This window comes from Chanodichthys erythropterus, chromosome 9 (genome assembly GCF_024489055.1).
Source record: "Chanodichthys erythropterus isolate Z2021 chromosome 9, ASM2448905v1, whole genome shotgun sequence".
Classification (NCBI taxonomy): domain Eukaryota; kingdom Metazoa; phylum Chordata; class Actinopteri; order Cypriniformes; family Xenocyprididae; genus Chanodichthys; species Chanodichthys erythropterus.
In genome coordinates, this window is record NC_090229.1 from 11,573,773 (window position 1) to 11,692,230 (window position 118,458).

Genomic DNA, 118,458 nt, shown 5'->3' on the forward strand with positions numbered 1-118,458 from the left:
AACTTCTTTTTACTGCCTTCTTGTGCATGCTTACAGATTTACAAGCTTTTACGCTTTTGTAAGTCTTCTGCTAATACATATAGCCTGCCATTGATGACAAATCAGGGCTAAACACTGGCTATTTTAAAAGAAAAGTGAACTTGCTGTTTGAACAGGAAATATAATAACAACAAAGAAAACTGCACTCTTTGCTGTCTTTGAAATCAGTTTGTGAGATCAGTTTTGGTTCAGGTCAAATGTTTTAATTAAGTTTTGGAAGTAAAAGTAAAGTCCAAGTGAACATAGCCATTTTGCATCCTATGTTTAATTTAACCCGAGTTGATAAATGTGGTTAATCTTACCTGATACCTGATGATGAGTGTATTTGTATTTGCCTGGTATATGACTGCTTTATCTAACAAAGTTGAGCTACAGTATATGGCACTAATGGTTCACATTTATGAGATCATTTATTTGCAGGAGGAACTTGACAAATAGTCTACAACTAAAATGAAACACCCCAGTAGCCCATCTATCAAATGCTGAAGCATGTGCTATACTATCTACATCTTGTTTTTGTGTTGTACTAGGGAAGAACGGGACCTGTTGGAATGCCAGGACCAACTGGGAGATCAGGACCAGAGGGCACAGCTGGGAAGGATGGGGAGATGGGCCCACCTGGACCACCTGGGGAGGATGTAAGACTTGTGGGAATCAAAATAATCCATATGCATCTATGAAATGGTTTAATAAAGGTGTTTTATGAGAAATATATTGTACAACTCCACCCATAATTGCATACATTTTTTTTTGTGTGTGTGTTTTCTGTAGGGCCTGAAAGGTTATGAGGGAGAGAAGGGCAGTAAAGGGGAGCTGGGTGAGTGGGTAAGAATGACCAGGGTTTTTCTGTGGATAATGCCATAGCTAGGCAGTCATGGAATCTGTGTCTGCAGAACTCCAGTGAAAACACAGTTTTCCACAGAACTGGAACATCATGCATTGGCTGCATCCGAAAACTGAAAAATGCTGCCTTCGGAGGACGCATTCCATGGTAGGAAGGCATCAAGGCACGTCCGAATCCAAAGTTAGCTTCACTTCCAGATCACATCTCATGAGATGCCTTCATCTGATCGATTTGTGACAGTTCAGCTAAAAAAATAAAGATGGCATCTGAAAGTTGCGGCTGGTGGTCAGTTTGTGTGTAAATGTACATTTTTGATAATAGTTTGAGATGGTCCTCTCTGCAGAACACAATATCCAGGGGGTGGGGTTGGAACTAGATCCAACTCCTCACACTTTACATATCCCTAAACCTACCCGTCTTCGCCCCTAGATCTAAACCTACCCATCTCCACCTCCTCGCCCACTGGATCTCATGTGTTGTTCTGCAGTGGGTGGCTACTGGAAGATCACCTATTTTGCTGTAGATCATTAAACCATTACTCGTCCTCAGAAGTCTGTCTTAAATCAGTTTAGTGAGGTGCCTTCATGCACAAAGTCATTGCCTGATAGGGCAGCGATGGAACAAGTCAGCTGCCTAAGTTTTCGGATGCAGCCATTAAACTCTGCACTTGACTCATTTTCTTGACTCATTTTCAGCTACTGATAAGAGCACTCTCAAGGGCTTTTCACACTGCACTTAACCCCAGGTTATTGTCGTTCTAAATACCGCTTTTATTTTAGACACTTGTAATTCAGAAGCAGGGTTAGCACTGCTTTTGTGGTGTTAACCTCGCTTTGCAGTGTCAAACTTGTACAGTGTGAAATGATGCAGTGTTAAAATGTTACAACTACAATTAGCAACAGACATCAGATTTGATTTTCGAATATTTTAATCTATTCTGGAGAAGTTTGCAAATTCCATATGTGCCTAGGCATAACATAATCTAAATATCCAAGACCAAAATAAGAGTGCAAAACTGTCCACACAGTAATTGATTCTCTCACACCCATTCCTAGATTTGACTTCTTTACATTTAAAGAAAGTGTGTCTGATGTGTTCAGGGTGACCTTGGGGAACAAGGGCCTCAGGGAACCAAAGGAAGGAAAGGAGAGAAGGTAAGATGTCGCTCTCTCCAGACTTTCACTAAATATAATCATATCACTTACCAGCCAATTCTGTTTCTTTAGGGGAGAAAGGGAGAGAAGGGCGTAGCCGGGGTTATAGGATATATTGTGAGTAACAGTGTAATTTTTATTGCGTGTCAATTATTTATGAGGCAGTTATTCTGTCTGTTTATTCTGTATTCACACTACCATTCAAAAGTTTGGGGTCAGTAAATTTTTTTCAATGTTTTTGAGAAGTCTCTTAAGGCAGGAACACACCAAGCCGACGATCGGCCGTCGGGCAGTTTTTCTTGTGGACTAGTGGAGACAAAAGCAGACTGCGGGGTTTGCTCACGTCGGCAGCGTCTGTGTCCAAAGTTGCCCTGCCAGCACAAACCGACGCTAAACAACCGACGGCCAAGAAGCACGTCAGTTCTGCGCCTGCGTGATATGAAATGCCTTTCCAAAACAGCAGGCGGCAGTAGCTGAGCAGCCAATCAGAATGATCAGATGCCCCGACGGACCGACGAGCTCCGACGGCGATTCAACATTTCGAATCGGCCGAATAAAGGCCGACGAGGACCAACTTCAGCTGACGGTGCGGAACACACTGAGAAAACTTAGTCGGCCGACGAAGAAAAACTGCCCGACGGCCGAGGCTTGGTGTGTTCCTGCCTTAAGTTTTCTCAGTGTGTTCCGCATCGTCAGTCTACTTTCGTCTCCACTAGTTCGTCGGCGTCGGTTTGGTCTGTTCTGGCCTTTATTCTCACTGAGGCTGCATAATGATGAAAAATACAGTAAAACATTAATACTGTGAAATATTATTACTATTTAAAATAACTGTTTTCTGTTTTATTATATTTTAAAATGTAATTTATTCCTGTGATAGCAATGCTGGATTTTCATCAGCCAGTTACTCCAGTTTTCAGTGTCACATGATTCACCTTAAATCACTCTAATATGCTGATTTGGTGCTCTAGAAACATATCTTATTATTAATAAATTATAAATATCTTAACTGTCCCTTTTTATCAAATGCACCCTTGTTGAATATACGTATTATTATAACTTGTTGACCCCAATCATTTGAATATATATATATATATATTACAAGGTAAAAACATTTCTATCACATTCTATAACAAACAATATATTTTCCATACTCAGGGTCCACCTGGTCCAAGAGGACCACAGGGATTCATGGGCCCGACTGGTCCTCCTGTATGTGCTGAAATATCATTAATATTACATACAAATAAGATGAGCAAACTGGTTGTTAATTTTTTAATGATCTCTGTCACAGGGACAGAGAGGGGGGCTTGGGTTCACTGGATCACCAGGATCTCCAGTATGTTACAAAACTTAATTATTCTATATCATCTCTAAATTCTGACATATTCAAAGCTTTACCTTTGACCTCTCTTTACAGGGAAGTACAGGACCGAGAGGGTTGAAGGGAGTTCCGGGCGTCAACGGACCTCCTGTAAGAAACACTGTGCTTTTTACAAGCTCAAATCCAATAGTTCTAATTATCAGGTTCACATCATGGAAAACCCTGGAAATTGTGATTTTCATGTGTGTAAACTTGTGAATACAGTAAATATAAATGTTTTTACTTTTCCTAAAAAAGTTAATTGGCTAAATATTTCCATTTGAATGTGAATTTGAATAGAACATAATGCTCATTCTCTTTTATAAGGGCCAACTTGGTGAAATAGGGCCAAGGGGAGCACCTGGCAAGCAAGTTAGTTAAAAAAAAAAAAAAATTATTTCCGAAAAGTTACATTATAATATTTAAGATAATATTTCATTATGTTTTGACTAAAGCAATGAATCATTATATATTGCAGGGAGAGGAAGGGCCTGATGGTATTATTGGTATCCCTGGTGTTCCTGGACCACAGGTGCTGTTAACTATATCTTTCTCCGTTATATCATGTGTCTATGTCTTGTTTCCACCACTGTGATATTGGCTCTTGCAATTATTAAAGCTTAAACTTAAATATTTAAATTTAAATACGTGAAATAAACACTTTCAGTGTGCTGTAAAAGTGATCATGACACTATATCTTTTAATGTAATTTAATGCTGTTTTAAAGCAGCAGCAATATGAGATGTTAAATGTTTATCATGTAACAGTTCAGATCACAAAAGAGTATTTGTCACAATAATCAAAATATGTATCAAATTGTGCAGTCCTAGCTAGCTAGAGAAAATTATATAATGGTTTTGGTGCTGTCTTTGTCTGTCTGTACACTTCAGGGTCTGAAATAATAGAATAAAACAATAATTGCGACTTTTTATCTCACAATTCTGACTTCTAAAAGAGTTATAAAATCCAATTCTGAGGGGGAAAAAGACTGACTTTTTTCTCAGAATTGCAAGTTTATATCTCACAAGTCTGAGAAAAAAAGTCAGAACTGAAAGTTTATATCCTGCAATTCTGACTTTATAACACACAATTGCAACTTTATAACAATCAATTGTGACTTTATATCACATAATTCAAAAAGTCAGAATTGCGAGATGTAAACTCGCAATTGTGAGAAAAAGGTCAGAATTGTGAGACAAAAAGTCTCAATTACCTTTTTTAAATTTTATTCAGTGACAGAAACAAGCTTCCATTATGTCCTCTCAGTTACCACACTTACGTGCACATTATTGTGCATTTAGGACCCATATTCAGGTTAAGTTTTCATTTGGATATATGCAGTTATAAATGAACACTGTAATCATGCTAAAAATGTGGTGGAATATGAGAAAATTGCTATATTAATCTTTTTTTTTTTATGTGCAAAATGCTACAACTTGTGTTCGTCTGACTAGACTGACTATCCCACATAATCTTTTCAGGGAAAATCAGGGGGAGATGGACCACCGGGTCAAAAAGGAGACCCTGTATGTGCATCTCATGTTATATGATAAAAGCTTTGAAATTACAGACACATTTCTCAAGTCTCATTTTGATTTTCCTACATTTATCCGAAGCCTGTGTATTACTCATTAAACAGGGAGATGCAGGAATTGAGGGAAGCATTGGAGGTCCAGGACCACCGGGTATGAAAGTAAGCCTGCGGTTCAGTCTTATTGAAGAATTATAAAGTATTTAATATCTCCTTCGATATATCTCATATCCCTTTGTCACTCCAATGTGCTACTGTGATAATGTTTTCAAGCATAAAGCAATTTTCTTGTTTTAGGGTGCCAGTGGAAAACCAGGAAAACTTGGACCCTCAGGTGATCCAGTAAGATTACTTCAAACAGCTTCTTAATATTTCATATGTCTGATTGCTGTGAGACACGTTTACTATGATTTAAACTGAGTTTTCTTTGTAGTGCAATAGGGCTACACAATTATTAGAATATAAAATGAAAAACTGTGATATTGGCTCTTGCAATTATTAAAGCTTCGATTTAAATATTTAATTTTAAATACTTTAAATAAACACTTTCAGTGTGTTGTAAAAGTGAACATGCCACTATTATTTTAATGTTATGCTGTTTTTTTTCTTTAATGCTTGAAATCTAAGCAGCAGCACTATGAGATGTTAAATGTTTATCATATAACAGTTCAAATCACAAAATAGTATTTGTCACAATAATCAAAAGTCCTACCTAGCTAAAGAAAATTATATAATGGTTTTGGGATAATTGTACTTTCTGTCTTTGTCTGTCTGTAAACTTCAGGGTCTAAATGCCCAGCGTGGAGTGAAAGGAGATTCCGGCCAAAAGGGAGATCAAGTGAGTTCACTACAATATTTACAAAAGCCCTGGCCGAGTAAACAACACTTATTGAATGCCAGTTGCACACTGTTCTCAGACAAAAAAAAAAAAAAAAAAGGGAGTAAATGTTGAAAGAACTAATCCATCTTTTCTTATCTGTGGGTTCTCTTTGTCAGGGTCCTCCAGGGCTGCCAGGTAAACAGGGATTCAGAGGCAGAGGAGGGCATTCTGGTGTACAGGGAGAGACAGGCCCTATCGGACCTGCTGGTTTACCGGGGCCCACGGTGAGCGGCGGCTACTTTTAACTGGCTAAAAACTGACTCATTGAAAGTCAACTTAGTCAATGTATTGCTTTTGCTTCAGGGCTATGATGGACCTATTGGAGATCCTGGGAGACTAGGAAAAGATGGACTTAAGGTACAGTAACTGTAGTTCTCTATTTCTCAAACAAATGTAACCTAATGTGCTATCCCAGAAAAACACAGTTATCGTATACAAATGGCGTCTGCAGGGAGAGAGAGGTCCTCCGGGTATCCAAGGTGTCCGTGGCCCACGAGGTGACAAGGTGATTGATAATTCCTCTCTCTGAAAGATGACATACTTTAGATACCACATTCATAAACATTTGCAATAAAACAACACTATTTAACTTTAAAAGGGTCGGATTGGCCAAGGAGGATTTTCTGGTTTTCCAGGACCTTTGGTAAGTATAATTTATTAAATACAGGACACCAATTGTTTAAGTAGATTTATTTGATCATAGCACAGTGGTATTTACAGAAAAATCTATCTGTAGATTATTTTTCATTACTTCTAACTAAAACTACTAATAGCTTTGACCTGTAGGTGGCGCTGTAAACACATTTACATTATTTTTACAGAACACTGTGGCAATGATAAACTTAGTTTTGCCAAAGTTTTTACTACTAGTGTCCATTACAGACTCCAAGTCCGAAAGTGAAAAATTATGAGAAAACTAAAAGATTTGTTTTAAAAGTATTTCTAAATGTCTTTTTTATAGGGGGAGATGGGAAAATCAGGAGAACTAGGACCTGAAGGAGAGCCTGGTATTAAGGTTCCCTTGTACATCAGATCATTACTTTTTAAATATATTAAAATGTCTTTTTAACAACTTTAAAAGTGTCATGCATTATTTAGTAAGGTCTGCTCATGTTTTTGTAATTCCTATGGTCAGAATTATTTCAGTTACAACAGAAAATCACACTCATGTACATGGACAAAAAAAATTTTTAATTGATTTTTTATTTATTTGTTTGCTTTTTATTGGACAGGGTAGACCAGGGGTCCCTGGAGGAACTGGATTTAAAGGTCAAAAGGTAAATTGAGTTCCCTAATGATTGGTCAAATGCATGTCATACTCCAACACTGAATGTCACAGCAAAATTAGCATAGCGCTGATTTAAAGGTGCAGTAGGAGATCTGGGAAATGCTAAAGTTAGCCTGCTAGCATTGAAAGTATACGATCCCACCCTCCCTGCAAATAGCCGTCCAAAAATATTTCTGTAGAGAATCACCTATTGCACCTTTAACTGTAGCATAGACAGACGTGGATTAGCATGTGTCAAGCTATATCATGTTATATTATCTAAGTCATGATGTTTATCATCATTTAGGGACTGCAGGGTGTTTCGGGGAGTAGAGGACAGGACGGCACTCATGGTTCACCTGTAAGAGCCACACATACAACTTTTGATAAAGAATGCACAGTTAGTTTGCCTCATTAGCCACTAAGAGTAATATGTGTTACAGGGATCAATTGGACCACAGGGGTCAGATGGAGATAGAGGACCTACAGGACCCCGGGTAAGACCTCTTCTTATTTTTTAGGCTTTGTGAGACATCTTTATACTGACTTGGACTGATTAAATCTGATGTCTGAACAGGGTTTACAGGGAAAGCCTGGTGGACCAGGAATCCAAGGTCCTGTTGGAAAAACTGTGAGTTTTATTTTCCTTTTCTGATTGACAGGGTTTCCAAACCCTTCAGTGTCTTAGTTATGCAACACCCCATCTTGTGGTATATTTAGCTGTTAAAAATGTCATAGTTTGCCAGGCCTGTCATTGCTGTCTAAGAATATGACCTGCAGCACAATGCTATTAAACAACCTTTTTTAAAGGGGGAACCAGGGAGCCGAGGTCTCACTGGCAAACCTGGAAAGCCTGGAATCACAGTAAATAATGATTTCATAAAATTCCTACCTTTTTTTTAAATCTAACATGACACCCAGTTCTCCAGCATAGACCTTGTCCAAATTTGGATATTTTTCTGTGCTCTTTTATTGCAACTGGCGATGAATTTTATGTGGCCAGTTCACTTTTGATAGTGTTTTGTTTTTTAAATTTATTTATATAATACATTGTGTCATGGTCTGTTTCCTTCAGGGTGTCAAAGGCAGAGAGGGTTCAGTAGGGTTTCATGGCAGTCCTGGGGAAAAGGTTAGTGGTTTTGTAAAATGTAGAAGTCACGTCATGTGACACATCACTGCATATGATGACAAAACTTAATGAGACAAAAAGCTAAAAACATTATTAGCCAAGTTTAACAGTAATCAGCAGCAGAAGCAGAAAGTTTCCTTTCATTCTTGCATTTAAACCAAACCTCCTCCATTCACAAGCCATATGTTCATCTGTCCATTCTTTTCTTATAATTCATACCCAAATACATCTTTTAATTTGATATTAGGGGAAAAATGGCCCTGAGGGGCCAAAAGGAAAGCCTGGACAGCCAGTAAGTGCCTTATCTTATTTAATTGCCATTAAAATTTAGGCTCTGTTACTTTGATTGAAATCTATCATTTTTGCTATCTAGGGTCCTCGAGGCATACCAGGAGAGAAGGGCTACATAGGACCACTTGTAAGACATACATTTAACACACATTCACAATTTTTTTGCAATCTTTTGGACAGTGATGCAGAAATAGTAAGCGTTTATCCAATGTTGAAAAGATGTGTGATTTGTGTGAAACATTTGTAAATTAAATCTTCTAAAGGGCCCACGAGGAAACATAGGCCAGTGGGGTGAGACAGGTCTGCAGGGGCCGGTAGGAAATCAAGGGCCCCGGGGACCTCCTGGGCCATATGGACTGGCTGGGTACCCAGTATGTGTTTTTGGATTATTTGGTTTATTGTTGTGAGGACTGATGGAAGGTTTCAGCTCTAATTCCATATTGTCTCTCTTTCAGGGTAAAGATGGACCACCTGGACCCATCGGACCTCCAGGAGATAAAGGCAATAAGGTGGGCTATTTTTTTTCTAGTTTTATCTTCATTATATACAGTATGTAAAATATATTGCCATTCTCCCATTGTGGCCTTGTATGAGACCTTTTGTTCATAAATGTTTTGGCCAAAGGGACTGAGAGGAGCTAGTGGACTGAAGGGAGTTGCTGGTATCGATGGTGAGGAGGTAGATTGCTTATAAATTTTGATTATGTAGTTACACTTACTGCAAAGATAATTAAGATACTTTTATTCAGCAAGGATGCATTAAATTGTTCAAAAGTAACAGTAAAAATGTTTACATTGTAAATGTATCATGGTTTCCACAAATATATGAAGCGGCACAACTCTTTTCAACATTGATAATATTAAGAAATGTTCTTTTTCAGCATACAGTGGGTACGGAAAGTATTCAGACCCCCTTATATTTTTCACTCTTTGTTATATTGCAGCCATTTGCTAAAATCATTTAAGTTCATTTTTTTTTCTCATTAATGTACACCCAGCACCCCATATTGAAAGGGAAAACACAGAATTGTTGACATTTTTGCAGATTTATGAAAAAAGAAAAACTGAAATATCACATGATCCTAAGTATTCAGACCCTTTGCTGTGACACTCATATATTTAACTCAGGTGCTGTCCATTTCTTCTGATCATCCTTGAGATGGTTCTACACCTTCATTTGAGTCCAGCTGTGTTTGATTATACTGATTGGACTTGATTAGGAAAGCCACACACCTGTTTATATAACCTTACAGCTCACAGTGCATGTCAGAGCAAATGAGAATCATGAGGTCAAAGGAACTGCCTGAAGAGCTCAGAGACAGAATTGTGGCAAGGCACAGATCTGGCCAAGGTTACAAAAAAAATTCTGCTGCACTTAAGTTTCCTAAGAGCACAGTGGCCTCCATAATCCTTAAATGGAAGACGTTTGGGACGACCAGAACCCTTTCTAGAGCTGGCCGTCCGGCCAAACTGCGCTATCGGGGGAGAAGAGCCTTGGTGAGAGAGGTAAAGAAGAACCCAAAGATCACTGTGGCTGAGCTCCAGAGATGCAGTCGGGAGATGGGAGAAAAAGTTGTAGAAAGTCAACCATCACTGCAGCCCTCCACCAGTCGGGGCTTTATGGCAGAGTGGCCCGACGGAAGCCTCTCCTCAGTGCAAGACACATGAAAGCCCGCATGGAGTTTGCTAAAAAACACCTGAAAGATTCCAAGATGGTGAGAAATAAGATTCTCTGCTCTGATGAGACCAAGATAAAACTTTTTGGCCTTAATTCTAAGCGGTATGTGTGGAGAAAACCAGGCACTGCTCATCACCTGTCCAATACAGTCCCAACAGTGAAGCATGGTGGTGGCAGCATCATGCTGTGGGGGTGTTTTTCAGCTGCAGGGACAGGACGACTGGTTGCAATCGAGGGAAAGATGAATGCAGCCAAGTACAGGGATATCCTGGACTAAAACCTTCTCCAAAGTGCTCAGGACCTCAGACTGGGCTGAAGGTTTACCTTCCAACAAGACAATGGCCCTAAGCACACAGCTAAAATAACGAAGGAGTGGCTTCACAACAACTCTGTGACTGTCCTTGAATGGCCCAGCCAGAGCCCTGACTTAAACCCAATTGAGCATCTCTGGAGAGACCTAAAAATGGCTGTCCACCAACGTTTACCATCCATCCTGATAGAACTGGAGAGGATCTGCAAGGAGGAATGGCAGAGGATCCCCAAATCCAGGTGTGAAAAACTTGTTGCATCTTTCCCAAAAAGACTCATGGCTGTATTAGATCAAAAGGGTGCTTCTACTAAATACTGAGCAAAGGGTCTGAATACTTAGGACCATGTGATATTTCAGTTTTTCTTTTTTAATAAATCTGTAAAAATGTCAACAATTCTGTGTTTTTCTGTCAATATGGGGTGCTGTGTGTACATTAATGAGAAAAAAAAAAGAACTTAAATGATTTTAGCAAATGGCTGCAATATATTTAAGGGGGTCTGAATACTTTCATACCCACTGTATTAGAATGATTTCTTAAGGATCATGTGACACTGAAGACTGGAGTAATGATGCTGAAAATTCAACTTTGATCACAGGAATAATTACATTTTAAAATATATTCAAATTCGAATTTTTAAATTGTAATAATATTTCACAATATAACTGTTTTACTGTATTTTTGATCAAATAAATGCTGCCTTGGTGAGACTCAAAAATATTTCAAAAATCCTATTGACCCCATACCTTTTAATAATAGTATAATAGTATTAAATAGATGGGTGGTGCTTTGCTTTAGGGCCTAGTGGGTAAAACTGGACCAGTCGGACCAGCAGGAAGTAAAGGACTGCCTGTGAGTACAAATCCTCTGATGCTGTATTTTTGCCATCTCCATTTCATACGTGTACATTGTGTTATGGTGTTCTATGTAAATGATACACAGGACAGAACTGTCGGTTGTAGGGTGAGAAGGGTCAAAAAGGCTGTCTTGGTGAACATGGCCTAAAAGGAATCCCAGGCGAGAGTGGAAATCGAGGACCACCTGGTGCGAAAGGACCAGCAGGAAGAGATGTGAGATTATTTATCTGTTTTTGGATTATTTCCCAAGTACGCAATACCGTAAATGAATAAAAGAGATGTTGTGTTTGTTTTTTTATAAGGGTTTGAGAGGTGCTCCAGGGCAGAAGGGAGATCCTGGATCCCCTGGTGAAAAAGTTAGTTTTTTTTAAGTTTGCACAGGTGATTGGATGAAATAGTCAAATGCATTATTGTATTCTGATTGTTATTATGTTTTCTGTGTGTTTTTGTGAATGCTTAGGGTCAGTCAGGTGTAAGAGGTCAATCCGGCTTGGTGGGAAAGTACGGTCCTGGGGGAAACATGGGAGAAGCTGGTGATAAAGGTGACAAAGGTCGACATGGACTTGTTGTGGGTACCACTTCCTCCTTTACAGACAGTGTAGCCTATAGGGAAATATAAATTTATTTTGATTATTTCACTGTTCTTTGGATATTAAAGGGTGAGGCAGGAACAAATGGGCCTCCGGGTCCAAATGGTGCTGTTGGATTACCAGTAAGTTAGGTTTGATATATTTTATGTATTGTATATTTTGGGATATATATTCAACATTTGTGTATTTCATTCAAATTTAGGGTTTGCCTGGAAAAGAAGGATTTGTTGGACAAAGTGGAAAGCATGGGCTGAAAGTATGTTTGTATTATTTTTTACTGTCTTCTGATGCCATATTTACCTAGACCTATAGTTCATTCTGTATCAAATACATTAGACGGTCACTGTCAATTGACCTAATGTGGTCTTAAGTTATTCACCCATGTTTTGTGTGGTAAGATGAAATAAAATGTATGCTCTGTTACACTATTGTATGAGTAAGTACATCGGCTTTTGTTTTTGTCTCCTGTAGGGAGAGCCTGGACTTAAAGGGAATTCAGGGGGCCCTGGGAAGATAGGCCTAAGTGTAGGTTTTTACTTTTGAAAATGCATACATTATAAAAAAGATGTCTGGCCTTATGGACCTGATCTTGTATGCTACAGGGTGTTCAAGGTCCAAGTGGGAAGAAAGGAGAACCTGGAACAAGAGGCAAAATGGTGAGATAACACTTTACACCCCGATTGGTTTCCAAAACAAAGAACAAAATGAGAAGCATTTTTCAATAAAACCAAGACAAAGGCATTTTGTACTGGCATACAGTATGTTAAAGTGTACAGTGTTAACATATTTGATTGATCTTTGCCCCTGTTTAGGGTTCAGTGGGTCAGCCAGGAGCTGTGGGTCCTCACGGTCTGAAGGGAAAACCAGGATCTTCAGGACCTCCAGGGGGAAAAGGAGTCAAGGGTCAATCAGGGCCAAAAGTCAGTGGGTCGATATTTTACAGACGTATCATTTAATCTGCTCAAAAATTACTGCATGCTTTGTGACTAGAATGTTGCTCATATTTTAATGTTTGCCAACGTATTGAAAAAAAAAAACCTGTTGAATTTGGACAACAAAACATTACAACAAGCCCACTCAGATTAAGGGATAAAGGGATAGTTCACCCAAAAAACTTTCGTTCATCTTCGGTACACAAATGAAGATCTTTTTGAGGATATCTGAGAGCTTTCTGTCCATAGACTGCTATGCAACTGACACACTTTGATTCCCACATTAAATCGGTTCATCATATAAAGCAATCAAGTCTCTTCAGAAAATTTGGACTAAACCACTCAATTCATATGGATTAGTTTGACTTTATGAACTTTTTGAAGCATCAAAGTGTCTGCGTTGCTGTCTATGGAGAGACAGAATGCTGTCAGATTTAATCAAAAGATCTTCATTTGTGTTCTGAAGATGAACGAAGGTCTTATGGGTTTGGAACGACATGAGGGACATGATTAATTAATGACAGAATTTTCATTTTTGGGTGAACTAACCTTTTAATGTGATTCTTTCACACAGGGAATGAGCGGTTCTACTGGAAGGAGAGGCAGTAAAGGTGTTGCAGGAAAGCCAGTGGGTCCAAAAATCTTTTCTGACATTTATGGTCTTGATAATCAGCAGCTTTACTGGTATTATTTCATATTTCTCTAACACAAAAATAAAAAGTTCATGCATTTGTTTAATTGTTCTCTAGGGACCTCGAGGACCAAAAGGGAAACATGGCAGTCCTGGTCTCCCTGGAAAGCCAGCAAGTATCCCTAGGACAAATCCTTAACCTTTTTAACTGTTTAATGATTGTGCCAAATACGATTGTCTTTTACATTAACTTCATTTAAGGGGAAAGGTGGAACAGATGGACTGCTGGGAGTTATAGGCACTGAGGGCGACCCAGTGAGTAGCTTGACTTTATTCACTATTCAAATTTTATGAAGGTGCTTGCTTGCCCATGCAAAACTAACGGCCACAAAGCTAGGGTGTATTCTAAGTTGTTGCTGGAATGTGTGGCCCAAGATCAGTCAGATCGCTTAGAACTGTAATATTCCTAGAATTGAATACGTCAAATTACATTCTCACTGTACAGGTGCTACTAAGTGAATGTTTATATTAACTTCTAGGGTGACATTGGATTCAGAGGACCTTCAGGGAGACCAGGTTTGCCAGGTGGTGCTGTAAGTAAGCTTGTTTTATACAGAATGTTTGAATGATTCATTATAAAGTAAAGTAATATATGGTCATGATTTGAAGCATGGTTTGAAATACACATTCACAGGGCACCCCAGGAAAACCGGGTTTGCAAGGAAGTCAAGGACTATCTGGACCAAAGGTAATTTCTCTTCTTACTTATTAATAAATATTTCCTACAACAGTCAGTTGACCAGCCTCTTCATCACAGGGCTCTATAGGACCAGAAGGGAAACCAGGGCCCGCTGGGCTGATAGGGCCGAAGGTATTTTAAATAAAGTCATTGTTTTGCCTTCTACAATCCACAAGGATTTTATTTTATTATTATTAATTTTGTTTAAATTAGGGGATTCCAGGACTTCGAGGTGAAAAGGGAGATGTTGGACAGAAAGGACCTAAGGTATCCCTGTAAAGCCATGACATCCAATATATTAGTCAGAAAAAAATCAAAGTTTATTGAACCTTTTGACAAATTCTCAAAAAAAAAAAATAATAATAATAATAAAAAAGGTTTGCATATATGTTTTTGTTGAGTTTCATATTTGATACGGCAGGGTTTTATGGATCATAGTATGACATAGGAGAATATGGAGCTCATACTTGAGTAAGAAAAAAAAACACCTCCCAGACCCAAACTGAACAAAAATAGGCAATTTGGTGCAATTACTGATATTTATATGGCTGAAAATGAAGATGTAATTCTTAAAGTTTGTAATGTACCTGAAGGGTATATTTAGAGGGTATTTTCATTTTTAGAATCACACTAAAAGATGCCTATACTTTACTAAAAAGTATAAACTGTTGATAATTTAGAAGTCTTAGAAATTTGTGTATTAAATATGATACATACAATATGCTTTATAGCGTTAATATGCTCATTAATACAATTTACAGGGCCATATTGGAATTAGAGGATTGCAAGGGCCCATTGGACCACCAGGAGAAAAGGTAATTTCAGATGAAACACAGCAAAAACAACCAGTTTCTTTTTATACTATGAATGTTTTCCTTCATCTTGCAGGGAAAGCAAGGTGCTCCAGGGTACAAGGGGCGGCCTGGGCCAAAAGGCAGAAGGGTAAATAACTTCCTGCACTTTATATTGTGCACATACTTACTGTGACCCTTTGTTTTATATAAGTATGTTTTTTGTTGCAGGGAGAAGCTGGTGCTCGTGGGCCTCCTGGTGGCAAAGGATTTCCTGGTTCAACTGTATGTCTCTTTGTAAACTCATTGACAAACTTTATTTGCTTTTGAACAATAGCACAGATCAGACAGATTCTTATTTTGCTCTACAGGGTCCACCTGGAAGGAAGGTGTGTACTGAAATTGCAGGTGTGATTGTAATTTATATAGCTCTGCTTATCATTACCCTGTACCTGAACCAGGTAGGTACAGCACAGAGACAGATCTTACGGTCAGGCTGACCTGTAGTGATGCAGTAATAACTCAAACGACAATGTTCAGTGGGGTTATGTTGAAGTGTTGAAAATATATATATATTACATTTTAAGTTTATGAAAATTGCAAAGAAAAGTTATGGTATAAAAATAAATAAGAAATATGCCATCACATGAATAAATTACTTTTAAATGGAATTAAATAGAAAACTGACAGAAAATATTTCACAATATTTCTGTTTTCTGTATTTTGATCAAATAAATGAAGCTTTGGTGAGCATAAGAGTCTTTACAGTAATGGTTCCCTCAATCTGAGTGATTCATAACTGATAATTTTTTAAAGGGATAGTTCACCCAAAAATGAAAATTTGATGTTTATCTGCTTACTCCCAGCACATCCAAGATGTAGGTGACTTTGTTTCTTCAGTAGAACACAAATAATGATTTTTAACTCCAACCGTAGCCTACTGTCAGTCAAATAATGGGAGTGAAGGGGAACTTAGATAAATAAGTCGAAAAACCTTGCATAGACAAATCCAAATTAAACCCTGCAGTTCGTGACGACACATTGATGTCCTAAGACACGAAACAATCAGTTTGTGCGAGAAACCGAACAGTATTTATATAATTTTTTACCTCTAATACACCACTATGTCCAACTGCGTTCAGCACTCGCTTAGTGAGGTCTGATCGCGCTCTGACAACGGCAGTGATGTCTAGTACTTATTGAAGTATAAGCGCGAGACATCACTGCAGTTGTCAGAGCACGATCAGACCTCACTAAGCGAATACACTTAATTTGGATTTGTCTATGCAAGGTTTTTTGACTCTTATTGATCCAAGTACCCATTCACTCGCATTATTTGACTGACAGACGGCAACGGTTGGAGTTAAAAATCATCATTTGTGTTCTATTGAAGAAACAAAGTCACCTACATCTTGGATGCGCTGGGGGTAAGCAGATAAACAACAAATTTTCATTTTTGGCTGAACTGTTCCTTTAAAAGATATGCAATCCGAATAAACAAAAAAGTGTTTTTTTTATGTTTGTTGAATAAAATCTATATATCAACCACAATGAACTTCCAGAGTGCAAAAGATTCACTCCCACCCACTGCGAACAGCCAAGGTGTGACCCTTTTTTCGAAAAGCTTAAGATGGTTAAATGTGCTTTCTTAAATATTGTTCATATCAACAGGGTATGAAAGGTGTTCAGGGAATATCGGGACAAAAAGGTGTGAAAGGTCGGAGAGGTCCACCTGTAAGTTTTTCCTGAATGTGACTGCATGTTAATAATGTCAGCACTTTCATTTCATACTTATTTCACTCCTTTTAAAGAGATCTTGTGCCTTAATCCTTTATATTCTGAATTAATTTCATTTTCTTACAAGGGAAAACCAGGTATTCACAGCCAACTGACACCAAGGCTTCATCCTCCTCCTCGTGCTCAAAGAAGAGTCTCACAAAATGTTGGTACTAACTCAAGCAGTCAAGCTTGATTTATTGAACACAGAAACACACTTTTATTGTCAAATACAGGTAGAGGAAAAGGTGGGGTTGGGTAGCAGGAAGACCCAAGATAATTAAGATGACCCAAGATGAAGCTTTTAATATATTGATTGTACTAATGTCTTTGCACATTCTTTTTAGAAAGCAAGGTTATTATTACGAAAGTCTCGATTTGATGACCCTGAAGATGGGATTGAGGATAATAGAAACTCACAAGGCACCAAAGACAGCCCAGCCACCACCTGCAGAGAGCTGAGTCTCATCCAGCCTCACCTTAGAGACGGTGAGCAGAAAACCACTGTCAACTTCAGATCAGAAAATGTACTCTTGTTTAAAAAGAAAAATCTCATAGAAGGACATTTTTAATTAATTGTGGTCATGTATTTATAGGGCACTACTACGTTGATCCTAACCACGGATGTCCATTTGATGCTCTCCGTGTGTTCTGTAATTTCACTGCTGGTGGTCTAACTTGTGTGTCTCCTGTCCAGTCTAAAGTAAGAGGATTTTCATCAATCTTCTTGGATGACTCTAAAGCCCAAAGTATACTGCACTTTTTAGACGTACACGAGGTCAGCGTACAGTGCGTGTGGTGCGAATTTCGTCATCAGAACAGTATGTGCACGTCGCACGTGCACATTTAATTTTTTTTGCAGTAATTAGTTTAGCTATGGTGGCAGCCATGCCCTGGGGGCGTCGATTCACAAAGTAGTCAAAGAAAAACTGCATAAACAAAACAGACCGGAACGCATGAAGCTACAGCGACGATGGAGGCCTACATAGGAGAGATTTTGCAAAGAGGTTAGAAAGTACCCTCATTTGTACAACTCTAGCATGAAAGAATACAAAGATGCTTACATGGGTTGTAACTCGTGGAGAGAGATTGCTCAAAATTGTGCATGCGTTGAACGCCTGTGTATGAAGTTTACTTTGCAAGGCTGTGCGTTCGACTGTACATATACTAGTGTACGCGTAAAATATTATATAAAAAGTATACCCAGGGTTATAGACACATACGTAAACAGTGTTGCCAACTTAGCATCTTTGTAGATAGATTGAGCAACATTTCAGACATCTTTAGCAACTTTTTTCAGCTAGCGACAAATCTAGTGACTTTTTTGGACTGCTGGTTAAAGGTACAATGTAACTTTTTTTTGTTCAAAATTTAAATAATGAGTCAATACATTCTTCCAAAATGTGTTTTTGTCTTACTTTGATTCACTATGGTAAGCCTACTATAAGTGTTTATATTTTAGACCTGCCTGGAAGGTTTTCCCGGGAAATTGTGTACATACATCACTCGCCCGTGCGTGTCGCATCATATCCAACAGAGGAGAGTCTGCTGCCAAAAAAAGAATGCAACAGAGCTCGTAATAAAACAAGAATCAACATTGGCTTGGCTTTACGGAAATGGCGAGAACTGAGAGATTTGAAATAAAAGATTTGAAGTAAAAGCGATGTGGAGATGGTGATTGCTCAATTAGTTAGGTATTTTATTGAACAGATAAATTGCCATATGTAGCTCTCTAACAGAGTTCACTGTAAAGCATTATCTATTGTGAAGGGTCATTTCATTATGGTTGTTGTAGCACTGCTCTTAAGCCTAGTAGTGAATGTTTTATGGGCAGTAGGATAACCATATTCATCCTCACAGTCATACAGTGCATGACCAAAACAATGTTCTTCCGCAAAATGCATGCAGTTTTGTTACAGGGCCTAAAATTACATAGTGTACCTTTTAACATGTGGTCAGTCAGTCGCTATATCATGCTCATAACGTTGTCTGACAGAAAATATGTAATTGAGAATAGCTTTATTGGACATTCGGCTATATATTATAGTGAAATACAGGATGTGAGTATGGATTAAGAGAGAAAACAGATGTGAAATGCCAACAGTTGTCACATTTAGCAACTTTTTGAGCAGGCTTTAGCTACTTTCCATTGAAAATTGTAGGCAACATTGCACATACACTGATGTTTTTTACTCTGAGATGTCCAAAAGTGTGATTAAATTAGAATTTTATAGAGATTTGTTGCTCATCATTCTATTACACACAACAAATCACATAGACACAGAAACATACAATAACATATGAACACGTACTGAAGAAGACTGCTTTGTGCAGGTATTGTTATACTGAAATGATACTATATTTGTGGTCATGATTTTGTAAGATTTCAGGAATATGGCCATCAGTGGACAGATCTAAGAAGTGGTTTAGTGAGCTTCACAGAGGCTTCAAGGTAAATGACTGAACTTACTGAATTTCATAAGATGATGAAATTTCTTGTAAATTTAGGGATTTTTTTTTTGTTTCTATGGAAACAAGTGCCATGAATATGATTATTTCTGTTAAGAATGACAGGCATCTTAATGAATGTAATTTTCTGATTTTTGCACTCCACAGTTTGAGTACAGAGATCTTAGTGTTGTCCAACTACGATTCCTACGGTTACACAGTAACTCTGCCACACAAAGCATCAGCCTGAAATGTCCCAAAAAACACAGCCCCGCTGCTAAACACAAGGTTACCACCAAGAGGGTGCTACATTTACGAGGAGACTCCAATGAAGAAATCCATCCATCCCATGTCATCATATCACAACATGGTTGTGAGGTTAGAAGTAATCTCTGGTAATGAAATTAGTGTATGACACATGATAACAGCTTTGCTAAATGAGAAATTTCCAAAAAAGACACAGGGCCAAACTGTGCCAAGTAAAGCTATTGCATAACAAGAGCATAAGTGTTTTCCTTGCCTTATGTTGCAGGTAACGGCACAAGTGAGGGTTCTAGGGAATTCAGAGCTCCACAGAGGAGACGTGCAACTGCTTCCCATAAGAGACGTTTTTTTAGAGGGCGGAGGAGAGACCTGGGAAAAAGATGCGAGCATCGTCCTTGGACATGTGTGCTTTTTATAGTCTCTTTCCAAAGTAGATTGCATTTACAAAGCTCCTGGGAGGAATGAAATGTTTCCAGCTGACAGTACTTTGAGTATTGTATTATAATGTAAGGTACTTTATGATCAGTGATTTCCAGCATAGCTGAATATGTTCTCTGGGTTTATATTATTCAGATTTCCTGTAGACTGAAAGTGGTGCAATAATTGTTTGCGTGTGTGTAGTGAGCATGTAAGTTTATTTAGACTTGTGTGTCAGTGAATTGTGAGTATTTATGATAACGATTTATTTATGTAAGGTGTAAGAATTTGTATTGGAGGAAAAGTGTAATTCACGCAGTACCTTAGTGTTTTACTAACTGATATAAAAAAAAAACAAATTAAAATCTTACAGGGCATTCCTAATTTATATACAGTAAATTGCAAAAATAGTATGTTTTTTCTAGAAATGTGTCATGAAATGCCCTTTATTTTTGCAATATTCCTAATGATGCAATAAACAAACCCTGGATTACTAATACTGCTTTTTGCTGTACTTTAAAACTAGGCAACATTTCACACACATTCATGAATTATATATAGCAGGCTTTTATAATCTCCACAATGGGAACATTAAATAGAATGAATATGACCAAGGCATGTTCTTCGTGGGATACATATATTTATCCCACATTACATATTTGAGAAAAGTGAGACAACCAGTCATGGCATAAACAAGGCAACGCTGTAACATATTAGTAGTGTTACTGCACCTTTAAGATCGAAACAGTTTGACCAATCAGATGGCGCTTCACCGCCCCCGGTAGAGGACGATCTCCTGTTTCAATAGATTTCAAAAGGCCTGATGTTGCTTTCCTGTCAAACTGATTTCGTTCAATCACACGGAGTTTGTCCTCATAAACCGAATTGATTATTAAGGACGTGTGTATTTTGGAAAAAAACACAAGTAAGTGATCTAAATGTTGTTTTCTGTCTTTCGTTAACGGAGCCAATATAACAGACATCAAACATTACCTGGTTATTGAACGTCTTCTGTTTACAACTATCGCAGTAAACCCCCTCAAAAGATGACAGCATAGCATCAACATAGCTGTCTAATTTTGTAAAATACAACTCCGTAGGGTTGACACTTAATTCAGTTACAGTACAAGTATTCCATTAGTGACTGTCTTTGCCATTTTTAAATAATTTAACTAGTAATTATTATTAGATATGCTACCAGTACTGTACTTATTCCCTTGGTGACTAGTTAACTTACTTTTATGGTAATCTGTGGTTCAAATATCAATAATTCACTTAATCTGACTATTAATGTATGTGTACTAATTATGCTGATACCAGTTATAGTTTTACAAGTAACTTCATCAGACATTCTAACTTATTTCTTAGTTCCTTTTAATAGTAAACTAATAAAAATATCTTATCTCACTTGTTAGAGTTGTTTTTGTTGTTGTCATATGTAATGATGACAAGTCAGAATGACTTTAAAAAAAAAAAATTGTAAGATTAAAAATAATCTAATTGATGTAATCAAGATTAAAATTTTCTGAATTGTGTCATTTATTTCAATGAATTCAATTATATGCCTGTTACACAATGCATAAGGATCACTTAGTTGATGCTGCTGGTTTGTGTTGGATTTTCAGTCTCAGGATGGTGAATGAGGGTGCCGGAGCCCCACGCAGTCGCAGGGGGTCCCATAAGGTTGTTCCGTCCTCAGACCAGGATGGGACAGGAGCTGAAAGAGCCACAAGAGATGTGTCCTGCCCCAGTAATGGTGAGACTTAAACACAAAACATAAAATGTTGACCTGATCCTCACTATTCAAATGGAGCAGAGGCAAAACAGTCACATTAAGATTCTGATGAAGAGACAGAGTTGCTCTTTTGTTAGTTCTAATGTAGGTCATTCAACTCTGACCTATTGGCATCAGTTTCAACATGTTTCATCTAGTGTTGTAACTATTTACGTTCTATGCTTGTTCAAACTGTACAACCCATCATTTGTATGACACTGTCAGCTGTCATTACATGCCTTTGACATTATTCATTTACGGGGCTCGATAAGAGATTTATTTCTGTTGATCTGGTCAGGTTGGTTTTCAGTGAAGAAAAAAATATAATTTTTTTTATGTGCTAGAAAATGAGTGTGATCTTAATTAAATTCTAATTTTCTGTTCCAGAGTGAAAGGCTTTAATTTGCAATAATAGCAGGACATTATACAGTTATAATATAACCCCATAATAGCTATAAAAGTGCTGTGGTATGATTTGTTTATAATTTTTATCTGCTGTACTGAAGGGCTTGATTGAGCAGTGTAATCATATGTGGATTAAAGCAAAATGAGGAAACAATAGCCATGACACACATTCATGTTACGTTAGTGAAACCATCAAGCTTAAGTCTGGGGATTCTGCACAGACTGCCATGTGATTTACCGTGTGACCTGATTGAGAAATTGCCATGTCCTGCCCAGTACTGTTTTCAATGATGCAGTCATTCCCATTAACTCTGACATGATGACTGAAAATGAGTAGTGTTTCATTGTGCAACCGCACCGTCAAGATACAGCGTAGCACATTTCATAAGATGCTTCACAGTGTAGCAATTGAGTTTTTTTAATTATTATTATATAAGCATTTTATTAAGGTAAAATAATGTTGAACAATCAGTGTTTTCAATGGGGTAAACTTTGGTGCTAATTGTAACAGTCAAAAGTCATCAGGTTCAACACTCACTATGAAAGGGTTAGCTCACCCAAAAATTAATTACTCACCCTCATGTCGTTCCAAACCCGTAAGATCTTCATTCATCTTCGGAACGCAAATTAAGATATTTTTGATGAAATTCGAGAGCTAAATATGTTTTTCCTACAGACTAATGAAGTAGCTGTTTGTTTTTTTGATCGTACACGTGGTGTGGATTTTATTTTTTGAAGACATCTAATCGCATCTTACCAATATAAAGTGAGTTTTCAGTGCTTTTTAGAGCAATTTTGTGATGTCACTGTCTGTGTACGTTAATGCACAATCTTTGTATGAATCACTGTTTCTTCTGTTTGCTCTCTAACGGATGCAGGTGTTCTGTTTATATTATGTTGGATTGGTTAAAGATTAGTGGTATGGTAACCAGGATATGGTGCCCACAGGTACCACAGAATGACCTGTGTCCATATGTATGTGAATGTGGGCATTCATGAGGGATCTGTATTGATGTCTCATTTCAGGAACAGTGGAAGTGGAGCACATTATCAGCACAAAACTACAGCTCAAGAAGAAAGCTGAGGTAAGATATCAAGCTCAGTGGCTTTCAGTACCCTTTCTTGTCTTTAAACAAATCAGATATCAAAACCATGAGAGCAACAGTGTGAAACTTGTACTTTATCACTGTATTGTTGCAGACTGCCAGTATTATCACTGATTATCTGTACTATCACATATTACGTCATAGACTATCAGATCCTAAATGTTCAAGTGTGACCTTTGGTTTGACTAAATCCTTTCAATGATTTAAATGCAATGCTAATACCTGTGATTTTGATCAGTGTAAAACTGACCAAGTTTTTGTGATTTAGTTTAGCAGCTCCATATATTTGTTCTGCTTTGCTCTTGTTTATCAAGCTCTTTGTCAGGCAGGAAGTTTTGCTCTGTCAAGCACAGTTAATTTTTTAATAGTTTAGTAGAGTATTTCTGCTAGTGGTTCAATGACAAATGTTCGTTTGAGATGATGGAAAGGATAAACTATTTACATATGTTTACATGCCATGTGAATGTGGAATGTTTGGTTTAATACATTTCTGAAAAATGTTTATACCATTTGAAATAAATAAATATATTTTATTTTATATTTTATATATAATAAATAAATATATTTTATATTACCACTAAGATTTTCAATGTTTTTAAAAGAAGTTTCGTCTGCTCACCAAGGCTACATTTATTTAATAAAAAATACAGTAAAAAAAAGGAATATTGTGAAATATTATTACAATTTAAAATAACTGTTTTCTATTTGAATATATTTGACAAAGTAATTTATTCCTGTGATGCAAAGCTGAATTTTCAGCATCATTACTCCAGTCTTCAGTGTCACATGATCCTTCAGAAATCATTCTAATATGCTGATCTGCTGCTCAAGAAACATTTATGATTATTTTCAATGTTGAAAACAGTTGTGTACTTTTTTTTTTTTCAGGATTCCTTGATGAATAGAAAGTTCAAAAGAACAGCATTTATCTGAAATACAAAGCTTCTGTAGCATTATACACTACCGTTCAAAAGTTTGGGGTCAGTAAGAATTTTTATTTTTATTTTTTTGAAAAGAAATTAAAGAAATGAATACTTTTATTCAGAAAGGATGCATTAAATCAATCAAAAGTGGCAGTAAAGACATTTATAATGTTACAAAAGATTAGATTTCAGAGAAACACTGTTCTTTTAAACTTTCTATTCATCAAATAATCCTGAAAAAAATATTGTACACAAATATTTTGTACAATTGTACACATTAAATGTTTCTTGAGCAGCAGATCAGCATATTAGAATGGTTTCTTAAGGATCATGTGACACTGACGACTGGAGTAATGATGCTGAAAATTCAGCTTTGCATCACAGGAATAAATTACTTTGTGAAATATATTCAAATAGAAAACAGTTATTTTAAAATGTAATAATATTTCACAATATTACTGTTTTTACTGTATTTGTAATTAAATAAATGTAGCCTTGGTGAGCAGACGAAACTTTTTAAAAACATTAAAAATCTTAGTGGTTCCAAACTTTTGGACTGTAGCGTATATAAAGATAATTTACATTTGTTATATATATATATATATATGTATGTAAAATGTAAAATGTAAATTATCTAAAAATTATCTAAAAATCTCAAATATTTGTTGTATGTATATTTTAAATTTGACAAAAATATCAAAAGATATTGTAATTGAATACACAATAACTTTTACATTTTCTGAAGTCATGTGTGTCAATTGCATTTTTTGTATTTTTGCTTTTTTTTTCTTCCATTTTTTTGTACTAATGTATTGAATTATTGAATTGAATAGATTCAGACAAAAAGGCTGTTGTTTCATGCTTTAGATTGTTTTCCACTGCTTGAAATAAGTGCTTGTAAAGGTTACAGCAAGTGTAGATAGAATAAGGAAGGATGTGGTTGTCAGGCAGGGACAGTGAGGTTATTCACCAACATGGTGAGAAAATATGATTTCCTTGTGTGTGACATCTATCTTCAGTACACTTTAATACAATAGACACCTTTTATTAAAAGTACAGCCAAAGGATTAAACTTTCAAATTAATTTGAATTACAGACCTCCAATGTATTGCGTCAGCAGTTCAATCTCCTTGTTTTTTGTCTGTGTGATCAAGTTTAGCTTCCTTAAAGATTTCTTAGACAAACAAGACCTTCATTTGTGTCCTTTAAGAGCAGCCACAGTCAAAACAAAATGACCATGACAGCTCGAGTTATCACATGAGACCGGATTCTCCGGCCGAATTACTGATATCTTCTGGATATGATGTGTTGCGCTTCATAAGATCTTCTGCAAACCTTCTGTTCTTGTTCGTAAGACCTTTCTAAGATATATAAGAGACTAGCCGTTTTGTTTTTACTGTTTTTCAGCATTTGAAGGCAGACCTGATGAGGCAGTTTGACACTCAAGTGAATGAGTTCATGGACAGCCTGATAGAGGAGTCTGCCAGCCTGGGTTCCTCCCATGTGAGCACAGTCTTTCAGTCTCTCTCCGATAAGGAGAAAAGCAAACTCAGGTACTGAAATCACGCACAAACCGAATTACAATGAGTGCCATGGCTGGCTAGTACACTTCATTGTTCTCATTTGCTGTCATTCAACTGCAAATCAGCTTGAAGTCACTGCATTGCATGTTCTTGTTACATCCGCACATCAGTGCTTTTATCTCATATCTTTTTCACCTTTTCATCTTCTTTTCTACACTTGTAGGCATACACAACCTTCCCAGGGCCCAAGCAAGCAGTTTGTGATTCGTCGATCCCTGTTAGAGTGAGTCATGAGTGTATTTTCTCTGAGATCTTGCACGGATATGCATGTAATCTGAGATTTGTTTCTGTCTTGTTTCCAAGATATGGCTTTCATTTGATTAGCTGACCTAAATAAACCTGTTTATTATGAAATGTAAAATAACTTTGCTGTTTTTTTCATGTATTTAGTGTTTAATCTTATTAAACTATTTTTTTGCAGTGATCTGTTTGAGGTGAACCACATCCGCACCATCTATCACATGTTCATCGCCCTCCTCATCCTCTTCATCTTCAGCACGCTCGTCGTGGACTTCATCGATGAGGGCAGGTTAGGCCACTCACTATTCATTAACACACATCAGTACGGTTTTTGAGACAGCAATCTTGTTTGAAATGTTCAAGTTCTGACCTTGCCAACAGTGTGGTTGGTTTCATAAATTCATAATGCTGTTCATTAATTCATTATGAAGAGAAATATTTTGTCTTCAATAGCACAATGTTTGCAAGGTCTTCTAGATGAATAAAAATTAGCTCTGGAACTAATCTATATATACTTCTGCTTATAGAACCCCAAACATATTAAAAATAGATGGATGGATGTAATAAGAAAATAAAGAAATAAATGACTTTTCCCTTTATTTATTCTTTTCTGTATTTATTTTTAATTTAGTTTTATTCTTTTTAAACTTTATTTATCCTTTCACTTATTTTTTTATGTATTTCTATATTTATTTATTTTTGCATTCATTTATTTTTATATTTATTTATTCCCATGTGTATTTTTCCATATTCATTTAGTCTGTCTATCTATCATTCTATCTATCGTTCTGTCGCTCTATTTATTGCTCTATCTATCATTCTGTCACTTTCTGTCATTCTGTCGCTCTATCTATTCTGTCACTGTCACTCTGTCACTCTATCTATTCTGTCGCTCCGTCTATTGTTCTGTTGCACTACCTATTTATCGCTCTACCTATTGCTCTGGCTGACTGTATATTTATTGTTCTATCTATCGTTCTTTAGCTCTCTATCATTCTGTCGTTTTGTCGCTCTCTCTATCATTCTATCATTCTGTCTCTATCTCTCATTCTATTGTTCTGTAGCTCTATCTATCGTTCTGTCACTCTATCTGTCGTTCTGTTGTTCTATCGGTCTTTCTATCGCTTTGTCTGTCACTCTATCTATTTTTCTGTCGCTGTATCATTGTCGCTCTACCTATTTATCGCTCTATCTATCTGTCTGTCATTCTTTGCAGTAAAGTCAGACAGTAGAAAGCGATGCACTAATTTGTGTAAAGTGCAAAAATCTTTCTTTCTTGCACTCTCTCTCTCTCTAGACTGGTGCTTGAGTTTGACCTATTGGTGTACGCGTTTGGCCAGTTCCCCCTAGTGGTTGTCACGTGGATGTGTATGTTCCTGTCCTCCCTTGTGGTTCCATATGTACTGCTCAGTGTCTGGGCCAGCGTCTACCCCATGTCAAACTATCGGGCCTTATGGACAGTGCTGGCCGGTTCTCTCTTGCTGCTGTACCAGGGGCTGTGTTTGGGTTTCCTACCCATGTATGTGGTGCTGAAGAATGGCCTTCCTCCTGCTTCATGCTTCATACTCATTCTAGAACAGGTACTCTGTAACCATAGCAACAGGGTTATTTTTATATCACTCCATTATTTTCTACATTCGTGTGTTTATTTGAATGTGTCGCCAGTCAGAAATCTAATAATGTATGAAGGTAGAGTTTGAATGAAAGGTTTGTTTTCATTTTACTGCTGAATCTAATTGTTGCTGTTGTTTTTGTTGTAAACAGGTGCGGCTGATGATGAAGGCTCACTCTTTCATCAGGGAAAATGTGCCGAGAGTACGATCCTTAGAACGAAACAAAACAAGTAAGATCTTTAAATAGATGTTGGTTGAAATAAATAAAAAAAAAAAACCTTCTGGTTTAATTTGTGTTTTTCTTTTGTTTTATTTCAGATTCAGTAGCTGTACCTCAGTTCACCCAGTACATTTACTTTCTCTTTGCACCCACTCTAATATACAGAGACAATTATCCACGGTAAGACTGACTGCTATTGGTTTTATGGAAGAAAAGAATTATAATTGAAAAATTCATAGCATGTATAAATGCTAATAAATAAAAATTGTATTTTTTGTAAATAATAATTTTTTTTACCCCCTTTGAAAAGTAACATTTTTAAACAATATTTAAATGAACACAAAAGCAATTTACAAAATGTTGACCAGACTAAGTTTTATATAAAATCTGTTTAACTTATAACATGAAAGTAAGGTTAAATATATACCTTAGAAAACAAAATTTTCAGTTTTACTCAAATTAGGTTGATGCAAAAATAAGTACACCCCACTGAAAGTCTCTGGAGCAAAGCTAAATTTTAGACTACAAATGTCTAATTTAACAAGAATTCAACCACAGGTGAGTCTAATTATTCATTACACAGGTGTCCAGCAGACAGCTGACTATAAAAGGTTGTTAAAACCCCTTCCCATTTCACGCTTTCAGCAATGGCACCACATGGAAGAGAAATGTCACAAGACCTGAGAAAGAAAATAACTTCTTTACACCAGAAAGGTGAAGGCTACAAGAAGATCAGCAAAGCTTTACTTATCAGTCAGAATACTGTAGCAAAAGTGGTACAAAAATTAAAAAAAGATGGAACTGACACCATCTCACAGAGATGTCCAGGTCGTCCAGAGAAGTTAACACCTCCACAGGAGCGTCTTCTGATGAGAAGGGTTGAAGAAAATCAGCATGCAAGTTCACTGCAGTTATCTAAAGAAGTAGAAAGCCAAACTGGGGTGACTATTTCCCGTAACACAATACGGCGTACACTGCAGAGGAATGGCATGCATGGGTGACGTCCACGAAAGAAGCCTCTCCTAAAGCCCAGGCACAAAAAAGGCACAGGGCCCATGCTGACAAAATGAAGAGTACTGGGACTCACTTTATACTCTGGAGTGATGAGACCAAGATAAATGTTTTTGGAACTGATGGCTTCAAAACTGTATGGTGTCGCAAAGGTGAGGAATACAAAGAAAAATGCATGGTGCCTACAGTAAAACATGGTGGTGGCCGTGTCCTTATGTGGGGCTGCATGAGTGCTGCTGGTGTTGTGGAGCTGCATTTCATTGATGGCATCATGAATTCACAGATGTACTGTTCTATTCTGAAAGAGAAGATGCTGCCATCACTCCGTGCCCTTGGACGTTGTGCACTATTCAAACATGACAATGATCTTAAACACACATCTAAGGCCACTGTTGGATTTCTGAAGAACAGGGTGAAAGTGATTCAGTTGAGTGTCACTCTTCATCCAGCATCCAGTCTCTAAAAGAGGTCATTCTTGAAGAATGGAAAAAGATAAATTTTGCAAAATGTCGCAAACTTGTTCATTCCATGCCCAGAAGACTTGGTGCTGTCAATAAAAATCATGGAGGCCATACAAACTAATAGTTTTTGATGTGGGGTGAACTCATTTTTGAATCACCCTAATTTGAGTAAAACTGAAAAACATGTAATCTAAGTTATATTATTAACGTTACTTTCATGTTATAAGTTAAACAGATGTTATATTAAACTTAGTCTTGTCAACATTTTGGAAATTGTTTTTGTTTATTGAGATATTGTTTAAAATGTTATTTTTCAAAGGGGTTGTACTCATTTACGCTGAGCACTGTATGTTAAGAGAGTATGTTTGGTCATTTTTTTTTTTCAGTTTTGATTTCACGCTGACTATGAGCACTTATTTTGCTTTGTAGAAATCCTTGTATTCGGTGGGGTTATGTGGCTACAAAGTTTTTGCAGGTGGGTTCTTGAGTATTTGTTTATGTTGTAATTTTTTTTTTTTTTCATAAACATTTATTTCAAGACTTGGTGAATGTAATGTTGAGATCTTGAATTCATTTTTTTTTTTTCTGTGTCGTTCCAGGTGCTGGGGTGTTTGTTTTATGCGTATTACATATTTGTGCGGCTGTGTATCCCTCAGTTTCGCAGTATCAGTATGCAGCTCTTTGACCTGAGGGCCATGGTGTTGTGTGTCTTCAACTCTATACTGCCAGGTATCATGTCCGCACATTATTTAATTATAGCACATCTTCACATTCCTTTATATTGATAAGATGTGTAGATAAGTATTGTAATAAAGAGTACACACTGAGAAGGGTCGCAAATGTAGTAAAAATGTGCACAAAAGAAATGCAGTTTGTGTGATGATGCTATTGTCCCATATCTGTAGGAGTGCTGGTGCTTTTCTTGGCGTTCTTTGCCTTTCTTCATTGCTGGCTTAACGCATTTGCTGAAATGCTACGATTTGGAGACAGAATGTTTTATAAGGTACAGACAGCACCAATAGACTCGAGAAAGAGTCCCATGTGTCCTATATTTAATTTTTGTAGAGTTATTTTGATATGTTCCACATTATAAGATCTGCTCAATTTAGCATTTCTTTTTAAAAAATTTTTTTTTTTAAATGTTCCCATTATGCAATTCGTTCTTTGAATAATGTTCTTTTTCTCTAGGACTGGTGGAACTCCACTTCATTTGCTAACTATTACCGCACATGGAATGTTGTAGTACACGACTGGCTTTATTATTATGTCTACAGGGACTTCCTGTGGGTAAGTCATCAGTTGAAAATGTTGAAAATGTGTTTTCTATCTATCTATCTATCCATCCATCCATCCATCCATCCATCCATCCATCCATCCGTCCGTCCGTCCGTCCGTCCATCCGTCCGTCCGTCCGTCCGTCCATCCATCCGTCCGTCCGTCCATCCGTCCGTCCATCCATCCATCCTAAATTTAATTAATTTATTTTAATGAATTAATTTGTTCTAATGAATTAATTTGTTCTAATGAATTAATTTGTTCTAATTAATTAATTTGTTCTAATTAGTTTTATTGTAATTATTTATTTTAATGCATTTTATTTATTTAATTTTATTATTTAATTTATTTTATTATTTATTTATTAATTTTAATTTAATTTATTTTAATTGTATTTTGATTCATTTTATTTTATGTATTAATGTAATTAATTTTACTTATTATAATCTATTATTATAATTAATTTAATTAAGAAAAAAATATTTTTCATTTAAATATTTATATTATAATATATTGTATTCAATTGGCTATATATAGAATCCGGCTGTATATAGACAGTGCACTGTCTAAAAAAAAATCATCGGGTAATTACAAATGACTGGAAAAGTCATGGAAATTCATTGGTTGGCCCCCTTTGATGATGGCCCTGTATTGTACTGTATTTTATTTTTTTTTAAAATCTGTTTTTGTCTTATTTGAATGGACTCAGGAATTTATTTGAAAATTTGACCAAATGTGCATCAAGCCAAACCAAGTTTGATCATCCACTTCTACAGATGACACAGAAGCGATTCCGTGCGGCGGCCATGTTAGTTGTTTTTACCGTGTCTGCTGTGGTGCACGAGTATGTCTTGGCCATCTGCTTTGGCTTCTTCTATCCCGTCCTGTTCTGCCTCTTCATGTGCTTCGGAAGTAAGAACCTCATTTACTACATAAGCATGACAAATATCCCTGCTGAAAAAAAAAAAAAAACCCTGATAGTCTTAGCAGGTTTAAGCTGCCCAAGCTGGTGTTTAGTTGGTCAGCAGCTGGTCTACCAAAAACCATTCAGACAGACCAATTTAACCAGCTTGGCCAGGCTGGGGTGCCAGATAACCACCTAGAAATTGGTTTAAGCTTCAGTTAAAATGACTCCATTTTTCCATGACAGAGCCTAAATATATGTAATCCACTCATATTTCTCTTAGTGGCGTTTAACTTCGTTCTTCACGACCGAAGAAAAGGGCCGATCTGGAACGTGATCATGTGGACTGCGCTGTTCTTGGGACAGGGGGTTCTCATCTGCCTGTATTCTCAGGAGTGGTACGCTCGGCGCTACTGCTCCATTGAAGAGGTAAACAAAGTGCTGGTGCTCGGTGTATATTCATCTGTGATCACGTATATATTCATATATAGTTGGTTTCTCTTTTGTTTCCTCAGCCCTCTTTCATAGACTTGCTGAAGCCTCGATCTTGGACTTGTTATCCACAGACTAACACTGCTGTGTTCGCTCACTAAGCCACACCTCCAGCTGCCAGATGAATGCGATTCATACTGGATGAAGGAAGCACAACTTGTTCTGGAACTTTTTTTAGCATTCTATATGTATTGCACTATGACCAAACAAAGTGAAAAGTGACAATCTTATTTTATAATCATGAAGATAATGTTTTACAAAGAGGCCTTGGATATTTTATTTGTTGAGATCTTAATATTTATGATCATCTCTGTAACAGAATGTAGAATATCTATAATGTGCAAAATCAAATTTCTAAGCGACAGTCTAGTTAGTGTTTGACAATCTTATTTTAGGTTATGTCTGATCTGGTTAAAGAGATTCTATTTTTAGAAGCCTTTGTGATGTCACAATGTTGATCTCAGATTATAAATGTGTTTTGTGTACTGCCATTTCTTAGATAGTGTTTGATGTTGTGGTGTTATTCCAGTACTGGAGAGGCCATGAACTCGAAGTGTATAGATGTGGCACATTTTGACCAGTTTTGCCTGGACCTCACAAAATTCTAGAATGTTTACAAGCGGGGTTGTTAATTCTAAAACCCCAGTGGATTTAATTTATGTGCCATACTGCTGTGAAACACAATTGTTTACTTCTTACCTTTCATTCCTAGAGTTTTAATTAAAATGATTAAAATTAAAATGGGGAAGTTCTCCATTCTGCCAATTTTATTTACTTTATTTTGTTTTTTAAGAGATAGACTGGTAGCCTGGACTAAGAGTTCTGGATATTTAGACTTTTTTTTTTGTTCCTAGAGCTGAACTAATTGGATGCTAATTTAAAAGCCATGATTTAGAAATTATTTATTTATCACAAGATATGGTATCAGATGTTTGGAAGTGTTGAGGTATTGCAGCTGGCTGCACTATTGTGATCATTGTGTTATTACAAATGGTTTTCAAGCACAATCCCTTTATTAGTTATGAATTATTGTTAGATACACTACCAGGATTTATTTTAAAAACTACGACATTTTGAATGTCATTTATCAGTGCAAAAAAATCAACTGTCTCTCTATTGAGTATATTTATAAAAAAAAAAAAAATACCTGCAATAACTGTGATGACCAGCAGGTGGTGGTGGAGAGCTGAATGTTAGGACTACAGAGCATTTTAGATTTTTTTCCACACCTGTCATGTAAATGATTTGTATTTTCCAGAATAGTCGATGACTGTAATTTTCATGACAAAAAACGTGATCAATGTTTTGGAATAATTAAAACAGATGCCATATTTTTAAACTAATTTTCATCATAATTTATTTTGCATGTTCTGTAATGGACAAATAAACAGTTTCAGTGTAGTTTGCTTTTACGTTTTGTATTGAGCCATGTTGTGTTGTGTCTAACAGGTATGTTTTATGTGGCTTGACTACATAAATAGTAAAGGTGGATGAATCTTCTATGTGACACACACAACTTGTGTGCACAGAAAGCCTCTTCAGACAGCACTTGCATAGACAAACTGCCAGTTTTGTCGATTATCCTCGCAAGCACAAGTTAAATGAGTTGAATGAAGTCTTAAATGAACAAAAGACATTTTGCTCTTGACTGAATAACATTTACAGCTTTAATAAGGATTAATTTATATTTAATTTATAATTTATGCAGTAAAGACTGTGAAGTATTTAATAACTTTATTCAGTTTCTGTATATATCCTACCTGTTAGACCTGGAAATCTTAAAGCAAAGCACTTTTTGTGCGTTTTAACAGGGCAAGTAATAATCTTAACCGGTCTGGCTTGGCCAATAGGAAACAATTTAGCTCTGATGAAGGGCACAGGTAAATGTGACATTTATTATAATGGGTGAATATTGTTTTAAGTTCACTTAAATTAAAAGTTGTTATATTTTTAAAGCCTAATAAATGGTAAAATAGCTTTCAACTATACTGTAATGCGGAATGCCTATAATTAATAGCTAAAATTGAGAAAAAAATATATATATTTTATACAGACATCAGTAATAGTACTGGCCTTCTTAAAAAAAAAAAGAAAAAAATATGCCATTAAACAATTATTAAAATATAGGCTACTGTGTTTATGTTGTTTCTACATTAATTTGGAGATAAAATGTGAAATTATTACAATAGGCGTTTAAAATATATATAATGTAAATCATTTAATGTTAGGTGCGATTAATTACAGAAAGAAAAAATACGATTAGTTAGTTACTTTTTTCATTTGATTGACAGCACTACTCCAAATACATAAAATGGTCTGGCTCCAAATTATAGGCTATTATTTTACAAATGACAGATTGATAAACAATAGGCTACTGCAGTGTTTGGTATTAATTGAAAGCAAAACGTATTATTAGAGCATTTAATATTATTATCATTAAATATGATATTGATATATAAGTGAAGTAGCATCATTTTCTTTATGTTGTTTTAAAAAGACACTTAAATGAAACATTATTTTTTGTTTTACTGTACTGTTTAGATTATCGAGTTAGTATCGATAACATGTTATTCACTGTACATTATGAATGAACAACTCTTGGTTTTACTTGTGTTAATATTAATATTCAAGAGAGATATTTTGCATCACTACGATGATGATGTGCTGCGCGCTCTCCGTCATTGGCTCGTGCAGCGCACGCCACTGATTCTGCGGTAAAGATGGCGGCGGCGGAGGGGGCGCGCAGCGGCTGGAGCAGAACGGAACGACCCCAGACGGGTTCGTTTTAAGAGAAACAGTGCTGGGGGCAGGAGGATTGTACATTCCCGTTTAACAGAGCTGCTTATCCCGGGCCGTTTAGTAGAATTTAACGATTAGACAATGTGTTGTTAGCTGTTAGGTGGTGAGTGGGTTCTATCGCTCTCTCTCATACACACACACACATACTCAGAGAGATTGCTAAGCTAAGCTAACGGAGCTCGGTCCGGTCCGGTAGAGGAGGAAGAGGAGGAGGAGGGGTGACCAAGAAAGAGAAGACTATCATCCCCAGCAGAACAGGCCGTCGTCTCGCGGTTCGTTCGTTGTGGGATGTGAGCGGTCCAAACGGACGGCGGGTCTTTCCACAGATCTGTGTTATTTTCCCACCCAGAACATTCGCAGGATGGGACAACAGGTAGGCCGCGTGGGAGAAGGGGCTTCCGCAGGGATTCAGACCCCACCGCAGGGGCAACCGCAGCAGGGCAGATCGAACCGGGCCAGCAGCTCCGGGAGGAGACCCCGAGACGGCGGCGGCGGCAGCAGCAGCAACATCACAGGGACGCCACCGGGCAGAACTGCCGTCGCTGCAGCGAACATCATACCGGATCCAGGAATCAATGTTTTCACCCTGCACTCAGGTATGAGCCCATTCAGCTGTTCGTTTCTCCCTTTGAGTCACTGGCAACATGCAAGTCATAGTCTGTAAAATGTGGAGCTGCTCTCCGGTGAAAAGTTGCGATAGATCCGTCAGGATCAGCGGAAATACTCCATGACTCTCAGGCTGTGTTGCAAAATCTAGTGTGTTGCCTATCTAGATAGTGTTATTTTGACACCATGAATGCGTCCAAACCAGTCTATAGTCCAAACACTTCTTTCATGCCTTGACATGCTGTCTAGGAAGGCAACTCGCTAGGTTTTGTCTCACAACCTGAGAAATGTGGTTAATAAAGGAGCTCAGGTCAGCCAGTTCGATCACCTATTTCTTATAAACAACACTCGCTTTCATTTGACTTCGTAGAAACCATAGCTGTAACCCTGTCATGAATATTGGGGGGGACCAAACACTTTTTTTTATTTTTTATTTTTTTATGGACGTGCACTGTTAGACTGCTTAGACAGACCACCCTAAAATGTACCCTTTAAAACTTTTTTTCATTGTAGCTACATACACACACACACACACAGCAGAGTCTCCCTCAATGTCTGTGTTGGTTACGGCCCTGGTTGAAACAGTTCATGAGTTTAACATGGGTTTTAAGTGGTCAGGCATGGGCAGTGTCTGGTCACCTTCCATTTGAACATTGTAGACTATGATGGGTTGTTGTTGCTGTAGGTTCAAACCCCAGTATGTGTCGATCCGTGTACTAGCACTATAGTGTAAAGACATCCAATTGCCACTTCAGAAGCACTTCTGTGCCATCTTAAGTGTAAATTTGGCATTCGATGTTGAGGATTGTTTTTTTTTGTTTGTTTTTAGGGCAGTAGCTCAACTGAGAAGGGGAAGTTCAGACACAATACTATCCTAACTGTAGAAATGCTATCTGATGACTGTTATTTGATAGGGACTGGCCTTTATTGTCTCTTTTGAAGCACTTGCTGGTGGGAAAGCTGCTGGGGAAGCCACTGCTTTCTCGGATTTCGCTTGTGAGTGATTTCACTGACTCATTTGTTTCAGGCTGTAACACAAAACACATATTTGATCATAATACTGTTTGCGTGTCTCACAGATTTATCTTTTCTTAAATCTCATATTCAGGTGTTGTTTGTTGTGATTATTGTGACTGTGGCACATTGTTTGCGATTTCATTAGATGTGTGGTTTTCACTGCAAAGGAGTCAAGACATTGTCTTTAGCACTATTTGGATGGTGTTAGATGAACAGTGATGTCTGTTATCCATTTTGCAGGAGTTGCATTGGGTTTCCTTGGAGGCTCGTGCCTAGTGTTGGTCTGTTCTCCATAGGGTGGTTTGACAATGCCTAAGAGGGGCTTGTCACATCTTGACAGTGGACCCTTCGGCTGGAAACACTGACATGTGATGGTTGCAGATGAGTTATTTTTACTCTCATCCCTTATAGCCAGACGTATAGCTGTGGCTGAAAGTCATCTGAATAATCAGGATAATTATTGTATGGTTACAGGCCTGACTGTCATAACCGTGGTGACGAACTGCCATGATAAACTTAATCTGACACACTTTATATTTAACAATGGAGACTAGAACAACTTATCTCCAATTATTTTATTTGGTCAAATCAGATTTTTTTTCTCTCCATAGCATAGATAGTTGGATTTAAGGTTTTAAAATTCTGGGAATGTTCAAAGTGGGAAACTTTCCATGGGAATTAATGGGAATAAACTGGAGATTTTGCAAAATTGCAGTTCAGCCTTTATCGGGGAACTTAAAGGGTGAAAAAGTGAAAATAAAAGTGAAATTTCTGTCGTTAATTACTCATCCTCATGTTGTTCCAAACCCGAAAGACCTTTGTTCATCTTCGGAAAACAAATTAAGTTATTTTTGATGAAATCTGTGAGCTTTCTGGCCTCTGACAGACTGCAATGTAAATACCACTTTCAAGGCCCAGAAAGGTAGTAAAGACATTGTTAAAATAGTCCAAGTGACTACTGTGGTTCAACTTTAATGTTAAGAGAATACATTTTGTGCACAAAAAACCAAGCAAAAATAATTACTTTATTCAACAATTTCTTCTCTTTCCCTTTTCTTTTCTCTTGCGCTGTTGACTAGGGGTGTAACGATATGCTCAGGTCACGATACGGTACATATCTTGATACGGAGTTCACGATACGATACATATAAGATCACATTTCAAGGTTTAATAAAAACCTTCTGTATTCAAATTAACAGCTGAATAGGTCTGTCACTAAAAAAAAAAAAAAAAAGGTTAAATTTAACATGAACTTTAGAATTAAGTATCCTAAGGGACCGTTCACATATTACCTCTAAAAACGCATGGAAGGCACGGCCGCACCGCTTCTCCTTTCCAAAGCGCTTGTGCTCCTGTGGCGTCAGCCGTTGCTATGCAACCATGAACTGCGCTCTCCAAGAGAAGTAGGAAGTTTCAGCAAAGGATAAAATTATTTCTAGCCCTTGCATTAGCTTTACTACTAGATATATTTATGGAGATAAGATATAAAAACCACCTTGTACAGCTATGATCAGCTGAGCAATGTGGTGAAAGAAAGCCACGCCTTTTCTCACGTGACCAAGCAAGAGACTGACGCGATTAACGTTTAAACCTGCTTGCAAGATTCGATGTGTTCCCGAAACTTTACTGAACTAGAGAGCTGATTGAGACACGTTCCTTATATGCGGTGACAACCCGGCTTCTCTCACTGCCTCCTCCGTGTTGCAGAGTAGGTCACGTCAGCAGCTCAACCAATAAGATTAGATGGCCGTCATATCGTAAAAGTATCGCCATCACTCTACGATACATTTCGTAACATTTTTGCAACGCAAAATATCGTACTGCAATATATCGTTACACCCCTACTGTTGACGTAGTAAACACTGTAGTGCTTCCGTATTCCACGTCAGAACTGACTCAGTATTGGTCGATGCATTTCACGTGAGCACCACAACACATGTGTGATGCTAGCCAATAATGGCGTTCTGACGTTAAAAAAAAAAAAAAAAAAAATGCCATATGGGTTTGGAACGACATAGGAGTGAGTAAATAATGGCAATTTTAAGTTTTAGATGAATTGCTCCTTTTAACTCGTTCCACTACAGCATTTTTTTTTTTTTTTGCCAGCCAGTGACCGTATTTGATCATTTTCACAAAACTTTCATAGCCCCCAGGATATTTTGTTGTATGAATATCTGAACATGCAATATATCAAAAGAAAAAACTGAGCTTCCTCTTTTTAAACAACAACAAAAATGTTCTAGCTTCATGCATTCTTTTTTTATCAACACTTGAATGTGGGTAATTTTCATAAAAAAGTAATATTTTGAACAAAAAGCAAAAAAAAAAAAAAAATTGTCAAAGACCACATTGGATTCAGATTCAGTCCCATACCTTTTCCTGTGTTCAACAATTCATTCAGTAACGTTAGGCAGTTTTGATTGATATGTAGGGCTAGGACTATACATCGATGCGTTGTGAATTGAGAAATGATTCTGGATCAATTCTGATATTTTCCGTATGTTTTGCGATTCTCTCTCGAATTGATTCTGAGCTTTACTTTTTAAAGCAGATTAGCATTTGAGCATGCGGTCAAATAAATAGCCTAGAGCGCCATCTGCTGTTAAAAACTAAGCTCAGATTCGATATGCGATGCTTTTGGAAAATATCAGAAACATTCCACGAATCGCGATGCATCGATAGTATTGTCCCAGCCCTATTGATATGCTGTTTAATGTTTGATGATCGCATTAGCATTGCTTACACATATGTAAGCTTCGACCACTTGTTTCTGCTTTTTCTTTGCTTGTTTTTGGATCCAGAGATTCTGTACTCTTTCAGAAGATGTGTAACAGTGCCCCCTACCATATAACAGTGAAAACATGGATTGCTGGATTGTGGCATAAATGACGGAAAAATTCTGCCAATGCCGGGGAAAGAGTTAATAGCATTCTGTTTATGACATCAACAGGAAGCTTCTTCGCTGTTTGGTTTTGAAACTGCAGTGCGGTCATCACTCAGTCTGATGACTACACAAAAACATAGGGGGAGGTGGACTCCTCGATTTCCCAAAGCTTTTCTGCCCATAGTGCATTCAGGACATCGAGAGATGACTCATCTCACGCTCAAAGTGAAATTCCGTCAGATCCAGGACAATGTTCATCTCTTTCATTAAGTAGTGGAATTCCATCCGATACGACTGTGACGAATTGTGCTTAATTTAACCGCGTCATCAGACAGAGGGATAAATGAATAAATGAGTGGTCCTGTCTGTGTTCTCCCATCCCCTGCAGACAGCCAATGAGTCAGCCCGTCGCCGCTCTAAGGTCACAGGGCCAGTTCCACACTCTCTTTATTTATTTATCAACTCTGTCCTGTACCAGCAGGCTTTTATTATTTCAGTAGGGTGGTGCAAAGTGCTGCTCTGAACTTAATGCAGTCCAAAGTGCCTAAAACGATTGATTTTTAGAGTTCAGAACAGTGCAGACCTTCAGTTGGCACATGATTAGTAGAAAATTAAATGAACGGATGAACTCTCAAAAGTTTCCTTTTTGTTTGTGTTTGTTGTTCCATCATTGTATATGCATTTCCAGTGTTTGGGAAAGTGACAGGCCACGAGGCTGTTTGATAGTGATTTTACCATGGGATGTGTTTGTGTTAAAGGGATAGTTCACCCAAAAATGAAAATTTGATGTTTATCTGCTTACTCCCAGTGCATCCAAGATGTAGAGGACTTTTTTTCTTCAGTCGAACGCAAATTATGATTTTTAACTGCAACCGCTGCCGTCTGTCAGTCAAATAATAGCAGTGGATGGGAACTTCAACTATAACAGTAAATAAAACTTGCTTAGACAAATCAAAATTAAAACCTGTGGCTCGTGACGACACATTAATGTCCTAAGACACGAAACGATTGGTTTGTGCGAGAAACCGAACATTATTTATATAATTTTTACCTCTAATACACCACCATGTCCAACTTCGTTCAGCTTCCTGTTAGTGAGGTCAAAAAACGCGTTGTGATGACGGAAGTGATGTCTCGTCCATATACTTCAATGAGCGCGAGACATCACTTCCGTTGTCAGAGCGCGATCAGACCTCACTAACCGGAAGTTGAACGAAGTTGGACATAGTGGTGTATTAGAGGTAAAAAATTATATAAATACTGTTCGGTTTCTCGCACAAACTGATCGTTTCGTGTCTTAGGACATCAATGTGCCGTCACGAGCCGCAGGGTTTAATTTGGATTTGTCTATGGAAGTTTTTTCGACTCTTCTTGTTCAAGTTCCCAATCACTGCTATTATTTGACTGACAGACGGCAGCGGTTGCAGTTAAAAATCATAATTTGCGTTCGACTGAAGAAAAAAAGTCCTCTACATCTTGGATGCACTGGGGGTAAGCAGATAAACATCAAATTTATATTTTTGGGTGAACTATCCCTTTAACTTAATAATACAATGTTGGCATTTGGCAGCAGCTTCAAATGAGACTCATCCAAGCAGAATTCAGCCAGTCTGTTTAAAAATATATAAAAGAAAATATCATAGATGATTTGAGTATTTGGTGAAGTTATGGTTTTTGAGCTCTGTTTTGTTTCTGGTAAGCAGGCATAGTGCTGCTGTAAATGAGTTGTAATTACATTACATAAATATCTCTTTCATCTCAGTTTGTCCTAAAGGATTGAGTGGACAGCACTATGACACGTGCGAAATTCCCAGGATGTAAGATTATAGGGATTAACGACTAAATTATATTAAGCAATCCATTGTTTGATATATGAGAGAGATTTGAAGCAAAACAGCTGAGAAGTAGTTTTATGAAGTAGTCTCAAATTTCTCTCTGTCTCATTGTGAAGACCTGATGGGCCTTCCTTGGCCCACGGTTCAATTAGGTTGTTTTTGCACCACTAGAGGTCATTAGAACATCACAATTTGTTGTCACTAGGCTCAAAGTATCATTGTTGATTTTTATTAACATGTTTGTAACATACTTGTGAATTGGATACTCATCTTTGTCTCAGTGGTGAGATAGTGGGTGCCTGTGTTCTCCTAGACATCTGCTAATCCTGCTTCATTTTAACAGCCTTATCCGGTTCCATCCTCTCACTGCGTCCTTATTAAGGTCTGGATTAGATGACACACTGACTGGTGTAATTCTTATGTGTTGGGGCGGTGATGGAGACTTTTTAGTTCAACATCTTTCTCTGTTGCCTTTCTCTGCAGATCAGTGGTTTTCCATGCTTTTCTCTTCAGACCAGGTGTTGCATTACCGCGCATTACCGACCAAGCAAAAGGTGTCATTGTTCTTTATGTTAGCATTTTCTGCTCTTTTTGGCCTTTGTTTGATGTGTGGTGATGCAAGCAAATCATTGAATCAGTGTTTTGAACTGGTTCAAATGGACAGTTTGGAAATTAAATTGAACTTTGTAAGTCTAATGTACTTTGCTCTGCAGAAAGTTAAATTTTGATGTTTTTTTGTTTTTTTTCCTGCATAGAAATTCTTTTGGCTTATATAAATTGTTATATAGTAGTTAGGGTTGTATCAGTACATTTATTCATCCCGAACCATATGGTACGGATTTCACAGTTCGGTTCATACAGGTAGACGACGAATACAGTCACGCAATATCGCGTTCATTATCGAATTCGATATCTGCGATAATGAACGCGATATTGCGTGGCTTATCAGTGAACTACGGCTCTGTCTATTAAATGCCGCTCCATTTGAAAGCAGGTGATGGGGATTTAGCGGTAATCAGGGTACCGGCTTTACTGACGAAATGCGCGTGACGATTGCATGCGATATATCCCCCAGCCCTACCTGTAAAACCTTCGTTCATCTTCGGAACACAAAAAAATCGGAACACAACGGAATCGGAACGTCATGGCAGTGATTGACAAGCCAGAGGGCCAATCGTTTGTGTGATGATCACACAAACGATTGGCTGATGTTTTTAAGGCCCTACCTCCTGCATAGATGATGTATATTAATATTATTCCTTTCAGTGCACCTAATAAATAGTCTTTTATCAGTTAGTAAAGACAGTTTCAAGTAATATTGCAAAAATGCATAAAGCAAAACATCCTCTATAGCACGTTTTAAGTGGAGCAAATTGTAACACTTTTGTACTTTTAGAACACAAGATGCTTTTCAGTTTTGTAGTTGATTGTGACCAAATACCGTTTGTTTTTTATCAGCCCTGCAAGAGTGCATTTTTTGCAATTTATTGAGGCAGAAGTTAATAGTTAAAGGGTTAGTTCACCCAAAAATTTTGTCATAATTTACTCACCCTCATGTTGTTCCACACCTGTATGAATTTCTTTGTTCTGTTGAACACAAAAGATGATATTTTAAAGAATGTTGGTAACCAGACAGTTGATGGCACCCGCTGACTTACATAGTATTTTTTTCCTATTATGGAAGTCAATGGGTGCAATCAATTGTCTGGTTACCAGCATTCTTCAAAATATCTTCTTTTGTGATTAACAGAAGAATGAAACTTATACAGGTTTGGAGCAACTTGAGGTTGAGTAAGAAATGATACAATTTTCATGTTTGGGTGAACTGTCCCTTTTTAATAGTGAGAATTGGACCCTAAAACTAACCCCCACCCCCCCCCACCCCCCCAATTATTGTCTTTGACTTTGTTAGCAGTTCTGTAGTGCAACTTTGATTTAAAAAAAATACCTAATAAAAACCCTGTTTGGCCTTTCATTCTTGGTCATATATACATCAAAGTAGTTCTAATCAATCACAGTTGAATCCCATCTACAAAAAATCGCCTGTCTGAGCTCTACGATGTGTCTTGGAACACTGAATGAATAATCCCACAATTCAGTAGTGAAATCAGATGCGGACAGAGGGGAGATTAGGGTTAAATCCTGGAGATCTGCATTATCATCAGACGTATCCTAGCATCTGCTTAGTTTAAGTGTCATTGCCATTCCCTTTCCCTGCCTTTTTGCATTTTTATGTTGTGAATGTTTGGGTGTTTTTATTTATTTGAGGCGTCATGTTCACTCCACAGGAACTTTCGGAAACAGAATGTTCCATTCCGCTAATAACATCCATCCACCGGGTTATATAATTTTATCACACCCTTGAGCTGTAGTACAGCTCATTTTCTACTGATAATGGATGTTTGAATTAAAACATGTTATGATCTGTTTAGTATGGCATAGTTATATTCACTGAAAGGGTTGTCAACACCCAACAACCATGGTAGTTAAATGGATGATGCCTCATTGGCGCTATTGAGGTCATGATGCGTGTTCAGACAGGACCCCCACAGCCTGCCAACACTTCCTGTTCACAAGACCACTTGGCTGACTTAATCTATCCATCTTATAATGGGTCCGGTCCACCAGGCTCATTTAATACTGAAGGCTTATGCTGTCTTATCTCTGAGACCGAGCGAATGCGTTCACCCTCACCTGGTGACGTGGTTGTCTTAGCCACCATGGTTGTTAATTTCCTTAGAGAATGCCTCTTCTTAAAGCCTTCATCAGAATGTCTTCAAATACAGTTCTCGTATCCAAATGAAATGCAGGCCCTGTAGTTGTTTCTTGGTTAAGCAGGCTCTATTTAGACCTACACAAAGAGGTGTAATGCTTGGATATTTAATGGAGATTTGTGTAATTGTTGTGCTTTTAGGAACAGCGTTCCTAACATGGTCTGAATGTGATGGGTCGACTGTAATGGCAAAGCTGAATTTTCAGCATCATTACTCTAGTCTTCAGTGTCACATGATCCTTCATAAAATGATTCTAATATGCTGATTTGATACTCGGGAAACATTTCTTTCTATGTGTCAGCTGCCGATATTTATCGGTTTGTTTTTTGATCAATTTAAAATCATTGGTGTGTTGGCTATAGCATAAAAAAGGCCAATAGCAATGGTTTTGATTTAATTGTGTGAAGGCACCGAGTTGCATAATCCAACATTTTTCTCTGAGTAAAATAATGAATTACTTGCCAAAACAAAATGAAACCTGTACAAAATATAGCAGGGCACGACAGTACGGACTGCCTGATGCTAGCATGAATGACACTTGTTGGGACAATTGATGGAACTGTCATGGTCAAGATTGGGCCACTGCTGCATTGTCATAAAAGTTTATCCTTTGCGAGTTGAAAAATAAAATGCACATGCATCAGTATGTTGGATCCTTGCAGCTTTTAAAGTGACAGCAGCCTAATATTCCTGCTGTCTCACTAAATTGGGCTTGCTGAATAAACAAAAGTATTAATTTCTTAAAAAAAAAAAAAAAAACCTTACTGACCCCAAACAGGAATGATGTATAATTTGCAACTTTTTCATTATATAATTATATTTCATCAGTGCTCAATATTAATTGAAGGGCTCTTAACAGGTAAAATTAAGTAATGGGCTAAGTTATGAGGAAGTAGGTGTGTTTATCTGTTATTCAGTGGATGCTGCTGGTGGGAAAATTTCATCAGATATGGAGGATTTGCGCTGTCTCATGAATTCTGTTCTACCCACTCTGTTGTGGCAACCACAGATAGCAATGGTACATCAGATTTGTGTAAGCTGAGATGGTTGTTATTCAGAGGGAGGAGCCACAGGTCAAAAATGACTCAAAGCAAAGCGAGAGAAAGAGGGCAAGGATAGACAGAGATTACTGATTGTCTGATTAAGTGTGTAAATATGTAAATCCGTGTAAAATCTTGTTCATTTATGTCACACCTTGTTGCATCACAATGCTAAGTCTAAAAATGCTAAAAAATTTTGTGATTTTCACTGTTATTGTTGACTAGTTGACAAAATATGATTCAAAATTATGCAAATATAAAAGAATGTATAAATTCATTCTCATGGGGCTTTTAAGTGTCTTGAGGCGGTGTTGTGTTGCATAAACTCTTTATAAATACCTTTTAAGCTATATGTACAAATTTTCCTTGTAAACTTAAGTATGTTTATATATTCCATCAAACTTCTGTTTCAAAAGAGTATAATAGCATGTTAAGGTGTGCTGGCTTGTGTCAGGTGGAAGGTCAATAAAGATGATGCTGACACCACAGGGTGGAAGTATTGATCAGTTGCCAAAACAGTGTTCCTTCAGAAAACTTCCTTCAGGTCATTATTTTTGTGCTGACCTGTCAAGCTTGGTGTTCTAGTCTTCTTCCCCAGGAGAAGCATTAAGCAGTCCTACAATGCTTTGCAGGTGCAGGTGTACTGCATATAGAGCCCCATTAGCACCTCCAATGAACGGGTAAATCACAGTAGCCGGGCATGTAACTGCTGTGTAAGTCATCAAAAGTTGGCCTGAATGAAGTGCATCAGGCAATTTCACATAATCCTAAGTGCGTTGTTATTCAAACCAGCCTGTCAGATTGATGGCCATTGGAATATAGGCCGATTTAATGTCCACTCAGCACAGGTAAAATGACATATCTGGACACTTTCTGAATGAGGAATTGATTTGATGTTGAATTTCTGAAAAGCTCAAAGCTACAGTACCGTTCAAAAGTTTGGTTTTGGCTCCATTTACAAAAAAAAAAAAAATTATAGGCTACTTTTATTTAGCAAGTATGCATTAAATTGATCAAACTGACAGTCAGTTCATTTATGGTGTGTTTTACGATATATTACTGTTTTGCTGTATTTTTGATCAAATAAATGCAGCCTTGGTGAGCCTGAAACTTCTTTCAAAAACATAAAAATATCTTACCAATCCCAAACGTTTGAGTGATATAAGGGTCCTTTTTAGTCGTTTGCTTTGTTTAATATATTTAATCTTTTATACACTATAATATTGTTTTTTTTATATATATTATAGTAATTTATATATTTTATTAGTTGTTTAATATAAAACGGTTAAAAAAATGGCATTTATGCTGCCTTTAAAAAGTCTGTGTAAACAGACCTTTTGCAAGGCTTGTTTTTGTTAAATGTATTTATTATTAAAATTTATCTCATCATTTGGCACCAGAATTGCATTCTTTTCCAGATATTTCTTTTGTTAAAGGGGGTAATCAATCATAGGCTATTAAAAAAACAGAATGGGAATTGTTGAAGGGATAGTTCACCTAAAAATGAAAATTCTGTCATCATTTACTCACCCTCAAGTTGTTCCAAACCTGTATGAGTTTCTTGGTTTTGAGAAGATTTGAAGAATGCTAGTTACCAAACAGTTGATAGTAATCATTGACTTCCATAATATGGAAAAAAATATTTTGGCAGTCAATGGCTACCGTCTTTGGTTACTAACTCTTTGGTTACTAACATTCTTCAAAATATCTTCTTTTGTGTTCAGCAGATAAAAAGAAACACACAGGTTTGGAACCACTTGTGGGTGAGTAAATGATGACAGAATTTTCATTTTCTATCCTTTTAAATTCATTACGATTCCTATCCCTATTGTTGACACATTTTGTTAATCGTAATTTCTTAAGTTCTCCTATTGACATTTGAATTCATCAGGGGCCCATTTCAGAAAGGAGGTTAAGTGAAAACTCTGAGTATGTTAACTCTGAAATGAGGGAAACTCTGGGTTTTCCGTTTCAGAATGGGAGGTATGTCAAACCCGAGAACGCAGGTTAAGTCAAGCCTGTTTCTGAAAGAAAGGTAACTTATACTCAGAGTCAGTTACCATGGTAACTTACTCTGTGAACCTAACCTGGTCGGGAGCAGGTTTTCTTTGGTAAACCCAGAGTTTCCTTTGGTCTCCTCCCCCTTTTTAAAGTGCAAGTGATGTTTAAATAGTTCACACATTCATTCATGCTGCAAAAATGCTTTTCGTACTGCTTTTTTGTCTTATTTCAAGTACAAATATCTAAAAAAGTCTTAAATCCCGATGGATTTTGCATATAAGAAAATGATATAAGATATGAAGAGTTTGGTTCCAAAACGCAATAACTCCATTTTGATTAATTTGAGTAAAAAGGTGTTTTCTTTACCAAGAAAGTGGCAAGATGAAAACCACTATTTTCTGTTTCAGACTTTCACATAGCATCTTTTGGTAATTAAAACATTAAAAATTCAAATCTACATTTTAATTTTTAAAAGTTTAGTAGAAAAACGTATTTTTTCCCCAAAATGCAATAAATCCATGACACTGTTTTTTTCAAAATGCAATTAATCCATCAATATAAAAGTTATTTTTCAAATTGAAAATACACAACAAAGAAAGTTGATTCACATATATGACAGAGTCTAAACTTTGCCAATATTTATCTTATATACAGACATTTTACTAAAATACATTCAGTCGTCGCTCCCAAAATGAATTCAATGGGTCATCTTGTTAATGTCATAAATTATTTGTCATTACCGATTAACGAGTATCTGGCGCCACCGCACGGTTAAATAAACACTTTGCCGAGTACATTGGTATTAAAAACGGCTTTTTAAAAAGCCTTTAATGTTTACAATGCGTGGAATGGTGCGCTGTGATTGGTTGAGAGCGGATATATCGCGTTCTGCAGAAAAAGGAGACTCGCGTTTGTCGCGTTTTGGGAAGAAAGGGAGAAAACATTACAGAATAACACAACGGATATCGCATTTTGCGCAAAATTAATAAATGACTTTTCAATACCGACCAGATACAATACTGATTTTGGCGGAAACTCATTTTTTTGAAAATGGCGTTTATCGCGTTTTGGAACCAAACTCTTCATATTTAGATATTTTGTTTCCTGGGGGATTTAAATTCAGTGAATTTCACTTAAGTAAAATTATCAATATCTGCCAGTGTGGTAATAAAAATAATCTTAATGCAAACGGAAAACAAGATTATTCGGAGTGTCTATTACTAAGTGCAAATTTACAGTAGCTCCGTCCACCAATGTCAAACCAGGTTAAAATTGATTTTTACTGTAGGCAGTGGTGTGTTCAGGTTGGTTGCGGAGAATTAACGTGTGATGCGATTGACTGGATTAAATTCCGCCTTCTGCTGAGCTCGCTATTCTTCCTTTTCCCATCACATATCACCTCAGAAATGCATGATTTATTTTCAATAAAAATGAAGAAAATGTTCTAAAAGTGGAAGTAAACTGCCTAACGAGTGTTTAATAATGATAAAATCATTTACACTCTTATTATTGCATCCTGTTAAATTATTATTTTTTTCTTCTTTTTTTTTTTTTTTTTGCATGTGGAATATACTATGAAAATGAATATTAGTTCAATAACTTACCGTTCTGCCAGTTTTCTCCTTTGATATTATAACAGTGGTAAGAATTAAACTTGTATTGGCTCAGAAGTATGCGGACGTCCTTTTGTCACATGCTATTGCCACGGTGAATCGTAATATCGGAGCTCCATGGATGACTGCTTTTCATAGTCGTGGTGCACGTGCTTAACTCGGAGTCAACCTACTCGGAGTCGATTGAACTAACTCAATTCAACTGTTCTGAAACAGAAAACTCAGAGTTTCCCATTTCAGGGTAAGTCAACTCAGAGTTCAAGTTTTAAATCCGAGTTGGTGAACCTCCTTATTGAAACGGGCCCCAGATTGTGTGTTGTCCTGTAATATACTGCATTAGTCTTTTCAACTGAAGAGCCATTTACTGGAAAGGAGGAAGAGACTGAGTGAGAGGGGGGACAACTGTGCATTCTTTGTTGCAGAGGGCTCTTGTTGGATCCTCATTATTGTGAATGAACAGGATCTGTCCTTCATAGTGTTCTGTTTATATGGGCCCATTGTTTGAGGAATCATTGTTCGGTGGTTCCTCTGTGCATGTACACAGCGTGATTATTCTGGGAGTATTTATGGCAAGATAGTTTTGTTTTGTGCTGGATCTAAAAATAGGCCTTGTCTTGTACCACGTGGCTTTCGCTGTGATGTGCTGAGCGCTTTCAGATAAACAGGTGAGCTTGTGCTGTCATTCCCGAGCACAACACTACACCGACACTCTAGGGGTGTAATGGTGATTCTTGCCTCACACCTCTAAAGCACAAAATATGACATGTCATTTGTTCAATTTTGAAATACTTTCTCCTATTCCAGTTAAAGGAATAGTTTACCATGAAAATTAAATAAATGCTAGTAAATTTTAAAGAATCATAGCAGAGCTCTTGTTGTACAACATTAGATGATGTCAAGCTCCAAAAATAAAACAGAAAAGTAGTTCATACAACTTCTGAGCTATATTCCAATTCTGTAAAAGGTTTGTAAGAGGTTTTGTGAAGAACTAACTTCTTATAATTTAAGCCATTATTATATAATCTTGCACAGAAGGTGTTGTCTAGCCTGCATTCTTGTCCAAAACTGAAAAATGCATGTTGCATATTTTTTTCAACATTTGAGAAAGTGAGAAACAATGAGTGTTAAGTAAATAATGACAGATTGTTCATTTTAGGTTAACTGTTTTTTTGTTTTTTTTGTTTTTTAGAGCTGTGGTTCTCGACCTTTTGACTCCAAGATAATATCAAAGGCCCTCCAATCCAATCTGTACCTTTGTTACCCTTGTTGTAATAAAAAGCTCAAAAAAATAGTCATTTTAATGTGTATATCATTTTTTTTTTTCCTTAATCATTTTAATTAATATTACGTTAATATAACTAGATTTTAAATAATTTAAGACTTATTGCCCCCTAGTAGTGTTGTCAAAAGTACCGACTTCGATTTTAAAAATGTGACTGAGCACAGTTAAGCAGATTCGTAAACGCCTCTGATTGGCCATTGTTCATTAAAGGAATAGTTCACCCAAAAATGAAAATTCTGTCATTTACTCGCCCTCAAGTAGTTCCAAACCTGTATGAATTTCTTTGTTCTGCTGAACAAAAAGGAAGATATTTGGAAGTACTTCTAACCAAACAGATCTCTTCCCCCATTGACTACCATAGTATTTATTTTTCCTACCATGGTAAGTAAATGGGGGACGAGATCTGTTTGTTTACAGACATTCTTCCAAATATCTTCCTTTTGTGTTCAGCAGAACAAAGAAATTCATACAGGTTTGGAACTACTAGGGTGAGTAAATGATGACAGAATTTAAATTTATATTTATATTTAGTAATATATTTTGCAGTATTTATTCTTTTTGGTGATTTAGTTCATTAATTTGTTTGAAGGAAATTACATCTATTCTGATTGGGGAAAAGTCCTTTTTCTGTCCATCCGCACACAGACTATGAACGTAGGCAGTTATCACCTTGATGGGAGACCCTGGCAGCAGTGTATCCATCTACCTGTTGAATTACATATGCTCTACTCTGCTGACACTTACAGCCTGATTTGAAAAGTTCTTAAGTGCAGAGAAAGATCCTGCAGTATCAGGGAATGTGTTTGTCCTTGAACAAAGCTGTTTCCTCCTCCACATGTCTCATTCCAGTGTAACGTTAGGGGGCTGTTCTGTTCTGTGCCTTGGGAATTTCAGAGCTGATGATGGGCAGATGAGGTGTCTGGTTTATTGGATTTTGGGGAGGAGTTGAGACAATTGACTCATAACTAAACCCCGCCCCCTCTCAGTTACTGTTCCTCTTTTGACAGGCTTTCAGAATGTCCTATGACTGGTGTGATTTCAAGTAAAACATGCTTGTGCATAAATATTCTTATATGAGCTGGAAAGACATGTTACTCAAAGTATTTTGCCTATGTTTTTGTAATCTTGTAATGTTGTGATGCCTAAATTAACTTGCAGAATTTTATGTAACATCTTATATATATATATATATATATATATATATATATATATATATATATATATATATATATATATATATATATATATATATATATATATATATATATATATATATATATATATATATATATATATTTTTTTTTTTTTTTTTTTTTTTTTTTTTTTTTTGTTATTATTTTTTTTTTTTAACTGGGCTTTTGTTAACCCGAACTTGCTAATGAAGCTGAAGTGCACCAAAGTGCAGTTTGAAGTTATTGATTTGTAAAGGAAAAGAAGTTTAATGGCCTTTCAGATCAGGATGTTCTGTCCATAAGCTGTGTTAGTTGAGAGCTCCAGTCAGAGTACAGAGGTGCTGGTGCAGCTGCCATAAGCCTGGCCTAAGCCCAGCACAACAGCTGCGCTAAACTCCCATCAGGACAAGGCCATACAGGTCAGTCCGTTCAGTATGCCCATTCACACCGCGCACACAGCACTCCCCCAGCTGTCTCACAGCGAAGCTCCTGCACACAAAGACACACACAGAAACCGCACGTGTGCTGAGGAGCACACGCTGGACAAACACATGCCACACGACGTGCCCTACGTGGGTCAGTTTCTAGATCAATCAGAAATGTTGCATGAGGGTGAGCGATGTTTGTGAATGTGACAGGACATTTCTTTCTATCTATCTATCGTTCGATCGATCGTTCGATCGATCGTTCTATCGATCGTTCTATCGATCGTTCTATCGATCGTTCTGTCGATCGTTCTGTCGATCGTTCTGTCGATCGTTCTGTCGATCGTTCTGTCGATCGTTCTGTCGATCGTTCTGTCGATCGTTCTGTCGATCGTTCTGTCGATCGTTCTGTCGATCGTTCTGTCGATCGTTCTGTCGATCGTTCTGTCGATCGTTCTATCGTCTATTGTTGATTGCTGTCATTCTGTCACTTTCTGTTGCTCTATTGTTCTGTCACTCTACCTAAATCGCTATATCTGTTGCTCTGTCCCTCTACCTAAATCGCTCTATCGTTCTATCTATCATAAAGAAATGTAGTTTTTTTTTTGTTTTTTTTACCTGCAAACCTTTTCCCTGAAATCAGTCATATTGTGATATTGATTTTATTTCGATATATTATGCAGCACTAAGATGAACAAATGTATACTAATTTGTAGGGCTGTCAATAACAATTATTTTGGTAAGCGACTAATCAGTCTATTATTTTGACTATTAATTGAGTTATTGGATTTTTTTTTTTTTTTTTTTTTGTGGTGATAAAAATAAGCCTAATAAGGACTATAGCCTTTAAAATTACTCAATTGATTCAAATAAGGTATCAAAAGCAAGTAATCATGGTTTTATTGAAGAACATTGTTAAAGGTGCCCTAGAATCAAAAATTGAATTTATCTTGGCATAGTTAAATAACAAGAGTTCAGTACATGGAAATGACATACAGTGAGTCTCAAACTCCATTGTTTCCTCCTTCTTGTGTAAATCTCATTTGTTTAAATGACCTCCGAAGAACAGGCGAATCTCAACATTACGTAACAGTCGGGGTGTACGCCCCCAATATTTGCATATGCCAGCTCATGTTCAACCATTAGACAAGGGCAGGACGTCTGGATGTGCACAGCTGAATCATCAGACTAGGTAAGCAAGCAAGAACAATAGCAAAAAAATGGCAGATGGAGCAATAATAACTGACATGATCCATGATATCATGATATTTTTAGTGATTTTCGTAAACTGTCTTTCTAAATGTTTCGTTAGCATGTTGTTAAAGTACTGTTAAATGTGGTTAAAGTTACCATTGTTTCTTATTGTATTTACGGAGACAAGAGCCGTCTATTTTCATTATTAAACACTTGCAGTCTGTATAATTCATAAACACAACTCCATTCTTTATAAATCTCTCCAACAGTGTAGCATTAGCCGTTAGCCACGGATCACAGCCTCAAATTCATTCAGAATCAAATGTAAATTCAAATAAATACAATACTCACATAATCCGACGCATGCATGCAGTGTGCATGACGAATACTTTGTAAAGATCCATTTTGAGGGTTATATTAGCAGTGTAAACTTTGTTTATGCACTGTTTAAGGCAAGTGCGAGCTCCATGGGTGGGGAGCGTGAGCAATTAAAGGGGCCGCAGCCTGAATCGGCGCATTTCTAATTATGCCCCAAAATAGGCAGTTAAAAAAATGAATAAAAAAAAAATCGATGGGGTATTTTGAGCTGAAACTTCACAGACACATTCAGGGGACACCTTAGACTTATATTACATCTTGTAAAAAAATGTTCGATGGCACCTTTAAAATACTTACAATGTAATATACATAATATAAAAAATCAACTTGGGTACATGTATTATAGCCCTTTTGGCCAAACAGCATTTAATTAAAAAGTCCACTTGATCTTTAATATTTGGCCTCTTCTTTACGATAGAAATGCTACAGCAGCTGTAATTTCTTGAACAAGAACATGTGGACATCAAAACATGCAAAATTTTGCAAACAAAACCTTTGCAAAAAGGTTTAAACCTTTATTTTGAAATTGCGATGAGTAACAATTAACATATTTAGAAACACGTTGATGTATTCTCCTGTGTTGGCGTGGGTTTATAAATGATTTACGTTACATATCTGATGAAATGGTGCACATTACGCTCCCAGATAAACATTATAAGCAACCCAGACTTGCAGCATATGCAGAGATGTTAACCGAGCTGCTTCACTACACAGCTTTTGTGATTCACAATAGCACTATGCTATATTATGATTTTAAATGGTTTTAATATATCATGCAGCCTTAAAAAATGGTCTAATAATGCGGTTCATATATTCTTGTCCGTGGAATGCGCCACTTCCGGTATTTTGCCGGTTAATTGACACCGGTAAATTGCAGTCAAGGATTTTTAAAAAAATCTAGCACTCGAATTTAATCCAGGAATCATGACAGCCCAACTAATTTGTACAGTCAACATTCACTACCATCTTTAACTTGCGTTCAATAACAGTAAGCATCAAAAGTTATTCTTTGATTGACACACTCCCAACTTGAATGTGTGGCTCAATGACTGATGGTAATTAGTAAGCATTGTCTGGCATCATGTGTTCTTGTCTCATGAATCATTTTGACATGACTTGATGGTGGTCTTGTTGTCTTCTTAGTAGTTGACCTCCTGTAGTCTGAACATCAAATACTCAAATCTTTTTTTCTTTTTCTTTTACTATGTTCACATAAGCATATTATTTTTCCACGCAGACATCATCTACCTACCAGAATGTTTTAGATGTCTCATTAATTAAAACAGCTGATTCAACTCATAAGATTCTTAGTGTGTTGAATAGTGAGACTAAAACCTGAGGATTAGAGTTGAGAAATACTAGGTCTAGTCTATTGAGGTCTTGTGTGCTGATGATTTTTTTCCCTTAATGTTGAGTGGTTTTTGGTGTGCCTGAATAATTGAGCAATGAACATCCCGTCTTAATACACTTTACATGTTGCTCTGAAACTCACGGGTACGTTTAATGTCACACAGACATTTTGTTCTAGCGTTTCCACACCTCCATGCTTTTCCAGCCTCTCCCATGAGGATGTTGGGTAGGCAGCACAGGCAGCACACATGGTGCAGAAATGGAACCATCTGCTCGTTCCTACCCCCTTCTGAAACCAACGGGCCCCCCACACGCCTCCCCTCGCAAGACATCCAATAAAACCACCCTCAGAACTCCACTCTTCCCATATCTCACACAAGCACATGTGGACATTTCTTACTCAAGGCAGTTGGCATGGAGGCCCACAATCAAGTTGGACTGGCATTCCGGCTGCGGGGTTGGAAACTCTGAGTTTGGAGCTGCAGCGGAGACTCTGAAATGATTCAACCAAGAGGAACGTGTCAGATTTTGAACTCGCTGTCTTGTATGAATTAAACCCAGAACTGAGTATTGGCGGCTAGAGTGTTTTCCCATCAGCCTTGTACTGGAACTGGGATCATGTATTGGGAACTGTGGATCAGTCAGCTGACCAGGACTGGGAAGCACTGCATGCTGGTTAGGAATAAAGGTAGGGCAATATATCTGCGTGCATATGTGCCTGTGTGTGGCGAAGTCGGGTTTGCCACACAGGCCTTGACTGTCTGAGCTGCGTGTTCTTGCTTGTTTATTGCGTTGTGTAAGACCTGGCAGAAGACCAGTCTTTGGCTTGGCTTGGCTTTTGTCTTTTATGCATAATGATTGTTTTGAGTTTAATTTATTGGGATCTTTTTGGGATCAGTGTCACATGGCTTCAGAAATCATTCTAATATGCTGATTCGGTGCTTCCCAGTCTTGGTGCTGTTTAATATTTTTGTGGAAACATGATACTTTTTTTTCTTCTCAGAATTCTTTGAATGGAAAGGATTTTTTTTTTCAAATTGAAGTATAACTTTTAGCAGTAGTTTAAGTTTAAGTAGTTTTTGTTTAGTTTTTTAGTGTTTTATAATTTTGGCCATTTATTGATTAACAGTCATAGCATCAAAATAATTATCACTTTATTGGCATCAGCCAGATGTAGCTGGTGTGTTGAATGACTAGATTACCATTGTGAAGCCATCCATTGTATTTATCATGATGTGTCATGACGGACCTGCTTATGCTGCTGTTGATTTTGTGATGCAAGTTGAGGATGAATAATTTGGCTGTTGCTCTTGCAAGTTAGTATGTTAATGTAAATACCTCGGGGATGTGAAAATTGCAATCATATGACATATCAAATTCCATGGTGTTGCTTTTTGATACCACCCTGTACCATGGTAACACCACATTAGTTTTGAAAAATCAAGCCAAATCTTGGAGGCAGAATTTGTTACAATGATTATTAAAGTGAGTTTCTGAAGTCTTTCCTAATCTGTTCCTTCCCGTGTTTTGTCTCGCCACACTTTTCCCTAAGGAAAGGGGCAGCTGCCCAGACATGCAGTGTATGTGTTTGTGGCTGGTTGACAGCTGCGAGGAAGACCAGCAGACGCAGGCATGCTCAAGGCGTGGAGACTCTCCCAAAAACATTTTCCAACCTCAAAGCACTTTCATGCTCCTCCCCTCCTTAAAATCTTGCTTAAGAATCAAACCCTCTCAGATTGAAGCAGAACCCTCACCGCTTCAGGTCTTGTTTTATTCCATGTGAGATTAGACTTTAATCTAGTGCTGCTAGATTATGTCATTGAGGACCCTGCTGTCCAGCAGTAGTTTTGAAGAAGAGAGGGCCAGGCTGACCAAACAGTCCAGCCTACATGATGTGGACCACTATTGCTTTGCAGGTAGCCCCCTTTTTTTTTAATTTTAAGATGTCTGGTCTCATAGCCAGTGCTGCGCTGGTGCCCTGAGTGTCAGTGAGTTTTGTGGAGTATTTCAGGTTGAGGGATGTGTATTTGTGTTTTGTTTTTTGTATGGTCAATGTGGAAGCTTTTACCGGGTCGTATTATTTTCTCTTCGGGTGTTTCCAGTGTTCATCTGCTTTTCAAAATTTGAAGTGTTTGGAGTGTTTCTAATAGATAAATACTTAATGTTAACATGGCAACATGGATATGGTGGTGTGTAGTTTATTTAAATATAACCATATATAATGAATGTGAGGTTTTTATACAAAATATGTTACAAAGTGAGTGCAATCTGAAATTTTCATGTATGTTTATATGCTTGTATGTTTATGTTCAGTTATTTCACATTAATGGCAGTGAAAAGGACCTTTTAATTGCCATTAAAGTGAAATTACTGAACCTAAACATACATTCTCCAATAATGCTTTAAGTAGATTGTAAAATGTTTAATCATTAAATAATTAATATTAAATTATTGTCACAGTTAATTGAATGTCAGTCATACCTATAATCTAGTATAGCTTTTTTTAAATGATTAATTGCCATTTTGTGTAGCCTTCATGTATTGTTTGCACATGATTTGGAAAAAGAGATCATTAAATTGGTTATGACGTAAGGAGCAAAGTGATACCACTTTGAATCACCTTCCTTGTTTTCACTTTGCGTCATATGGTTTGCTGCTCCCTCTCCACCTTGACGTTAACTTGTTGCAACTCCTTTTTTTCTGAAACCCCTCCTGTTATATTGACTCATTTTGCCCTTCCCAGAGGCCTTGTCTCATTTGAGATGTCATATGTTCCATCAACAGCCGTTTATGTTTTCTGTTACTTAGCATTTTCTTTATGCCTCTTTCTTCCTGACAGAGGCCCTGCACAGGCCGTTTGGACTGGACTCGACGGCGCTGACTGAAGCGGTGCGCTGGAGCTCAAAGGAGAATCTGTTGGGTGCTGCGGAGAGTGACCCGAACCTCTTCGTTGCGCTTTACGACTTCGTTGCCAGTGGTGACAACACGCTGAGCATCACGAAAGGTATGATCGCCAAAAAGAGACGAGTGGTTGTGCAACAAGTTGTGCTTGGTTTCATTGTTCACTTTAACAGTTTCATATCCACCAAATGACTAACCACATTGCATTGGTAGTGTAAACTTAAATGTGACCCAGGACAAAATTTTAATACCTGGAATAAACAAGGCCGGAGAGTGTTTTTACAACCATTATTGATAACTTCCTCCTTTATAACAAGGACACCATGCCATTATCCTTCCTCTTCCTTCCATCGTTCTCCTTCCTTTTTTCTTTACTTCAGATCTTGTTGTTCCTCTTCCCAGCAGCAGTTTGTAGGATCAAAGCACAAAAAAAAGCTAAAAATGAAAACGGAGGCTAAAGTTTGTTTTATTCAAGCTGAGGAGCATGAACACATGGGCACCAACCTGAGCCATATGCACTAACGCCCACAACTCTTTCCAGCGTGTTGTAATAGACTTTGGAACATGAGTCAGGCGGTTTTATGCTCAGATGCTCCATGCTGCATGGCTACCGCTAAGGCTAATGTCCGTTTTGAAGTGTAATCCCGTCAGCTGGGTGAAAAGCAGGTGGGTAAACACAGACTAGCAAAGAGAAGAGAGTTCAGAGAGAGGGAGTTAGCAGCCTGCTCTTTCTCTCTGAAGTAACCGCTAATGGTCAGTAATGCAGTGTCGTCTGGTTGGCACCGATGCGCCAGTCTCTTCTTGTCTTGTCGTGAGGGCCTTGTTGCCGCGCCAGTGTCGATTTAGGATTAGCAAAAAACACTTGCTGTCTGAAAGCTAGTGGGCCTGAACTCTGTTTCCCCAAAATAATGAGAGCACCCTCTACTGGACCAATGCATGATGGGATTACAACAAGGTTAAAGGATTAGTTCACTTCAGAATTAATATTTCCTGATAATTTACTCACCCCCATGTCATCCAAGATGTTTGTCTTTCTTTCTTCAGCTGAAAAGAAATTAAGGTTTTTGAGGAAAACATTCCAGGATTTTTCTCCATTTAGTGGACTTCACTGGGATACAACGGGTTGAAGGTCCAAACTGCAGTTTCAATGCAGCTTCAAAGGGCTCTACAAAGATCCCAGCCAAGGAATAAAGGTCTTATCTATTAAAACGATCGGTCATTTTCTAAAAAAAAAAATATTATAATTTTTTTTTTTTTTTTTTTTTTTTTTTTTTTTTTTTAAGGAAGAGGAGGACAGCATTGAACAGCAAAAAAAAAAGTGTATTTTATCTAATAATAATAATAAAAAATAATTTTAAAAAGTAATATATTCTTTACAATATATTTTAAAAAAGAAGTGAGTAATTTTACTAACAAGAATGCATTAAATTGTTCAAAAGTGACCATCAAAGAATACTGAAAAAAAAGTCACGAATTCCACAAAAATATTAAGCAGCACAAATGTTTTCTACATTGATAATAATAAATGTTTCTCGAGCTTTTCAATCTCAACTCAGCAACATAAATACACAAACATGCCAAAAAGGGCCTCTTTTTAAAATTTGGTTATGACATTGTGTTCAACAGCAGTTTGACTGCGTCAACAATGATTCAACACTCTGGAGAGGATTTTTTTTTTTTCCCAAACAGCTAGACAGAGCACAGCTTAATGGAACAGAACACATGGCTCTTGAGATGTTTTCAAAAGTGCTTTTGAAGGCATATCTTGTAAAAATACTATTTTTATCTTGTAAAGTGTCTTAGAAATGTGACATTCATGGTGTGTGATGCAACCAAAGATGTCCATCTGATACACATGAATTTGGGGTAATTCAAAAACAGCACAGTACATCAAATACTCGATTGATTTATCTCAATGTCGTGAATAACACTTCTCTTCCACCACTCCCAGGTGCCCTGAGGATTTGTTCAGATTCCAGAATACATATAAGACTACTACTTCTCAGTCTGAGCTTATGTAATGAAAACATTAGCTAACTGCCTGAAAGACCAGATACAGTGTTTTTATTGCTGAATGATGGACCTGTTGTGGCTTGCATTGCCTAATCTCTCTTTCCATTCCATTCAAGTCAGATGTATTTGCATGAACAACATGGGTTTACATTTTACAAACAAAAATATGAAAAAAATGTTTGGATATCAAACGATTGTGGTGTACAATATGAACGATTCCACACTCTGTATTTCAGGAGAGAAGCTGCGAGTGTTGGGGTACAATCAGAATGGAGAGTGGAGTGAAGTGCGTTCGAAGAATGGCCAGGGTTGGGTACCCAGTAACTACATCACCCCCGTGAACAGTCTGGAGAAGCACAGCTGGTATCATGGGCCTGTGTCCCGCAGCGCCGCGGAGTACCTGCTCAGCAGCCTGATCAACGGCAGCTTCCTGGTGAGGGAGAGCGAGAGCAGCCCTGGCCAGCTCTCCATCTCGCTTCGCTACGAGGGACGGGTCTATCACTACCGGATCAACACCGCCTCTGACGGAAAGGTATTTGCTGGTTTCACTTTACTTTGAAAGCAAAGCTCCTCCGCCTTTAATTAAATTAAATTCACTTGTCTCTTCTGTCTCAGGTCTACGTAACAGCTGAGAGTCGTTTTAGCACGTTAGCTGAGCTGGTTCATCATCATTCCACAGTGGCGGATGGTCTGGTAACCACACTACACTATCCCGCTCCAAAATGCAACAAGCCAACCGTCTACGGTGTCTCTCCCATCCACGACAAGTGGGAGATGGAGCGCACCGACATCACCATGAAGCACAAATTGGGCGGTGGCCAGTACGGAGAGGTGTACGTTGGAGTTTGGAAAAAGTACAACCTCACTGTAGCTGTAAAAACACTAAAGGTGTGTGTTTTATGTGCATATCCGCCTATTTCTGTTTTCTACATATATCATTGTTTTTCATTGCAGTAAACAGTAACACTTTACAATAAGGTCCCATTAGTTAACATGGGTAAATGTATATTAACTAAAGCAAAACATTTATTACAGTATTTATATATCTTTTTAACACTAGTTAATAAAAATATAACTGTTAACTCTTAGTTCATGTCAAATTCATAATGTTAAAATTAACATTAACTAAGACTAATAAATGAGTTAGAATTATTTTTTATTACTTCTAATGTTAACAAATGAAACCTTATTTTAAAATGTTACCCAGGAAACGGTTTATGTGTGTAGTGTGCCACCAAGAGGATGTTCATTATATTGCACTCATAGATTTCTGTTTTGAGGAGGTTTTTTGTATTAGATTTTGTATCGCTTGTTATTCTATACATATTTATGTTGTTATATCACTTTATCCTAAAGGAGGACACCATGGAAGTTGAGGAGTTTCTGAAGGAGGCTGCAGTCATGAAGGAGGTGAAGCATCCCAATCTAGTACAGTTACTGGGTGAGTATACTAGGAATGTGCAAATCAGCATGTTTGTCACATATAAAACATATAGAAAAAGGGTATCATATATAAATGTATCTTCATAAAGATCTGCATTTTGTGACACAATTCTGATTTGGAAGATGCTTGTCTGTGTGCATCAGAAAAATGTACTAGCCAATGGCAATTATATTGCTAATATGTGCGTTTAGAGTTGATAAATCAAATATTATGACCCATTCTTAAAGTATACACTATTCTCATCATGACACCACTATAGAAATGCAGGGTTTTGTACACGCACTGAGCAACAATTATTTGTTTTTACCAATTATATTCTTAGATTTGTACCTAATTGTTAAGTTCTGATGCCTCCTTCTAGGTGTGTGTACACTGGAGCCTCCATTCTACATAGTGACCGAGTACATGCCCCACGGGAACCTGCTGGACTATCTGCGTGAGTGTGACAGGGAGCAGGTGAATGCTGTGGTGCTGCTCTACATGGCCACTCAGATCTCCTCTGCCATGGAGTATCTGGAGAAGAAGAACTTCATCCACAGGTGAGCACAGTTCTTCAGACATCAGTGGACTTTAGGATGCTGAAGATGTCATTTAAATTCCCCTATTCTCATTGATTACATTGCTATAGCTTTTCTTAAATCCCATTGAGAGATCTCGCTACAGCTTCTCGATCTCTTTCTCAGGGACTTGGCAGCTCGTAATTGTCTGGTTGGAGAGAATCACGTGGTCAAGGTGGCTGATTTCGGACTGAGTCGTCTGATGACAGGCGACACCTACACCGCTCATGCAGGTGCCAAATTCCCCATCAAATGGACAGCACCAGAGAGTCTGGCCTACAACACCTTCTCCATCAAATCAGATGTTTGGGGTCAGTTTCTTATTTAATTTTATCATGAGGGTTGTGTGTTAGAAGTTCTTTTACTCTATAAAGAGTTATGTGTTTCAGACTGACTCACTTATTTACTTAAAATTCCCCAGCATTTGGAGTTTTGCTTTGGGAGATTGCGACGTACGGCATGTCTCCATACCCGGGTATCGACCTGTCTCAGGTGTACGACCTGCTGGAGAAGGGGTATCGTATGGAGCAGCCCGAGGGCTGTCCCCCTAAAGTTTACGAGCTCATGAGAGCCTGTGAGTATCAACATATCAACAACAGTGAATTCGATAACACTTTATAGCTTTCACTTTATAACATAAAATAAATATATATTTAAAATATAACATAATTAGTGTATATTCAGATAATGTAAAGTGTCATATATTAATGTTATATTTTTTAAGCATTGCGTAAATTTGTGCTGATTTGGTGCTAAGGAAACATTTCTTGTCAATGTTGAAAACGGATGTGCTGCTTAATAATATGTGGAATCCTTGACACTTTTTTTCAGTGTTCACTGATGAACAAAGTTCAAAAGAACAATTATTTGAAATGGAAATCTTTTGTAACATGTCTTTACTGGTCAATTGAATGTATCATTGCTGAAAAAAAGTATTAACTTAAGTTCAGTAACTTTATTACTCATGTTATGGAAATTTGTCTTCAGCTTCATTGTTCAATACACAAATAACAATACATAATTAACTTAAACATAAAAAAAAACAAAAAAACATTTGTATCATCTCTTCAAATTATCACTTGCATTTCAAATTTTAACAGCATTAGGCATTAAGGATAACTGATACACTTTTATTAAGATACACTTTTTTTTATAATCCTGGCATTAAAATTGGAACACCCAATGAATGGGGTGACACACTCTATAATCATTGAGGCATGGGCGTCTTGCCTATTACCTTGCTGGCTTCATTTAAAATCTTGGACAACTTAGCTTTATTTTTAACACTCAAATGAATTTCAGAACAGTACTTTTCATAAAGTAAAAAATAAGCCTTTGTCAAGCCTTTGAACTGTAGTGAAGCTTTTGGCATTAGGTAAAGCCATATTTTGTTTGTGTTTTGGCAGGTTGGCAGTGGAGTCCACTTGATAGACCCTCATTTGCTGAGATTCACCAGGCCTTTGAAACCATGTTCCATGACTCAAGCATCTCAGAAGGTATTACTGCGTCATCTGTTATGAGTGCCAGATGAAGGCGTAGACTGAGCAGAATTTTCATGCAAATTTTATATACTTGATGATTAAGCACAGAAAACTCAATGCACAATAAACAGTCTTAAAAGGAAGCAATAAATAACTTTGGTGCAGTTTGTATATTGAATTTAATACAGAAAATACATTAATGTAATTTGCCATTGGAAATTGACTGTAATAAAGTTGAAGTTAACATCTAATAAAGATTTAACCTATGATACTTTCATGTAAAACACAATATTAACATGCACCTTCTCTCTGCTAACTCTTCTCCAGAGGTAGCTGAAGAACTGTGTAAAACCGCATCTAGTGGGCAAGGTGGGCTTGCACACACTTTCGGCCATGATATGCCACTCTTGCCATCAAAGTCTCGTGGCCAGAAGAAACACTCTGAGAACAAAGAGAATATGGAGGAAGCAGGACCCCATGGCCCTGCAGGTATACAGGCCCAACTCCGGCTCAGTCGGCTCAAAAAGAAGCTCAAGAGAATGGGAGTGGTGTTCCTTATTGATTAACAGTGCTATGCAGTATATAACCCTCCAAATACTCACAAATATAGGAATATTAAAAAAAGTTATGCTATATCCTGTATATTTTCTTTTATTTACATTCATTTTAAATATGTTCAAAATGTATCGTGATCATATGACTGACATGTTCATAAACATTCATAACAGATTTTCCCTCTCATGTTTTGATTATTTTTCTGTAAATACATCTCATTTCATTCTGTTGCTCGTTTGTTCCAATTTTCTGCATGTCACTAAAACCCCTAGTATGCACATAAGCACTTCACCAACCGCATGTGTATCTATATTATGATTAAATTCTGTTTAACCTTACTCACAATTAAAGCATTTTGATGTATTGTGCAATATTGTTTTTCTATTTAAAACTATTTATGTGCTATTTATTGAAATTACATTTAAGACTATGTAAAATAAACTTTTAAGGTGGGTTTTTATTTTGTTTAGCTGCCTCTTTTTGTCATGTTATCAAACCTTTTAAAAAAAATATATATTTTTAACATATAAACATTAATTTTTTATATTCCTATATCTCTAATCATTGTCCTGCCTTCTGGATAATCTTACTTTCTCCTACATATCAAGTGATACAATCTCGATGTTGCAAATATCTAGACACCCTGCTTGTCAGAAGACTTGTGAAAAATACATTAAAAATATCTTGGCCCACTCTTGAAACATTTTACCTCATGAATTAAAGAGACAGCCTATTATGAGAGCAAGGAATAGCTCATAGGCATACTACAGTTTCTTGTAAAAAAGCATATGCCAGGTTAGGTTATATCATTTTTTATGATGGTCAGCAGCAGAACGGTAGTGCAAGGTACTGAATGTTGACATGATATACTATCTTCTAATACCGCCCTGCAGCCTTCATTTACACTATGCATTGCTCTTATGTTTATTTTTGAGACATTTGCTTGAGGCACCACTATTGGCAAAAATGTAATAAATTAAATATTTTATAGCCAAGCAATCACAATGTGACACAATAAGTCTGTGCACTGAATAATCATGTAAGCATGTGTTCCATGGTGACACAAGCCATTTAAATATGAAAGCGCATAAGTATTTATTTTGCATGTCAGCTACTACCTCTTTTTTTGCAGCTCTTTGACCTTTGGTTCTGTTGTCCCATTGTGTTCAGGTCTGGCAGCATCCCTTTTTGTTGGTGATGGACGCTCCAGCAGCTCTCCAGCCCTACCACGTAAACAGAGGGATAAGTCTCCCTCTAGCCTGTTGGAGGACTCCCAGGACACCACCTTCACCCGTGACCGCAAAGCTGGCTTCTTCAGTTCTTTCATGAAGAAGAAGTCCATGTCCTCATCTTCTACTTCGTCCTCACCTCAGCAGCAGCAGAATCTCCCAATGCCACCCAAGAGGAGCAGCTCTTTCCGGGAGATGGAGACCCAGCCTCATAAAAAGTATGAGCCCACGGCTGGGTTTGCAGGCCCTCCTCCTTTGCCCCAAACTGATGGGTTGAGTTTCTCTCCGTCTCATGGAGAGGGGAACCATGTGCAGTCCCGCTGTTGTGGGGCCACGTTTGGGCAGAAGCCCTCATGTTCAAACTCTGGAGCAACCTCTGGTCAAGTGGGAGGAAGCAGTAGTTGGGGAAGCCTAGCTGGCTTCTTCACTCCTCGCCTTATCAAAAAGACCCTGGGGTTGCGGACTGGTAAGCCTTCTGGGATAGACGAAGGGAGTGGAACCAAGCCGTTCCCTCGTTCCAATTCAACTTCCTCTATGTCTGCTGGGTTGCCAGACTTGGAGCGCATGGCATTGACATTACCGAGAAACCGTAGCAAACCCCCACTAGAGCGCACAGCTTCCACCACCTCACAGCCGGAGAACGGGGCAGCACGACCTTCGGATGCAATCCTGAGAAAGCTTGACGAAGGTACGGCTCAGATACGGGATCGTCCCAAAGCCAAACTCTTGCCACGAGGGGTCGCAGGAGGAGTTAGGGCACCAGGTGTAGGGGGAGAGGCCGATTCGGATTCCAATACACGGGGAAAGGATGGCCAAGATGACAGGCAAGGCTGGTCGTCTCCATCGAAAACCTCCACTCTTGGTTCAGTCAATCTGCACAACCACAAAGTTCCCGTTCTGATCTCGCCAACTCTAAAGCACAGCTCGGCCGACGGCCTAGTTGGCGTGGACTCTCAGGGCAACCGCTTCAAACTGCTGTCTGACAGTGGAGATCGTGACCGACCACGACTGGTGAAGCCAAAATGTGCACCACCTCCACCGCCCATGCTCCGTTCCCTCCAACACGCCTACAGTGCAGATGCAGCTGATGAAGCAGTCAGTGGGAACATGGAGGTCAATGGAGATGGCGTCAAAAGGTCAGGAAGAGAAGCCAGAGGGACGCGTCCATCAATACCACCACCACAAGTGCCTCCAGCTCCCATAGTCCCTACTAGCAACACCACCACCCAGACTAAGATGGCCAATGGTGCTTCCAGTGGTGGACCTGGCCCTACTTCCGCTAAACCCACCCTTAGACGGACTCGGCAGCAGACGGAGCGGATCCCCCTGGAGAAGATCAGCAAGGAGGCTCTTTTGGAATGTGCTGAATGCTTGAGTAGTGCTCTTCAAGGCAACAACGAGCTTTCTTCTAGCAGCCAGGTTCTGGATGTGGGACACCAACTTTTGGACTACTGCTCGGGGTATGTCGATTGCATCCCACAGACACGTAATAAGTTTGCCTTTCGTGAGGCAGTGGGTAAACTTGAGTTGAGTCTACAGGAGCTGCGTGCTTCCTCTGCGGGTGGGGGAGCTGGACTAGGGGCACCTGGGACCAGCCCGGCTCTTGACAACTTGCACACATGCATTAAAGAGATCAGTGATGTAGTGCAAAGGTAGCCACTGTGTCTGCCTCAAGCTACACCCTCCAAAACTCCTCCTCCTGTACCCCTTGAAACTTTTTGCCCCAAAATCAGTCTAGTTTTATTTAAATTTTGGGGGACAGAGATTATTCTCTAAAAAGTACCTCAGAAGATTAATACAAACACATACACACACTCTCTCTCTGTCTCTCTCTCTCTCTCTCTCTCTCTCTCTCTCTTTATTGTTTACAGGTGACTTTCTCGTTGAAATTGCCAGTTGGGAACAGAGTTCATTGTATATAAGCTTTTTGTCACTACCAAAATACACATGGTTTTGTTTTTGACAGATTTACTTTGTAATTAGTTTTTATCTTGGTATGACCGAATGAATTTTCACTAATAGACAGGGGTTGCACAGGTTAAGGTGAGCCGACTACATGCTAACTGGTCCACTTTTCATCCATTTTGTTTTTTGATAAAGATTTCCATTCACTTTTTTGGATCTTTAATTTGCATTTGATTCACAGTAACTGGATATTGCATCAGATTGTCAACGCGAATATGGAAATGCCCACCATTTAAAACATGAATCAATTTTGCTTAATCATAAACAATATTGCTTGTTCAGAACATAGAGTAGTAATGAATGTGGATTGCAAACACAGTCAGCTCACATTTGTTCAGTCTCATTTTACATCCTAGAAGTGCTTCTGTCTACATCCCATACTGTCATTTTTCATTTGACCACGTTTGTTAAACACTACAGCATTTGATGACCATTGATGATTTTGTAGAGCTTTCTGTAATTAGTCTTTATTTCGATATGGTCCATGCATAAGTTGTTAGTAGTGGTTTGCTGTGGCATAGTTGAAATTGTGTTGAGTTTGTCACCACATGGTTCATGTTTGGCCTTTTATGTCTGTGGCCTTTATATAATTTCCCCATCAGCAGAATATGACAGCGCTACATCCATACTCTAGAGTTCTCAACACTCAAGAATTCTAAACATATTTCTAGATTTTATTGATTTGCCGTAGGGGAATTATTTGATGAGTGGATAGTCTGAATTTATTTTATGACTATGTCATGGTGCCAACACAGAAGCAGCAACACTACAGATACAAGTATTGCCAAGTCTTTTAACAAAGACTGCATTTTCTTTAGCACATTGATTTGTAATTTTATTTTGATTTCACTTTAGAATGTCGCCATTTGTAAACTTGAATTTTAAATTATTTTCTATTAAAAGCACAGGCATTTTTATGATATTGTAGATATTGCATATTATTTTATACCCACAAACAGGTGTGAAAGGTCATGCTCACTTGTGTCCTTGTGGTGAGGTTTTGGTGTGAGGGTCTCCATCTGTGCATCTACATTATGAATGTATTCATTTGTTAAAAACAGGAATGTTTTGTGTGTGTGTGTGTGTGTGTGTGCGTGCGCGAGTGTGTTTTCCATGGTCTCCTTTCACATCGTTCAAACTTTATTAAAAAGAAACATTATTAAAAGAAGCATTTTCTTCAGGACACAAATGGTTACACATGTCTGTATTCATGAAATGATAGATTTCTATTAGAATTTGCATAAATGAGATTTTTGTGGGTACCCTGCAATGTCATAATTAAAATGTAATGAAGCTGATTTGTACCGATTACACTGGAGCACATTTTTAAAGTATAAATGTTGATTGCCTTGCCTTAATTCACTATCTAGGTATGTAATATGTACGTTTTGGAAGGCAATTTTTTTTTTTTTTTGCCATACATCTCCATGACATTTCAGCAGAAATACATACATGTTGTTTGTTCAAGAGTCATTCTAGATCACAGCATAATTTGCCTACACTAACTTAGCTTCTTTTGCCATTTTTTTTTCTTTTTTTTTTCTGCCATGGGCAATGTTTCCTGATATTACATGGTGCCTTTTGTAAGAGATTTAATGTTTTGTGCACTGCAAGGTCATGTTAAAGATATGTTTATGTAAATATATTTTGCTCTCATATATTCACATTTTCAAGCCTTTATTATCATTCAGGCTACCCTGTTTAGACATCTGGGGATGTGAGGTGTCCAACTTGAATAGGAAAAAGTGCAATGATCTGTCCTTTAATAAGAAAAAGACAGTGCTTGAAGTCTGGTCTTATTTTACTGAGAGAGCTCATCGGTTTGTTTTGCTTTGTCAGGAATACCTCTCGTAATCACATTAACAGTAAATATTTTTCATGTGCGATTTAGCAGTTTGCTTTTTCAAACACACATGCAGGTTGTCTATTCCATTTATTATTATGTCTGAACATGCTTCATTACCAATCAACTGAGGGGGAAAAGAGTGACTGTTTTGTATGTCAATTTTACATCATTGTCAGGGAGCATTTTGCCTTTTAAACATTTTAGTAAAATGGACGTTTTTTTTTTTTTTTTTATTTTTTTCATTGCCACTTTTCACCGCAATTTGTATTTTAATTTAGTGTTTTTCCTATTGCTATAATCATTAAATATCATTTTAGTAAATTGCCAAACCTCCTCTGAAAGTTTATACATTAAATAATATTTGATTGTATCATGTATAGAGGAACAATTCATAGAGAGAATAGTTCATGCTTTATGAGCCACATGAGGCCTCTTTGGTGCAAAGCCGTTTGTCTCACAAACATGTTCATCAGAATTCAGTCCTTTTAATCACCCAATTTGTGCTTTTTTTATTTGACTTTTTTTGTCACTTTTATTTATTTTTGGTTTATTTATTGATCTACTTTTTATGTTGAATCCTGGAACTCACATTCTTTGGAGGCTGTCTTTTTGTAAGGTCAGATTTTAAGTGCTGAAGAAATTTATATACCAAAGGCCACCTCTCTAGTCCTTCAAGTGCAATGAAAATAAAACACTCTTAATTTTGAATATGTGAATTTAACAGGGATTAAAAAGGCAGAGGTTGACAGATCAACAGTATTTTTTTCTGTTTTGTAAAAAGTATATTTTGTGTGATTCTAATTTAAAGCTCACTTTTAATAGTATATTACTGTGAAGTCCTTCCTCAGTGTTACACTTGATGTAAATAATGAATAAAGAAACTGTTGAAACATATTGGTTTGGGAGTTTGTATTATCATTAACTTATTTTTTATAAATTTAAGTACTGTGACATGCTGTACGTCATCTAAGACTATTTAAAGAATTTTTTTCTAAATCTAGTATTAAATTCATACATCCAGAAAATACATACAAGCAGAAAAAAAAGTTAATGTACATGTTATTTGTCAATTACCCAAACCTTAAAGGGTTAGTTCACAATTTATGTCAATAATTACTCACCCTCAGGTTGTTTCACACCCGCAAGACCTTTGTTCATCTTTGGAACACAAATTAAGATATTTTTTGATAAAATCCAATGGCTCAGTGAGGCCTCAATGCCAGCAAGATAATTAACACTTTCAGATGACCAGAAAGCTACTAAAGACATATTTAAAACAGTTCATGTGACTACAGTGGTTCAACCTTAATATTATGAAGCAACGAGAATACTTTTTGTCAACCAAAAAAACAAAATAATGACATTATTCAACAATGTCTAGTGATTTGCGATTTCAAAACACTGCTTCATGAAGCTTCGAAGCTTTACGAATCTTTTGTTTCGAATCAGTGGTTCAGAGCGTGTATCAAACTGCCAAAGTCACGTGAACCATTGAAATTTCGAAACACTTATGACGTGACGAAGCCTCGTTTACTGAAATCACGTGACTTCGAGAGATTGGCAGCTTCAAACCACTGATTTAAAGATTAGTAAAGCTTCGAAGCTTCGTGAAGCAATGTTTTGAAATTGCCCATTACTAGATATTGTGGAATAAAGACTTGATTTAGTTGTTTTGGCACACAAAAAGTATTCTCGTCGCTTCATAACTTTAAGGTTGAACCACTGTAGTCATATGAACTGTTTTTACAGAAACGGATTTTATCAAAAATATCTTAATTTGTGTTCCAAAGATGAACGAAGGACGACATGAGGTTGAGTAATTAATGACAGAATTTTCATTTTTGGGTGAAATAACCCTTTAATTACTCACCCTCATGTCGTTCATCTTCGACATAAGGTCTTCATCGAAGACCTTCGTTCATCTTCTGAACACAAATTAAGATATTTTGATGAAATCTGAGAGGTATGACTTCTCCATAGACTTCTCATTTTTTTGTTCTCCAGTAGCTGTGTGTAGTTACTCAACCTCTCCACTTGCACGCTCTGACGGGTAAGAGGCGCTATTGGACAATCACATCCCTCCATTTCCCCGCGGCAGAGGCGCATTGTTGGTCGGAAATGGGAAAACCCTGAGCCGTGAGGTTGTCGCTGCTGGCTTCACTGGAGTATAGAGAGTTACACGACGGCAGAGAGAGGGAAGAACAAGCAACCCTGGAGTTTTATGCAGAGGAGACGTTAGTTCTTGGAGTTTTTCGCTATGAGCTGGGGAACGGATCTTTGGGTAAGCGCACTTTTCCCATTGCTCGTTCCTTGTGGCCTTTGTTCACTCACAAACAATTCGGTTTTTGGCATGACTTCAGGAAAGGTGTCCTAGTCAAGCTGTCTGTGTATTCTCGGTCTGTCCTGTTGGGTTTACTGTGTCAGTACACCTTAACCGCCAGAAATAATGCGAGAGTTTGATACATTGTAACGTTACGCTTTTCGAATGTATCAAGTTTTAAATGTATCAAGCTTGACGTTTCATTTGATTCTATTGACATTCCAAATCAAACCTGGTTTCACACCCAGTTTCGATGACGAGGTGGGGAAAGATTCACCCTTTATTAACTCGTTTTCCTTGTATATCAGAGATAGTATCGCATATGTGTATTATTAATTTAATTTAAGATAAACACAACATTTTCTCCCAGCAGTCTGCAGAATACGTTTCCATTGTTGCTTTTTGGTGACAGAGAGAATGCTGAAGATGATGTGCAGTAAAAGAATAGCCGGAGATGAATCTTCTAATGTGGTTAGATCTACGGGTTGACCATTGGCACCACGTTTGCAGTTTGATCCCACATTTTTATTGTCTGGGCTTCAAGTCTGCCATGTTCCTTTGACACACTGGTCTTTTAAATAAATAAAAGATGAATCGTTTCGGCATAAGCTGAACTATTGGGAGACAATGAAGCCCGTCGAGTGTGTGTGGGTCTGTTACAGGGGTGTTGCCCTTCAGATTGGGCTACTGGACAAAAAGCAGAGGATGTGTGAGGTATTGCTAGAAATATCCCATGCATCATCTGTGCTTTTTGAGGTTTATAGGTTCAAACTTGGTGGTTTTAATCGATGTTTTAGTTATAACTTTAATTACTATGCACGGAATTAGTCATTTGTGATTGATCATCCAGATTAATAACTGTTTTTGTTGCTCTGTGTGTGTAAGAGTGACTAGGTTTCGGTGTTCTTATTATGACAGTGTAACTTGTCTCATAGTGTATTGGTTTAAAGTTAACTGAGTAATTAACCGATTTAACTAAAAGATTTTGGTAAAAATGTTTTTTCTTTGAATATTATCTGGGTTCCTGACCTGTTGGTAACATAGTAACTGGTTTCAAACTGGTCCAAGCTGGTCAATAGCTGGCTGATGCATCCAAAAACACTTTGACCACCTTAAGCTCTTATGACCAGCTGGTAGCTGCTCCAGGATGGTCTACCTGCTTGGACCATCTAAAAACCAGCTAGATAAATACTATGTTCCGAAACACAACTACCATGTTATGCTGGAAAATCCAGTTTTTGTGACTTTCATAACTCATTTATTCTTACAAACACGTACAGTTGTATAATAAGACATTGATAATGAAAAACAAAAGGCTTTAAAGCAATTTGATCAAGTCAAAAATGCAAGAACTGTAGCAATGTGTAGTGTTTAATGTGTACTTTTTAACAAGAACATGAGCACTATATGCCTTGGTAGATAAAATGAGTTACTAGCAGTTCAGCAAATTATACTGTCCATTGGACATTGGACTTGTTAGATTGAACATATTCCAGAGCTTTCACATGTGGCAGGATGTTTAGTGTTTATTCGATATTGTCATTCAAAACTGTCTGTTTACCCTAAATTTGGATTAAATTGGCTTTCTTAATTTCTCATACCGTAAATCCCTTATGCTGTGAAATATGGCATATCCTTCTCAATTGGCATTGGTCTTTTGTAGATTGCATTCATCTGTAATCCTGTGGCAAATCCCTTTGTACATGGAACATGCTGAATAATCACGTTGTCTGCTTGTCTCATGGTGAATGTCTTTTTAGTCATAAAATGTGGATGTTTTTCCATCCTTAGCCTTGGCTCTGATGAATGAAATGCCATTCTATCCCTTAAATGCTTAAATTTTTCATCGTGGTTCTCCTCAAATGCACTCTTCGTTAGATCCATTTGTGCTCTATTAAGAGATGTGAAAACTCAATTAATGTATTTAATGTCACTCATTATTTGTCAAGTGTTAATTTTGATTCAGAATTAGTGACACGTCTTCGGGTGTGATCGGTTTACACCTTTCAAAATTACACAATTGTACCACATAACAAGAAAACGTCTCGTGCACAAAACAGCTTGTTAGTTTAGAGTATCATAGAGGATATATTGTGTGACATTTTCACTGCCCAGTGCTTTTATTAGTGCAAAGCAATATGAACATGGCTCCTGGGGGTCGACTTGAACTGTGAGGGTTTGTGTGTACTTTAATCAATGTAAGGAAGGACAAAGAGCTTGACTGAAACTTAATCACACAATGCTCAACTGAGTACAGGAAACTGACATTTAAACTCTGTGCTATTATTAAAACAGTTTCCTTGTGTTTTTTACACCTCCTAAAGTTGTTTGTTTGAAGTCTGTATGATGGTTTCAGGGGAGCCAGTGCACACTCCTTCTAGTTTTTTGCAATTTGAACACAAATGTACGACCGCATGGAGCGTGTGGACTGAACTCTTAGTGTGTGTTGTTAAATAGAATTGCTAAGAGGGCTTCAATGTGGTTATTTAGTCTTCTGTAGAGCAAACTGGTTAGACCTGTTACAGTGCTTGGATAGTAATTGTTTAGTCCATGCGTTGTGTGTGTTGTAGTGTTTTGGGTTTCAAAAATAAATTGAATTGTGGCCAATGTCAACCAGCAAATGAGTAGAGGAAAATACTTTATTGTTCTTTGAACTCCAGGCTGACTATAACTTCACAATTTTAATATATTCTAAAATGTTTTTTTTTTTTTTTTTTTTTTTTTTACATGATCCTTCATAAATCATTTAATATGCTGATTTAATATATTTGAAGATGAAATCTTTCATAACATTTTAAATGTCTTTACTATCACTTTAATCAATTTAATGCATCCGCTTTGCTGAATAAAACTTAATTATTTCTTTTTAAAAAAAAAAGTCTTTCTGACTCCAAACCCTACTCCAAACAGTAGTGAATGATGTATAATAAAATATTGTTAACTAAAAGGTCTGCTCATTAAGATTCATATGCATGAAAGATGCATTTACATTAGATTTTGAAATGGTCCGTTTTTTCTCAAGTCTTGAATAAACTGACAGATTTATAACATTTCCTTAATAAAAGAACACATTTTAAGTCATTTACATGAACTTCCACATTGTCGGCTATGATGCATAATCAATCATGTGAGATTGCGAATGTAAATGCACATATACATTTTTATAGAAGCACTATTTAGTTAAAATAGATATAAGGTCTTGAGAGAATCTGCAGACAGAATTTGATCAAAGATCATGCACTTTTCTTGTAGTCAGTCATGTCAAGATTTGACTGAAAAGCTTGTTATACATCACCTTAAAATTAAAAGCAACTTCAGTCTTCAACCCCTCCAGTCACCCAAGACACAAGGCAGCTGTCAAATTAGTTCAGTTGAAGGTTATCCATAGGACTTGGCTGCTGCTTTCTGTTTTTGACTGGTCAGGCTTTTGTGTGTTTTTACAAATTGCCACAGAACAACCACAATAGCTCTGTTAGCTGCAGAATTTGAGCCCTGAAATCACAATTGTGCATTTAAAATATGCTCTCTCAAGTAAGCTTGTGTAATTATTGTATTATCTAACCTTAAAATAACCCCCAAAATGAAAGTTCTGCCAGTATTTACTCACCTGCATCGTGTCTGTCTAAACCTGTGCTTTTATTTTTTTTTTCTGTGGAATACAGAAGGTGATCTTTAAGAAGCTAATAGTGACCTTGGCTGTCAAGGACCAGAAAAGCACTATAAAATGCACTTATTGGAACAAGTCAAAGTGTATTTAATTATTCACTGACAATATTTCCCACTACAAAAATGAGTACAACTTTGGAATTATAAGGGTGAGAACATGAAGTGTATAGGTGTTTTTCCAATGCCATTTACTGATGTTTTCCTTTAGTGACACTATACAGGCTATGTCTACACTAATCCAGATACATCTGAAACTGAGAAAACCATCCACACTGAGACAGCTTTTTTGTCCTGCGATAACAGATCTTTTTGAATATGATTTCCCAATAAATCAATTTCAAATGCTTTTTCTGCATTGTAGTGTGGACTGTGAAAACGGGTATTTAAAAATGATGTATATTTAGTCATATGATGCATATTGTCAATAGATATGTTTATACAGCTATGTGCTATTCACTTTCACAGTGTTGCCAAAGATACATGTTATTTTGTACAACTGTTCATTTTAAATTCCTGACAAGATGACAGAACATTTACTTGCAGTTGTTGTGGCAAAACATTGAAGGCAATTGCATTTTAGACCATACACAGAGTGGCGATTCAGTGCGACCTAATAGTGTTAGTGTCAAAAGTACCGACTTCGATACCAAGTCGGTACTAAAATTTAAAAAATGTGACAATACCTGCATTTCCCTCCAGCATTTTGAGTGGAGTCTTAAACACCTCTGATTGGCCATTGTGTTCATGCACTCAACAGATATGTATGTGATTGGCTACAATGATCAACGCTTCAAAAACATGTTGTAAATAGACATCTTTGACGCTCTTCACCAAGTGCTTACACAGATACACATGGGAGCGTTTGAAAGCAGGTGTCTATCAGCAGATATATTAGTGGATTTATTAGATCTGCTGATAGATGGCTGCTTTTGACAACCCTACAACCTAAACGTATCAGCAAGTGGTGAAAGTTTGCTAAAGAAGAGTGTGAGAACTTTGTGAGAGAAAGTGTGAGAACTTTGTCTGGTTTTCCAGTATCATTTCAGTGAGCTTTTATTATGTTTTTTGCATGCGCAGTAAGATTTAAGCGTCTTTCAACATTTCAGTGTGGACAAGAAACCTTTGCAAAAGGCTTGAAAAAGCTAGTGTGGATGGAGAGCATTTTGAAACGAAAACACCATTTTCAACTGTATCCAGAGATTAATGTAGACATAGCCTCTGATCTTCACGGTTGAGGCGCACAGATTGCTGAGAGCTGGTAATCTAGGATACCTGGAGTTCAGTCAGGTGAGACTCTGCCAGGTCATTATGTCTGCTTGCCAAGACTGCTGTCGTTGCCAATGTGCCAGAGGAGCTATAGACATAAACGCACTCTGAACGTAGTCGTGGGAAAGAGTAGGTCAGGAAACAATTTGTTTGAACCTTTGACCCCAGCATTTAGTATGTCATTCCAGTGCTTTCCGATGTTTATTGGCATGTGTGAGTAATGTTTCGCTTACATGCGTCTCTGGTGAGAGAACCAGTCTGTGCTCTCATTGCCACTGACCCATTTTCAACAATAAATGCTGATCATAAATTGATAACTCTCTCTGTTTTTCTGCTTTTCTTAGGGTGGTAAAAAAGTTTTGTAATTTATGTCTTGTTACAGTTCCTGAATGGGGAATACATATCTTAGATGTTTTAAATGTTTGATAGTTGCTTCTGACCCTTTTCGCCAACATTAGAGTTGGAGTTTTATACAGATTATGTTCTGTCATCCCTGCTCTGATCAGAACAAAACTCTTAAAAATGTTTCACAGTATCCTGCTTAAACACAAGCTCTTGGCTATGTTTGGTTGCAGGGTGAATATCTGCAGACAATCGGTGCTTTGTAGCATGTAAAGCTTGGTCTTGGCTCTCTCTTCGGCCCCTGGCGCTCTCTGAAAGACCAGCAGCTGGGTGCAAATGTCCGTCTATATCATACAACAAAGATTAATTTAGTTTTGAGGTCAATGTTATCATAACCAAGGGTGCGTAGCTTATTTTTCTGCTGGAATCGGCTAATTGGACCATCTCAACTTGGGTTACAACCAATTTTTTTTTCTCACAGCCAATATTTATGGAGCACGACTCGCACAAACAAGTTCTGTGCTCCTTGGCTCGGAACCGGAGTTTGAAAAAACTGGCGGAACGTCCTGTGATCTTCTCAACCAAACCCCTACATGATGGAGGTCCAAATATAGCTGTACTCTGAAGCTTTTCTTTGTCTGGCATAGCTTTGGTGGCCTCATCAGAAGCAATTAGCCCAGGTTGAAATCCATGTTGAATATTTGTGGTGCCACTAGTCTCCAAACAGGGCAACTTTATGGTCCCATATCATGAAACATTTTGCTTGAACCATGCATAGTTGTTTCTTTATTTTAAGACTAACATAGGCATCATTTTAGACTGGGAATTTTCAGTAGTCATTTGTCACATGATGTGTGAGGCATCAATGCCAAGTTTACAGGATAAGTGGGGAATGTTCTCCTTTGATGTTTTTAAACCCTCTTACTCACTTCCTTTAGAGGAATAATTTTAGTCACTCTCATGTTATATCAATCCTGTCATGTTTCCATGGAACACAAATGGAGATTTTTTTTTTTTTTGAGGAATCTTCACAATTTAGAAAATTCTATTTATTCATTCTTTTTAACACTGTTTTTCTCTGAACTTTTTCCCCCTGATGGTCTCTTGGTCCCAGTTTGAAAACCTGTTTAAAATAGAGAAACTAACATAAAACACTCATCCTGTACCACTACATTTATCTACTGTTTTCAGAGGATTTTTTTATGATTATAGGAGCTACTTGAGAGAATGTGGCATAAATTCTGCAAAAATCATTTTATAGCTCTGTTACATAACCTGAAGAATGAAGAGGCACTTCAAAACTAGCCACCTCAGGATGCCACCCCTCCACATATTTCTTTAATAATTCATAAACTCAAGACCTAAGCATTTGGAATTGATTGTTTGCAGCACTTGAATGGAAACTGAATTCAGGTTTTTCACAGGCAAGCTCGATGGGAATTGGCTCGAAACTGTGTATTAAGGGTAACAGAGTTCATTGTTCACAGACAGCTTCTTTCACATTTACAGGGCCCCTTAGTCCCCTGACAAATCACACAAGCCTGTTTACAGAAAGAGAGAGAAAACACAGGGAACCAGACTGGTCGTTTCGTCGTCTCCCACCTTTTGTTGGATGACATGCGTTGCGTTTTTTATGGCCTGTGGAAATGTTTCTAAATCCGTGAGACTGTTGCTTGGAATGGATAGAATGCCCTGGAAATGTACATTTATTCACTTAAATTGGTACAGTAGGGACAGTTTTACAGTTTCTTCACACGGGACACCATGCTGAACCAAAACAAGTTGAGATTGTTTCTTGTTTCGAACGAGTGAATTGTGGATTTGCATAGGAGAGAAGCAGTTTCCAGGGTAATCCAATGCAATGTATGCTGTGCTGAAATAGACAGCTCAAGTGTCTTTTGTTTTTATCTAGTTATGCAAGTCAGGTAGCAACTCATTAATCTGTGTGCTTTAACCTGACTGAAAATCTTGGCTCCATGACAAGCTTGGATTAAACTCGCACACTATTAAACATTCTGGACAAACATGGCATGATGGAAGTCCAGAATCAGAGACTCAAGAGTAGCTTTATTATCATTTTTAGCTTTACACAGCCTGTACACAATGAAACAAAACAGCGTTCCTCCAGGAAACAGGACTAAGAAACAGGACTACAAAACTAAACTCTATATAATTAAATTATATAAAATAGACTAAACAAAAGAGTTAAATAAGAGCTATAACTAAAACAGGTATTGAACATTTATACGCAAATTACATAAGACTACATACAGTGCATGTGTGCATACCAGAGTAGACAGTGCGAACAGCATGAGACGGTACAGATTTTACATAGAACAGGGCACAGTAATAAGAGACAAAGTAATAAAAGAGGTTAATCATTAAAATGAGGTAGCCTATATGAGCAACTCTGGTAGTTAAATCCCTGACCTGATAGATTATTCGAAGTAAACAAGAAAGCTTGCTGTTAGCTTTAGGAGAATGTATATCCTTGGCTTAATATATACATAATAGATTATTTTGGTCTTGTTGATATCGATCTACATGCTTTTCAAATAGCATTCTATCATCCTGTCTTTCATTTTATATTATAAGACTAAAACAAAACAAAATGTGTTTCACATGACTGACAGTGCAATTAACCAAGCACATCTTTAAGAGACTGTCCCACAACCCAGTGATATCCTCTGTAGGCAGTGTTTAAACACATAGGTATAGGCACCAAACAATTAATTTCTAAAATACCTTCTTTCGGCCAAATTTTATCATCGCATGTATCTGTTGGGTAGAATCCAGTCCCACAATGTATTGTAACAAGCTCAGTAAAAGAAAAAAAAAAAAAAAAAAAAAAATCTAAGATGGCAGATGAAGCAAGAGTAAGAGTTCATTCAATATTGAAAAGTGTGGAAGATCATTCAGTTCAAGTCAAAATGGAGTGTAATCCGAAATGTATGTGTGCTATTTATTTTATGCTTGGAGTATAGTATTATTAGCTAATGGCAGTCTCCGGTGATTTGTGTGACATGAAATTAGCTAAAATATTTGATTAACAAATGTATATGGCTTGAAATTTGTAGAACTTTGTCAAAGGTCACTGGCAAAGTGACATTTCATTTCTGTTGAAAGACTAGTTCTGTGCATGCAAATTCTGGGTGGAGCTGCATATTTATAGTTCGGATGCAGAGAAGACGCAGGTAGTAGACCACAAGGATCTCACTAGGTGTTGGAACAAAGCCATTGTATTAAGCTGGAGGGCTGTATGTTTGCGTTTTTAGCTGTGGTATGTGTGCTTTTATCTGTCTAATCGGGGTCATTACAGTACAGGAAGACAGACAGACGTTTGGGGGGATGGGGGGTCTTAATTCTTAGGCTTGCACATGATAGCACTCATGCTCTTTGTGAAATGTCTTTGTCTCCTAGACCCTCCAGAAGTTTCTAAATCATAATGATGCACTCAAACATGGCTGCTAATGATTTCCAAATGATCTCCCCCTGCGACACTACAGCCCTGCACTGTAACTGAAAAATGAACCCCACTATTTTTTACATTGACACATCAAGCTCCATTGAAATACTACAGCTGTATGTATATAGCTCAATTGCTTTATACTCCTGGAATGGAATAATGTTTCCTGATAACTGTAAACTATTGATGGGATCTTTTTCCTCCTCATCTTTTCCTTTTTGCATTGGAAAATATATTAGAAAATATATCAGTTGTTTTTTTTGTTGTTGTTGTTGTTTTTTGGATAAAGGAACACACATCAGGACTTATTTTTGCATTACATTTATTTTTTTTTGCAAAGACATTTGTGTCACAATTTGTAATTCAGACAAATGCTGTTCTTTTGAACTTTCTATTCAGCAAAGAATCCTAGAAAAAATTATATATCACAATTTCCACAAAGCTATAAAGCAGAACAACTGTTAAGTGTTCATAAGTTCTGTTAATAATAAATGTTTCTTCAGCACTAATTCAGCATATTAGAATGATTTCTGAAGGATCATATGACACTGAAGACTGGGTAAATGCTGTAAATACTGCCAACACAGTATTCAGGAATAAATTACATTTTAATATATTTTAAAATAGAAGAACAGTTGTAAGAGCATGAGAGACTTATTCAATATATTTGGCATCAGTTTTTTTTTTTCCCCCTTAATTTTAAGAATTTATCTGAGGTTTAAGCCCTATTTGTCTGTTTTAATGAATTAGAATCAAGCTGGCAGTATTTTTCATTTTTTACACTCTAAAAAAATGCTGGGTTGTTTCAACCCAAGTTTGGGTCAAAAATGGACAAACCCAACCATTTGGTTAAATTTTTAAATGCATTTTTTAATCCAACGGTTGGGTTTGTCCATATTTGACCCAAATTTGGGTTGAAACAACCCAGCATTTTTTAGAGTGTAGGTTAGGGTCAAGGAAGGTGCCATTTTCCAGTCTTTTTTAGCTTAGTCAGATATGTGTTAAGGCAGTCACTTTGTATTCACCTCAAAGTTTTGCATATTATTATGTTTGGACACAGATTAAAATGAGTCAGGCAGGAGGCCTGAATATCCTGGAGTGCTCTTGCTTTGCTAGCAGCACGCCAGTGCAAAACCAACCTGCAGCTGAAACTGTCCAATGCAGAGAAACAGGTATGCATGCTGACATGTTAAAACATGACTACAGAAATGCATATCCCTTTGAAAACTTCTCTGCAATGCAGGTACAGTTTATTTGACCGGTGCTAACACTGTATGTTTGAATGGGGTGGGTAAATATTGCCCTCTCTTTTGTCCCTCAAATCTAGTGTAAAGAGTTAAGAAGCGGCAAAACAAATCCTGCTTCAGACATCAGTGTGACCTTGTTGGTTTGGCACCATTTCATGACAAACCCAGACCTCCATGTGAAGCCCCTCACAGTCTGGTGGATCCATTCTGCTGGCTTCAACCTGGTGATTGCGGTCTGACTGTGCGGTGTTGGTGGTGTTATGTGGCCTGTTATATCCTGTTCTTCTTCAGGGGAATTTATTCAGGTATAGCCTATTCAGGGGAACCAGCCTATTCAAATACTGTTGCCATTTAAGTTTACTTACGGTTGAGGTTAAAATTAGGTTCCAGCTGTGGTGGTGTGAATCACTTGGTTTGATTTAAGATTGTCTGGGAAGTGTATTTTCTGTTTGGCTGCTAAAACATTTTTGATTTTTAAAATACTATGCAGGGACAGCTATAAGTAAACCATTTGTACATTGACTTCCCGGGGGGGTGTATACACTGTGATGCTTTCAAAACATTGCTCTTTGTTTGTTTGAACCATCCAACATTTACAGTTATGCATTTGGCAGACGCTTTTATCTAAAGCGACTTGCGTTGCATTCAAGGTATACAAATTTTTAACAGCATTCATGGGAATCGAAACCATGACATTGGTGTTGCTAGCGCAATGCTCTACTGTTCGAGCTTCTGCCTGAGCCAGTGGCGTACATTTTGGGACTACCTTTTGATCTGAACAATGGAAGATGTGGGCGGGCGGGAAATGTGGGTGTTAGTGTTTGGGAAGCTTGTTTGGCGCTAACGTCGCAGAAATGACACACTGCACCTTTGAACAGAGATAAAGTGATAATGGTGTTCTTAATCATTAAAGTTTACTGGAAAAGTTTTCCTCGTTGTCCATTATGTGTCCTTATCCTCATTTTCATTGAAGGAAGGAAGCATTTCCTTGCCTCACCCAATGTGCTGGAGGTTTAAGTGATTGCGGATGTTTGAAGCTCTGTTTTTCCTGGTGCTCACGGAAGAGGATCTGTAACAGCAGCCTTTAGAGTTAAGTTAAGCTCATGTGAGTTGGCTGCTCTGTGTGGTGGTTATAACATGCCATGGCTGACACATCTTTGTGGGATGTAGGGTGTGAAGTGCAGTCTCCAAACACACTTCTTTAACACATCCAATGTAGTGCATTCAGTTCCAAACCACATGCAAACTTTAGAACCATGGAAATGCTGCAAACTTGTGTAAGCAATTCCATATTCCATAAATTAAAATGATTTAAACATTAATGGATATGTATTTGACTGCTATTTCTACTGCTCCCAAATACTTTTTTTTTCATTGGTCAGAAAAATTGACCAATGACATGCCATTGGTTGAGCCCATGTTGCTATGCTGAGCTGATTGGAATGCTCAAAAAAGGTAAAGTTTTCATGGCACCACAGCATTTATACTTTTTTGGGGAGATGAATCTATCGTACGTTACTTTTTGGGGGGAAAATTAATTATATTATTTGGCAAGGATGCATTAAATTGGGTAAAAGTGACAGTAAAGACATTTATAATGTCACAAAAGACAAGAAGCACAACTGTTGATGATATAATAAGAAATGTTTCTTGAGCACCAAATAAGCATATTAGAATGATTTCTGAAGGTTATGAAATACTGCTTTGCTCTCTCTCACAGTAATAAATTAAATTTTTAAATGTATAAAAATAGAAAAATAGTTAGAAATAGTTATTTTAAATTGTCATCATATTTCACAGTATTACTGTTTTTTTTACTGGATTTTTATCTTTCTGTGCATATAAAACTGGGATAGATAGCATGGGAAGAATGCACACATCACCTTTTAAAGATTAATTTAAAAAAATAATAGAAATTGTACTACAATAAAAACATTGTGTTTAGATGTAATTTTTTTGACAATATCAGGACAAAACATTGAAAATTGTTTTCATTTCATCAATGTCAGAGTCAGTGGTGTTGCACAAATATCACGTTGGGCTTGTTATGGTTAGCATAGAATCACGTATTGTCCATGTTTCTTCTCTAGAGCTGTTTAGCTGTAGAGAGATGATTCTGCTGTTGTTCACTGCTCAGTGGGCAGTTTTGAAGCAAGACAGAAAATGAAGTGTCCCTCGGTGGAAAGGATAATCAGTGTCAGAACATGCTGTAATGGTCTTAAAAGTGTGTGTCAGCCTTTAGTCACAAGGCAGTGAACCAACTCCCTTTTTACACACACACCCGTGTTTCCTCAGACTGGCATGCCTTTAAAGGCCTTTAATCTTGAACACCAGACCTTAACAAAGTTTCTCCTCGGGGTACAGAGGGATGTGACCATGTTAGAAGGGTTGTAGGTGGTTTGGGCACATTTTAGCAAGTCTTCAGAAGCAGCAAGATGAAAGAGACCTTCTGAGGCGCTGACAGCTACATGAAGAGTGTGAATCGAAAGTGTAGAGAAATATGAGATATGACAGGCATCTAGAAAATTAGTTGTAGACTGAGTGTTTCCTACAGGAATTTCATCCTTGTTCACTTCCATCACTTCAACGTGATGACGTCCTAATGTTCTGCATTCCATGTCAGGTGCTTACAGACACTTCTGTCTGAAATTACAGCTCGGATAGACATGCATTACATGTAGTGTTTTTTTTTTATTATTATTATTATTTTTTTTTTTTATTTTATTGGGACTGATTCTTGGCAATTTCCTTTGGGAAACAAAACAACATGTGACCAAAACAACATGTGACTGACACAGAGAGCACAAATTACATTGCCCTGTGTGGAGGCCCTTTGACTCGTTGTGGAAAAATGAGTGTGCCCTTTAAAAAACTACAGTCATTTTATCTACTGCTTAATAATGACTGATAAAATTAAGGTATAATATTAAATGCCCCTTGGACAGACAGAAGTTACAACAAACAACAACAAACAAACACATTTCATTCTCAAATGTGATATTAGATTTATTGTCACAATATTCTTAGGAAATGACTGGAGATGGTTCAGGATGTCAATCAAATCTGGATTTATTTTTTCTTTTTAGTGAGGGCAGGGTTTAAAATTGACCAGCTGTTCAGACAACTTACAGAAATGTAGTTTTGCACAACCTTAGAATTGACTCTGTCCAGGTGAGAAGGTCTCTTGAATTAAAAGCTGTGGTTACAGTGGTGATTGACTGTGTCAAGCGCAGGACCAGAAGTCTCCGTCTTCACGGTTTCTGCAAAAACTGTCCACTAAGTTTCTGTCAGCATGACTTCTGTAAAGCTCCAGGCAAGTTTCCAATACTTTAAATGTTTTTAAATGTGCTGCAGATTAAATCTACATTAAGAAGAGCTACTAAATCCTAATATCCCTGAAACCCATAGCACGACAGTCTTGCCTTCCTTAATAGCTCCAAAATCTTGCTTTAAGTGGTATTTTTAAGTAATGCACTCTTTTTTTTTTTCTTCTCATTCTTCTTGTGCACTTCCAGTACTTTGAAAAGGTCTTGAGTGTCTTGTATTGTGAAAACAGCTGGGGAGATTGATTGATTTTGATTTAGCGAATATCACACAAAGAAATTTTTTTTTTTAGTTTTGTGGAGTAAACTATTGCTATACAGTGGCATGAAAAAGTATGTGAACCCCTTGCAGAATCTGTGAAAATGAGAATTGTTTTAATAAAATAAGAGGTTAAATGAATAAAAAAATGCATGTTATTTTTTGTTTAGTACTGTCCTGAGTAAGATATTTTACATAAAAGATGTTTGCATTCAGTTCACAAGACAAAACAATAGCTGAATTTATTAAAATAACCCCATTCATAAGTATGTGAACCATTGATTCTCAATACTGTGTGTGGTTACCTGATGATCCATGACTGTTTTTATGTTTTGTGATGGTTGTTCATGAGTCTCTTGTTTGTCCTGAGCAGTTAAACTGAGCTCTGTTCTTCAGAAAATCCTCCAGCTCCTGCAGATTCATCAGTTCCCTTTCGATACTTCACTCGTACTGCGTATGGGGAAAGGTCTCCCTTTTTCCCCGCTGCTGAAGCCTTTTTCAATAACGCAGTGTAACTGCACCGTCATTGGTTCACTCATAGACAAGTTGTTGAACCAATGACGGCGCGGCATAGCTGCGCGGCCTATGGCGACAAAGCGCGCGAATATTCCCGCCGAAATGGGCGGGGTTAAGGGCTATATAAGCAGGCGTTTCGCCATAGGATTTCAGTGTTTTCTCCTTCAGCGACGACCTCATCATCTCCTCGCTGATCTCCGCCTGAAGCCGAGAAGCTCGCCGCCTTCCTGACTGCTCTCGCCGCCGTCTGAAGGGGCTCCCGCAGCGGACTCGCCTGGACTCGCCGGACTGAGGACAGCGCCGGCGCCCTCTCCGACTGCAGCATCAGCACCGTCGCCGAGTCGCCGCCTCCCGCTTCCCGCTCCCGGCCGCTTCCTGTGTGTCCCCTGCCGCCATCCGGCGCGCCGTCTTGAGAGCTTCACCGCGGCTTAACGCCGCTCTAAAAGAGCGTATTTCAGCGGTTTTCACCGCTTCTAGAGCTTCCGCGGCCCTCGCCGCTCTAAAAGAGCCACCCAAGTGCCGTTTTCACGGCAACGGCGTCTTCTCAGATGCCCCGCCACTCGTGTGGCACGTGCAGGGCCCCCTGCACGACGGTGATGGTCACAGCGAGTGCGTCGCTTGCCTGGGCAAGCCCCATGCAGACGGCGCGCTCGCTGGGGACTCATGCCCGCACTGCGAGTGCATGAGTCTCAGTTCCCTGCGCTCGCGGGTCGCCTTCTTCACAGAGGGTGATCTCGCCGCTCGCGCCCTCCCGTCTCCTTCCTACCGCGAGCCGGCTAGGAAGAGACAGCGGGGCAGAGCGACCCAGCGCCAGGAGATAGGCGAGCTCACGCCGGCCCAGTTCCCGCGTGCCTCGCCCTCTCCCCCGAGGGAACCCTCTCCCGTCCTGTTCTCTCGGCCTGAGCAGCGTCCCTCTGCGGAAGCGAGTGACCTTGTCTCATTCGGTGGAACAGACGACGAGCAAGACGACTCCATGTCTCTTGCGGCTTCCGAAGCAGAAGTGTGGGCTGGCGAATCGGACGATCCCGCCCCCCCGCCTCCCTTGGAGCCCATTGAACATGGCCAGGGCATGGATGCCGAGCTCCTCCGCATCCTATCCAGAGCCGTAGAAGAGCTGGACCTCGACTGGGCCCCACCTGAGGAGCCGTCGCGCAGTCGCCTTGACGAGTGGTTCCTGCCTGGCCGCCGCCAAGCCCCTCGCCAGCGAGCAGCGCCCTTTTTTCCCGAGGTCCACGAGGAGCTGACGAAGTCGTGGCGCGCTCCGTACTCCGCCCGCCTTCATACCACGCACCGCTCCGCCCTCACTGCCGTCGACGGCGCCGAGGAAAAGGGATACGAGCACCTGCCACCCCTTGACGAAGCAGTGGCTGCTCACCTCTGCCCTCCCGCGGCTGTGGGATGGAAAGCTAAGAGGTCACTCCCTTCCAAGCCCTGCCGGACTACTTCCACCTTAGCTGGTCGAGCTTACACTTCGGCAGGACAGGCCGCTTCTGCGCTACACTCCATGGCCATATTCCAAGTCTTCCAGGCCAAACTCCTCCGCTCTCTGGACGAGTCTGGGATTGACGCGCCGGCTTTCAAGGACCTTCGCAGCGCTACTGACCTTGCCCTGCGAGCCACGAAGGCTACGGCTCAGGCCATCGGCCGTTCCATGGCCAGCCTGGTAGTGTTGGAGCGCCACCTGTGGCTTAACTTGACGGAGATCAAGGACAATGACAAGACGGCCTTCTTAGACGCCCCGGTCTCTCCCTCTGGTCTCTTCGGCCCTGCAGTGGATGGCTTCACTGAACGCTTCACAGCGGCACAGAAATCGTCTCAGGCCATGAGACATTTCCTGCCCAAGCGCTCCAGCTCTGCTTCCAGCCGCCCCAGGACTGCGTCGGCTCAGCAGCACAAGCCCGCTCCACCTGCAGCACCGCAGTCAGCGCCACCTAAGGAGCAACGCCAGCGCTCGCGCTCTGCCAAGCGCCATCCCTTCCCGAGACGCCAGGGACCCCGGCCCAAGATTGTGCTGGACCCGGTGCCTCCGAAGTCATCCTGATCTGCCAGGAAGGAAGAGGATGGGGAATCGTCCCGTCACGACTGGACCACCCCAAAAGCTCCCACAAACACTTTCCCCTCCGCCTCGTTTAAATCCGGGCGTGGGAAACATGTTTCAAGTGACAACTGGGCCCACAACTGTTGCGCCCACTCCAAACGCCGTTTTCACGGCGAACAAATTTTTATATCATCTAAAAGAGAGCAAATTTCCTCTTCCGCTACTCTCGGTGTACAACCCCCTCAGCGGCGGTCTGTCACACGATATCATTCAACCCCTTGCCACTCGGGCCGAGGCTTGGCAGGCCATCCCCGATGTGTCAGATTGGGTCATGGGGATCGTAACTCAGGGTTACTCGCTCCAGTTTGCACGCCGGCCCCCTCGCTTCGGCGGGGTGCTTCAAACTTTGGTCAATCCGGACGACGCCCATGTCCTCCGAGCCGAAGTCATGATGTTGCTAAGAAAAGGAGCTGTGGAAATAGTTCCCCCCGCGGAAAGCGAGTCAGGCTTCTACAGCCGCTATTTTCTGGTCCCCAAGAAAGATGGTGGTCTCAGACCCATCCTGGATCTCAGACTTTTGAATCATTCCCTCATGAGACGGAAGTTCAAAATGCTGACACTGAAACAGATCCTCGCGCACATCTGCCCCGAGGACTGGTTCTGCTCGCTGGACCTGAAGGATGCGTGTTTTCACATCCAGATAGCCCCTCGTCACAGACGATTCTTGAGATTCGCATACGAGGGAGTGACATACCAATATACGGTCCTGCCCTTCGGGCTGTCTCTGGCTCCTCGCACTTTCACCAAGTGCATGGACGCGGCACTTTCCCCTCTCAGACAGGCGGGAATCCGAGTCCTGAATTATCTCGACGACTGGCTCATTCTAGCCCGTTCGCGAGTCGAGCTGGAACACCACAGATCCGTGCTCCTCAGCCATTTACAATGCCTGGGTCTCAGGGTCAACGCAACCAAGAGCTTGCTGTGCCCCACTCAACGAATATCGTTTCTGGGAGCAGTTTTCGACTCAGTCCATATGACGGCAGTAGTCTCGCCAGAGCGCGCTCTGACGATTCAGCAGCTCACAGCCTCAGTCAAGAACAGAGCCTGCCTCCCTCTGAAGTTTTTTCAGAGGCTACTAGGGCTAATGGCTTCCGCCTCTCCGGTACTACAGCTCGGCCTTCTTCGGATGCGGCCTCTTCAGTACTGGTTGAAGTTCCGGGTTCCTCCCAGCGCTTGGCGGCACGGCCGCCTTCGCCTCAAGGTCAATCAGGCCTGTCTTCTAGCCCTGAAACCTTGGACGAACCCTGTATGGTTCAAGCGCGGAGTGCCCTTACAGGCGGTCTCACGAAGGACGGTGCTAGCAACAGACGCCTCCAACTCGGGTTGGGGCGCTGTGTGCGACGGCAGACCGGCCTTCGGCTCATGGAGCCAAGAGGAAAGCCTTCTGCACATCAACTGTCTAGAGATGCTAGCAGTGATGAAGGCCCTTCAGTTCTTTCAGGCTCATTTGACAGGGCGTCACGTTCTAGTCCAATCGGACAGTATGACAGTGGTGTCATATTTAAACCACCAGGGCGGTCTCTCGTCCAGCCGCTTATGCGCTCTGGCGAAACGTCTACTGGAATGGGCTCTTCCGAGGCTTCAGTCGCTCAGAGCGACTCATGTTCCTGGCAGGAACAATCTGGGTGCAGATATGCTGTCACGGAGCAATGTCCCCTCCGACGAGTGGACGCTCCATCCCCAGGTTGTCCTCAGGATTTGGGAGCTCTTCGGGAAGGCAAAGATAGACCTCTTCGCCTCAGAAGACAACTCTCATTGCCCAACATTTTTCTCGAAGGAGGTCGACGCTCTGGCCCATTCATGGCCCAGCACGCTCCTTTACGCTTTTCCTCCGATCGCCCTGATCCCTCAGGTCATCAGGCGCATCAGAGAAGACCAACACAGAGTCCTTCTAGTGGCCCCGCTCTGGAGGAACCAGATTTGGTCCTCGGAGCTGTTCAAGCTCTCTCTGAGAGCCCCGTGGCCGATCCCCCTGAGACGGGACCTCCTCTCTCAGGCGAACAGGGCAATCTGGCACCCACAGCCGGAGCTCTGGGCTCTGCACCTCTGGTCCCTCGATGGGAGCCTACTAACCTCCCCAGGGACGTCCTAAATACCATTTCTCAGGCTAGAGCGCCGTCCACGAGACGCCTCTACGACCAGAAATGGTCGGTCTTTGCTGACTGGTGTTCGTCACGCAACATAGACCCAATGGAGAGTGACGTATCTTCTATACTGTTTTTCCTCCAAGAACGCTTGGAAATGGGGCGCACCCCTTCCACGCTCAAGGTTTACGTAGCAGCCATTGCAGCGTTCCATGCTCCTATTGCTGGCCAATCAGTGGGACGAAACGGACTTGTCATCCGTTTCCTGAGGGGCGCTAGGCGATTGAATCCCCCTCGCCCCCTCACCGTTCCCTCCTGGGACCTGTCTTTGGTCCTCAGGGCCTTAAAAGGAGCCCCATTTGAACCAATGGGCTCAGTCGACCTCAGGCCATTGACGCTAAAAACCGCCTTGCTGTTAGCACTGGCCTCGGTTAAGCGTGTTGGCGATTTGCAGGCCCTCTCTGTGAGCCCTGCATGCCTCGAATTCGGGCCTGGAGACTCTAAGGTCGTTCTGAAACCCAGGCATGGCTACGTCCCTAAGGTGCTCTCAACGCCGTTTAGAGCTCAGGTCATCTCGCTCTCTGCTCTGCCCCCTTCGACGGAAGAGCAAGGGCTGGAGTTACTCTGCCCTGTCAGGGCATTGAGGACCTACATAGAGCGATCGCAGTCTTTCAGACAGTCAGATCAGCTCTTTGTCTGTTTTGGAGGCCGCACCAAAGGATCTCCGGTCTCAAAACAGCGCATTTCTCGTTGGATAGTGGACGCTATTACGCTGTGCTACTCCTCACTGGGAGCCAAATGCCCCATAGGAGTCAGAGCCCACTCCACTAGAGGGATGGCCTCCTCATGGGCTTGGTCCAACGGAGTTTCCATCCAAGACATCTGTGTGGCGGCCGGCTGGTCTTCGCCGTCCATCTTTGTCAGGTTTTACCATCTCGATGTCCCGACCTTACAGGCTCGAGTCCTTTCAGTGTGATTAGCGGCCTCAGATGAGCTCCGCCTCACGCTATCATGGAAATAAAATTCCTCTAAGTGTAACGCAAGGGTTCGGTAAGGGCTTGCCCTCTCGCTTGTCTCTTGGGCCCCCTCTCAGGTGTCCAAGCTTCAAGCTATATCGTTCCCAGCCGTGGCACGGCGTGGTTGAATTCGTTCCCCATACGCAGTACGAGTGAAGTATCGAAAGGGAACGTACTCGGTTACTAACGTAACCTCGGTTCCCTGAGATACGGAACGAGTACTGCGATACTTGCCGTGCCACGAGGCTGCGGCTCAGGGTCGTCGCTTCAGTCGAATGACACTGAAATCCTATGGCGAAACGCCTGCTTATATAGCCCTTAACCCCGCCCATTTCGGCGGGAATATTCGCGCGCTTTGTCGCCATAGGCCGCGCAGCTATGCCGCGCCGTCATTGGTTCAACAACTTGTCTATGAGTGAACCAATGACGGTGCAGTTACACTGCGTTATTGAAAAAGGCTTCAGCAGCGGGGAAAAAGGGAGACCTTTCCCCATACGCAGTACTCGTTCCGTATCTCAGGGAACCGAGGTTACGTTAGTAACCGAGTACGTTTTCAAGCATTTTGACATATTTGAACCCTTTCCAGCAGTTATTGTAGGATTTTGAGATCTGTGTTTTCACACTGAGGACAACTGAGGGACTCAAACACAACTATCAAAAAAGGTTCAAGAAGGAAACACGACGCATTAAGAGTCGGGGTGTGAAAACTTTTGAACAGGATGATGTCACAATTTTTCTTATTTTGTTTAAATATCATTGTTTTTCATTTAGTACTGCCTTTCGGAAGCAACAGAAGATACTTGCATGTTTCCTGGCAGAAAAATTAAGTACAATTTACCTTGATATTTGAATTCAAAAGTTTTCACCCCTCTGCTTTTAATGCATCGTGTTTCCTTCTGAAGCATCAGTGACTGTTTGAACCTTTTTTAATAGTTGTGTTTTAGTCCCTCAGTTGTCCTCAGTATGAAAACACAGATCTCAAAATCCTACAGTCACTGCTGGAAAGGGTTCAAATATGCCAAAAATGCTTGAAAACTGATGAATCTGCAGGAGCTGGAGGATTTTCTGAAGAACAGAGCTCAGTTTAACTGCTCAGGACAAACAAGAGACTCATGAACAACCATCACAAAACATAAAAACAGTCATGGATCATCAGGTAACCACACACAGTATTGAGAATCAAAAAATAACATGCATTTTTTATTATCACTCTTTTTTAATTAAAATAATTCTCATTTTCACAGATTCTGCAAGGGGTTCACATACTTTTTCATGCCACTGTACATGGTTCTCATGTTATGACAGGTTCTTTTTTTGAAACTTGAGCCATGTTTGTTTTGACGTTCTAGTGGTCTTGTTTTTTATGTGTTTATTTTTGGGAAAGGGGTGAGTACTGAATACAAAATCATAATTAGTACACAAATTTCCTGTTGTTATCGCAAAGCCCCCTCTTGTACCCTGCATCTTTTGCTCAAGCTATTGTCTATGTAACAAACCAACAAAAAAAAAAAATAAAAATCCTCAGTATATTTCACTGCCCAGTGTCTAATCACAGATCAGTTTTATTTTATTTTTTTTGTATAACCATGTGAAGTACACAAATCCACATGGAATCTGATCTTTTTGATTCTGATTTGGGTCACGTCCTAACTCATGCAGTTCTGATATTTTGCAGTGCGATCTCAGCCTGAACAGTCATATCAGAATTCATGTGACTTTTACATCACTCTATATTGACATTCGTCACAATTTTGCACTGAAGGGCACATACTGGTAGTTTTTTTAATTTGGAAGATGACGGCGAAGTTAGTCAATGGAGGGACGGTGAGCTGTTATACTCATAATTATTACGGTTGCAGCTCTATACAAGCAAAACTTGAGAAAAAACTGAGGAAAAAAACATTGCTCTCTTTTTTTCCTCATCCTCGTCTGCATCCTCCTTTTTGCTAGTGCACAAATTCGCTTGCTTCTGTGGCACAGAACCTTATAAATAAACCTGTAAATGCTGACTTCAGTAATGACGTTTGCTGTTTACATGATGTTTACTTCCGTATGACAGCATGCTGCATGCTGTCTTTGTTATCGTTCTTTTGCACATTAAATAATTTTGTTTATTTATGACTTAAGGAAGTTATTATAATGAGTCTCCATTTGTTTTAGTTTTGCAAATTAAAGTTTATTCATGCATACTATTTAAAAAGAGTATAGTATACAAAATGATGCAATCACAAAGCCTTATTCAATTAAGTTTAACTATTCTTCCTTCAGTGAAGACACTCCCTGTGCCACCGAGAGATGTCTTGTGCATGTGGTGTCCTCTGGGCTGGTTTAACCTAGACTCACCCAGGCATTCACGAAGAGTGCTAGTGAAGATTTTTGAAAGTTTTTCTTTCACCTCCCACACTGACAGCTAGTTTCAGCACTGCTTATTGTTACGTTGGCGGTGATAATTGTGGCCTAATCGTTTGCTGCGTTTCTTTTGTGTATGGAACAAATTTAAAAAAAAAAAAAATTTATTTAACATATTTTACATTTATATGCTTGTTTGTTGTTGCATTCGTCTGTGTAATTGAATGCACGCATACGTAATCTGTCTGAGCAATGTCCTTCTCTGTAGTTTTCTTTAGGGAGACAGGAAATGTCACTCTCTGGCTTGGCCTCAGCGATGACCTCACCGACTCGGGCCCAGATGGTGTACAGGTCATCCACGCTCTGCTATTGGCTACTTTTTTGTTGCCAGTGAAATGTTTTGAAAAATATAGTCTCACTAGTTTTCCTTCTGTTGCAACAGTCCTGCTGTACGCCAACTATTACTCATTTCACTGCAGTAATGTTCTATTTCTGTATTACCATACTTGCTCCTCTCTAATCTGGAAAGGGCATGTAATGGCCTCCAGGTCAGCTATGTCATTTGATTAGTGACTATAATTAGTTTTCTGTGAGTAAATCTGATTTATGGGCTTACAGGAGACATCCTGTATCTCTTTAAAATGAATAATCCAGTACTCTGTCTCCTCAAAGCAGCCTTTTGCTAATTTTAAAAATGCTTTTACTATAAGACCTAATGATCTTTACAGTCCTGAATTTTGAAATGAAATCAAAATGAGAGTTTTGTGGCTTTGTTCAGTGTGTGTTAATTTTATTTATATGCTACTGTACTCCTAAATGTTGAACAACGTTTTAGCAGATATGTGCATTTACAGTCTTTCTCTACTAGGAAAGCTGATCACAAATATTGATGACTCAAATTGCACTAAAAAAGATGTTTGTCCAATCAAATGCTAGAATGAGGATTGAACTCATGTGGTGTGGCTGTGGTGTAACTAAAATCTATTTTCTCTTTTAGTGATGCACTGAAATTCTGACAACCTGAAAATAACATTTTGGTTTCAGTGTCTATTTTATTTTGTGCACAAAATGTATATAAGCTATAACAGCATTTGCTATTAACTAGGGGTGTGAAGAGATTGAGATCCCGAGAATGAGACGAGATGAGATTTTTACACAGTATTTTTAAGAAATCCTCAATGACAAAATACATAATTAGAAAAATATTATGCAGGTACATTTTAAATGTTTTAAAGGGGGGGTATCACACACCGTTTCTGCCCACCTCATGTTGATCTTGAGTACCTATAGAGTAGTAGTGCATCCTTCATATCTTCAAAAAGTCTTTAGTTTTATCATAATTATAAAAGATACACGAGCTGTACCAAGTCTTTCCGTAAACAGCCAAGCGCCTGGAGGCGTGCCATGTGAGCGGAACTAAAGAGTGACGAGCATGCACAGCTTTTTTGCAGTGATCGTCTGCAAGCTATCAATGGTCAGCTAAATAAATGTATTTAAAAACACAAAATACACCATCGCATTATCCCTGGACAAAACATTTGAATCACTATAATGAATATAGCGTATAGGTAATGATGAATAGTGAATGTATGAATTCACTACATTCGTGTTGTTTGCATGATATGCACTTAGGTGCCTATTGCCAACAAAACAGACATTTTACTCACCACCTGCTGTTCCGACTCATGACTGGGATCATTATCGCTGTGACCGCTCCATCTTTCAGTTTCAAACGATCTGTAAATCCAGCACAGAACTGGGCCTTGTTTATAAAACCATAAGTGCCCATCCTGTGGGGTTGAGCAGCCATGGAAAAGATATTCTCAATTCATTTTAACCAATAAAAAAGTGATTGCAACTATCAGTTTCTATGGTTATTTTAATAACAAATTCCGAGAGCGCATCAATGTAATGCGTGAGCACAAACTCTCAGCTTCACTTAATACTGGGTTCTTTGGGAAGCAAGGTTATCTTTCCTTCACAACCAAAAACACACTTCTTTGGTGACATTGTTGATTTTGACGATGGTGTCTCTCCATCGTGATGTTGGTCAGCCATCACGATGGACGATGATATCATCCATCGGCACAACCCTACTCTGTCATGCGTCCAACTCGTGTTTTGAAACTTTGGCCATGTTTAGCATGAGAATCCAACTCTTCAACGGTGTAAATTTGTCAGAATACATGAAATGGCATTATACCCCCCTTTAACAAATCATCTTGTAATGAATGTCATTTCAGTTCTAATTTCTGAGTGTGAATTATCGTATGCAGTAAAAGACAACAATACTCAAGCACTGTAAAAGTTTTCTCCTATATGATTTCATATGAGAACTTTTGACCTCCTAACTGAACTCTTTCCACAAATTGATCATAGAAATAAAAACAGAATAAATAAAAATGAATAACAGTTTTCTCTTAGTCTTAAGTGCAAACAATAAGTTCAACCATAATCAAAGTACTCTCTCAATATTCAAAGCGCAAAGAGAGACCAAAACAGAGGAACTTTGAACTGCGTACAGCTGCACTCATCAAGCCACTTCATGGGGTGTTTATGCTCTGACACATCTGGTCTGTAAAATTATCTTATTCAGTAATCAAACAATGATATCCAGTTTGTTCTGTACATATGGGCTAGAGGTTATGTTGAGAGTTTCCTTTTTATGAGTAAAATTGACACGTGGCTACCCCCTGACTCAACGGATGGCTAGTTTATCAGATGTTACAGACAGTCTTTTGTTCTTGGAGTAAGTTTTCTGGGGATATGAACTGTCCAAGTTCCCCTAGCACCACAAAACAACAATTGTTCGCACCCTCAGTGGTCCTCAAGTTAATGACCCCAGTAATGTGTAGCTTTACAAACATGCCTTGTGACCTAATAATGATTCAGGCACTAACCCATTTCCTCTATGAAGGTTGCCCTTTCATTCATAAGGCATTCAGTGATGTGTCATACAAAGGATTTCTGTTTTTCATTTCGTTCATTCTTTTGTCATGGTTTTGAAAATGGAACAGGTTGTCAGTTCATTGAAGTGAACGAGAATGGAAAAAGATTTGTTGATGACTGTTGCTACTAAAGTGCCTCTCCGTGTGCTTCTCCTGCTCTTCTGTAAACGGCACTGTTTGGCTGATGAGTCACGCTTATCTGTGGTTTTAGTTTGACATTAAATTGCAAGTTTAACTTTCGTGTTTAGAGTTGGGTATGACTTGCATGTGATTGCCGGGTGCGTCTTGTGAGCCTTCGCTGTGATATGCTATACAGTGGTCTCTTTTTCTCCTTTTCTCACAATCTCCCTCGCCTTCATGGACCAGTGCCACTGACAGGAACTTGGACTGTAAGATCATAAAGTAATAGTTTATGTAACGACCTCTCCTGAGGCCTTTTCCATATGGTTTCCTGTTCCGGCTCCTCCGCAGTCAGACTGATCACTTTCAGTCTTAAACCCATGATTCATTGGCCAGTTCTCCCAAACATTTAAAGGACAAAGGATCTTCACTGAGATCATGTTATTGGTTCTGGGAAGCTGTATTCTACCAAGACCACCAGCCATTGGCTTCTGAGTGTTTATTGGGAACCGTGTTGGGGAAGCTAGTTTAAAACTGTAGATTGTCAAGTGACTTATTTTATTTTTATTTTAGGCTTGATCTTTTGCATTACAGCTACTTCTATTTGATGTTGACTTTGTAAGACACAATCGTTCACATTTACAATTCAAATTGATTAAAAATAAGCGTTTAATGGGCATTTTTTTTTGTTTGTTTTTTTAAGTTAGAAAAAATGTGTCCTAAACAGTGTTGGGTGTAACGCATTACAAATAACCTGAGTTATGTAATCAGATTACTTTTTTCAAGTTACTTGTGAAGTATTGCATTACTTTTAAATTTACAACAAAATGAGTTACTTTTTCAAATAAGTAACGCAAATTACTTCGTTTTCCAATTCATTGAATCACAGCTCTCCTGTCCCCACGTTGAGAAAAATCTGGGAATAATTTACCTATTTACTACTTCTGCTGCTGCTTCTGTATTCCAGAATGGCAGCAGAGCTGAAAGGCTTGTTTGTTTGATCTGCACCCTCTACTGTACAGGTGTGAATTTGCATTTCCTTCAGCCTGAGGCTTTTCTTTTGGTGTGAAAGGGCCTTTATTTTTGACAAAATAGAACTTTTTTGTAAGAACAAACAACCCTGCCCAGATGAGAAAAATTAACACAAAAATAACATTTCCTTAAAAGTAACTAAGTAATGCAGTTAGTTACTTTTTTTAGGGAGTAACGCAAAATTGTAATGCATTACTTTTAAAAGAAACTTTCCCCAACACTGGTCCTGAGGATCAAATTTTAAGACGCACATATTTTCCTTAAATTCTGATGCAGATTTAAATGCTACTGAAATGTTTTAGATAAGTTAGTAATGATGCTTTGTGTTACTCTCCAACACTGCATCAGGGACTTTGGACATATCCTGTAGTGTTTTGACGGATGATTTACAGGAGCAGGCCATTGGAACGAAGATCCTGGTTTGTAGTTGTAAAGGCTGAAAGTGATCTTCCAGTCTCCCTTTGTCTTTCTTTTCCTCCTCCCCTTGCATCTTCCCCCTCATATGATCCTTTCGTTGGGCAGACAGACTCAAATTTCTGCCACCACAGGTCTACTGTCATTTTCTGGCCAGTCAGCTTTAGCCCCTGTACAATACCTACGGATAAGCTAACCACAGCTATAAATGTTTCACTGCTGCTGGCAACTTAATACAAGGCAATGTTTTTCGCCTTTTTACTTTGATTCTCCTTTTTTGGCAGCATCAAAAGAAGTGCCATGTGGAGGCTGAATTAGGCCTGTCCCTTGTGCTGCTAGAGAGGAAGGATGAAAGAGGGAGGAAGAGGTGGTGCCCTTGGGCACTTCATTAAGCACAGCAGGTTGTACTGAGGATGTGGTGAGATTTCAGAGCCCCCTTCCCCCCGCATCCTACATTCAGAAGGGAATTTTGGAAGCGCCTTGAGATGAACTATTTGAATGCTAATGTATGGATTAGCCAAAACAATGGAAAGCTTTTTAAGAAGGCATGAATTTTAACGATCCCAATTGCACCCTAAAATTCAGGCTGAAAGTACTGTAATTGGTGGGTGGTATGGCTCATGGTATGAGTAATATTTATATCACGGTAACCATATAAATGACAACATATTGCTGGAAATTCAACCTTAAATGTTTTGTAGATCACATTTATTGTTTATGTATATTATTATAGTTGTTTATATTATTATTATTATTTTATTCAGATATTCTAATTTAAACTTTCAAACTAGGTAAATCCCCAAAGGAAGTACTTTGCATCTCTTTTGTATGCCATGTATAATTCATGAACTTAAGATGAAGTGTAGTGGCTCTTTTTGGGGTCTCTCAGCTAGATTTTGGATGAATTATAAGGAGTGATATTAAGCTATGCCTGAGGCTTGTACTCTATGATTCAAGTAATAAAGACAGGGTGACATTTCTGCATTTCCCCGACCTCCCCAACAGATCGTGGGTGGGTGGGTGTGTGTGTGTGTGTGTTTTGCATTCTCATTCCATGTGTGGATAAGATTTTATCTGACAATTTGAATCTTTCAGGCATACATGGGAAGATCCAACAATAATATCAAAGCACCATCAAGGAACAATTTGCATCCATGAATTCCTTTATGTTCTCAGTCCCAGCCATATTCAAGATATCCATTGCTATGATCAGAGTAGCACATGTACGGCTCCGCCATGCTGGAATGTCTGATTTTCATATTATTGTTCATGTACTGACCTCACTTCCCGTCATTATTTGAGCGCAGGATGTTTGCCTTCTAGGAGATGCCTCTCCTGAGACATCCATTGTTCTTTAAGACCCCCAGATTTGTTTGTTTGTGTGGTCTGTGATTTTGTTCCATTTTTAGGGAGTTTCTAAAACTTTTGTGTTTTGCATGCAATCTGAGTTAAGCCTGCATTTGGATGGTGCAGAGTTGGAAATGAAAGAGAGCAGATCAGTTAAACAAGTAAGGGTGCTCCGATCAGAAATTTTGGGGCCCATTACTGGAAGCGGTATCAGCAGTTTCCCCATCACCTATACCGATCACTGAAATAAATAATACTACATGATAAATAGAAGGCTTCAAATAAATTCTGTGGGTCTGTGTTTAAGCGAATAGGCTCGTCACCAAACCGAGCATGTTTTTGACATTTTTGACACTTTTCTGTGTGTATTTGACCATTTAGGTATGAACCTGAATTCCAAATTCAAATTTACCTCTCTCTCGGAGCATTTGCACAAAAAGTCTCTTGTGACGCAATATCTCTTTTGCGGCTTAATGCAATTTTAATAACTTTTTTTTTTTTCACTGATTTAGCTGATTTGGGCTTTTAGGGAGGAACAAAAACACACTGCTGTGAAGAAAAGAAAATCGCACAGCCCTAGTTTCTTGCTGTCATTGCTGTAGGGTTGCTGCCATTGCAGTGTCTCTGCAATGATACTGCAAATGTATTGTCCTTTTCAGACACCAGGTAGAACTGCCAGAACGGGGCATTTAATGAATTTAAGCTGCACATAGAAAAAGTGTCTCGTGAATTTTGCATCATCTGATCAGCTCTTCTTTATAGAGACGACCGATCAAACTATACACAACGATTATCAGCCAATAACCATCGACACCTGATCGATCAGAGCACCTTTATAAACAAATGTGTTGTTTTCTATTTCTTTTAGTGTGCTGTATACTGCAGTGTAATTGGAAATGTTGTCTTGTAGATGTGTTTTGATGTAAGTGCTGCCATTATCTCAACTCTTAACTAGTCATTAATTTGTTCTTAAAAGTTTTCAGTCGGTCTAGATTCATAGAAAATCTTGCTGTGAGTTCTTCACACAGTTCTGGTTGTAAACAACTCACAACACTTTTGGTTAATTTTTGTTTTTTTCTGTTCCATGTTTTCTGTTATCTGTTCTCCTCTCAGTGTAATGTTCAGCCTGACATTTACTTAAGGTCAGTTTGTTGACTTGACTTTCGTTGTACATTCCTGGTCTTGTTGTGCATGATTGTTAAAAGTGCACGTTATTCCAAATAAAAATGATTTTCGGAATTTTTTTAACAAAAAGCTCATATACCAACCACCTGACATACAGAAATGTATTTTGCTTATCATTTGTCTTACATTATTCATTAAACTATATAAAGCCTCAGGAACTGATGTTTGTGTATAGTTGTTCAGTGATCTTAGTGTTTTCCCACAGTGGATGTAAGTGGCAGAGTTCTGCTTATTGAAGAGCATGCTGGAAAATTTGTAAATTATGAATGCAGATATTCTTGATCATTACAAGAACAACAACCAGGGTCCGCTGAGAGAGATGGAAAGAAACACAAAATAACTAGTGGAGAGACAGGAACAGTGAGATGGGAATGTCTGGAAAAATGTTAAAGGAGCATTGCTGGAATCACCTTGCATTAGAAATCTCATCTTGAGGCAGCAGAAAGAAATCCAGTCTGCTTTTGCAAGCACAAGAAATCCTCAGGAAGCCTTTTGTTGAATTTGTTCCCCTTCTCTTTTCTCTCAGAAAATTCTCATTAGATGCACATCAAAAGTGACTATAGCAAATACTTGCATACTTGCTTCTGCAGGGGGTCTGGGACGTTTCCTTCCCTTGAGACTTAACTTTAGGATCTCTATCAGGTTTCTGTAAACCGATATTGGCCCACCTCTTTGTATCCTAGCAACTGCAGTTGCCAGTCAGCCTGTGGAGGCGGGGCCTGCATGAACTCATGGTATTAATTATTCATGAGTGCTTGGAAGAGAGGGTGACGTAAGGATAGAAACTGAGCATGCTCGCCAAACTCTGGCACCAACAGTAACCGGGCACCAGCCAGAGAATTGGATGTATTATGCCAGCCCTTGGCTGCTGTCTTTGTTTCATTTACACTATAATATATGAACAGGCTGGGTTTTGAGTGTGAGCAAAGATGTGTGAAAGATTTTAATTTAGCAACCATAGTCATGAGCTTGTGTAATCCCTCCAGCCAAACGAACAGACCCTCACAATAAGCTAACAGACCACCGTCTCCTTTTCATCGTCAGTGCATACGGGCCAGTCAAAGAACACATGCCACCAAGAACCATGGCTCAAGCTGTTTGTTGGATGTCATAGGTGTGTTTTGGTGTGTGTTTGTGTGTATTTAGAGAGAACCTGCTGGTTGTCCAATCTGCCATTTGTGCAGTTCGAAACCCTCTGAATAGACTATATATTAGAGCTGTCAAAAATAACGCATTAATGTTATGCTTCATTTTAAACCACACCCACTCCAGGAACCAGTCTGTAACAACATTCTATTTATCTGTTTAATGTTCACTCATTTGGTGATATGATTCATGCCTATGCCAATAGAAGTCCATCTTTACACTGACCATAGACCAGTTTTCTGGTTAGTCTTAATAGTTAATGATATGAGTTTAGAGCTGAGGGCTGTTCCTATATCCTTTAAAGTATTTAGGGCATTAATATGTATAGTGCCAATTTTAGTATGACATATGTTAGTATGTGGGTCAATGACGTATAAGGATTTTCGACAGACCCATTTTAAAATACAAAAAATTATATCTATTGCAATTGTTCAAACATTAAGAATGTTGTGTACACATAAATTCAGTGATTTTAGTGTTTTTTTTTTTTTTTTTATCTAGATGAATTGGCCATAGCCTTTAAAAATGTCATATGGTGTGACTGTGATTTATCTTAAAAGTAATTCATTTCCTTAACATGCTTAACATTTATTTTTACAAGTTCTCAGTAATTAAAGTGTTTAGAAACAAAGTATTTGCAGTTTGTTTGAGATTCTGTAAAGAATGACTTTATGGTATCTTTTTAGGCATTTAAACCAAATTTTAACTGAAAAAAACAGAAAATGTATCCGTCATGTATAGTATAGTACTTTAATAATGAATAATGGTGAAGCCAAAAGTATGAGAATAATTACTTGGAAAACATGCAATATAGAAACACCTAAAGACTACATTATTTTTTTTATTAAGTATTCATTTATTACATTTAGATATTTAAAAAAAAAAAATTTTTAAATAAAGGATTGCTCAATAGCATTGTGTCCAGATGTCCCTAAGACACATGATTAGTTTCTTGTGGCTATGATTCTAAACCAGCCTGATTTTACTGGGCTACTTTAACATAAGTTAGTTTTCTAGTCATTCAGATAGCCCACTGACTAGTTCATTAGCCCACTGAAATGTCCCTAGTATGTGGATATGAGTGAAGAGTATTTTTACCTTAACTGCCGTGTATGCATGTGTGTTAAATGACACTTACAGGGTAGCAGATGGTGGGGGGGATGCTGTTTTTCCACTTGAGTGAAGCATCAGCGTGCTGCTAAGGTGATTTCCTCAATTTCAGCAGTAGCCGGCATTGAACCGGCAGGACTGTGCGTAATACTCCCTCCCGGCCTGGAGAAACACCCACACATGTCTGCATTATGTTTATGCAACACTCATCAGTTCTAGGGAGCTAATTTGGAATTAAACCTCCCACCTCATGTGATTTGATTGTCAGGTGATGTCATTGAATGGCTCACTGTGTTTTGAAGGTGGGCAAGATTGACAGAATAATGTCATGAGTTATAGCCCAGAGTAATCATTAACTACTGATCTTGTGTGCAAACAGAGCATGAGCGAAGAGATTCCAGTTTTATCTTAATTGCACTTTATCGTCCCCTCTCTCTCTCTTTCTTTCATTCTGTGATACATTGAGGATTGTGCACTCATTAGTTGAATAAGATGCTGTCAGTATAACAAAGACATCAATTCAGCTCAAAATACAAGCCACTTAACAGATGAGCCCCAGAGTATTCTACTGGCTTGATTGAAGTGTTAGGTTGAATATTAAGTGTTAGGTCTGGATTATATCTATTAGGGCTGCACGACAAGCCACGCAATATCGTGTTCATTATCGAAGGTGATTCATCTGCGATATGAATGCGATATTGCGTGGCTTGTCAGTGATCTACGGCTCTGTCTATTAAATGCTGCTCCATTTGAAAGCAGGTGATGGCGATTTAGCGGTAATCAGGTAACCGGCTTTACTGACGAAATGCGCGTGACAATCGCATGCGATATTTCGTGCAGCCCTAATATGTATGATATATTTAGAGAAAAGTTTTGTAGTTTTTTCATACGTTGTACTTTAACAAACTCCTCCTAGAGTTTTAATCTTTTTGCCTTTTATTATGATAGGAGAATGGACAGGAAGCGAGGTGGGAAAGAGAGAGGGGGACGGGATTGGGAAAGGTCTGCGATCCGGGACTCGAACTCTGGTCGCCCGAAGCGCAACGACGGTATATGTTGATGCGCTGCCCACGAGGCTATCGGCTATCTGTGTAAATTTTGTTTTGGGTCAGTGTGTTAATGTGTCATTGCCGTCCTGTAGTTTATGTTCTTGGTGTCACATCATGCAATTGTCAGGGATCTTTTGCTAGGTTTGCTACTGCATTAAACTGCTTTTCTCATCAGTCGTGTGTTCTATTCCTGATGATGTTAATCAGAAGTCCTCAGGGTGAGGCTGATTAAATGAATTTGTAATCTGTGCTATACTCCGTGAGGTGCTGTAAAGACGTTTGTTCATTGTTCTCCAGTGGAGGAAGTACGCTGGCTGACTCTCATCTCGGTCTGTCTCACAGAGTCAGTGCCAGAACTCCAGAACGAAGCTCTCTTCTTCTCCCTAAGCTTGTAGGTTCAAACCCTGTCTTAACCCCAGGTTGGACTTTGGACATAATCAGTCACAACAACCAACAAATCAAGATGTACATCTCAGGAACAGTGTAATAAAATAATGAAAAAATATTTATTTGTAATGCATCACAGTTTGTTAGGACACATATTAGTTTTGGTTTTGTGATAAAGTCTTTGAAGCTGCTTTACTGTGTCTCTCTTGTCTCCTGTTGAACAGTGGATAGACTGTCTTGTGCCCCCTGTGAACAGACTGGCTCTGCCTCAGGCTAATACACAGCTTGTCTGTCTCTCTCTCTTTCAGTCTCTGCATCTCAGAGATCATCATCATCATCATAAAGCCTCGTCTGACCTATGACAGACTGAGACTATACAGCCCGTGGCGGCATTCGCATTTAGTTCATAAAGACAGGTCTTCACAGGGCTCCTGACTCCAACGGCAATGGTCACATTTATGACGACAATTTAAAGAAAATAAGTAAACAATAAGTAAATACTTTTAATAAATAAATATTGTCTAAAAATTATATATAATTATTATAATTATATAACTAAATTATAAATACATCATTTTTAAAAATTTAATTTAAAAATACTTAAAATTTTATATATTTTATTTTGTTTATTTAATATACATTTTTATATAAAATGTTTAACATTTTAAGTGATTGTCCTCCCTCTAAAACAAAAAAAGTTATTTAGCTACTCAGTCTTTCATTTTAGGTACTTCATGTTCTCGCTGTCTATCTGGCTTCATCCAAGGCTTTACCATAAATAGTCCTAGAATGTAAAGCTGTAGATGTCACTTACTCCTCCGTAGAGTTGTTTGTTGCTCAGAACCCAGATGGACTGTTTGGATCCACCGTGTCTGTGCTGTCGGGTTGGTGGTGAGGAATGTGATGTAATAGTCTTAAGCTGGAACTTTTATCTCACCCGATTCTTCATCCAAGCTGGCTGGATGAAGGCAGCAGAATCTTTCTCTGCGTGTCTGCAATAACAGATAAAAGCTGTGAGATTTTGTGAAGCAGGCTGGTACCTACATACATTTACAACCCAGTATATGTTTTTATGAGTGGCTCAGTGGGTAGCGCTATTGCCTCACAGCAAGAATGTCCCCGGTTCGAGCCCCAGCTAAGCCAGGAATCCTTTTTGTGTCAGCGTGGGTTTCCTCTGGGTGTTCCGGTTTCCCGCACAATCCAAAAAACATGCAGTGCAGTTGAATTGGAGACGGTAAATTTGTCTGTAGGTTTGAATGCATATGTGTGAGTCCCAAACCGTCTAATGGGGGGAGGGTTGGGGAAAGACCTAATGACCTACCACAGAAAAATCATCTGCAAGAAAATTCATGGACGGTCTCTCGCGTATAGCAAGAGGTGGTCCATAGAATCACCAAGGGTCAGATGCGACTGATGGTTAATAAATTAATGTTTTTATAGCAGGATATGTAACCGTATCCTCAATGCTTGACTTAAAATATATTTTATAAGGGAAGAGTGATTTTCATCTTGACTTGGTTGAAAACGTGTTCAAAGCAATGAAACAATCCTTGTTTGTTATGTGGATGTTTATTCAGCATTGATTTATATTCTGCACTCACCCTGCAAATGTTTAATATTCTTCAAACAAGTCCTTCTTTATTCATGTTTCCTGTCTGGCACCAGCAACCCAGTGACAGATCAAACTCCCTCTCACTGGACCTCTCTCTCTTCTGCTTTATTCTTTGATCAGGACCAGTTCGAGAATCTCGACAAACACACACAGTGGGGCATCGACTTCCTAGAGCGCTATGCAAAGTTCGTCAAGGAGCGTCTGGAGATTGAGCAGACCTATGCAAAGCAGCTACGGTGAGCATCTAACAACACGCCTTAAACAGCAACTTCCGTCAATGTCTCATCTGACATCAGTGAGGGGTTTTATTGTGCTAATAAAGCATGTAATTAAATAGGTTAATAAAAAAATGAATGATTTATGTGAGGCACTGATTCAGATTCAATCTTTGTAGCCATGTTTACTAGAGATGCACATAACTACTTACTTATAGAATCAACTGGGTACACTAGTTGACTAATGGTCACAAGGAAACCTTGTATAGTTTAAGGATGAATTTAATTGACTAGTCGATTAATAGTGACCAATCCCTGAAGTTTACAGATATTGCAACAATCTATTAACAATATCTGACCATTAATCTGTAATTATCATCAAAATGTAATTAACTAATGCATGTCACTCCTGTGCTTTTAATAGTGGCAACAGCAAAATGTTAAAAGTAGGGTAGGCAATGTTTTTCATAAACACTTTTTTGCTATATTGGTGGTAACTCTCTTCACATCCTGATAGCAATCAATAGTAGAAGTGGTCTAAATATTAAAAATTTACATATATCTACTGTGTAAGTCTTAGGACCAAAAAATGTTCGTCCAATCATTGCATTGTCCTTCCTGCCTGTCAACGCATGTATTTCCATACCTCCGCGCACCCTGCTTGCACAGACATCACATGTCATCAGCGTGTTCTGTAAGTCTATGCAGAGTTGTAGACAAACAGTCACAGAGTGCTGCAAACAGAGGCCACCTTTCTACAGTTTCTCATGAACCAAAACAATGAGTTTTGCTGTGTTCACGACATGACAACCGCAATTAAGAGATGGCAACCCATGCAGTTCTGCTCGGAGCTGTTCACGTCCTCAGACTTGGATTCATGAGTTTCTATGTCAGCACTATTAATACTGAAATGAATCCGCAGCAGTCAGGTGGTACAAGTCAGCGCTCTTCAAGTTGTTTACGTTCATTATTATTATGTTATGTGCTTTGAGACATGAGGTAATTTAATGCAATCTCTCGTGACACTTTCCAGACTCTGCTCTGGCTGTGTGCATTCATGTGTTTTGGAGGAGGCGTGGCTTTAGAGAGCGCTCTGAAGGGAGGGTGGGATCTTATGATTTCAAAGCTAGCTTGTTACAGCTAGCCTCTCCAAAATTGCCTACCCTACCCTTAAGATACCACTGTTCAGTAAATCAATAACAAAGTAATATACAGTAGTTCATCAGCCTAACTGTATATTTCTACACATTATTGTATAATTCAACTGATTTGCAATCTCAGATGTGCATATATTGGCTGCTTTGAATGTTGTTTATCAGTCAGTTTTTATAGTTGGAACAATCTGTTTTATAATAGGACTTTAATTGTCCTAATGTGCACATCTGCCTTGACCCATGTTATTGATTTTTTTTATTTTTTTTTCCCTGCATCATTCCCTTCTCTGGTAATATTGCTTTTTGCCTTGGGATTCAGCAAGAGGGTGAGAGACACATGAGGGGTCAAAAATCCCTGCAGGCTCTAAGTTGTAAGATTTGATATGAGATCAAACTGAGAACGAGAGACAGTCCGTGTATTCGCCAAAGGACATGCAGTGACTGCAGCTGGGGCCTCCTCTCCTATCCTCGCTTCTCTCCTTACCTCTCCTCTCCTGGGAAGTCTTGGTCCCCGTGGATGTTCCGCTGTTGCCTGGATACGGTTATAGAGTCGCTCATCCCCCCCCCCTCAAATCTCGTTGAAGGTTCTAGTGTAGTACCACATTCATTCTACCTGACAGGTCCCACAATGCTCTCTACACCCACCCCACCCCCGTCACACATGGCAACACCCAGACTGTTTTCTCTCTCAAGGGTTTCTGTAGTGAGGGGTGAATGGAGCCAAAGGACATTAACCTTGTTTGATTTTTAATATAATTTTTTTAGAAATTAATCTATTTATTGGCAATATATTATTTTTTTGTTCTGTTTAGAACTATTTTAGATAATTATTATAAAAATGATTAAAAATAGCCAGTCATTCCAGCATATCCCCTGGTGGTGATGTCAAAACGTAAGCATCCATGTATTTCAGAGTATTCTATTTATTATGCGAGTTGTGATTTTAAATAGGCTAAAGCATTAAAAACCCCAGAGTATTTCAAAATGTCAGTGGGAAACTTAAACAGAGATCTCTCATATTTGAACTGTACCACTTGTCCTTTGGCTGCACGATATCAAGACACATTTTTTTATATTTCATTTTGCGATATCCCCTACCGCAAAGAACTTACTGTGGCTGGATGTGCTTAAATCTGCCATATATGGACGCTTTCCTGTCACGTATTACACATGCGCACTTCGATAAGCTGACAGAACGCAGGTAAGGAAATCTGGGTAATGGGCAAAAATCTAGCTGTGTCGATCAGTTTATTCTTAAGCCGTTAATGACTTTACGCCATTAAAGGAAAACTGTTTAACACATTTACATGACCACATGCATTGTTGACATAAGCATAATCTGTTTAAGAACAACACACTGTATTCCTGCTCCTACTCTTTACTGTGTTAAAAAAGGTCTTAACATTACACTTTGACATGCACATAACATATGTTTCTTTTCACATCAAAAGAAGTAACTCTGTTGATTATCAGTTTGATCCAAAAAAGGATGCTGAGACACTTTAGTTTGTAAGTGTACATAACCCTTCATAACCAGATTGAAAGTGAAGGGAAGTGAGTTTTTTTGTTTGATCTGTTTCGTGAAGTGGATTTGAGGAAGCTTTCATAAAGGAAGTGACAAACATCATTAATTCAGCTCGATGGGGGTCTAGGTTGGGGAGGAGGGACCGTCTTCCTCCCTAAGCACATTTGGCGGACCCCCACACCATCCCCCATTCCTGAAGAGAGGAGCATGCCTGAGCACAGCAGTAGAGCTTCTCTCAAGAGCTCCCACATAAGATTTGTTTCTGCATTCGTTCCCTTGAGTTTATATTGCGTGGGACGGGTGGAGAAGGAAGACCCGAAGTAGCATACCATCACTTGTTTTGCCTGTTTACTGTGGCCTACATTAATTCTCTGATGCACAAAGTAAACACACTAGACAGACTCCTTTTTCTCTTCATGGCTGTATGAATAACTTTAGTTATGATGTTAAGGGATATTATAATCCCCAATGAGTGGTTTTGTTTGATCTTTTAAGAACATGAGCACTTTTTTCTCTGAGTTCTGAATATTTCTTTTTGTTGCCCAACAGGAGTCTGGTTAAAAAATATTGTCCCAAACGCTCCAAAGATGATGAGCCCAGGTGAGTTAAATTACAAACTTTTGTATGCTCAAAAGATTAAGTGGTTATTTTGGCAACTGTTTGTTTTTAAGGGGAGCTAACAAAAATTGAGTTGGATATAGCATATAATAGCCTTTTACATGCATCTATAGAATGCTTGATTCTGATTGGTCAGTCTAATTGATCATTGTCCAAAGAACATGACTAATTTCCTACTTAGCAAAACTAGTTTCATGTCTCTCATATCATATCTGCAGTCTATTTTTAATTGAATGAAATAAAATATAAATAGTGGATGAAAAAATGGGAAATAAAAATTAAAACTGAAAGAAAAATAAATTAAACCTACATAGTATAAAAAAAATAAAGAATATAAAAATGAAATAATAAAACTTATAAAACTAAAAGCTAATTCAAATATTAATAAAAACTATTTTAGTATTGATTATTTAAGAAATACTAAAATAAAACCATATCAGTATATTCTAATACACTCAAACTATTGGATCTAATGACAGAATAAAATCAATTTGTTTTACTACAACTCTACATTTTATGCATTCTTACTGATTAGCTCATGGCATTATTTTATTGTACGTTTTGGCTGTAGTTGCTTTCCTAACCAGCATTTTCTACCCTGTTGGCTCTAGATTACGGTTGAAAGCAGAAACGGGGGAGTATTCGATGGGTGTCAGCTCGAGACCCTCCCATATCCCGTAATGAATTCCATTAGATAGGCATAATTTCTCCCAGCATGTGTTTTTGTCCCAGGACATTCCTTATGTAGTGTACAGACTGCCCACTGATTAGAACTTAACCCTGGAGGTGGGGGACATTTTGCTTTGGACAAAAACATCTCCGTCAAGCCCTCCCAATACACACACATCCTTAAAGAGGAGACACGAACAGCTTTTTGTGTGTTTGTGAAGGGGGATTTTTAATATAGTGAGCTAGTCATGCCTTACAGGCTGGCCTTTAGTCAATATCAACATACAGATAGACTAGAGTCTGTCGGCCCCCAGGGGCCATGGCGGCAACCTGAGGAGAAGCTGTGTGTGACTGGTGATAAACGCACTTCATTTTTAATGAGGGCATAAAATGTCCAATAAATTGTCCCATATCAGAATGTAAACCTTTTAGTTCAGATGCAAGAGGTTCAGAGTTCTAAAAGTAAATATTAAGGTCTTTTAAAGCATTAAATCAGCTACCCTGCTTTGGCCTTTAAAAAAAAAATCAACAACAAAAACATAAGTTGACTAATTCTAATGCTTATATTTATTTTGTCATTTTAATGAATGGAAAAAAGCTTGCATTTGATTTGTTTGATGGAACTGGATATTTTCATATAGTTTTTATTTTAGTGTTGTAGGAAAGGAGTTGGAGTTTTTTTTTTTTTTTTGTCAAGTAAAAAATAAATAATACTTTTGACTCAAATAGTCATTGATGCTGATATGCAAATAAAAATAAACTAATATAATATAATAAGATGAAACAAGATTATATGTTGTATTATTTTTTTAATCGTTTTATATTTTCTTTCTGCAGGTTCACATCCTGTCTGTCATTCTACTCCATACTGAACGAGTTGAATGACTACGCAGGTCAGCGAGAGGTCGTTGCCGAGGAGATGGGGCACAAAGTGTATGGGGAGCTGATGAGGTACTCACAGGACCTGAAGGCAGAGAGGAAACATGTGAGTGCCAAATATATACGCCTGAGACACCTGCATGTTCTGGTACAGTTCAAGATGAGTTGTATTTTAAAATCTGTTTGTTGTGTCTTGTGTCTGATCAACAGCATCTCCAGGAGGGACGAAAAGCCCAACAGTATCTAGACCAGTGCTGGAAACACATGGACAATGTAAGTAATATACTAGTAATTTCGTAAAATATCAGTAGTGCCGAGTACAGACTCTGGACCTATGTGAGTCTGTACGATACGCTTGTGTGCAGGGCCTCAAATTAAAGGGTAAGTTCACCCAAAAATTAAAATTCTGTCATTAATTACTCATCCTTATATCGTTCAACACACGTTCGTTCATCTTCGGAACACAAATTAAGATATTTTTCATTTAAATCCGATGGCTCAGTGAGGCCTGCATTGCCAGCAAGACAATTAACGCTTTCAATGCCCAGAAAGATACTAAAGACGTATTTAAAACAGTTCATGTGACTACAGTGGTTCAACCTTAATATTATAAAGCGACGAGAATAATTTTGTGTGCCAAAAAAACAAAATAAATTTCAAATAGATTTCAAAACACTACTTCATGAAGCTTTGAAGATTTTCAAATCTTTTGTTTCAATTCATTGGTTGGGAGCATGTATCAAACTGTCAGTCACGCCCCCCAGTGGTGATTTACGTAACGAAGCCTCATTTACTGAAATCATGTGACCTTTGGTGCTCCGAATCCCTGATTCGAAACAAAATGTTTGTAAAGCTTCATGAAGCAATGTTTTGAAATCGCCCATCACTAGATACTGTTGAATAAAGTACTTTTTTTTTTTTTTTTTTGGCACGCAAAAAGTATTCTCGTCACTTCATAACATTAAGGTTGAACCACTGTAGTCACATGAACTGTTCCGAAGATGAACGAAGGTCTTACAGGTGTGAAACGACATGAGGGTGAGTAATTAATGACAGAACTTTGTGAACTAACCCTTTAACACTCACCAAGCAAAAAAAAAAAAGAGCATTGTTGAGTATATGAAATGGTGTCAATCGCCAGTTTGCCAGTAACATTTTTATGAATTCTAACAATACAATGTTGTGAGAACATGAATGTGAAGAGACTCCAGACAACAGTCCAAACGAATGCTGATTCACAAACTTCTGGCAGTGCGTAGATCCAGAAATAGCTCAAAGATCACCGAAAACAATTTTCATATGGGGATCTCTTTTGTTTTTTGTGATCTTTTTTTGACAAACATAAACAACGCTCAGAACAGGTGATGGGCCAGTACTGCATCGTCACTAAAGTTTAAGCCTTGGCAATTTAAATAAGCCCTATTCAAGCACAAGATGACGTGAAAGGGAACTCAATTTGTTACTCACACGCTGTGTGGGAAGTTTAAACATCCAAAGCTAGCACCCAGTAAGCCACATCTCACAGCGCGTGAATACTAAATTGAGCTCTCGTTCATGTTTTCTTGCACTTGAATGAACTTATTCACATAAAATTATATAAGAAATTGCTCAGAGTATCCTAGTGAACATAATCTTAAATTAACATAAACGGTGTACAAAAAAAGATGCACAGAATGTATCAGTATATTGGATCCGTGCTTTCAGTCTTAAAGTTGTTGCTGTTATATAGGCGTTTGTTAAATGTTAAAATTACTCAATGCTCTTGACTAAATAACTTTTGTAACTTTACTCATGTTTAATTTATACAGTGAGGACTATGCAGTGTTATTTTACATTTGATTAGCCTACTTTATTCAATTTCTGTAACTCAAAACTACTGTTAGACCTACCTGAAAAATTTTGTTTTCTCTGGTATCTAAAATTTTGGTGTCATTACTACCTGTCTTTGCAAAAAGGGTTTCATGTCCAGCAAAAAATATTTATGGCCGGTAAATTTTCTTAAGTCACCAGCTATTGGCAGGTGTGGCAAAAAGTTTATTTTAGGCCCTGTATGTGCATACATCCATATATAAGAGCCCTGAAGGTAATGGTATTGTTCAAAACAGTTCTTTGTCAAAATCCCCCAATTATTATTATTATTATTTTTTTTTTTTTTTTTTTTGAAAAACTGAAGCAGTGTTTACGTAATGACTTAGCTGAGAAATACTTTGCATTGTTTATTATTCAATGGCATGTTATTTTTTGTTGTGCTTTGGAAATTGGTAGTAAGAAATGTAAAATTTCACTTGTATGGGTATCAACCACAGAAATTTTGGAATTGCATCAGCCCCATTTAAGATTGATTGTGTTTGTACTGCTATTTGCACAGTTGTGTCAGTGGCTGAGTGCGAGTGACCGATTCACAACCTCTCCTCCAGCTGTGACCTGAGGTCCAGATATATACAGATCCAGATGACTGTGTGTTTGTGCAAGTACAAAACAGAAGAAGTGACAAAGACTGTTGGCAGTGCACAAATGGAAACCTTCCTGCGCCGCATTCATGTTATAATGCTCTTTCTTTCCATTCTCCCTCTCGCTCCAATTCATACCCTGCACTGCATTCCTGTATCCTGTACGTTTCCTGCCTGTCAATGCGTCTCATAGACTGTGTGGCTGGAGTATTTGTGCAGCTTTATGGTTGCTGCAGTTTAAGGCCAGCAACAGCTGAATCTGGCATTGAGAATGGCCATGTTGTAATAACATAGGTATTCCTCTTTCTTGCAATGTCACGAAATGAAACACAGATGGTCTGGAAGCTGTTACACAAATTTCATTATCGCTCTCACTTTCAGTACGGTTTTGGATGTTTGTTTGTAAGATTGCATTTATGTCACTACTAGATCAAATCCTGACAGTTTTTATGCAGGAAGGATTGCTAATGCTCACATAGCATTGCAGGAAATGCTTCATGTCTGTTTTGACAGCCCAACAACGAATGTCTCCTTTTCCATATGGATTTCACAGAGTAAAAAGAAGTTTGAACGGGAATGCAAAGAGGCAGAAAAATCACAGATGATGTACGAGAGGCTAGACAATGACATCAACGCCACAAAGTCAGAGGTGGAAAAGGTATATTCTGTGATCCTGATATACTCTACATAAATTATTGAAGTTATTGACTGAACATTGTCTGAACCATTTGAAAAACATTGTAAAATAGAAACTTGAATGCAGTTTCTGGCCTAAGACTGGAAGTTGTCCTGAGGCCTGAGCTGTATTCCTGATGTATTAGTAATGCAGATGACCATTCATTCCGTCTTAGGCAAAGTCCCAGCTGTATCTGAGACAACACATGGCAGAGGAGAGCAAGAACGAGTATGCAGCCCAGTTGCAGAACTTTAATGCTGAACAGTGGAAACATTTCAACGTGGCCATTCCTCAAATATTCAAGGTGAGTTGTTGAAGTCTAAAGATATAAAGATTATACTTACTGAACAAGTAGTTATTTTAGTATTATTTAAGTACTATTATAGTAGTCAGTAATATTTTGATTTAGCATTTTTTTTTCAGTCATTCTTATTTTCAGTTTTGTTTTTTCAGTTTAATTTTTGTGCTTTTGTCATTTTTTTTTGTATAGAATTGAAAAGAAAATTTTTATATTTAGCTTGAATTTATAGTAATTTTAGTACTTAAACTTATTCCAGTTAGTTGCAATTCCTAATTTTCTTTGAAGTTTTTAAGTTTTTTTTTTTTTTATCTGATGTTTGTATTATATTTTATTTCAGCTATATTTCTTTAAAGGGTTAGTTCACCCACAAAGGAAAATTATGTCATTAATTACTCACCCTCATGTTGTTCCAAACCCATAAGACCTTCGTTCATCTTCAGAACACAAAGTAAGATATTTTTGATGAAATCCGATGGCTCAGTGAGGCCTCTATTGCCAGCAAGATAATTAACACTTTCAGATGCCAATAAAGGTACTACAAACATATTTAAAACAGTTCATGTGACTACACTGGTTCAACCTTAATGTTATGAAGCGACAAGAATAACAACAATATCTAGTGATGGGTGATTTCAAAACAGCTTTTGAAGCTTTACGAATCTTTTGTTTCAAATCATTTGTTTTGAGCGGCAAAGTCACGTGTTTTCAGCAGTTTGGCAGTTTGATACACGATCCAAATCACTGATTCGCAACAAAAGATTCGTAAAGCTTCGAAGCTTCATGAAGCAGTGTTTTGAAATCGGCCATCACTAGATATTGTTGAAAAGTCGTTATTTTGTTTTTTTGCAGCACAAAAAGTATTCTCGTCACTTCATAACATTAAGGTTGAACCACTGTAGTCACATGAACTGTTTTAAATATGTTTTGAGTACCTTTCTGGATCTTGAGAGGTTTGGTGACATTGCTGGCAATGGAGGCCTCACTGAGCCATCAGATTTCATCAAAAATATCTTAATTTTTGTTCTGAAGATGAACGAAGGTCTTACAGGTGTAGAACGACATGAGGGTGAGTAATAAGTTACTTTTTTTTTTTTTTTTTTTGGGTGATCTAACCCTTTAGCAGTCATGGTCAAATTATGCAGCATCTTGCACATGAAACTGCATTCTGAAAACATGCCACTCAAGTTAACGTTTAAAGCTTTCAATCTACTGACATTTTAACCGCAAAATTGCTTTCTGTGTGAAGCCGGCCCTTAATAAATTTTTTTTAGCTAACAATAACTTTTGGTTTGCGACCATTAACAGAAAAGATCTAATAATTCAAAACGTCTCTACTGTATGTAGTTTTGTTTATGTAGTTGAACCTCTGTGTCCATGTGCTTGCAGAATCTGCAGGACATGGATGAGCGGCGGACGGTCAAGCTTGGTGAGACGTACCGGAGTTTTGCCGAGGTGGAACGAAGAGTCATTCCCATTATCTCAAAATGCCTGGAGGGCATGGTGACCGCTGCTAAAAATGTGGATGAGCGTAGGGTAAGTGTTGAAATACTCTTAAGACTTGAATGCAGAGCCATACGAAAAGGAATTGAGTACTGGTAAAACATCTATAAATTCTATTATGAGATATATATAAAAGTTCAAAGTTCAAGAAAAAAAAAAGACATTTAATGTTACAAAAAGGTATCATGGTTTCCGCAGATATTAAGCAGCATAACTGTTTTCAACATTGTTAATAATAAATGTTTCTTGAGCCACAAATCAGCATATTAGAATGATTTCTGAAGGATCATGTGACGAGCATAACTTCTTTCAAAAACAAACACAATTTCTTACAGATCAATATATATGTATGATGCTTACAAAAAAGGAAGAAAAAAGAAAAGATGCATTTTAGAACCAGATGGTGTTGTTATGACATCTAATGTGCTTTGATTACCACCCTTCATCCCATGGTTGCCTCAAGTAACTTATTATGCTCTATTATGAACTCAAGGGAATGTACCGTACTTCTCCCTGATGTAGTTAAGTACCTATGATCTTCATGGTAGCCCCCGGTCTACTACAGTGAAAAAGGGAGTATCGGAAACGACGAGTAGGCGAGAGGAAGTGAGGGAGTGGATGATTGGGAGCAAGGGTGGATGAGAGAAACATAAGTTGCTCATTTTCTAGTGCTGTCGCCAGCGCTGATGCTTATGAAAAGGTTGCATGTGGTGCCGCAACCTCTGATTACATTTTTATCTTGCCCCATTTTAGTCTCCCTCTCTCTTTCTGTCCTGTATTCGTTCCAAAGTTTGGGGTCAATAAGGCTTTATTTATGTTTCTTTACTCACCAAAGATGCCTTTATGATCAGTAGTATGTGAGATATTGTTACAATTTAAAAGCACACTATGTAACTTTTGGCTCTCTATCAGTTAAAAAACAAAACTGCATGCATTTTTCGGAAGAACTTTTTTGGTTGTGCTTCGGCTCTGCATGACTGTGCAAATGAATATAACCCTTCACAATAGATATGCTTAATAATAAACTCTGTTAGAGAGCCTGTTCAATAAAATATCTTACTCACCTGTTGAGTAACAAAAACGCCATCTCTGCATCACTTTTCTCCGAAAAGCCAAGCTAATGTTGACTCCAGTTTTGTTACGAGCTCTGTTTTTATGTGCCAGCAGACTCTCCTCTCTTTGCTGTGTTTTTTAAATGGGTGATTCACTAGAGGTTCGAGATCAATGCCAACCTCTCTCACTCGTTGTGATAACTAATACATATTTAAAGGTACATGGTGTAGCTTTTAAAATGAATTTTAAGATGAATTTTATTTCTGCGATGGCAAGGCTGAATTTTCAGCAGCCATTACGCCAATCTTCAGTGTCACGTGATCATTCAGAAATCAAATATGCTGAAGTTTTTCACTTTTCATCAATTTAATACATCTCTGCTGAAAAAAAACAAAAACATATTGACCATGAACTTTGAATGATAAATATTGAACTTCCAAGAAATGTTTTAACAAGCTGTTCTTAGCAAAAAGACCTCAGAGCTTTATATAAAGAAGCTAAAATTAACTTTTAATGTAGCCTAAGCCACCTTAAATACTGATGCTTAATTCCTTAGCTTCCCACTAGCCATTTTTTTAGCAAGTTTTCCATCATAATTTTCATTTTAGGAGAGAATCTTTATTATTCTTAAACAACTATATGCGCAGCCTCAAGTGGGTGTCAAATCAATGACCCTAGAATCAAGTTAATGGCCCAACCGACTATCTGACAAGATCTAGATGTTTATGATGAACATATAACAATCTGTTCACGTAACACAACCATTTAGCAACTCCTAACTAGGTTAGGATACCCCTACAGGTATCTTAAATAATTTAGGAGATCAACTAACTTATGCACAAGTCTTTCTTTATTCTAGGAATAATTCTGCATTGACGTTGTGATGAATTACTGTCATTTTAAGCTGGCAGCTAGAAGATTCTACTCAGAGCTGTTCATATCCACAGACTCAGAAAAGATCATTTTCTAGAGTAACACCCATAACACCAATGCCAACCTTGTTTTTCCTCTTTCCCCTTGCTTTCCCGACTCCAATTGTCGGTACTTGCCCTGCCCAGTGACGAACCAATCGGGTCTGATTATGACCTGATTCTGTTTACAGTTTTATTTATGAGCTCGCTTACGTTGTTTTGGGATTTCCTAATGCCCTCTGCTTGAATGCTGAGGTCAAGAAAGCCTCATAGAGGCTGTTAAACGTGTGACATGAAGCCAGAGCTCTTTTGTAATGCTACCACACCCTGGATAAACACACAGTCATCCCAGACCAGCTAACCATCTTGCATTGTGCCTACTTTCACAGTTTACCAACACTACAGTACTCACTGTTTCTTCATATAATGGCCTTAAATCATGCCTTTTTATGGCCTTCATTTTATAGTCTGTTTTTCTCCAAAGATATGATGTTGCAGTTTGTTTCCTCTATACAATATTACTGTTACAGGTATGGGCTAGTAACCAGAAGGTTGATGGTTGAGTGGAAAAGAACAAACCATGAGCTTACACCATTATGCTTACAGCACTGAGTTGAGAATTGATGTTCAAGAGTGCAAACAAATAAGTGTAGTAGTAGTAGTAGAGAAAGAGATGTGTTATGTTGGTGACAGAGTTCAGGGAAATGTGTTAATTTGTTTGAATGAAATGTACTCTGCTGTTCAAAGGTTTGAGAAAAAAGTCTCTTATGTTTCTGAGGCTACATTTATTTGATCAAAAATGTAGTAAAACAACCGTTTACTTATTTGAATAGATTCTAAAATGTAATTTATTCCTGCTGTATTTTTAGAAGCCACTACTCCAGTCTTCAATGTCACATGATCTTTCAGAAATCATTTTAATATGCTGATTTGCTTAATATACTTAATATATTTGATATATTGTGATCATTTTTTTTTCAGGATTCTTTGAAGAATAAAAAGTTCAAAAGAACAGCATTTATTTGAAATAGAAATCTTTTGTAACATTATAAATATCTTTACTCTCGCTTCCTTGCTGAATAAAAGTTTTGTTTTTTTTCTTTAAAAAATAAACTTTTAAAAGGTAGTGTATTATACTTGCACTTGGCTCTAAATAAAGAGTATCAAGCATGTTAAGCATATTATTGTTGTCCCACAGGATTCTGGGATTGTAGTGGAGTCATTCAAGTCAGGGTTTGAACCCCCGGTTGATTTCCCTTTTGAGGACTTCAGTCAGAACATCCAGCGAACAGGATCAGATGGCACCATTGGGACCCCCAAAACAGAGGGAGGCAAACCGGACCCCAAACACGCTATTAGCAGGACCAAAAACAAACTCTGGCTTTTTGGGAAGAAACCCAAGGTAAGTTTTACAAATGCTCTTCATTGTTAAGCAACCTCTGGTCCATTTTAAATCTCATTTGCTTAGAATAGGTGATAAATTAAAAGCCCACATGACCGCCAGGCTCTCTCTGTTTTGGCTTGTGTGAACAGTAAAGGGTTATAAAGCTAGGTAAACTTTAACTTTTCTTTTTAGACCTATGCTGTAAGTACAAACTTCCTGACCTTTTTATGTCTTTTTTAAGAACATTACTTCACGTTTTTCCTTCCCTTGAAAGCAGTTCTTGTTTTTATGAACCCTTCATTTGATTGATGTAATGAAAGTTAAAACTTGCTTTTAAGCAACATTAAACAAGCTAGACTTCATTCAGTCAATCATTTCACTAGTGATCATAGTTTTGCGTGTTCGTTTGTTTGATTGGTTATTAGTTCACCTTAAATCTTTGTTGTCCCAGCTTCCCCCATCCATCCCTCCTCCTTCCCTCCCAAGTTTTCCCTCTGGCCATTTCCAGCCTCCTAAATTCCGAACAGA

General features: G+C 38.4%; 3 protein-coding genes and 2 long non-coding RNA genes across 9 annotated transcripts in view; all 5 read left to right on the plus strand.

The window, feature by feature from the left end:
- Window positions 1–6,259: 6,259 nt before the first annotated feature.
- Window positions 6,260–7,410, plus strand: LOC137027409 (uncharacterized). Its single transcript, XR_010896029.1, has 5 exons — window positions 6,260–6,313; window positions 6,407–6,451; window positions 6,770–6,823; window positions 7,041–7,085; window positions 7,383–7,410. It is a non-coding gene; the product is annotated as an uncharacterized lncRNA (long non-coding RNA).
- An 11,638-nt stretch (window positions 7,411–19,048) lies between these two features.
- LOC137026718 (uncharacterized) lies at window positions 19,049–19,895 on the plus strand. Its single transcript, XR_010895916.1, has 3 exons — window positions 19,049–19,248; window positions 19,413–19,622; window positions 19,777–19,895. It is a non-coding gene; the product is annotated as an uncharacterized lncRNA (long non-coding RNA).
- An 816-nt stretch (window positions 19,896–20,711) lies between these two features.
- Window positions 20,712–33,328, plus strand: soat1 (sterol O-acyltransferase 1). Its single transcript, XM_067394570.1, has 16 exons — window positions 20,712–20,850; window positions 21,551–21,681; window positions 23,131–23,189; window positions 25,541–25,686; window positions 25,880–25,939; window positions 26,138–26,245; window positions 27,254–27,536; window positions 27,721–27,799; window positions 27,888–27,969; window positions 29,691–29,736; window positions 29,861–29,990; window positions 30,167–30,264; window positions 30,450–30,548; window positions 31,313–31,448; window positions 31,724–31,869; window positions 31,956–33,328. The coding sequence occupies exons 2-16, from the start codon at window positions 21,558–21,560 to the stop codon at window positions 32,031–32,033; spliced, it is 1,674 nt and encodes a 557-aa protein (XP_067250671.1). The 5' UTR covers window positions 20,712–20,850; window positions 21,551–21,557; the 3' UTR covers window positions 32,034–33,328.
- Window positions 33,329–34,460: 1,132 nt separating this feature from the next.
- On the plus strand, window positions 34,461–69,137 carry abl2 (c-abl oncogene 2, non-receptor tyrosine kinase). 2 transcript variants are annotated; one of them, XM_067394572.1, is made up of 11 exons: window positions 34,461–35,327; window positions 57,142–57,306; window positions 59,453–59,748; window positions 59,832–60,104; window positions 60,573–60,657; window positions 61,022–61,199; window positions 61,344–61,528; window positions 61,639–61,791; window positions 62,624–62,713; window positions 63,026–63,187; window positions 64,424–69,137. In XM_067394572.1, the coding sequence occupies exons 1-11, from the start codon at window positions 35,093–35,095 to the stop codon at window positions 66,136–66,138; spliced, it is 3,537 nt and encodes a 1,178-aa protein (XP_067250673.1). In that variant the 5' UTR covers window positions 34,461–35,092; the 3' UTR covers window positions 66,139–69,137. The 2 variants fall into 2 exon arrangements, with proteins under 2 accessions (XP_067250673.1, XP_067250674.1); XM_067394573.1 differs by lacking the exon at window positions 34,461–35,327 and adding an exon at window positions 55,943–56,218.
- Window positions 69,138–70,419: 1,282 nt separating this feature from the next.
- The window catches only part of fnbp1l (formin binding protein 1-like), a 56,513-nt gene continuing 8,474 nt past the window's right edge, over window positions 70,420–118,458 (plus strand). For 2 of the 4 annotated variants that reach the window (XM_067394574.1, XM_067394575.1), the window contains exons 1-10: window positions 70,420–70,574; window positions 104,716–104,831; window positions 108,039–108,089; window positions 108,719–108,784; window positions 109,614–109,761; window positions 109,866–109,928; window positions 112,659–112,763; window positions 112,957–113,085; window positions 114,469–114,615; window positions 117,745–117,948. In XM_067394574.1, coding sequence (XP_067250675.1) covers window positions 70,551–70,574; window positions 104,716–104,831; window positions 108,039–108,089; window positions 108,719–108,784; window positions 109,614–109,761; window positions 109,866–109,928; window positions 112,659–112,763; window positions 112,957–113,085; window positions 114,469–114,615; window positions 117,745–117,948 — 1,053 coding nt within the window. In that variant the 5' untranslated portion in view covers window positions 70,420–70,550. Of the gene's footprint in view, window positions 70,575–104,715; window positions 104,832–108,038; window positions 108,090–108,718; window positions 108,785–109,613; window positions 109,762–109,865; window positions 109,929–112,658; window positions 112,764–112,956; window positions 113,086–114,468; window positions 114,616–117,744; window positions 117,949–118,381 lie in introns of all 4 variants that reach the window. The other 2 variants (XM_067394577.1, XM_067394576.1) reach the window with 2 other exon arrangements.

Coding starts and splice junctions, on each gene's coding strand:
- soat1 (XM_067394570.1), top strand. CDS start 21,558: ATGGTGAATGAGGGTGCCGGAGCCCCACGCAGTCGCAGGGGGTCCCAT. Junction 25,687..25,879: donor AAGGAGAAAAGCAAACTCAG/GTACTGAAATCA, acceptor CTACACTTGTAG/GCATACACAACCTTCCCAGG. Junction 29,737..29,860: donor TGGCTACAAAGTTTTTGCAG/GTGGGTTCTTGA, acceptor GTGTCGTTCCAG/GTGCTGGGGTGTTTGTTTTA.
- abl2 (XM_067394572.1), top strand. CDS start 35,093: ATGGGACAACAGGTAGGCCGCGTGGGAGAAGGGGCTTCCGCAGGGATT. Junction 35,328..57,141: donor TGTTTTCACCCTGCACTCAG/GTATGAGCCCAT, acceptor TCTTCCTGACAG/AGGCCCTGCACAGGCCGTTT. Junction 63,188..64,423: donor AGGACCCCATGGCCCTGCAG/GTATACAGGCCC, acceptor CATTGTGTTCAG/GTCTGGCAGCATCCCTTTTT.